This window comes from Phocoena sinus, chromosome 15 (assembly GCF_008692025.1).
Source record: "Phocoena sinus isolate mPhoSin1 chromosome 15, mPhoSin1.pri, whole genome shotgun sequence".
Lineage (NCBI taxonomy): Eukaryota > Metazoa > Chordata > Mammalia > Artiodactyla > Phocoenidae > Phocoena > Phocoena sinus.
Genome location: NC_045777.1, coordinates 656,741 through 772,368, shown reverse-complemented (window position 1 = coordinate 772,368; position 115,628 = coordinate 656,741). Strand labels below are relative to the sequence as shown.

Sequence of the window (115,628 nt, the reverse complement as noted above, 5' to 3'; positions counted from 1 at the left end):
GCGATGATGCTGCTGCCGCGTGGCGCGTGCAGGCGCAGACTGGTGCAGGTTGTGAGCCTGGTGGCACCACCGCGCTGGTTCTTCAGATGTGAAGAAACTCGAGCCAGCGAGTGCGGCCACCCACCGAAAGCCACTTTTAGCCAGGCTGCAGTCCACTCTACCCCACAGCTCTCCCCCAAACGCCCCTCCAAAAACCCCTGGAGGGGCGCCCAGGCTCTGAGCTTTGCGGTCCTCGGGGCAGCTCCTCCTGGGCTTCTGCAGCCTCTGTCCCCGCGGAGCCTTCGACTCGAGGTTCCCTGAGGGTGCTGCTGTGTGAGCGCTCTCTTGGGTCTCCAAGGGGCTCCCCAGTTTATAATCATAGTTGCATGTGAGATTCTTGACCACAGGGAGGAAAAGAGTTCATCCCTGCACTTTGTCCCAGTCCAGGACCTGCTAGGGGCCTTTTGGTCTCTCCTCAGAGATGGACAGCCCCTTCCTGGCTCCACCTTCCTGCAGGGAGACCACTTCTCTCTCCCCACTCACTCCCAACCCACCCCACACCAGGCCCCCGGCCTGGCTGCTCCTCGGGGCTCCCGCGCCCCTTCGGCCACTCCCCAACATGGCTTCCAGGTGGGTCTCTTTTCTTCTTTTCTGGCTCTGGCAGGTGTAACATCTTCGCAAGGCCCAGACCTGCTGAAGGTTGAAGGCCTGGAATGCCGGCTCTCTGCCTCTGTCAACACATGGCCTTCTCCCTGTGTTCTGCCTCTGAGTCTTCCTCCGCTTGTAAGGACACCATCATCGGATTTAGGGCCGCCCTAGTCAAGTATGACCTCATCTTAACTTCATTCTATCTACAGAGACCCTATTTTCAAATAAGGTCACATTCACAGGTATCCTTTGGACAGGAATCTGGGGGGACACTATTCAACCAGTACAGGGATCACAAATAATGTCAACTGAAAAATTTGGAGGCGAGTTACAGGGGCTGAGCGGTGGAAGGAGTAGCCCTGGAAACCAGAGGCCTGCAGAGGTATGGCCACACAGGCCTGCTGGCCAGGGAAGGGGCAGGCAGGATCTGATAGCCACCACCTGGGCCCACCCCGGGCTGCCACCCTGCCAGCTGGGAAATCTGGCAGTGGTCCTCACTGATCTCAGGGAGAGGGGGGTGTGAGGGCCGCTCAGAGCAGGGAGCATAGGCCCCCAGAGGCCCAAGGTGGGGACTCTGTGGGCCCAGCGCAAGGGGCTGAGGCTCCCAGACCAGCCCCGGGGAAGCCTTTCCTCTGCCAGGCCTGAGGACACAGGAAGGGTGGAGTCACGGAGTGTGGAGCTGAGCTTCCTTTTACTGCAGAGGGTCACTGCCACGGTCTGCCCCGGCTCCCGGCACAGGGAGGGGGTGTGGGGGACTCATGTGACACCGACCAGCTCAGGCTTTGCAGCAGCACGGGGACCTCTGAGGTAAGGGCTGCCCGGCCCCGGGTCTGTGCTGGGACCAACAGGCTCTCCCCACTGCCCAGAACACTCTGCTCCTGCCCTCCCCCACCTGACCCCTGGTCACCCTTCAGCTTTGGGGAGGAGCCGAGTCCATGCAGGCACGTAGCTCAGGGATCTCCTGCCAGGTGTGTCCAGTGACAGAGGGAGCCCACCCCATCCGGGGCCTTCCACCCTCAGGCACCCCCTCCCTGCTGTACGCAGCTGGGGTGGGATTGTCTAAACATTTCCAACATTGATTTAAAGAGGTTTGATTTTCTATTTGTTTCACAGGCACATAAGCACGTGGTGAAAAACCTCATCTAGGACTTCCCCAGTAGTCCAGTGGTTGGGACTCAGCACTTTCACTGCCATGGCCCCGGGTTTTATCCCTGGTCGGGGAACTAAGATCCCAGGAGCCACGTGGCACGGCCAAAAGACAAAGAAACAAACCAAGAACACCTCATCTATGTACTGAAACGTACAAGGTGGGAGGCAGAAGGTCCTTCCCAGGCTGTTCCAGCCTCGCAGCCCCTGATGCACGTGCACACCTGGGCAGGGACACCTAGAGGGAGGCTCCTGCAGGCAGGTCACTGGGTCAGAGAGCACACACATTGGCCACCTGCGTGATGTTAGATCTGGCAGGTGACCCCCAAGAGAGGCCTCTGGATTCAGCGGCAGGGAGACCTTCTGCCGAGCTGGGAGTGGGGCCTAAAGGGTGCGGGCCCTGAGTTCAGGTGACCACCTGGCTGGAGCAAACTGCCCCCTGGGGGTTGGACAGGGCTCACCCAACGGCTGGCCTCCGGGGGCCTGCAAACAAAGACACCTGGCCACCCGAGGGGTGATAGAGGTGCTCGTGCTGGCGTCAGCCCCTCCCCGGTCCCTTTCTCACCTAAACTCTCGGGGCTTATCCTTAATCAATGGCCTCCTTCCAGAAAGCACCCCCTCTGCACTTTCTCTGGAGCTGCTTCATACGCCACAAACCTGCTCACTTTCTCGGGCTACCCTGCTCCCCAGCTCAGGAGTAACCTTGACGTGCCTCCTGTAATTTACAGCACTTTACGGTTTTGAAACTGCCCCTCCGTAAGTGTCTCATTGGGTCACTAATTCCGTAAGTGTTAATTGAGCACTTCTGTGTGCTCTGCATGTGTGGGGTTCTGGGGGTACAGGCGGTCCCTACCCCACAGAGCCCCTGAGGTGGGGGGATGCTTCACAGCCTGCCTGATCGTCCGTCGAGGGGAAGAGGCTCAAGGGCAGAGGAAGCGCCTCACGCTGCCCCACGACCCAGAGCGGAGAGAGATGGGGGGAAACAGGGCACCTTGGATCAGAGCTCAGATGGAGCCAGGAGGGGTGCCAGCCTGACCTGGGGAAGGCCTCTGGGGCCCATCCCAGAACGGAGGCTCAGGACAGGCAGAGCCTCGCCAGCTAGGCCCGGGAGCCAGGGCTCAGAGCTGACTGCCTACCCACTGGGAGAGGAGCTCCCGCAGCCCGGGCCATGCCCGTGTCCACTGCTGAGTGCTGGGAAGACAGCTCGGTGTAGGGGAGGTGAACCATCTAACAGGTAGAGAGCAAACTGGTGAGATAGAAACAGCTCTGGGTTCCTGGAGCTGGTAAGCCTCCCAGAAGAGAAAGCTTGCCCAGACCGCACAGCTAGTCTGGGGCCGGCTGGAGGCACCCCTGGGCCCTGCTGCTTCCCCGGGGGCCCTGCAGCACCCCTGGCCCGTGCCGGTCATGCCTGTCAGCTCCCACCCTGCTTTTCCAGGAGCTGCACTTGTGGTGTCTGAGCTCCACTTGGTCAAGGGCACCTTCGGCCTCAGCAGCAAACCACCATCTGTCCCCAGAGACAGTGCCAGGTGGTTTGGGGCCCGGATGTCTCACAGCTGTGGGAGCGGGACGCACCCTGCCGGGTGGTTGATACAACAGCAGGGATTGAGTTGCTCTGCAGCTTCGTTCAACTCAAGGGACATCGACCTTGGCAGTGAGAGGATGCAGGTGAGCTCCAGGCACAGCGGGGCCACCACAGTGCAGGCTGAAAACCTGGGGCCTTGTTCCAGAAGCAGGAAGAGGCCTTGCCTCCCTTCCCTCCGCATCTCTCTCGGACCTGTGGTGGAAGTTATTATTTATTATTTGCTGTTTAATGTCAGGGGCTCTCACAGAGGAACACAGACTGTCGTAGACACCTGGGGCCCATCCCTGTCAATCAGTGTTCCTCTGTGTTCACCCCTAGACCCCCGCTGGGCCAAGGGTCAGTGATGGTCACTGGCTGGGGGACAGGGAAGTGGGCGGCCAAGAATCGGTCCTAGGGGAAGGGATGTTGGGAGGCCCCAAGTCCCTGCCACGTGCCCCTTTGTCCCACTGGATGGTACTTTACAAAACGTACATTCAAAGACGAAGTATTAAGAATGTCGAGATGGTGACCACAGAGCTTTAACCCCCAAGCACCAGCTCACCTCAGTGCGGGTCGGATGCCGTGAGGCCCCAGGACGCCACAGGGGCTCTCCGCTAGAGGTCCACGAAGATCGGGGGCCCCAGCAGCCAGCGTGGCAGCACTAGGAGAAGGGGCAGAGGGGCCAGGGTGACAAGACCGTGCAAGATGTATCAAGGGCTGCATGTGGCCTGGAAAGGGAGGGGCCTCGATGGCTGGGCCAGGTGCCTGGGGAGGGTAGGTGGGTGGGGCGGGAATGAGGGCGAGCAGGGCCAGCCCTGGAGAGGGGACCGGCACCGGGAGGGGTCCTGGGGGCAGGTAAGGAGAATGGCGCCGGACAGCACAGCCCTCCTATGGGAGGAGGGGAGCCCAGGGCCTTCAGCGACTGTCCTGGGATGGGCAAGGCTCTCCGCACGGCTCGCCCGCTGTCTCTGCATGCCAGCATCATCCCCCTCTGTCTGGCGACACGTCCCGCTAAACTCTGGCTGGGGTGGGCGCCTCACCTGGCCCGCTCAGAGCCTGTGAGCCCCAGCCCAGGACCGCAGCTGGGTCCCCAGGGATGCGATGCTTCCCGGCTGCTGAGCTGTGAGTACAGGAGCTGTCGGTGGCCACTCAGTGGGCATTCTGGACTTTGCGGGACTGAGACCAGAAGGCCACTGCTCAGCCTTCCCTCCTTTCCCTTCCCCGGGCCATAATTCCAGTCTGAGGTCCCCCGAGCCTCCCAGCTCAGCTTCAAGAGGTACCTGGGCTTGGGGAAGGGGCAAGAAGGAGTCAGGCTAGCTGTGCCGAATCCTCTTCAGGGACCAGCCAATCATCCTGCCGGGCCTGGGGCCATGCATGCCCAGGAAATCATCTGATCTAACAAGCCCAGGTGACGCAGACTGGGGTGCCTAGCCCCGAAGCTGTGGTCCAGGCGACAACTGCACGCAGGCGGGTCCAGCCTCAGCCAGCCGGGAGATGCCCAGGAGGGGGCCGGCCGCTCTGGTGCTCGCTCTCCCCACGCGCCCCCTTCTGGCCTCTTGCGGCTCTGCCCTCGGCTCTGGTCACAAGTCTGGAGCCAGAGCCTGGCCCAGCTGCTGGGGGTCCGCAGGCTCCAAGGCCCCCAGCAGGGGTGCCTGCAGCAAGGACCCTCAGGAGCACCCCCAACATCGGCGCCTTGCCCACCCCCTCTGGCTGTTTCCTGCAGTGACCCCCAAATAAAGCTCTTCCACTCCTGTCTTGGTTTCAGGGTCGGCTCTGGGGGCCCCACTCCAGCCTCAGGGGTGGAGGTGGCGTAGTATAGAACATCCTTCTCTAAGGGTGAATTTTAAAAGCCATCCTTTCCCTCTCCCTCCGCCCCTCTCGCTCTCCTTTCCACAGATCTTTATGATACTCTGGCCCAGGCACCGTTCTAGGCTCTAAGGACCCCACTCCCAGAACCGCAGCAGACATGGCTCCCCCCAGCCCACGCGACCGCCTTGGTCTGTCTGTGCCGACCCAGCCCAAAAGCAGTGCCGGTCGCACCCAGCCTGTACTTCGTCTGACTCCCGCTCGTAGCTGGAAGGACGGGTCCTCGTCATCGTCAGCAAGTGGGGTCCCAGGTGGAGCTCGGGCCACCAGGCAGGGTCTGTCTGCAGAGGCTCTGAGGGGGATGTCTCTGTGGACACGGCAGGGAGCCGGTGCTGAGGGTAGGGTTGGGGTGTGGATCCCAGCCCCAGGTGCTCTGCCCCGCCCTCCCCAGGCCCTCAGCCCGCGCCTGCTCTGCTGTGCTCACCTGGTGCCCTGTGGTCACCTGGAATCCTTGCTCTGCGGACACAGGTCGGGGTGTCCCTGTGCCAGCCAGGTTCCCAGACCCCTGGGTGGGTGCTTGTGGAGTTCTTTTCTCAGCCAGAAGAGAGGTGGGGGTGTGGGAGGGAGGGGGACCCTACTCCCCCATCTCAGAGGAGTCTGTGGTGCCCCCAGGCCTGGGCAGCAGGCCCAGCGGCTGAGCACTGAGCCTCCTGGAAACTCAAGAGCCCGCAGGGAGCCCTGAGGCCCAGACCGGACCAGAGCTCGGTGAGCACCCCTCCCCCGCTGTATGTGGACTCAGTCTGGGCCTCAGAAGCCTCATTCCAGGGGAATAAGTCCAGCAGGTCTAGCCACCTGCCCAGGTGGCCCTGGCCCCGCCATCCTGAAGGAAAGCCAGAGCTCGATGGAATGGCTGCCTCCGGGGGTTGTAGCTCTGGGGGAGGCGGGACCTGTGATCATGCTGGTCCGGCTCCCCACTGCTCTTGTCATGCCTTCTTGGGCTAGGCCCCATCCTGGGGTGGTAGGGGAGGGAGCCCTCAATTTGAGGATATTCCTGTCCAACCCCAGCTGGTTCTGAACCTTTTCGGGAGAGTGGGGATCTGGTCCGAATCCAGGAGCAAATTGTATGGGGTCCTGGGTCGTCTTTGGGCTCCTGTCTTTAAACGGATTGGGGTGACCTGGAGGCCTCTACCTGCCATCTCCCATCTGGCATCGTCTTACCTGGAGAGATTTCATTGTAAAGACTCACAGCAAAGGTGGTCAGGGTGAGCCATTGGAGGCATCGACAGATATTCGTTCATGTTTAAAAACTGACATACAAACAACAGCAACAAAAACCTGGTATGTGCCCATTTAAAAAAAAAACAACTGGCACATAACATTAAGTGAGGCGGGCAAACACACAGGGCGCGTTTGGAAGGAAACAGTGAAATGTAAGAGCCATGCTCCCAGTGGAGGGGAGGCTGATGGCTGTTTTCAGTTGCTTCTTTTGAAGTAATTATAGATTTACAGAGAGTTGCAAAGAAATCTGTGAGGCTCCAGTGAGCTCCATGCCCAAGCAGCTGTCGGGCAAGGTCGGTTCTGGAAAACTGGCCCTGGTGGTGCCAGAGCTGTTCAGATGGTGACTTTTACTTTCTTTATGTTTTCAGTATTCTTGAAGTTTCTGGAATAAGCATATGATAGTTATTTTTAGCTCCTGATTTCTTTTTATGTAACTGTATAAGTAAGGCACGAATAATTCCTTGTGTCAAGAATTTCAGCCATGGCCACAGACAAGCACAGAGGCCGAGGCTGTTCCTCCTCCGAGATGCCCACGGCTCTGTGGGCGATCCTCCCAACCCCTCCTCTGTGCAGCCACACGCTTGGATGTGCTCGCAGAAATACCTGCTTCCAGGCGGGGCGGGTGGGGGGCAGGAGGCGGGGCTCCCTCAGCTCAGGCCCTCCTTCACGGGGAGACTCCACCACAGGGACGGGTGGTGCCTGGAGGATGCGTGTTTGGAATTTCCAGAAGTGAGGGAGGCTGTTTCTCCCCTCCCCACCCCCAAATTTCAGGATCCGAGGGAATAGACCTCAGGTGTGTACCCAGGGGACACCGCCCCTGCTGCCAGGGCCACCTCAGAGGGTCCTCCGAGCCAGCCAGTCCCCAGGTCCAGAGAATTCAGAGCAAACCTGGGGGCTGCGGTTTCCCTCCTGAGATAGGAGCAGCTGGAGACCCAGTACCCGGGGACCCTTGTCCTCGTTCCGGCCACCAAAGGGTGTGGGTAGGGCGGGGCAGAGGGCCATCCCTGGAGAGACCCACTGAAAGGGCCCCAGGACAGGCACACCTGCGGTTTGTTGGAGTGGCAGAGGTCACGGTGTTTCTGCACAGGTTGGGAGAAGAGAGGGCAAGGGCCGGGGGTCCCAAGGCGGCTCACTGGGAGGTCCCAGCTGGGGCCCATCCGTCTCCACCTGCCCCCAGGACCCTCTCCTGGGAGACCCGGCCTTCCAGTTGCCCGAGCGCCCCTCGCCCAGTGGCCCCCCCCACCAGCCCGGGATAGGCAGCTCGGGCTCAGGAGCCTGGGAGGGGCACAGACATCCGGCCACACCCTTTACCAGGCTTTCCTGCAGGGAACTAGATGGCTCCAGGCCTCTGCCGGGGAGAGGACTCCAGGGACTCCATGGGACCCTGGCCACATGGGGCTGAGGGCCAGTGCAGCCAGGATGTCAAAGGTGTCTCCCTGGGGGCAAGAGTGCACCCCACTCCCAGGACTGGGGTACGGGCCTGGGCTCCAGGCTCCTCGCTCTGTGCCGGGCTCGTGCAGCTCCACGGGGAGTGGGGGGAGGGCCGCCGAGGGGACATGGGCGCTCCAGGCCCGGGTGGGGCCCCCCTCTGCCCACCCCCCTTTGTGGCCCTCACTGGGCCTGCCTGGCCCTGGGGTCCAGGCAGGGTCCCCACTGAGCCTGTTCTTTGCTCTGCTCTTGGGAGCAGCAAGGACCTTTGCACTCCGGGGAGGGGCTGTGGGGGCAGGCCACCCGTCCGGTCTTCCTCTTCGTCCCTTCCACCCCAGAGCCCTCTGTCTTAGGGACCCTGCTCTGCCCACTGGGGTTACAGCCCTCCACCTCCTTCCCTAACTGTTGGGTTTGGGGGCGCTGGGGCCCCTGGGCTTGGGCTGATTGGCAGACCTGTGGCTGTGACCAGGCTTGAGGGCAGCCTGTCCAGGGAAGGGGGTACCCATATGGCCAGGGACTCGGGCTGGGGCCTGGAGCAGCCCCGGGACCCCCAGACCAGGAGCCAGGGCACCCTGGGCTGGTTGGGCTGCACACCTAGCAAGGAGGGGGTGGCAGGGGGTCCAGACCTGGGGAGGGGGGCCAGCTCTAGGCACCTGATGGAGCGTCAGGTACAGGGAGCTGGAATTGTGGACATGCCCCAAAAGTCCCTGGCGTCTGGGTTACAGCACCTCAGGGAGTCTAGTTCAAGTGGGAAGATCGACCTCACCACATGTGGCTCCACCTTCTGGGCCCCTGGGACGCTGAGGCCGAGGGAGGGGACAGAATCTTCAAGGCCGGAGGGCAGGAGCTGCTCCAGGGCCCGCTGAGGGCCTGCTACTCCCGCCCAGCTGGACGCAGGGATGACTCAAGCCCCTTTCAGCTCCAGGGTTCGGAGCATGAGAACATCCAGGGGAACCAGTCCAGGGCATAGGCCCAGCCCTTCACTACGCACCCCTGCATCCTCGGCGGACCCACGTCATCCCTGTAGAGGGAGCTGCCCTCCCACCGCCGGGCAGCACTGCCTGTGTAGTTCAGATCACCTGGAACCTTCTGCTTTCAGAGGCCCCCCTGGCACGCCGCCCAGGAGCTTGGAGCTGACGGAGAGCATCACCCACCCCTCCTCCCCTCCCCCTCCCCTCCCCCCATCAAGGTCCCAGAGCCAGTACCAGCCCTCTGCTGCCTTGGGTGGGTCTCCATGCTCCGGCCCCTCCCCTCGTGCCAAGGGACCCCGCCTTCCCCGGTAGAGCAGAGTGAGAGCCGCAGCCCTCAGTGGCCCCAGAGCCCTGTGACACTCCATCTGCAGTGAGCATGTGACACAGGCTGCCACGCTGGCCCTTCCAGAAAGTGGTGGGCCCCAGCGGCCCCCACCCCCAGTCCCCTGGCTGCTCCCCCACCCAGGGCATCTAGGGGGCAGGACCATGCCTGCCCAGCCACTGTTGTCCCCAGGCAGGGCCCAGGGGTCAGGAGCCCTGGGGAGGCTGGCTGAGCACATTCCAGAACCAGCTGCCCAGGGGCCCATCCCTGCCACAGAACTTGTCACGGCTGCTGTCTTCTCTATGGGGTCCGAGGACGGGACCAAGTGCTGGTGCTGTGGCCTGGAGCCCAGCCGCCGTGCAGCTGGCAGCCGCCCTGCTTGGGGGCACCTCCGACCCCACTCTCCGTGCGGCCACCTTCAGGGCCAGCACTGTGACAGTGCCCTGTCCTGGGGAGGCCAGGACCACACGGACGGGCAGATCCTGGGCCAGCTGCGCCCCCTGGCAGAGGAGGAGGAGGAATACGGGGCCGGGGATGCCCCATCCGCCAGGCCCGCCTTCCCGGGGATGGGCTCCGAGGAGCTGCGGCTGGCCTCCTTCTGTGACTGGCCACTGAGCGCCGTGGTGTCGCCGGAGCTGCTGGCCGCCGCCGGCTTCTTCCACACCGGTGAGTCCCAGGGGCCTGGGCGCCACTGCAGATCCTTCTGGACTGGGCTCTACCTTCTCCACGGCCTCTGCCCCCGGGACAGGGAGGGTCCCCACAGCCCTTCCATGCCTGCCCCCCGCCCTGCAGTCTCTCCTGTGCTTCCGACCTACACGCGCACCTGGGGAGAGGCCAGACCAGCACGGGACAGTTGGACCCTGGGCTGGGGGGACAGTGATGGGACGGGGGAGGCAGGAGGAGGAGAAGGGGGTATGCGGGCACCGACAGGGCCCCCGGGAGTCCAGGGATAGGCTCTTGGAGGGCTGGTAGTGGGATGTGCCTGTAGCAGCCCCTGATCTGTGGTCTGTGCACCAAATCTGTTGATCGTAGGGGGTGAGGCAGGGGTGAGGGTCTCGGAGGTACAGAGATGAGGGTCCACATCCCCCGGTGGAGTCGTGAGCCCCGAAGACCAAGCCTGGCAGCAGACAGCTCCCCTTCTTTCCATCGCTGGGAATCCATCCTGAGGAGGGGGCATCTGGGGCAGAGGTGCGGGGTGCGAGGCAACAGGGCTCTGCCCCCACCTTTCCATACATACTGTGGACACCCCCTGCATCCCTTTCCCCAACGTGCACCTCGATCCTGGCAAGTACCCAGACATCATTACCCCTATTCCACTGTCGAGAAAATGGGGTACACGTGAATTCTGAGGAGAACGCTGGGCAAAGGGGTGGCAGAGGCCAGTGGGAGCCTGCAAGGCTCACGAGCAACCCCAGAGAGCTCCTGCCTCAGAAGGAAAGGCCACCTGGGAGCGCCCAGCCCTGGCCTTGGGGAACACACAGGCTGTGCAAGGGGCCAGGTGAGGTCAGGACCAGTGTCTTGACTCCATCCAGGCCAGCAGGACAAGGTGAGGTGTTTCTTCTGCTACGGGGGTCTGCAGAGCTGGGAGCAAGGCGACGACCCCTGGACCGAGCATGCCAGGTGGTTCCCCAGGTACGGGCTCTGCGGGCCAGCCTCCCTTCCCCAGTGCCGGGGGTGTCGAGTCTCAGGGACCGGGGTCGGGGGGACTCTGTGGGGACGGCGCTTCTGCTATTTCTCCCTTGATGTTCAAGGGTCTGTCTCCAAAACAGCTTCCCAGCAAGCGCCCACCACCCCGGAGCCCCAGCTGCCCCCACAGGGGTGGGGTAAGTGGGGGCAAAAGGTGGGACCCCGGCCCAAGGGGTCCACGGGGCCAGACCTGGCCGGTGCGGGGTGTCCTCTGACAGCCCCAGTCCACTGCCCACTGCCCACGGGGCTTCCGAACTCGCTTTCCTCAGGTGTGAGTTCCTGCTCCGGACAAAAGGAAGGGACTTTGTCTGCAGGGTCCAGGAGTCTTGTTGCCGCATGCCGGGCTCCTGGGTGAGTTCTGCCTGCCCTAGGGCTCTGGGGGGGTGGTGGCGAGGGTCCCCCCGACCCCTGCTCCTCCGCCTACTTGGGGCACAGGTATTCTCTGGCTCCTTCCAGGACCGTTCAGAGGAACCAGAAGACGCAGGTCCCACCACTCCCTCAGGTGAGCCGGGACACGCAGCCTGAGCTTGGCTCCCTGGGGCACCTCCCTCCTGCACTGTGGCCGAGCCGTTGGGTATCCCCCCTACAGAACATTAGGGAGAGTGAAGGGTGCTGCCTGGGCTTGCTTCACGGGGGGCTTCACACAGGCACTGCGTGTGTGTCCGGGGCTCCAGGGAGGCCAAAGGCATCCCCTGCTACCCCTGAGCTGGCCGCTGTGTGCACAGCCAACCCCGAGGCTGGCACGGGGGCGTGGGCGGGAGAGGCTGCCGTGCACTGGGCGGCCTCTGCCGGGGCGGCAGCCAACCACACGCGAGAGCCGACCGGCCTCCATCCCCAGCACAGAGGGGCCGGCGGCACGGAGCTCTGCTCTCCATCGTGCCGGGCGGGGGGGTGGGCGGGGACAGGGTCTGAGGGGCTCCAGGGTTCAGGTCCCGACTGTGCTCTCTGAGCCTCAGTGCCCTGAGCTGTGAAATGGGGCTGGTGCCAGCCTCGACTGGGATGAAACAGGGGTCTGTGTGTCGCCCCGGGAGCAGCGCCTGGCACGTAGTCGGGTTCTGTCCATGGCTGCTTTGGTGATCAGGTTTCCATCTTCCCGGTGTGGCGGCACCTCTGACACAGGCCCTGGGAACAGAGCCCTGACTCGGACATGGATGGAGTGGCTGTGATGGCCACAGGGCCCCTTGTGTTGAGGTGGCCCTGGTGACATGCCACAGTGGCGGGCCGCTGCCTCTCTGCTGGGACCCCGAGGCCCTGGCCCCTGACTGCCCTCGGTCCAGCACCCCTCGCCCTGCCTTGCAGATGCCGGGGGCGACCAGCAGCGGCCCGCCTGGAGCCAGTGCCCAGCAGTGCAGGCCGTGCTCCGGATGGGCTTCGGGCGGGGCCAGGTGCAAGGGCTGCTGCAGCGTAAGTACCGCCAAGGGGTGCCGACCGGCGTGTCCACGTCGCAGCTGGTGGCCGACCTGCTCCAGGAAGAGGACGGGGGCCGGGCAGCAGGGGCCAGAGGTACCTCCACCTCTCTGGACCCCGCCCACCTCTCCTCTGGACCCCGCCCACTTCTCCCTGCTCACTGCCTCTGGGCACAGCCTTCCCTTGCCGTCCCCCCCAACCCTGGGGCCCAGCCCGCAGCGTCCAGGGCCACGGCGCGAGGGGCTGCATGGGCCGAGCGTCCTGGTGGAGAGTGGGCTCTGGGATCCTGGCGCACCGTGGGTGGGGGAGCGGGCTGGTACTAGGGCTCACCTGTGGCCTGCTGTCTCTGGCCAGGCCTCGTGTCCCCTGGGGACCTGGGCCTCAACCCTGTTCTACCTGCCCACAGCTCCTGTCCACCCAGGGCCGGAGCTGCCCACGTCCAGCAGAGAGGCCCAGTCGTCAGGCACCAGGGAGGCAGGTGAGGGTGAGGGCCCACCTGGGGTGGGGGCCAGGCCGGCCCTCCTGCATCCCGCGGTGGGGGGCGGGCACTCCCATTCTGGCCCGCCTCCCCATCGGCCAGTACAGAGGGTGGAGGTCAGGGTGTGGGGCGATGTCACATGTCCCCGCTGTGGAGACCCAGGTGGAGCCCAGGCCGAGGGGGTGCCGGTGGCTCTCGAGGCCCCAGGAGCCCGGGACGCCGGCGTGGAGAAGCAGCTGCAGCGCCTGCGGGAGGAGCGGACGTGCAGGGTGTGCTTGGACCGCGCTGTGGCCATCGTCTTCGTGCCCTGCGGCCACCTGGCCTGTGCCGAGTGCGCCCCCAGCCTGCAGCTGTGCCCCATCTGCAGGGCCCCCATCCGCAGCTGCGTGCGCACCTTCCTGTCCTAGGCCAGGTGAGCGCTCAGCCTGGACAGTGACCTCAAGCGCCGGCTCCTGAGATCCTGCTGCAGGGCCGATCCTGACAGACATTGCTAATCAACCCCATACCTTCCCCTGACGCTCAGATATTTGCTCTGAATCCTTCTCAGCACAGCACCCTGGGGGGCCACTACCACTCCGCTTAAGCGCGTTTCTGCCTTGGTTTTCCTAGCGGTCAAGGGGGATAATTCCTCCTGTCCAGCTGGGCATACATGGCAGCAGCCAGGCCAAGGGGAGGACGTCTTCGGAGGCATGTGAAGAAATGCACGATGCCCTTGTTAGGAGAAAGCGCTGGGGTCTGCCTGAGCATAAGACCGCGATGGGGATCTCAGCCTGGGATCTAAGGCCCGATGGAAATGCGTGGTGGGTGGGGGAGGGGTGCGTGACGCTCCAATGCTCATGTGGGGGCAGGAGCCGTGGCCTTCTCAGGGTTCCCAAAGGCTCTGAGCCCCAAGGTCCCTCCAAGAATCCTCCGGGGGGAGAAGTGGCAGGGAAGGGAACTCCCTGGAGGCTGAGGGTCCCCAGCCGGGGGGAGAAGCCAACTGGAGCTGCCGCTTCGGCCCTCCTCCCCACCAGGAGCTGTGAGCCCCGGCCCCATGTGGGCACCCACTCGGTGGCTTGCTGAGCACAGCTGAGCTCGCGTCCAGCACTGACCAGTCCAGCACGGAAGATGGAGCTGCAGGCGGCTTGGCGTGTGGGGTGGGGGCCACTTTCCTGTGTGTGGGTGCTTTGGAAGAGTCAAAATAAAGTGTGGGTTTTCCCTGGATGGTGCGCAGCAGCCTCTGTTTCAGAACCACCAGCCCCCTCTCCACCACCTTGCCCCAGGCATCTGTCCCACCCCCTCCCCCCCTGGCCTCACCAGTAGGGCAGGTGAGGCCAGGCCCATTCCAGGCCATTCCCACCACCCCTTACCCTTCCCCCTTTCCCTTGTTCTTATCTTTTCAGCATTTTAAGGACTTTTAGAATGGACTAGCCTTGGGCTGCTTCTGAAACTGAACTTGTAATTGTTCCCCAAGGTCCTGCATGGTAGGGAAGGTAGTCTGGAGGGCAGGTTCCTTTCTATCCTCTACTTGTGGGCACCTTGGGATACACTAGGACTGTTGCATCCCAGGGGCTCGAACAGTGCCCTCTGCTTGTCACCAGGAAGCCCTTGCCTTGTGGGCTCCTGGGCAAGCCCAGCCCTCACCCCGGGGGTCCCACCGGCCGCAGCACCTGGGGCCCTAACCCTAACTCCCACCGCGCTCAGGTGGAGGTCACCATGGGCTCACTGGACCCTCGTGGTGGGGTCACTCTTTCCCCGTCTCGCAGGGCCCTTGGCCAGCCCCCCGCCTCCCGCCCCAGCATGGGTGTGTGCAGCCCCCGGGGGTCTGGCTGCCCTGGGGAGGGCATCTGAGGGACGGGGCTCCTTGGCCAGCAGCCCCAGGCCTGCTGTAGATGGAGTGCATTCCCAGTGCTACCGGAGGCCAGGGATGAGGGTTTTTCTCATGTCTTTTTTTTTTTTTTTTTTTTAGAAAAAGGAAACAACAAACTCTTTAGAAGTTGCAGCCATCCCGGCCTGGTGCTGGCCCTGCCACTCTGGCTCACGTCCAGTCACCAGACCCTGGGGGTGCCTGCAAGGCCACGGGGGCAGGAAGGTCCACTGCCTGGAGGCTCCTCACCGTCAGCATGGGTCACCGAAGCTGGAGGTCGCGGGGGCAGGTGGGGGGCGGGATGGGTGCTCTTCACCTACGCCACCGGCCGGCCTGTGGGGCAAGGTGGGGGTGGTGAGCAGGGGCAGAGAAGCGGAGGGAAGGCGCGGTCAGCGGTCAGCGGGGCTGCTGTGCCCTCGTCCGTTGGAGAGCAAATGGGACAAAATCCAAGAAGGGGAGGGCTTCCTGGCCTTTGGGAAAGGGCGCGGGGAGGGGCCGGGCTTCTGCGAGGCCCAGCCAGGACTGGGGCTCCCCACGCAGGCAGCTGGGGGCCTTGTCCCTGCAGAGCTGACTCTGGCCGCAGACATCTCGTTGGGGGCTGGGAGCGGAGTGAGGGGCTCACCCTAGGTCCTTCTGGCTGCCCAGCTCCACGGCCAGGAGGAAAGCCCAGAGGCATGTCCAGCCTGGCCAGTTCTCCCAGCTTGTGTGCCCGGGTCATCAACTCCCATATATCCTGCCCTGGCTCAGGGATCTGAGCGAGGCCTCTCCTCCATCACGGGAGTTGGATGCCTGCTACCTCTGATGGCCCTTAGCTGACGTGGGGCCTCACTTATAGGGTAGAAGGGCTGGGGGGCTACCAAGAGGGCCAGGGTCCCCAGGGATGGCCGCAGGTGTGGCCCTGAAGGGCAGGCTTGACTCTGAGGGCCTGGGTGAGACGGAGGAAGCACAGCTCTACCAGGAGAAGGACCACAGCCACCTCTGCTGACCCCGACTTTCAGGAATCCATGTGGGCCAGGACCCATGGCAAAGGCCGCTTCGGAGGAGGGGGGCCAGTGGCCCAGGCACCCCCACTGAGGCCTGGGGTGGTCAGGGCCATGGACACTGCTTTTCAAGAGGGAAGAAATCTGATCCTCCAAAAGTAGGAAACCAACTCCTCAAATATCCTGCCACCGTGAGACCCAGGAAAATCGCTCTATCGCTCTCCTGGGTGGTGGCCTCTCAGCGTCCCCTCAGCCCCGACTCCCACAGACTCTGCTGGGCACGGGGGCCGAGCCCCAGAGCCTCTGCACCCCACACCCAGCCCAGAGCCGGCACGGAGCAAGTGGGAAAGTGGGGGATGGACAGACAGATGGATGATGGATGGACAGGCAGACAGACGCCTGGTGAGGTTTCCCCAAGGAGAGGAGCCTGGTGGCTATGCTACCTGGATTGGCCAGACCAGCGGGGCAGGCTCTGCGGCCGTGCTTACAGGCACGCCTGCTCCAACGAGAGGCTGGAGGGCTTTTCACTGACATGGCAGAGAGGAAATGGGTCAAATCCACCAATGAAATCAACTGAAAGAAACCAAGACCCAAATAAAACAAACCCAAACAATGGACGGGACGGCAGAGTGGAGAATATTCCCAAGTGCAAACACTCAGGAGGTGACGCAGAGGTGGGAGGGGCCGTGGGCTGCCCAGACTGGAGAGCAGAGGGTGAATTCCCGCTGGGTGCAAAGCTTCAAAGGACGCTGGCGCTCTCAGCGGGGGGCTGCCCTGTGCCCTGCTGGGCTGTCCCAATCACAGCGCCTCAAAGCTGTGTCTGCACAGCACATAGGCGGCCGGGGCTTGCTGGGCAAAGCTAACACTTTTCTGAACCCCAGTGCTGGCTCCCGTCCTAAAACGTTTTAATGTAACCAATACAGGAAGCCCCTTCTGTTTCCTCCCAGCCGGCTGTGGGCTGAGTGATGGTTTGGGGCCACCCAGCACCAGGACCGAGGGTAGCTGGGGGCTGGTCCAGGACTGAGTCTGGTCTCTGAAGGACACGTGGACCGCCTACCCCACGGCCACCTGACCTCTGGGAATAGAGGCTCCGAATTCTATTCAGATCCCAGGGAAGGCTCTGCCCACAGGAGCTGTGGGCCCCCTGGATGCGCCCAGCCCCGGCTCACCCCGGCGAGACCCCGTCTGAGCCTGGGGTGGTCAGGGCTGGCGAGGGCACCCGAGTGTTGATGCTGCAAATCAGAGGAAACGTCAACAGGGTTCACGGGAGGGGGATGTGCGAACTCCCCTCAGATGCATCCCCGCTAGCACTGGGCCTGAAGGTGCAAGGGGGCACGGGGCAGGGGGACTTTCCTCTGTAGGTCAGAGCTCAGCCTTCCGCCTGTGACATCTGTGGGGATCGTGGGGGGCAGCTCCGCAGCACAGGAGCCCTCAGACTGGAGGAGCTGGGGCACTGACCCCTGGTGCCCGCAGCCCAGGGCCTCCCCTGCCTCTGCTCAGGCCAGGACCTCCATGGCACGGGGACCCATTTAAGAGGCCAGGTCGCAGGCCTCTGTGGCCAGCCCTCAGCTTCTCTTTCCCTCCCCCACTGCCTGATGGGGCCAGCAGGTCACTAACAGCATTCTGCAGGAGGCTGGTGGCCGCACACTTACAGCCGTCCTCCTCCTCGGTGACAACGCTGGCCACGTGGCAGGCACAGATGAAGCCCACAAGCTGAAAGACATGGAGACGTCACTCAGGGTGAGGCCCCGGGAGCCACAGAAGCATCATCGTGGGACGTGGGCCCCAGCGCATCCTGACCACGCAGCCACTGCCCCTCCTGGCCTCGGTGTCCTTGTCCATAACACTGATCGAGGGGAGTGATCTGCCAGCCTCCTTAGCTCTGGAGTTCCAGGCGGCGTCCACTCCCCAGTGGGGCTGACCAAGCCCTTGCTTGAACGGGGGGATGAGATGCGGAGAGAAGCCCTGGGAGACACATGACTGCAGCCTGAAGGTCCCCCAGGCTGACCGTGCCCCCACAGGCTGACACCCCTGTGACAGCCAAGCCATCCTCCCCAGCGCCTCTCGCCGTAAGCAGACCACTGTCAGGTTTCTCCTCCTTGGAAGCCATGGTAGAGAAGCTTCGAGCCAGCCAAGCTCACGGTGTGCACAGCAGTGCAGGGGAGACAGACCGAGGGCTTGGTGCAGCGGGCAGCTCGGGGCAGAGTGGACGGGGCTGGCTGGAGCTGAGGGCTTGGCCTGGCAGATGTTCACTAGCCAGGCTCCTCAGAGCAGACTAGCCAGAGTCCTCCTCGGGCTTCAGGGCAAAGAGGACAGGCCTGCATTAAACCCCACAGATGCCCGGGCACCAGGGCCACTGCAGCAGAAAGGGCTCCAGCTGAGAGGGGGCAAGGCCGGCACTGCCCACAGCCCGGGTGATGGTAAGCATGGGGGAAGGGGGAGTTATTCCATGCATGGTGTTTACTGCATCCTCTCTGATGAGAACGAGGGGCCCAGCCCTGACCCTCTGCTGGGGCTGACAGACAATGCACAGGGCGGCCCGGAGTGGGCAGCAAAATGCATCTTGAAGCCACAGGGTCTCGTGGAAGGCCCACAGCCCCGTGTGCTCGCAGAACCCCTGGAGGGGCAGCCCCGCCCCAGCTCATCCTGGAGGGGAGCCTCTTCCACAGAAGCTGGAAACCTGATAGGTGGCCCAGGATGGCAAAGTCATGCCCTCTGGCCTCTCTCTGCCCTGTAGGTCAGCCCAGCATCCTCTGGGGCATCACCTATTGTCTTTGGTCACCCCCATAGCAAGCAGTGGTCTCGACCCTGAGGACATAGCACATAGTGAGGTTCCAGTAGTGGTGGGTCAGAGGTGCCCCACCTGCCCCTGCAGGCGCTCCCTCCACATTCCCCACCCTGCATGGTGTGGCCAGTGTCCACCAGCGCCCTCCAGCTTGGGTTGGCCCATGCGGAGCCCAGCAGGAAACTGGGGGGGGGAGGGGGAGAAGAAGGGCTCGTATCCCCCAGCCCCTTCTCTGCCAGCACAACTCCTGCCCACCTCCCTTCAGGCTGGGGTGGCAACAGCTCAGCCACGAGCCCCAGGGGAGGGGCATATCCCGTGGGGTCCCCGACACGGCACCTATGCTTAGAACAGCCCCTTCACCTGCCCCCGGGAATTAACCTAAGCCGAGTGCCTCATCACTGTCTTGCTGGGACCCTGACTGATCAGGGGAATAAGCAGAAAAGACGTTTCGTGGGGGGTACCTGCCATGGAGGAGCTGCAGCAGGTCTTCTGAGAGAGGGTGGTGGGGTCTGTCTGTGGGGCAACCACAGCCGGGGCGGGGGGCAGGGGACAGGAAGCCAGCCAGTGGTGCAGCTTTAGGGGCAAAGGGCCACGGGAAGGAGAGACTGGCCTCCCATCAGCAGTGGCAAGACCTCAGGGGGGTTACTCTCACCGAAGAACAAGCCCAACAGCCTCCCTTGACGCCCCACATGCCTTGAAGGAGGAGACGGAGCTGGAAGGGCTCGGAAGCCCGTCCTTCCAGGCGGCAGGTCGGGGGCCTCCTCTGTGCCTGTCTCCCTGCCCTTGCAAGGCAGACCTGAGCCGCCTCCCGACGCCCGAGAGCTGGCCGAGGTGCTGAAAACGCCTCCGCAGCCCCGCGCGGTGGGCGGGGCGCTGGGGGAGGCCGCCCCACCTGCCACACCTCTGCCCGACTACCGCCCCTCCCAGGCGCCCTCAGGATCCGGCCCAGCTCCTCCTTGAGGCTCTCAGACCTGCCCGTCCCGTCCCAGCTGTGCAGCCAAGGGTCTGCTGCTCCTGGACCCTCAAAAGCAAGCAGCAGAGGGCTGCCTGGTATTTAGAAGCCGGCATTTCACTGAAGACCTACTGTATAGCACAGGGAACTCTACTCGCTATTGTGTAATAACCCCTACTGGAAAAGAATCTGAAAAAGAATGGATATATGTATACGTATAACTGAACCACTTTGCTGTACATCTGAAACTGACACAGTGTTGTAAGTCAAATATACCCCAATATAAAATAAAAATATTAAAAAAAAGAGGGCTTCCCTGGTGGCGCAGTGGTTGAGAGTCCGCCTGCCGATGCAGGGGATACGGGTTCGTGCCCCGGTCCGGGAAGATCCCACATGCCGTGAAGCGGCTGGGCCCGTGAGCCATGGCCGCTGGGCCTGCGCGTCTGGAGCCTGTGCTCTGCAACAGGAGAGGCCACAGCAGTGAGAGGACCGCGTACCCCCCCCCAAAAAAAAAGAAACCCCCATCCCTGGGGATGAAGGATCAAAGTGAGGAGTCTCTGTCTCTGCCATCACGTGCAGTCAGAAACACCCAGGAGAATCCTCCTTTGTTCTTTTCCGCTTGCTTCCTGTTACCTTTTCACAGATTCTGTACGTGATTTCAGAAGCTCTGACCTGTATCCTTGGCAAGCGGTTCTTTCTCCTTTCGAGGAATGCACCCAGGTTCCCAAGTATTTTGGGAAAACCAGAGCCCTCTTTTTGCCTCAGTGAATGAGTCATGGTGGGAGAGAGAATGTCCCAGCATCCGAGGGACCGGCAGCACCCAGAATGCCCCAAAGTCTGGATTTCTGCAGGTCCTGTAAGAGCAGGAGGGGAGGGAGCCCTGGGAGCTCGAGAGGCACCCAAACTGTCACGTGTTTTCTGCCAGGGAAGGCCCTAGACCTGGCATTCAGCTTCCAACGTCAGCTGTTGGCACAGAGCATCCGTGCTATAAACCCAGCATCCAGCCGGACACGGTGCTGTTGGCCTGCGAGCACCCAAGCAGTCAGGAGCCTCCAGGTCTGACCAGCGCCCTCCAGTGGCCGCACCCGTCCTGCCCGAGCCCTGGAGTCAGCCGGGGCTGCCAGCCACTGGTCCAGCCCGCTCCGGCCCTTCCCGTCTGACCACTTCTCTGGAGCTGCAGACAAAACACCCCATGCTCGACTAAGTTTGAATTTCAGATACGGAATGAAACCATTTTTAGTATAAGTAGCTCCCAAACGTGGCATGGAACACGCTTACACTAAAACTTGCTGTTTATCTGAAATTCAAATTTCACTGGGCATCCTGTATTTTTACTTGCGGAATCTACACCCCTACTCTCTATGCCGCAGGAGCAGAAGAGGCCAGCGTGCAGGCCAGGCTGTGTCTCCCCCGCCCCTGGCCCCCACGGTCGGATTGTCGGGTATGGAAACAGACGCTCTGACTTGGAGGAGGCTGTGGAGAAGCTCCCAGGGCTCCTCCCCTGCCACGCTGCCTCCAGGGTGGGGGGTGGGGCTGCAGGAGCCTTCACCTTGATCCCCCTCACGGAGGGTCCTACCTGCCTGCCCGACCCCACTGCATCATCAGAAGTTTCAGGTTCTGTCCCCTCGGTTCATCCTCACGCCAGCCCTGGGGTTGGAATTGGTTCTCAGCCCACTTTGCGGAGTGGGTGGCCCAGGCCACACAGGTGGGGGTGGTGGTGTGGTTCCTTAACCTCTGGGCAGGGACGGTGTGAAGAGGGGCTCCCCGCCGCCTGCAGAGGACCTCCTCTGCCTCCACAGGAAAGGCTGAGACGGGGCCCACAGCAGGATGAGCCCCTCCGCCCGCCCCACCTCCCCTCCCCCCCGCACTCACCGCCACCAGGATCTGCAGAGCGCTGTGCAGGGCCTCCACGTAGCCATGCTCCAGGGTGCAGCCAATGCCTGGCACCAGGGCCTGGCTGTCCGGGGGACCCAGGCTGGCCGCCGGCTCCTTGTGCACACAGCCCGGGCCATGCTCTTGCCACCAGGAGTGGTGCCGGGAGAGGCTGAAGGTCAGGAGCCCGCTGTCCTGGGGGAGGGGGGAGGGGTGGGGGTGGGGGGGTGGGACCAGGTCAGCACCAGGGACAGAGCCAAACCCCACCCACTGCGGCCCAGATGGGCTCCCTGAGAAGCGCAAGGGGTACTCTGCCCTCCCGCCTCCCCTGCCCCAGCCCCTTGGGCTCCAGCCGTCGGGAGCAGGGGGCACTAAGGCCCTCCCAGTCGTTCCCATGTAGGGAAGGCCTCCCTGTGCTTGCCATGGGCCCTGGCTCACACCCCGTCCTCCAGGAAGGCCTCCCTGCCCAGGACAGACACCCAGGACACACTCTAACGGTGCCCTGGGCCCCTCCTTTGCATCTCAGGCCAACGCTGCCATTTCAGGTACATCTGAACTAACCTCTGTTTCCCCCACTGCTGCCCAGGTGTAGTCCCAGGAAGCAGGGGCCATCTGCTCCACTGCCCACCTGCGCCACCCCACTCCTGGCTCTTAGACTCCCCTCTGAGCTTGGGGCAAAGATGAAATACAGTGCTTTGTGTGAAGTGCCTGAACCAGCTGCACAGGCAGGCTTTGCTCACACTGATGCTCCCAGAACACGGCTTGGATGAGGTGTCCCCTCCCCTGCAGGGGGGACCCGGGGACTTTATCAGCATTTGAAGGAGTAGCCCAGAGGGTGGGCAGTGGGACGACATCCCCTCTGCCTGGCTGCCCCGGCGGTGTTCCCGCCTGCGCCCTTCTGCAAAGGCTGGTCTCTCTGCTCCTGCTCCGCAGCCCTGACTCTCCTTCCAGGTGCTGCCCAGGTTTCAGGCCCCCTCCTCCAGGAAGCCTTCCCTGTGCATCTACTACCAGCTGGAGACCACCTGCCAACCAATGCCCACAGCCCCTCATCCACCCATCAGATCACTGATCTTTCCCCAAAACTTTACTGAGTCGCTGCTATGGGCCGGGACTGTTCAGGGTGCGAGGGAGAGAACCATGAAGAGACCCGGCCTCTGCCACCATCGGGGAGCCGCGCGATAAACAAGCGAACACATCCAGTGCCCCCGGGCCCTCGCCAAGATCCCTTCCGTTTGCATGAGTTTCCCATGACTTAACTCACCTTTGAGAGGCCCCCCACTTCCAAGTAGAAGCAGATAATGGAGACGTTCCAGGTGACCCAGGCGGCCGCCCACACTGCGTACTGTGGAGACAAGAGAGGGCGGGGGAGGGGGTGGGGGGGAGGGAATGTGACTTTGCACCTCCCCCTTGGAGGACAAGGCCTCTGCAGGGTGGGGGGGCTCTGCTCCCCAAGTCTGGAGCCCAGGATGCTCCGTTTGGCGGAGGGTGTCCCTGAGCCCACCGGGAAGAGGTCCCACACTGTGCCAAAAGGGCAACAAGGATCCGGCCCCAGCAGGGCCGGGGAACACCTAGGAGATGGGGAACGGCGGGCTGGAGGGGGCCAGCACAGAGCATACTTCCCGAGCTTGGTGTCCTGTCCCAGAGGTGTCCGTGGCCCATGCCACATGAATCAATGACAAGCAAGGGCAGAGTACCCCCAAAACCCACCCCAAAGATTGCCCCCAAGAGCTGCCTGCAGCGGGGAGGGCTGCCAGCTGGTACCTGCTTTCGTCACGTTTTACTGAGACGCAGCCCCGCCCATTGTGCGGCACTGCTCAGGCTGTGTCTGGGCCATGACAGGGCTGAGTACCTTCCACGAGACTGTGCAGCCTTTACAGGAGGGTTTGCTGCAAACCCTGATCCAGACCAATTATTCTGACCTGTACTGAACGAAAATGCTACTCTGCTCGGAGCAAAACTTTCTCTACATCGTCTGAGCTTCTCCAGAGGCAGGACGGTTGGGGGCATGGGACCACGGGCAGGGAGGGGGTGCTGAGACATGCTGGGTTCCAGTTCCGCCTTGGGCCCCTGGCAGGTGCTCTGCAGCTGTTTCCCAGAAGCAACCCGGAAGCCACAATGTCCAGGTCAGAACTCAGACGTCCAGGCTGTGGGAAGGTCCGAGCCTGGGGGTCTGTGCGGCTGAAATCCGGGCCTTTCCAGGTTTTCTCATGGCTTCCAGGAAAATACTGCCACTGAAGCCCTCCATGTCGGTCATCCCGGCCCCCCTGCCCACAGGAGAAGGGCCGGAGCAGAGCGGACTCACCACCACGATGTAGCGAGGCCGGTACTGGATGGTGCCAAAGAGCCCCAGGATGACCACGACAATGTGGGTGAAGGTGGCCAGGATGGGTGCCCACTGGTAGCCCAGGAAGTCGAACACCTGCCGCTCCAGGGCGGTGACCTAGGAGCAGGGCAGGCGTGTGAGGGGCGGCGGACCCCTGGGAGCCCCAGGTCCCGCTCCTGCCTGATCGCCACCATCCAGCGCCCACTGTGGTCTCGGCCATGCAACAAAAATCTCCAAACAAGTCGATGGGCCTAGAAGCATCACCACTGGGGTGTCCCTCTTGGAACAAGCCCCCGCCCTCAGCTTCCTCACCTGCAGAATGGGAACACGGCGGCTGCTCTAAATTCGGGGGCTGCAGGGCCAAACAGCAAACGTGGGGCAGGATGGTCGAGTGGGACACTGGGCTCCTTGGGCCCCCAGATCAGCACCCTCCCCGTCTGCGGGGCTCTCTCACCGCTTTGGGGCCTCTCTTTCCAGGACGTTCCCACCGCTCCCCTGCTCTGTGGATGCCAACCCTGCAGGCTCGGCCGACAGAGGACCGACGCCAGGGGATCAGATATGCCTAAGAAACCTGCCGTTTTATACGCAGGGGAGATGGACCAGATCTGAACTTGGTCGTGACTTCAGAAAGCATTCCCTCATTCATTCATTCATTCACTCATCATGTTTGTGGGGCCGAGCTTATCACCAGGAGAAAGTACGACCGAAGCCACTGCACCCCAGATGCCATCCCATCTGTATTCACGGCAAGGAAGGTGCGGCGAACAAGGGCAGAGAGGACCAGCACATCCCAGAGGACGGTGGCAGAGAAAGGACAGCAGAGCAGCACGGCCCGTGGCTGCCCCGCACAATGTCCCCGTGGGCCACCGTGTGTCCAGCACTCATTGTCACTGCAGAGGCGAGAGAGCCATCTGGACCCAGAGCAGGTGGGCTCGGGGGCCATCCACTGAGCCCGGGGGTGGGGGGGACCCTGCAGGGCGGAGGAGGGAGGGGCGCCCCTCCCAGCAGGCAGCCTCAGGCAGGCATTGGAGAAGCCAGACTTCTCACAGCCGGGCGGGGGAGGCCACCGCATGCCCCTCCTCAGGACAGGATGGGCTGAGGCCAGCACAGCAGGGCTGGGACAGAGGGCAGTGGGCGGGACGGGGCTGCGAGGGGTAGCCTCCCTCCCACGTGGCCCCCGGCACTGAAGGACAGAGCCCAGCCAGGTGAGCCTTTGTGGACCGGCCCTGTGGTCACCAGGCCTGCTGGCCACAGAAGCCCCTACTGCAGCCCGGGTGCTCGGCCCTCCCCTGACCACCCTCCTCTCCTCTGCTCCAGGCCTGTGTCCTGGAGCCCTCACGGGACCCCCGCCAGCCCCCAGGAAACAGCTGCTGTGGTGCGTCCTGGGCATTGCCCAGCCACTGCAGTTGGCCTGGACCAGGTAATAGCTATTTCTAAGAGGTCTCGGGGAGGCGGCATTCCAAGCGTGTCCTGTGGCGGGGCTGGGGTCTGCCCTAGAAGACAGCTGGAGTGGGGAGTGGGGAGGCGGGAGCAGACCCACAACGGGGCATCCCATCAGGCAATTTCCAGCGGGATGGCGTCCCGCAGCAGGGTGGCCAGACAGGACCCCCAGGGAGAGGCGCCAGAATGCTCTTCCCCGATGGGAGGAAGCACACAGTAGGTACAGAGCCACGGCGCAGAGTGGAGACCTTGGCAGTGAGCTGGGCCAGCTTCAGGGCACGAGGATGAGCAGTCATTGAGCCCCCTCCCCAGTCCGCTGGACTGTGTCCAGGGAAGCCTGTTCCCTGGCGGGTGGGCGCCAGCAGCACCTCCAGGCCTTCAGGGACACCCCACTTCAGGGATGCCCACGCCCTTTAGACAAAGTTTGAGCTCCCCGCGTGGGCTCGGGCCCTACCACCTGCCCCTCCGCCCGCAACAGACCCTCACTGCCACGTCCCCGAGACCCTGCATCTCTCAACTCCCGGAGCCACACTCCTGCCTCACCTGGGTCCTCCGCATGCAGTTGTCTCTGCGGGAGCCCCGCCACACGCACTTCTCCCCAGGTGCCTTGCATTCTCACACGCCTGCGACTCAGTCCACTCCGTGTCAATGTCAGCAGCGCTGACCCAGGACAGCAGGAGGGTCTGTCTGTCTGTCTGTCTACAGATGTCGCCTGGGCTAGGCCACTGCCTAGCCCCGAACGAGCCTCCTCGCCCATGAGGGCTCAGCTGCCCCATCTTGGCGTGGCCCCCGGTGCCCAGAGGGGGCCTGCGCATTGAAACTCCTCAATTACAGACTTTGGGCAAGGAGACAAGCATCTGAGAGCAGAGGGCCTGCCTCTGCTGCCTCACGAGAGCCCGGCCCCGCCTGACGGGGCAGTCGTGGGCTGGTGGACTCGACCCCACGCGGGCAGTCTCCACGGAGGACAGCCACGTGGGCCCTTGGCCGCAGATGAGGGCAGGGAGGGTGGATGGGCCAAGGTCCGAGGTGGTGCAAAAGGAGGTGGTGAAAAAGGAGGGGGAGGGGCCCCACGTGAAAGGCCTACACTGTGGTGGGAAGCTCCGTGGGGCAGGGAAGAAGAGATGCACATCCACACGCACACACATGCGCACACACGTGCACACACACGCACACACGAGCACACACGTGCACGCACACAGCCCTCGGGGCAGAGCTGGCCGACAGCACCTGTTCTAGACACAGAATGAAATTTCAGTCTTAGCCCCAGGCCTCCCCTTGGTGCCCAGAAGCCCCTGACCAATGGGCAGGGACGCCTGCCCTGCTTGAAGTCGCCCGGGGTGCCATGCACGGGGCGGGGAGGCGGAGTGAGGGTGCTCCAGGTCCCCTTCCTACCCCACCCCGACCCATCACCGGCCGCCGGCACTGCCCTGGGAGGCCCAGACTCAGGGCCAGCCTGGCTGTGCCTCCCTGCTGACGTCTAAGTCTGAGGGGCGGCCCCCAGGGTCTGCTTGCCAGAGAGACCCCACAGCTGGCAGGGTGGGGCTGGTGGGGGTGTCTTTTTCGTTTCTAAGCCAAGGTACTGGAAGGCTCAGCTCTCTGCAGTGCCCCAGTGGCCTGCTCACTGGTCCCAAACCCCTCGCTGGGTCCTGGCTCCCATCAGAGCCAGGGCCCAGCCTGGGAAAGGGCCTCAGGGTGCTGCAGCTGGCTCAGAGTGGACAAACGTCACGCTGTTCTTCAGGGAGAGGGCTCTGAGATGTTCAGGCCTTTGTCCCATAGCTGGGTAACAGGAAAACTCTCACGCTTGTCAAAAAGAGAAAAGAAAGCAGAGGACTCCCCACAGGGCTTCCCCCTCGGCTCCCCCCCGCCCCGCCCCCCACAGTGACCAGAGCAGTGGGCGGCGTCAAACCTCTTCCTGCTCCGCTGCCCCCTGCGCCCGGCGGAGGAGGGACAGGTGCACGGCCGGGACAGAGGGCCGTTTGCAGCTGTCCGCTGCTCTTAGCTGTGGCCACTGGCCGCATGGGGACATAGCTCCGTCCCGGCCCTGAGGCTCGCCTGGCTGAGACTAAAGAGTCTGCAGGAAGCCCCCATCCAGGGAAACCCTGCTGCCCTCAAGCCTAGATAGCCCTTCCCCCCCAGCTGCGGCCAGATCTCCAGAGGCCTGTGGTAGGCTCATCTGTGTACCGTCCGCCACAAGACAGTGAGTGACGCCGCTGCTCCAAGGCCCGGGGTGGCTCCCTATTGCCAGTGGAGCAGCCCCTGGGCCTTCATGCCTTCTGCAGGCCCGGGCTCTCTCTCAGCCTTATCTGTCCAGCAAAACCCCCCACACCGCCCACCTCCCTCCTCACTCCCCACCACCCCTGCCCGTCGCCTGCTCCACAGGGAAGCTCCAGCAGCTCCTTCCTTCCTCCAGGCAGGCCTGTGTACCTCTGCCCCCTGCCAGCCTGGACAGAAGCCCTGCCCCCAGGCAAAGGACAGAACCCGCATCTGTGCATGGCCGTGGGTGCAGGAGGACTTCCTACTCACAGCCTCTTTGAAGCAAGCCCCTTCCTCCTCCGTGGCCCTCTAGCTCCAGAGAAAGTACCCTGTCCGCTGAGTTAGGAGCACACCCAGGGATCTTGGACAAAGCAGCATTTCCCTTTTAAGACCAGGGACCCAGGGGCTCACCAGCATCTCCTCCCCAGCCCAGGAGCCTCCACCTTTGTTTAGCCCCCACCCCCTAGGCAGCAGGAGCTCCTGAAGCTCCAAAGGCAGAACTGACACTTGGCAGAGGGATGCCCAGTCCTCCAACAAAGCTCTGCATCCAGAGGGCCCAGCTCTGCATGCAGGCCTGGACACAAAAGACAGGGAAGTACAGCCCTGAGCACGGGCTCAACCTCTTCTCCGCTCACGGACTCTCCAGGCCGGGGCAAAGGGGCGGGGCCTCCTCCTCCAGCCTGGGGCGTCAGGGGTGGGCACGGCGGGGCTCACACACCCCTACACAGACACACCGGCAGACATGCAGACAGACACACACTCCCAAATTCACAAGCACCCTGGCCACCAGGGGCTGTCAGGTCTCAGAAACTGGACTCCGCCGCTCACTCATTGCCTAGTGCTGGCTTCGGAAAGGGAACGCACACACACACACACACACACACACACACACGCACACACCCTCGCAACGCTCCTTGCGCGCAAACCCGGGGCCACACATACCTTCCGACACGTGTGGACACCGCGCGCAGCGGCGCCCCTTCCCAGCCGCGCGCACGGGACTTGGAGATCGCGGAGCCCGGCGCTCCCGCGGGAAGGGTTTTGTACCACGACAGGCACTTCCAACGGCTCCCCAGCACCTGCCACGTCTCTCCGGACCCCGCGGCCGCCCCGCCCCGCGCCCCCAGCCCGGACTCCGCGCGCGCGCGCGCACACACGGCGGGGCGCGCCGGGGCGCACGGAGGGGCCGTCGGGGTCGCACATAGGGCGCTGGCTTCCCACCCCACCCGGACGGCGGGGAACTTGGGCCGCAGAAGCGTGCGGGTCCGAGCCATGCCCAGTCGGGAGCCCCCAGGGGCTGTCGCGGACCCAGCGGGCAGGGCTGAGTGTGGGGATGGCGTCCGGATCCCCCAATGCGCTGGGACTGCCGGGCCCGAGGAGGGGTCGCCGCTCACCAGCTGGAAAGTGCAGAGGAAGATGAGCGTGCAGCGGCCGGAGCAGCAGCCCATGGTTCCGGCCCGGCCCGCGGGCGCCGCCTCTGTGAGTCTGGACCAGGTGCCACCAGCGCGCGGGACGCCCGGCGCCTGGGCCCGCAGCCCCCGCCCTTCACTTTCCCCCATTCCCGCCCCGCCAGTCCCCGGCCCCCGGCCCGCCCCACTCTGCAGCGTCCCTCCCCCCCATTGCAGGGCTCCGCCCCGCCTGGCCCGCGATCCCAGGTCCCCGAAGTCCCTGCCCCCCCGCCCCCCGCTGCAGCCCCGCCCCCGCCCCACAGACTCGAGATCACGGCCGGCCAGTTCCCACCGCGCAGCCCCAGCCAGTCCTCTGTCCCGCCCTGCTCGGCAGCCCCAGGTCCCCCAGCCCAGCCCCGCCCCTCCGAATAACAGCTGCGCAGCGTCTCTCTCCCTCTCTAGCCCGACTCGCAGCCTCTTGGGGGCTTGTGCCAGCTGGGGAGGGGGCGCGGGAGCCCTTCTTAAAGGGGCGATGGCGCAGCTTGTCAGGCGGTGCGGAGCTGGAGGGGCTGCGTGGTGGCCCCAGGGCAAACCCAGAGCTGCTGCAGACCTGCCCCATAGAGTCCAGGATAACCCCCAGGATATCCTACCCGGAGCCCCGCACCCGCACCTCCCGCGCTTGCCCCGGGCTCTCGTGTGACCCACCCACCCAACCTCCTTCCTAATGGGTCCCGGGCTCACTCCATCCCTGAGGCATCCTGGACTAGGTCAGGAGCTCTCAGGTCCCCCTGCGGGGGTGAGGACTCAAGAGGAGGAGGGGCGGGCTAGCCTACCAGGAGCTCACCTGCCCAGGCACTGCGGAGGGGCGGGGAGGTGGGGGCTGCAGGCCAGGCCAGGGTCAGGCCTGAGGGGGAGGTTCCCTGGGAGACCCTGGGCTGTAGGCAGCTTTGGGGCACGGGACCTGTGCTTGGTGGAGGGAGGGCTAGATGAAGACCTCCATGCGCAGAGGTGTGGAGGTGGGACTGAGCAAGATGTAGGGCTGATGGTGGGAGTGAGGCAGGTAAGGAGGGGGCCGGAGATGTGGGCACAGGCTGGCTTGGGCTTTACCCCACTGGTCATAGGCAGTCGCTGGGTTCTACATCAGGGTGACCCATGGTCAAGTGAGTCTCGTGCTGGGATGCGGGCTGTGGCCCTGGTCAGACCCCGGGGGGAGCAGGACCCAGAAAGAGTGGCCAGCGAGGGGCAGCCCAGCACGTGGCACTTCAGCCTTGGGCTGCGGGTCTTGGCTCCAGCAGTCCAGAACCAGAGGGTCCCAGCCCCGTGGTGACGGTGGTGACAGGGTGCCTCGAGACTAAGCAGCACCTCCAGGCAAGGGCATTTGCAGAGAGGTTGCTGGACATTGGGTCCTTGGAGCTCTGGCCACCCCGTTAACACCAGCCCCCTTCCCAGAGGAGGGACCTGAGACCAATCTCCCATGGCAACCTCAATTCCTGACCCCACTCATGTGAGTTCACAAACTACCCGGAGTTTTCCCCTCCGTGATTTTGGTTCCCCCGCGTGCATTTGCCCACCTGTGCCAGGATGCATGGCCCATGGCTGTCACCGCGCTGTCTGCAGACAGAAGCCAGACAAGCACCTGAAAAGAGAAAAGCCATTCAGAACCACGAGAGACCACTTCACACCCACCAGGATGGCTGGAATCCACAGACAGACACAGCAAGTGCTGGCCAGGACTCAGAGCAACCAGGACGTGCACACACTGCTGGTAGGGCTGTAAAACGGTGCAGCCGCCGTGGAAAACAGTCTGGCAGGTCCTCAGAGGTTAAATATGAAGTTACCATGGGACCCAGCAATTCTATTCCTAGATATTTACCGCAAAGAAACCAAAATGTCCACACAAGTGTTTCAGCGGCATTGTTTATAAGGGCCCAGAGTGGAGACAACGCAGGCATCCCTGAATGGATGGATACATTTTAAAATGTGGTCCAGCCATACAATGGAGTGTATCCAGCTATATAACAAGGTATCTAGTTACTGATACCTACTGTGCCGAGAACCAACGTTGAAAACCTTATGCGGGGGGCTTCCCTGGTGGTGCAGTGGTTGAGAGTCCGCCTGCCGATGCAGGGGACACGGGTTTGTGCCCTGGTCCGGGAAGATCCCACATGCCGCGGAGCGGCTGAGGCCATAACAGTGAGAGGCCCGTGTACCGCAAAAAAACAAACAAAAAAATTATGCGGGTGAAATAAGTCGTTGCAGGCCAGCCACTCCTCTTCAAAGCTGTCGCCAGGTGGGGGTGGAATGGGGCTAGCCTCCCCTGCTGGCACCTCCTGGAGGCCTCCTGGGCATCACCCGCTCCAGAAGGACGGGTCCTGGCGGAGGGGTTGGGGGTCAACCAGAGCCACTCGGACACTGACCTGACGTGTGGAGCTCTGCACAGGGTCAATGGCGTCCATACACCTGAGGCATGCACGCTGGGTGGCCAGGAGGGACCCCCGGGCGCAGAGCCACCCGTTGTACAGATGACAAGCCTATGACTCTCCCTAGGCCCCCTCTGCACTGAGACTTTACATAGCACTGCACTTCGTATTCCTCCTGGCAGAGGGCTACGGTTCCTGGAGGCTGAATGTTGCCAATTCTGCATTTTACATAGACCCCCAGATGGAACTCAGTGATCAGAGGCCCCCCTTGCCTGAGCCAGATCGGGGCAGCAGGAGACTGCAGTGCCATGTGAGTCATGAGCAGAGAACAGAGGTGGGCTATCTCCAGGCCCCCAGCAGGCCGTCCGAGGAGCTGGGGGACAGACGGCAGCCTGACACCTGGGCAACGCTGCCGGGTCACCAAGGTGAGGCCGGGAACGTCCACACTGCCCACAGCTGAGCATAGACAGCAAATCTGGAGGAAAGCCTGCCCCTGGGGTCTGCGGGCCGAGGTGGCACGGTCGGGGGAGGTGCCCCTGGTTTCCAGGACGCTCTGAGGGTGGGACTGAGTCCCTGGGGGAGGAGCAGTCTCACCCAGAGAAGGCCTCCAGGCAATTTGCTGTGGCAGCTGTAAGTTTACTACAAACTGGGCGGGGGTGGGGTGGGGGGTGGGGGTGGAGCTTAAAACAGCAGAAGTTTATTCTCTCCCAGTTCTGGAGGCCAGAAGTCCAAACTCAAGGTGTCGGCAGGGTCACGTTCCCTCTGGAGGCTCCGGGGCGGGACCCATCCTTGAGCCCAGCTCTCGTGGCCCAGGCGTCCCTGGGCTTGTGGCCACGTCACTCACATCTCAGTCTCCATCTTCACACGGCCTTTTCCTCTGTCTGTCCCTCCTCTTCTGTCTCCTGTAAGGACACATTGCGGCCTCACCCAGGTAATCCAGGAGAATCTCATGCGAGATCCTTAATTCAATCCCTACCGAGACCCTTTTCCCAAATAAGGTCCTGTTCACAGGTTCCAGGCAGTAGGGATGTATCCTCCGGAGGCCACCATTCAGCACTACACTTGGAGAGGCCAGATTGAGGTTTGGGGGGGGCCCCTGCACCCCTCTGCCACCCCCATCGACCCTGCAGAGCTCAGCCATCCCCGTGGCAGAAACAACAGCCGCCTCGGGGCCTGTATGGGGTCAGCTCACAGCGGGGCTAGAGGAATTTCAGCTCTGTCAAAACCTCTTGCCTACTAGAGAATGGACTTGAGGATATGGGCAGGGGGAAGGGTGAGCTGTGACAAAGTGAGAGTGGCATGGACATATATACACTACCAAACGTAAAATAGATAGCTAGTGGGAAGCAGCCGCATAGCACAGGGAGATCAGCTCGGTGCTTTGTGTCCACCTGGAGGGGTGGGATAGGGAGGGTGGGAGGGAGGGAGACGCAAGAGGGAAGAGATATGGGAACATATGTATATGTATGACTGATTCACTTTGTTATAAAGCAGAAACTAACACACCACTGTAAAGCAATTATACTCCAATAAAGATGTTAAAAGAAAAACAAAAAACCTCTTGCCGTCTCTGTTCACCCAGAGCGACGGAAACCGCCATGTGCACAGATGTTTTCAGACGAATTTGGGAGACATTTATAAGTATCAACAAACACTCCCGGAAAGATATTGGCTGAGCCCCAGAACTGCATGTGGGGGGGGCCTGACCCCTTAATCCGAACCAGATAAAAGGCACTGTGGGTCCTGTTCTTCCTTTGAAAGAGCAACAGAGCTGGACAGGCTTCAAAGGACAGAGAGCGGCCTCAGGCTCCCTGGGGTGCCTGACACAGGGGCAAACTCCCTTGGCCCAGGTGGAGGCCCCACGTGCAGACACCCCACTGGTTCTCCCAGACGGACCACAGGCCCTGTGAGGGTGCCCGTCGTCGGGCTGGGGTACAGACGAGGCATTAAATCCAGGAGCCCTCCTGCGGGCCTTTGAGAGCTAGAAGCGCTGGGCGGGAGGAGACAGCTCGCTGCCGTGACCCAGACGCGGCCCAGGTATGTCTCTGGCCCGTCCACCGGCACGTCGGCCCGGGCCTCCTGAGACCCAGTCCAGGAGAGCCCAGAGGACACGTCCGCAGCTCTCACTGGGACCTCGTCATCACTGTCAGCGGTTCAGGGATTAAAGAGTAAAGCGGGGTAGCGGGGGAGTTGCTTAAATATTTGGCTCGTTAAGCAAACTGGAAACAAAGGAGAAGGGAAGCTGGTCTGCAGGCCTGTGTGTGTCCTCTGCTGAGGTCAGCGGCTGCCTCCCCGCCTGGCTCTGCGTTCTCGCTCTCCCTCTGTCTCTGTCTCTCTCTCGATGGAGGGCTGGCATGGGGTACGATTCCCGAGTGGCAAAGGACCGCCCACATCAAGCCACGTTTACCGAGTCCCCAGGAAGGACTCCTGGGCTTTGGGAGCAAAGGGAACGGCAGGTGACAGACTCTTCCAGCCCTGCTGACACCCCCTGTGTCACTCCTGAAGGCTCTGCTTCTGTCTTCGCGCGGGTGGGGGTGGGGTGTGAAGTGACCAAGAGCCCAAGGTCCCTCCCGGGCCCAGAAGCCGCACCTCCTTTCATCTCCCTCGATGTCACGGGACCGTGGGGGAGGAGCGATGGTGATCCCGCTTCACAGCTTCACAGAGGCTGAGGCTCCGCCAGGTCCAGAGACCTGGCCGCCCGCAGCTCAAGGCGAGATTGGGTCCAGGTCTGGGTAAGTCCAGAGACGGAGCACAGGGGCAGGGGCTTTGGGAGGGGCAGCAGAGGGAGCCGGGGGCAGGATGGCAGGTCGGTGGCTCCCCTTGCCCTGTGATTTCTCAGCTGGCAGGTGCCTAGGAGGTAAGGATGAGGGATGCTGTGGGCCCCCCGGGGCCACCGGCTCTCAGGCCTCCTGGCTGACCGACCAGGAGCGCTCTCAGCCCAAAATGTGACTGGCTGCGCTTGTGGTCCTTCAAGACCTGATTTCCAACCGCCCGGCCCCCCCCCACCCTTCCTCCCCGTCGTGTTGGCCTTGGGGTCAGTGTGTCAGTGGCTGTTCCCAGTTGCCGCCCACCACCTGGCCGGCCCTTCTCAGCCTCCCCGTGGCGCCAGGTCCTGTGTCCACCTGAAACCCCTCTTCCCTCCTGCCTCCAGGCCAAGTTCCTGCCTCTCTGGAGAGACGATCTGCCTGTCCACCTCCACCCATTCCCTCCCTCCTTCTAGCAGCAGCTCCCTCGAAGAGAAGAGGAGACAGGCAGAGCCCCACCCAGGCCTCCCCAGTGTTCGTACCACGCTGGCTGGGCTCATGCTGGGCCCCGGGGACACAGAGGGGAGCCACAAAATGCCCACCTCAACCTCGGCCACAAGGAGAGCTCACCTGACCTTCGGACTTCTGTTTGGGGTCCTTGCAGTCCTGGGAACCTGCCTCCCCTCTGGGGCTCCAGGGCTGGAGCTCGGGGCTTAGATGCCACAGATCAGCACAGTCCATCCCCTTGGCCTGTTATTAGTTTAGAAGTGGACACATGACCCAAGCTAGTGAATCTTGGGGTTTTAGCTGGGATGTGAACAGGGAGCTTACAGCCTTAGGAGCTGCATTTTGGGACCTTCGGATGAAAATGGAACAGCAGAGCAAAGATACAGAGAGAAACCTGGTCCTCAGTGATACAGCTGAGCTGCTGGATCAAGCCTCACCTGACAGCCAACTTACCACTGGACTTTTCACCACATGAGCCAATAACATCCCTTTGTTGTTTAAGCCATGTGGGGTTGGGTTTTCTGTCTCTAACAACTAGAATCTGGATAGGCATGGGAGGGGCTAAGGCGGGGGTGTGTGGGTCTTCCTGTCATAGCCCCTGGGATCTGAGCCCTCAGGCCTGCAGTCTGAGAAGCTGGCCCTGTCTCAATACACTCCTGGCCGTGACTCGTTAGCCTGTGTGACCAAGTGTCATTCGGCACAGCTGCAAGTTCCTGGGTGTTTTAGGAGGAACGACAGCTCTGGGTCAGGAGCAGTTGTGCTCCGTAGTGATGCACGGCCTCGTGAATTAGCAGGACCACATTCTGACATTCCTTCCATTTCCTTCATCCTGTGGCCCAGTTCTTCCTGTGCATCATTTAGAGGCAGCAACAGGGGTCGGATGGGTGGGCATCGCGGCACCCTCTGTGCGCCAGGGCCGGCATCGGGACCAACGCTGCCCGGCAGGGGTCCCTCCCTCTCTTCCTACCAGCGCCCAGCAAACAGTGGGCTCCATCCGCATCGCTGGGACAGAGCGAATGATCCTGACCTCGAGCCCTCCCGCTGGGAAACTGGGGCTGTTTCCATGTACCTGAGGCCCTGTCGGCCTCAAGGTGGGTCTAACTGCTCCCTGGAGCCCAGCGGGGGCCGGGTGGCATAGGCATATCCCCTTAAACACTGGGAGAAACAGCCCTGCCCCCGAGCTGAGCCCAATATGAGAGAGATTTTAAGAGGAGTTAAGAGTCCAGAGAGAGACCGAGGGCTCTGGTGATATCCATGGCCGGCGACCACCTCTCCAGGCGGCCCTGGAGCGCTGGCCAGTCAATGGGATTAGATAGTCATTTCAAGATGCCCCCAAGGTCCTGCTATGCCCCAGCCTCCTGGAGGCCCACAGAATGGCTGATCTTTAAATATAGGCAGCGAGACTTCCTGAGAGCCACCCTCCCAGGCAGGGAAGGAGCCTTGTCCTCACGGGGCCCCACATGGCCCCTCCTCAGCCCAGTTCCTGGTTTCAGGAACACAGACCTGTGCGGGGCGGAGCAGTGCTCCTGGGGGCGAGGCGGACACAGCCCTGGCTTCACTTCTCCCTGCACGCAGGAGCTCTGGACGAGCACTGCTGGCGTGCCTCCGGGGTCTGAGTAGCCTGGGCCCGCATCTGTGTGCTGCTGCCACTGGCCGGGGCCAGGGCGGCCTCTCCGACTCCAAGCTGCCGCCGCTGCCGCTGTGCAAAGCAGGTATGGTAGACCCTGCTTCTCTGGGAAGCCCTGTGGGCGGCGCCTCTTCTGGGCAGACCCCAAAGCCACACCTGTTGTCCCTGTGCGCGTGGGGGACTCAGTACAATGACCTTGAGCCTAACGAGCCTTAAGGCACAGACCACACATGCAATACCGTGCACACATGTATACACACACGCACCAATCACACGCACACACGTGCAAACCCAAACATGCTCACAGATGTGTACACTTACACACACGGCCCTCACCAGTCCTGGGTAGCCTCCGCTGTTTCTTTAGGCTCCGCCACCCCTGATGGCAGCTGGCTGGACCCCCGGGACCCGGCGGTGAGACCCTGACAGGGTCACGGTTGACCAGTGCTCACGGCCCAACCCAGTTTCTCCATCACTTGCACGTGTCTGGAATGAAACTGACCTCTGAGACTGGTGCTGGGTCAGGTCAGAGGACACAACTGCACCCCCAGTGGACGCTCGGCCCACACGCCCTTCTACTCTGAGGAAGATGTTACACAGGCTGGGTACCAACCTCGCCTCCACCACGTGCTGCCCTTTCGACCTGGGGCAAATTGCTTACTTGTTCTGTGCCTCCGCTTCTTCACCTGAACAACAGGTGCACATCAGGAAGAGCTGCACTGCTGTGCCGTTTACACAAGATCTTCCTCATCGAGCCCAGGGCCTGACTTCAGACGAGCAGGCAGGAAGCGTGGGCCCCGGCCTAGAAGGGGAATTGGGGTCCTCCTTTCACAGATGGGGAAATTGAGTCCAGGAGGCAGCAGCGATGTGTCCCGGGTCCCATGGTGACTTCACGGGTAAACTCGTGTGGCCCAGGCCAGCCCCAGCCTCGCGCAGCCATTTACCCCGAGGTTTGCATATCGCTGCCCTCGTATTCCCTTCAGTTTTACTCATATCATATCGAGAGCTTCAGCAGCCCTGGGGAGGAAACCACAAAGATGATCACATTACTCTAACTGGAAATTAATGTACTGCCGGCAGGTCTAGAAGAAAAACAAATTATCTAAATATTTCAGATGGGGTAATAAAACATTTCCAGTTTGCAGCTGCGTGTTCTGCTCCATTCACCACTTCAGTGCCCAGACTGATCCTCTGTTACTTGGTCACTGAGCCAGCCTTGAGATGGCAGAGAGAGGCAGGGGCACCACGGATGCTGTGAGGAGGCAGGCTTGCCCTGTCCTTGCAATGGCCACCTCCCTGCTCTTGGCCCCGGGGACGAGCGTAGCTGCAGGGCTCCAGAGCCTGGGGTGGAGTAGGGGTTGACCTTTTAGCTTTATGATCAGAAAACTGAAAGTTCAGCCTCTGCTCATTGTCTGCACTAGCAGTGCCAAATGATGGCTTCCGCTGTGCCCTTTCAGGGACCACCTTCCCTCTTCCTCTCCTCCCTTTCAACATCCTTCATAGCCCGCTTCCTCCAGGGAGCCCACGTGAGGAATCCAGCACGTGGCTCTCGCTCTCTGAACTTGTGGAACCCACACAGTCCCAGCCCCAGGGTCTCGTGCCGAAATCTACACTGTCTCACGTTGTCCTTGTGTAGACCCTATGGGTGCCCCGTGCACATCACCTCAGTCCTCTTGTTTCTGTGATGCCAGTGGCTTCTCACTGCAAGCCCTGCTGGCTCCTTCCCGAGGGCTTCCCCTGGCTGCATGAGGTGCTTATGCTAAGCTGGGCACAGGGTGGGCTGGAAGGGCCAGGAAGCTAAGATAACCCTCCAGGGCAGCTTTCAACCAGCAATGGAGGGAAATGCAAATGAGATAACCCAGCATACGTGCCAGACACTGGAGCTCTCACACTGCTGGTGGGGTGTGAGATGGTACAGCCATTCTGGAAGACTGCTTCACAATTTCTTATGAGGTTCAACATACACCTCCCCGATCACCCAGCAGCCTAACTTCTAGGTAATTATGCACAAGAAATGTTAAAATACACCCACGTGAATTTCGGGGCAGCTTTATTCACAATACCCAAGACTCAGAAATGACTCCACTGTCCAATACGTGAACGGATAAACAAAGAGTTATATTCATTTAACGGAATAGTATTCAGCAATAAAAAGGAATGAAGTGCTGACATGCTATGACATGGATGAACCTTGAAAACATTATGCTAAGTGAAAGAAGCCATTCAGAAGAGTACTTATTGCATGATTCCATTTATATGAAGTTCTAGAATAGGTAAACTAAGAAATGGGGATAAAAGTAAGAACAGTGGTTGCCTGTGATGGAAATGTTCTATAATTGATCATGGTGGAGGTTACACTGCAGTATGCATTTCTCAAAACTCATTGAACGTAAATTGTTGAATGTAAATTATACCTCAGTAAAAACGTTCGTACTTGATCACTCCAAAAGTTCCATAGATCAATGAAGAATATGTGGAATACACGTAAGAGCACAGAATAAAAACAAAACCAAAAATCGCTTGCAGTTATACTCCCCAGAGATCATCACTCTGGACAGTTTTCTTTCTACAGTCATATTTCCCATATTCGGGATCCACACTGCTTTGCAGCCTGCTTGCAACGTCTCCAGCTGTCCTCCGTGCCCACCCCCTACCCTTCTCCACCTCAGACTGCACCGGTGGGCCTGGCCAGTGGGAGGCAAAATCGGGAGACCAGAGGGTGAGAGGCCAGAGAGGCCGGTATTTATTCCCGTGCCGCCTTCTACTAGGTCGCCTTGGGCTGGTCATGCCCTAAACAAAAGATGACAGCTCCTCTTGGGCAGTGGCCCTGAGGACACTGCCCTTCCCGAGTCCGGGAACCCCTCCTTCCCTCTTTTCCTTGGAGTCTGCTGACGTCACAGCTCTGCTGCTCCAGCCCTGGGTTCCCGCAGAATTCCTGCGGTGCCCTAAACCCGCGCATACCCTGCTAACCAGCCCCCTTGTGAGTAAACGCCCATGAATCGTTCTAATTTGAGCAGGCCATCAGTTTCCCGTCTGATCCTGACGGCGCACCGCTGGTGAGCACGGCTGTCGGTCCCCAGGCTACCGCGGTCCCCGCTGGACTAGCAGCTCCGACACAGCAGCCCGGAGGAGGACGCGTCCCCATAGCTACGGGGTGAGGCAGCGCTTCCGGCCAAGCAGGCGGGGAGGAAGGCCCGCCCCCGCCGGCCCGTCCCCGGCTTCCCGTGAGGCGTTGCGAGGCGCGACGTAGCCGGAAGCTGGTGGCGGTGGGGTGGGTGGTCGGCGGTCGTCCTCGGTGCGGTTCGCGGCGCGGCCGACCCCGGCCAGGACCCCGGCCCTGACCCTGGCCTGAGCCGGCCCGACCCGGCGCGCAGGATCGAGCCCTCCGCCCGGTAAGCGCGCGGCCGAGGCCCCGAGGCCCCGGCTCCCCTCGGGCTGGTCCACTGCCCCTGCCGGCGGCCGCCTCCGCCCAGACCCCCACCCGCTCCGAGGCCGCTGTCCGCAGGACCTGGAAGCGCCCACCCCGCCCTCCCCCGGCCACCCCGGGGCTAGTCCACGGGCCCCCGGCCGTCCCCCGTCCTCTGGCCGCCCCCGCCTGGACCCACACGCCCCCGCAGCTCGCCCCCGGCCCCCAGCCTTCTTTCCTCTGAGGCTGTCACGGGCCGCTGCCCACCAACACCCCCTCCGTGGGGCGAGCCGGCCCTGCCCCGTCCCTTCCTTCGGCACCAGGAGCTGGTTTGGACACAGGGTCCCGTCGGGCCGGGTCTGAGCTTTGAAGGGGCTTCCACTCCTAAGAGGGAAGCGTCCTCCCCCTCGGTGTTGGAGAGGTCGGTCTAATCGGAAATGGCAGCCTCACCCTTGGTGGCCGTGGGTGATCGTCTTGGGGGAGGGAGAGGAAACCAAGAAGGGACTTTGGAATTCTCTGTCAGTGCCCGTGCGTTTAGGTGGAACTGTGCTTCTCGTCTGCCCTGTTCAACAGCTTCATCGCTGACCACCCATATGAGAGTTAATTGTGTCCTTTAGTGCAGGCCAGAGGGTTCTGCCATCCTCTGTTTCTGTGCCAGGTGGGGCTGTGATAATGGCCCGGGGGATAATTAGAGTTTAAGTTGGCTTTGGCATCCCTTCCTGGGACCGTACCCTGCAGAAGTGCAGAAGTGATGGTGTTTCAAGTGAGAAACAGTTGTTCTTCGGTGTAGGTGCTTCGGGGGCCTCAGGTGGTTTCTGGGAAAGATGAGCAGGATTTCTGCCTGTCGCCTGTGTAACAGCCCCAAGCGGTGTCCCTAAGTCATCCCTTTTCATCTCAGGCATTGAGGAAGTCCCAACTTAAGGAACAGCATTCTGCCGGCTGACAAGTGGCTTTTTCCTGTAAACTGAGAAGTGTTATTTGGTTCACCGTTTACTGAGGCCACGTTCACTTGCACAGAGCTGGGTTTGGTTTCAAGCATTAATGCAGGAGTTCTTGGATTATATTTCAAGACAAACTGTAGTTTTGAAAGTTAGGAAGTGTTTGTTTTTTATGTATTAGAGTTAGCATTTCACAGAAGTAAAGGATTCTCATGTCCAAAAAAAGTTCCTTTTAAATCCGAGCCAAGTCATTTAGTTTTCACGTATTTCCTTTGCTGTACTTTTGCAGACACTCTTTCTGCCTTCTTTTACGCAGTTAGAAATTCAGGGCAGGCTTACCCCAGTTCTGACTTTTGTTTGCCTGGGTCCTGTTGGCCAGAACGGGAGCCTCTGGGCAGGCACAGTTCTCTGGAAAGAGCTCCCAGGGGCCACCCATTTCTGCCTTCGCCCTGTGGGTGACTGGAGCTCAGCCTGAGGACAGGATCCCGCCTGGATGGATCGGGCCGGGTGCTGGGTGCTGGGCAGGATTGTGGGTTCGGGTGTTTGCCTTCGAGACCGTGATGCACAGCACAGAGGAATACGGAGCAGAAAGGCGCCTCCGGCGAGCCCTTGGCTTTGTTTCCCTCAGTTACAGAAAGCAGACATTTGTCTCCTAACCTCAGCTGGCTCAGAAGTGGGCGTTGTGGGCGTTAGGCGTCCTGGGGCTCAGCATTCGGGAGGCCTGGGTGTGGGGAGAGGCAGGGTCCCCTTGGGGAGTAACCGAAGGTGACTGCTGCTCCTGGGACTTGCACGCTAAAGCATTGGCAGGGAAGCTGGTTGGAGCAGTCCCTCACAGACGGTGGGGTGCAGGGTCGGAGGCTGGAGACACCGCCGGCAGCCCAGGTGTGTGGCTCTGTCCCTTAAGCCGCCTGTGTGTCCTGAGAGGACGCATGCTGCCGGGGGAGCTGGAGGGACAGCCTGCAGGTCCTGGTCACGAGGGAAGGGCCAGCCTGAGACTCAGGCTGGGCATCCATGGGGTTACTTTACTGCCGACACCACGCTGGGCTCCCTCCCCATCCCCCACCTGAAACTTACCGGGCCACCACTTGAACTTGAACTTTGCCAAAGCTAGGAGATCTATAAAGAAGTAAATGGGTTTTCTCTTCAGCTCGGGCTGTGCGGCTGCTGTTCCCCGGCAGTGTCCCCCTGAGATGCAGTGGCAGGTCTGCTGGTCCCTAGACCCCTGTCCTTGCCCTGCTGTGGCCATGCTGTCTGTCACCTCCATCCTTCAGATGGTCCCTGGGAGGCCAGCTTCTTCCTGTGTCAGTCGGGGCCACTGCTTCCGCCCCAGGCCAGGAGCCTCCCTGCACTGGTAGAAGGTAGAGGGGCTGCGGGGGCCGAGAATGTGGGGCTCCCTGGCTTCGGATACTGTCAGCCCAAGTCTGATGTGTCGCCCTGAAAAGGGGAAATGAGATTTAACAGCCAGTCTGAGCACGTTTTGTGAAGACCACCCCTTGCTGTGAACTTCACCAGAAGACGGGTGTTTTTATAAATCGTGTGGTCTTGATGGTACATGATGAGCAGCCTCCGGTAATTGCGCATCGCCCCTAATAACCACGCTGTGGTTGGCCCGGGAGCGTCCAGACTGATCTCGGCTTTTCTTAGCACGTGGAGAGCAGGTTCCTGCAGTAAGTAGCCCTGTTCCCCTGTAGCTTCCAAGCAGCTTCACGGAATTTCTTGAAGTCATACTTTGTAGTGTGTTTGCGCCAAAGGTTGATCTTCTTGTGAAGTGACCTATTTGGAAGTTGAAAAGTTTGTTTTTCTCTTTCACAGCGCCATGGCCAGCCCGAGAACTAGGAAAGTTCTTAAGGAAATTAGGGTGCAAGCTGAAAACAACGTAAGTGTCCGCTTTTCCTTGACACTTGGCTTAGGTTTTGGGGTCCTCTCAGAGTTGCTCGTGGCCTCAGAGTCCTCCCTCCCTGTCACCATTGGCCTCCCAGCCAGCCTCCCTCTGCCCCCTCTGGGGGCCCCCCATTGGGTCTTCGGGGTCCCCGCTCCGGGTGAGTCGCCTGGGCGCTCTTCGCAGGTGTGTTTTGAGTGCGGTGCCTTCAACCCTCAGTGGGTGAGCGTGACCTACGGCATCTGGATCTGCCTGGAGTGCTCGGGGAAGCACCGCGGGCTCGGGGTGCACCTCAGGTCAGTGCCCTCTGCTCCTGGGCTGCCGCCTGGCGGCTGACGGGAAGGTGAGGGCCACCCCCAGGCCGGCTCCTACCCGCTCCGGCACTCTGGCACAGGACGTGCACGTGTCGAATTCCAGACTGTTTGGGGTGGGCTCTTGGATGCTGGTACTGGTGGCGAGGTCGGCCCTCTGGTGTGTAGCTTTGTCCGGTCCGTCACTATGGACAAGTGGAAGGACGTGGAGCTGGAGAAGATGAAGGCCGGCGGGAACGCTAAATTCCGGGAGTTCCTGGAGTGTCAAGAGGTCTATGACCCCTGCTGGTCCCTGCAGGAGAAGTACAACAGCAAGGCCGCCGCCCTCTTCAGGGACAAGGTGAGCACAGGCCGCCCGGCCGCGTGCAGGCTGCTCCGGCCATCGGCTGCTGGAGTGGTTCCAGGGGCTGAGGTCTCCTGTGGGTTCTGACACGACACGGAGGCCATGTGCAGTCCACACACAGGACGTGTGGCCCCAGCTCGCCCCACCCAAGGGGACGCAGGTGGCCTGTGATTAGGAGGGCTGAGCCCTCCTCGCAGCCTCTGGGGAGCGCTGCATCCGTTCGGGGGGTGCAGAGGGGGCCCGGGCGCCACACCGACCAAGAGCTTGCTCACCGCCCATCGTGAGAGCCAGTCTCAGTGTCGGCACCCGCAGAGCCCTGGCCCGTGGCAGCTGAGCCCGAGGGGCTGTGTGCGGGGCAGGCGGCATCCACGCTGCCTGACGCCCTGGCTCCCTCTGCAGGTGGCCACTCTGGCCGAAGGCAGAGAATGGTCTCTGGAGTCATCGCCCGCCCAGAACTGGACCCCACCTCAGCCCAAGACGCTGCCGTCCTCTGCCCACCGGTAGCTACTCGTCTGGCCTGTGGGCCGGGCTCTGGGCTGGGTTTGCCCGGCTCCGACCTTAACTGTGGCTCAGGGTCCCTGTGCTGTTGTGGTAACAGCTCCAGTTGTGAGCTGTTTCTGAAAGTCAGTGGGAAAAACAACTTTTTAAGTTACAATTCAAACTTTTAGTAGAAATTCAACCAGTAAAGGTACGTCTGAAGTAGAAGCACCATTCCCTGTTCCTCAGATCTGTGCCCACAGCACACGGCATCTCTGTAGGACCCAGTCTGGCTGCTGTTTACGTCTCCTGTCCTGCCTGAGGGCTGCCCACGTCCCCAGGGTGACCCATCCCCCTGGCGGGCATCCTGTGTCCTCTCGTGGGTTGGAGGCTGGTGTTCCGGGGTGACTGGTCTCAGAGAGAGCTCCCTGTTGACGCCAGGGGTGCCCAGCGGCCCTCCCCTCCGCCTCCCCCTTGTGTGGCGAGATTCCGGTCGGAAGGGCTCCAGATTCCTGCCGAGCGCTTGCTTTGGCCTCGACCCCTGCGGCCTCCCTGCAGGCATGGGCAGGCGTGGAGCTGCTGTGCCCCCCACCCTGGGCTGCAGCACCTCCCCCTGCTTCTTGCCGGCTTCAGCCGCTGAGCCTAAGCCTGAGCCGCCCTCTGCTCCAAGCTTTGGAGGAGCCAGGTGTGAGCAGGTGGGCGTGACGGCACCTCCCAGAGACCCTCGTGATCCTGTGGGCGTGTGCCCACTGCCTGTCGGCCTCTCTGACCTCTGACCCTCCATTGCAGAGCCTCTGGCCAGCTGCAGAGCTCCGCCACCTCCGCGGACAAGGCTTTTGAAGACTGGCTGAACGATGACCTTGGCTCCTATCAAGGGTAAGGCCTCCGGAGGGCTTGGGGGAGCTGGGGGAGGCCCAGGCAGACCTGGGGCCCCCGGGAGTTTGGCCCCTGCGAGGGTCGGGGGAGCCTGCTGCCCATATGTGCAGGGGGTGCAGAATCGGCAGGCCTCCCGGGGTGCTGCCTGGCAGCTCAGTTTCGGGTGGGGAGCTTGAGTGGAGAGAAAACCACGGCCTAGAATGCTTGGGAGCAGAAAGGACGTGCTTCCTTCCTGGAACCTGCCTGACCTGTGGTCGAGCCTGTCCCACTCCCTGCAGTGACCGGCTGTCGCTTTGGGTCTCGCCAGGTCCTCTGGCAGGTGCAGCAGGAGGGCCTCGTCCCACCAACAGAGGAGAGCCTGACCCCACACTGGGGTGTGGGAGCCGCACGTCCTCCGGGGTGCCCGTCCCGGGTCTGGGCACGTCCGCACCCCCAGCTGTCGGGAGCAGCAGGGCTGTTGCTTGTGTCCCCGCCAGGGCCCAGGAGAACCGCTACGTGGGGTTTGGGAACACGGTACCGCCTCCGAAGAGGGAAGACGACTTCCTCAACAGCGCCATGTCGTCCCTGTACTCGGTGAGGACGCCCATCCTGGCTGTCCCCCGCTCCCCAGGGGCCTCCCGGAGCCTGGCCGTCCTGGGATCCCGCGCTGGCCCGTCTCACAGAGGCCCCCCTCCCTTTCCTTCACTGACGTCTCTTCTTAAAGCGCTGCTTATGGTGTTTAATCCCACGCATGTTTTGTCGTTCGTTTACTTTGGCTACAAAACACGTCCCTCAGATTTAGCAAGGCTCGTTTCCTCTGAGTGGAGCCCGCCTGGCCGCCCGCTCCTGGCAGAGCCTCCCAAGCATGTGGGTTCTGGGCCAGGGCTGCCCCAGGGAAGAAAGGGGCCGTCGGCCTGGCACGCCGTGCAGGAGCCTGTTCTCCAGGAGCGCCTCCCAGGCTGTAGTGTGTGTCTCCGTGTCACCCCGCCCCGCCACGGGGAAGAGGCCGCACGCACTTCTCAGTTCCTCGCGAGGGTCCCTCCGCGTCTCCTTCAGATGGAACAGGCCGAGTTGGGATTTAAATGAAGAGTTTCTATTTCCAAATTGCTTTCATCTATCTTGGAGGCTTAGGGGAGACAACCTTGCACTTAGAGGAAGGAGGACAGCTTTCAGGAGCTGCTTCTGGGGCCCTGGCTGTGTCCTTCCCACAGAACGTGGGTGCGAGGCGGGCGGCGCGTGTTTGAGGAGCACCCCCCTTGGTGGCCACGTGTGGAGCCACCATGTGGCTTCTGTGTCACTTCCTTTCAGGGCTGGAGCAGTTTCGCCACTGGAGCAAGCAGGTTTGCCTCAGCAGCGAAGGAGGGTGTAAGTAGCCTGTCCCGTCATGCGGCCGCGCGGGCCAGGTGGCTCTGGGAGACCAGGGGGTCCTGACGGGGCTCAGGCCGCACGTCCATCTGCCCTGAGGGGGTTTCGGTGAGCAGCCTCTCGCCCTGGCGAATCCTCCAGGCCCCACGGACGTTCTTTGTTGTGACGGTTGGTAGTGTACTGGGCAGAGCGGGGCTGCCTGCAGGGGCTGGGCTGGCTCCAGAAGGCGGGTGCCGGCGGGGCGTCAGGGTGACCCAGGCTTCCCTGCCTCCCCCTCCCCCGGCCCAAGCAAAGCCTGGAGTTTCTGCTGCTGGGTCTCCAGGGTATAGACAGCCTGAGTTTCCTCTTGCCCTCGCCTGCTCCTGGGCTTGAGGCGACACAGGATTTGGGGGTATTGTCAGGACAGGCAAATGGGCCGTGGGCGTGTGCTCGGCTCCTGGCAGTGACTGGGTGGAGGCCAGGCAGGAGGGGCCAGGCCAGAGGCGTGTGCGCGGGTACGGGCCTGGCGAGGAGACCGTGCCGTGGCAGGGACAGGAACGCCCGGAGCCGGGACGGGAGGCCGCCTGGAAGGCTGACCCAGAGCACACGGGCCCTGGAGAGGCCAGGACGGGAGTTTCTGAGGGCCAGAGCCCGGGGAGGAGCCTGGCGCTGGGGCACCAGCGCTCTGCCACCTGGCCTCTGCTGATTCCCTCTGGGGCTTTGCGGGGCTGCGGTGGGGATCCAGGCCTTTCCCTCTTTGCTTATTATGAGAGCGGCCGGGGTGCTGGGCAGAGGTGAGAGGTGTGACCAGACCGCGCTCGGCAGCGAGGGGGAGAGCTCGCTGGAGAGGGACCTGCCCCACCTGTGGGCCCGTGGGCGGCCTGTGCGCCCTGCCTTCCAGAGCAGGGAGGTCGGCGTCAGCCCTGCTCCCTCATCCTGGCTGCCCCTCCCCTGACGGCCTTCCTCCAGGGGAAGTGGGTGTGGTGGGCAGCTTTGCAGGGCCCCTTAGAGCTGCTGTGGGGTGAGCACCAGTGCCTCGCGGCCGTCAGGAGACCAGCACGGTGTCTGGGCCCCAAGGACGTGCAGCCCTGGTGGCCAGCGTCAGGCAGCTGACCAGAAAGCCCTCTCTCTGTGTTTCCTTTCAGGCGACAAAGTTTGGATCCCAGGCAAGTCAAAAGGTAACAAAGGAAGCCTCTGCATTCGTGCTCTCAAGGGTTCTAGGCTGGTCGCACGCTTTGTGCCTCGCGCTCAGGGGAAGGGCGCTTCCGCGGGCAACTTGGGCACTGACAGGCCCGTGCGTGCGTTCGCCTCCCAGGCTCACATGTCCACGTGTCACTTTGGGCGCCTGCGGGTTAGCAGGTGGAGGAGGCTTAGATCCTGCCCCTTCCCTGGTAGGCGGGCAGCCATAGGCCCCTGTGCCCTTGGCCTCGTGGGGAAGGAGGCTCTGTGCCATGTCTGGGCAACCGCACACGGGAGGCCCAGCGCCCCCCAGGGGACCGGGGTCTGCATCCTGTGACAGCAGCATGCCTCTGTCCCCGGTTAGCGCCCTCCCTTCTCGTGGGCGGCATCTCGGGCCCTGGTGTTCGTCTTTTTCTCACACCTTGGCTGGCAGCCCCGGCGGTCCTGGCGTGGTGCCAGGCCGTCCAAGGAGCCTCTGGGGCCACGCCGGCCCCCTCACGGCCCGAGGGCTGATCTCTTTGAGCCCCCATCTCAACTCCCTAACCGCTCGCTCCTACCATGCTGGAAAGCTCCCAGGTGGAAGGTGCCAGGTCTAGAGAGCGTGTGGCGCCCACGGGACCATGTCCTGGTTGTTGCCAAACACTGCTCCCACCGCCTCGCTCTCTCTCCCACCCCTGTCTCCCCATGCTGTCTGGGTGAAGTTCTGGGGTTCCAAGCAGCAGCCAGAGCTGGTAAGGCCGCGTCCATGCTCATGCATGCCCCCCCCCCCACGTGTCTGGCACGTGCCCCGCTCTGAGGTGTCTGCGCCGCGGCTGCATGTCGGTGCTCCCTGTCTTCACGCTCAGAGCTGCTCCCCAGCCCGACGGGCTCCCGCGTGGCCCATGCGCGGTGCTCAGGCGTCCGCGTCTCAGGCAGGAGGCGTGGGATCCGGAACCTGAGGCTGCTGCAGCGGTGCTGGGGAGTCCTACACCAGTGGCGAGGGCCGCACTCCGTGGTTGCCTCCCCTCTGTCCTACCTGCCCCCCACCTGAGCTGCTGGCCTGGGCTCGCTCCCCAGCTCCATCCCCTTCTGTCCGAACTCCCGCAGGGCCCCTGGAGGGCAGGTGGGGCTTGGGATCCACCCGTTTGTGTCGGGGGGATGCCAGGGGCTGTTCTCCTGGGATGGGTCCTGTGGGCTCCGACGGGAAGAGCCTGGTGGTGGCCACCGGATGGGGTGGGCTTCCAAGAGCTGGCTGCTGTCCGAGCCCCTTCCCAGGGTGCGTAGGCCAGGGGCAGCGGTCTCCAGCCTCTGCGACAGCGTGGAGCATCGGGTGCTGGCGGGCTGCTCGCCGTCTGCAGCCTCCTCTCTGCGGGCAGGGCTCGCAGTCCTGGGGTGAACGTGCTGCCACGTATGCGGCTTTTTCTCATCGCATCTGTCCTTCCAACAGGCATCAGAGTTGGGCCACAGTCTGAACGAGAGTGTCCTCAAACCTGCCCAGGAGAAGGTAACGCGGGGACTCCGGTACTCGGCTGCGTGCGTCTCCCGTGGGCCTCATTCGGGGGGCAGTGGTGCTGGGAGGCGCTGTTCGGGCTTCAGACTCCCGTGCTCACTCCCCGTGTCCTCACGTGTGTGTTGTGCCTATGGCTCTCGTCCCCCAGCCCAGCAAGGCCTGGCTTTGTACTCTGCTCCCACGTGGCTGTGTGTGTGCCCGGCCCCTCACCCCGGAGGAGGCCAAGGCGGCGAGAGAAGCTCCCGGGGGAGGGGGGCGTGCGGTTTGCGGCCAGCGCCAGCCTGTGCTCGGGAGACCACCGGGGGAGGGTCCGAGCGAGACCGGCCCGGGCTGCGGGGTGGTCGGCTTGCTCCTCGCCCTCACTTCTGGGGAGGGGGTGACGCGGCGTGGAGACAGGTCCCCTGACAGGTGTCGTTGGGCGTTGTCCTTTGTCAGTAATGGGCAGCAGGGCATCTGCCTCGGCTGTGACGATGCTGTTTCGATCCTCCAGGTGAAGGAGGGAAAGATTTTTGATGATGTGTCCAGTGGGTTCTCTGAGTTGGCGGCCAAGGTAGGGAAGCCCCGCCTGACAGGCGGGCTCGGCTGAAAGCGTCTCCATATTCCAAGGAGCCCGGAACCGCGAGCAGGAAGGGCCGGGCGCTTCATGCCCCGTGTGGCTTCTCGGCCCGAGGGGCCTGTAGGACGTGAGGAGGGTCAGGTAGACGCTCCGGTGCCGACAGCCTGAGGAATATGGAAACGGCTTGACGGGCACCCGCCACAGCCACTAACCTGTTGCTTCTCTTCTTTCTGCCCTTGTCTTGCTGCTGCCGACCTCCCCTGGTGAGTGCGCTGGGGGCGGCCACCTTCTCTGCCTTAGCGCCGCTGGGGGCGGGGAGGGGCGGGTTGGCGTTTGTCCTGCTTCCCACCCAGGAGCTTCTCCGCTGAGCTCCTGGGGCCACAGCCTCTGCGTCCACACAGCGGGCATCCCACCGTCCCCAGCGCCGGGCCGAACCGCCCGAGCCCCGTGGTGTCGCCGTGTTCCTAAACTTCACCCAGGTCTCAACTCTGCACTTGGCGTCAGAGCCCAGGCTGAGCGCCTACGTCTCCTTCCAGGTCCAGGGAGTCGGTAGCAGGGGCTGGAGGGACGTCACCACCTTTTTTTCTGGGAGAGCGGAGGACCTGTTGGACAGGTATACTGGCCCCCCTTCCCGAAGTGGGTCCCCTTCCGTGTGGCATTCTCCCCTGGGGTCTCTGGGAGGCAGGTGTGTCTCCCCCAGGGGCTCAGAGCTCACAGTGCAGAAACCCCTGGAGTCCTGGGGGTGCAGAGAGGCCTGTCGGCCCCCTGACCTCTCGCTCTGAAGCCCTGCCTTCGACCTCGTGGGAGCTGCCACCGTCCAGGGCTGGGGAGGGAGAGTCTCAGCTTCGCCTCTGTGGGACAGGCTGAGGGAGAGGGGGTGCGGCAGGGCTCTGACCCCCCTCCCAGGACTCTGGAGCATTCAGGCCTCCTGCCCGGGCCTTTCTGCTACGAGCCCAGACTGGGCAACCTTCTCCTTCTCTGACCCCAGGTGGGACCCTGGGGATCTGGTGGGGGGATGGATGGTCTCAGGCCAGGCCCGGAGCAGCGGCCGCTCCGGCCGTGGCGCGTGCTGTCCTGTCCATCTGCCCGAGGCCTGGGCGTGTTTCCCATGCTCGCGGACGGGATGCCTCAGCGCTTCCCCCTCTGCGTGCTGTCCGCTGTGCTCAGTGGTGTGACTGGTTTGAGGGACTGAGGGACTCCACGGTGCAGAGAAGGGTCTGGGTTTTTTTCCCCCTTAATCGTCGTTGCAGGAAACCAGCGCTTTACATTTTCCTTCAAAACATCCTGCGTTTGGGTGGGACTGGTGGAGAGTGGGCTCTGGTGGCAGGAGGCCTGAGTCCCACCCACAGGTTCCACGGCCTCAGCTCTGTGGCGGAGCCGCCCTGAGGCTGGGTTTCCTCTGCCCTAGAGCGAGAACAGCGGCTCTGGGACCCTGAGTGGCACTGGCTGAGTGCCCTGGTTGGGGGTGGGGCTCTGGCTGGGGGCTTGGACTCGGCCTTGACCCCCGTTCTCTGGGGAGGAGCCTGGGGAATACCAGGCGGCTCAGGACCACGACGGCAACCTTCTGGACCTCCTGGTTCTGGGAGCCGCTCAGAGACCACTCTCTGTCCCAGAGCCCCGGAGGGCCGGAGCTGTCAGAACAGCGGCGGGGACAGCTCCCACGGCACCACCGACCGGAACTTCTGGGAGGCCTTCGGGAGCACTGACCCTGCTGGGGCCCACAGGTCCCCAAGCGGCAACAGCTGGACGTGTGCAGACCCCTCAACCGACAAGAGGAGCTCGGATGGCTGGGACGCGTGGGGCTCGGGCCCCGCGTCTGCGTCCAGCAACGGGGGTGGCGACGTTGGTGGTGGGGAGGCCTGGGGGGCCGGGGCGGAGGGCAGGGCCAGGGCCAGGGCTGTCAAGGAGGCGGCACCGCCCGCCGCCGTGGACGACGGCTGGGACAACCAGGACTGGTAGGGCGCAGCGGCCGCGCCGCCGCCTTGCTCCTTTCCACCCAGGAAGCGCCGGCTGCGCGGGAGGACAGCCTCAGCCGGGACCCCAGGGGGCGTGTGCCTCCCTGTCCCGGCTCTCCTGGGGCCCCGGGCCGGGCGCTGTCGCAGGAAGTGCTCCCTGCTGCTGCGGGGGCCACCCACACCCAGCCACCACCCCCAGTGCGCTCGGTAATAAACGCCCTCCCCAGCGGCGCACGCGGCTGCCCAGTGACTGTGACTGAGGCCTGTCTCCTTGAGCCCACTTTCACTTCTCGGTCGCTCTTGTTCTCGCTTCCTCTGGAAGAAACTGCCTAGCGTTTGAGAGTCGCCACCTGCCCCCTGCCCTTCGCTCCCCAGTCCGTCTCTGCACCAGTGCTGGCCTGCGTCCGCCCGGCCCGAGCACCGCCTGCCTGGCCTTGCCGTCACCCTAGAGCCCGTCATCAGCCCGGGGGGGTCGTGCAGCGGTGCCCTGGCACCCCGGCCTTCCTCGCGGCCCCTCTTCCAGCCTCTTTGCACTGTGATTTGGATCTCACTGTCGCCCAAGCCCACTCGACTTTGATGGCTGTGTGCCGGCCACCCCGTTCTTATGGTCCGGCACTGACGACCACGTGACACGACGCCGTGCTCGGTCCTCTGTCCCCGCACTTGTTTCTGCCGGCCCTCAGGCCATTCAGCCAGGCTTCCCCCAGGCCTCCTGTGTGATTTGTGTGCAACGTCCCTGCTCCCTGCCCCGCGGGAAGGGCCGTCCCCGTGTGGACAGCCAGATTGCAGTGGCTCGTGGCAGGTCTGCAGCACGGCCACCCACACTTCTCCCCAAGGAAGACGCCCAGTGGCCAGCACCTGTGCCTTTAGCTGACCCTGAGGGTCTCAGTCACTGAACCAGTAGTCTGCCACGCTCAGATCTGAGGTCAGAGATCAGGCTTAGGGTGATGAGAAGACCCAGGTCAGCCCGAGAGCCAGGGTCAAACATGGTCTGCCAGCCCGGGACCAAGAGGCACTCAGGAGGGCCAGGTGTGAGGTGTGGGTCCTCACCAGGGCTGGTGGGCTGCACTGCAGGCGGCCCTCAGATCAGCACCGGGCCAGACAAGGGGGTGCAGTCTGTCCTGACACTCTTGTTTCCACGCTGGAACCCCAGCCTGTTGGGATCGGGACTCCAGCCCTGAAGGCTTCGGGGGCACTTCGTTCCTGTCGATTCTGGTCCAGGAGGCCCTGCCCTGGAGGCCGTGTTCAGCTGGAGTAAGTTGCCCTCTGCCCGGGAGCCCCCCGCGCTGATGCACATGGCCCTGAGGCTGACTGGTCTGAGATGTGCTGTGCTCTCCGGCATCACGTCAGGACACTAGGTGGGTGGCCTGAGACCCCTCACGGGCAAAGGACAGGCGCCCCTGCCGTTCTGCAGTTCTGTTCGCTGGGCCAGGACAGTGCCAGGCCCTCTCCTCCTGGCTGGGTTGGCAGTGAGGGCCTGAGCACCCAATCCAGCTCCCTTGCCACACGCGGGGGCATCTGCGCGGCACCCTCGTTTGGGGGAGAGGGCAGTTCTGTAAGGACAGTCTGGCGCTCCCCTGGCCCTGGGTAGACTTGGGGCTGCCAGCCGGCGGTCAGCCAGCCTGCGTCATCCTGAAACTGCCTGACCGAGGGCACCTGTGGCCGCCACGTGGGGCCGACTGGAGGCTCCGGGCTGGAGCTGTGTCTTCTGGGTGGTTCTGTGCTGTCCTGTCCCAGAGCAGCGCTATGGGCAGGGGGGCCCCGGGGTGAAGGCAGTCGGGTCTGAGTGGGGAGGCGGGTCGGGCAGCCAGGGCGCCGTGTAGGGCGGTCCTGGGTCCTGTTCTCAGCTGAGCCCCGGTCGTGCTGAACACACGGGGCCTCTGCCTCTCCGGACAACATACCCGTCAGCCGCGAACCTGCCCTCGGCCCCCTGGCCGCTGCGTGCTGTCCTCCCCAGATTCCGGCTCCAGGAGGCCAGGCCAATCCACCAGCTGAGACCTGGCCAGCCTCTGTCACCTGTTTGCCCCAGACCTCCTGGCCAAGACACCACGACTGACCAGCAGACACCTAAAGGCAGCCCTTGCCCAGCTTAGTTAGCTTCCTTTTCCAGAGTTTTCGCAGGTGACCTGCGCTACCCAGTCCAACCATTGCTCCCAGCCAGATGGCCCTGCCCAGCGGGCCCAGGCCTGCGGCACGCCAGATGCTGGTGGCTCTCCTGGGACTCCACGCCCTGAGCCGGTCCTGGCAGGAAGATGGGGAGTAGGGCTTCTTGGGCACCGTCTGGGGGGCTTTCTGGGCAGTGGGGGTCCTGCCCTCTGCACCTCCTCCCCAAGGGGCTGGGGAGGCTCTGCTCAGGACTGAGGGCCGGCTTCTCGAGCGGTCAGGGCTGGGACTCCTGGGACCACCTCCCCACTGCTGGGGCTGGGGGAAGTGGGGCCGTTGCTCGGGGCCCCCACCTGCACGCTAGAGTGAGGGCCGTGACGGCCGTGCCGCTTCCAGAAGGCCGACGGGACTTGCCCAGCAGGGGCAGCCTGGCTCTGTCCTGCCTTTCTGAGCTGTGACCGTGGGCAGCTTGTGCCCTGGCTGAGCCCTGACGCTGCTAGGTGGGCTGCGCGGCCTCGGGCCTCGGGCGTGGAGCACGTGCCAGGTGCGGGGGCTCCTGGGTGGGCACACGGGTGGGGGGCTGCCCGGAGTCTGGCCAAGAGTGCTCGGGACCCGCTGGCTTGCGAGCGTGGAGAGCGGCACCTTGGTGGGCTGCGTGCGTGTGCACACGCGTGTTCCGAGCGCCTGTGAGCCGTGGACGTGGACAGACACGTGTATGCCAGTGTTAGTGTCTGTGGCCACCGGGCCAGGCGCCCTCTGCCGGCCTCCACTTGGGACTGCAGGGCCTGCCTCTCCCCCCACCCCCACGCCCCCGCACCGAGCGCCAGCTCCCAGGGCAGGGCATCCACCGGCACTGCGGCGTCCGGCGTCCAGGCATGGGCGGCTGGCTCCCAGGCCACGGCAGGTCTCAGAACTACCTTCGCCTCGGGTTCTCAGGCCCCTCCTAGCTGCAGGAGCACCAACCGCAGGGCAGGACTGGAGGCCGGGAGGGGCTCTGAGGGTCCTGGGTCAAGGCCGGGAGCTGGCTGGATCCTGCAGCGCCTGCCCAGTGGCTGGGGGTTGGAGAGGGGGACAGGAACCTCCAGGGGCGTTGGGAAGGGCCCCGCCTCTCCAGCAGCATCCAGCCCCCGACCTTTGGCCTCTCCCAGTCTCCAGCAAATGTCAACTGGCCGGTGCTGCACCCACCTCTCCCAGAGCACTTCTGCCTCCAGAAGCTGAGCCCAGAGCAGGGGGGTGGGGGTGGGGGCCAGAGCCACCCTGGCAGCCTCAGAGCAGCTGGGGGGAGGGGGCCGGTCCGGTCCAGGTTGGGGTAGGGTGGTTCTGGGGGGTGAGTCCTGGGGTCCAGTAGGGGTTGGGTGCTTGGGGCCCAGGCTGGGTGCCCCCCCGCCCCGCAAGCCCTGGTTACCGGGCCCAGCCTGCGGGGAACCTAGTCGGTCGGGGTGGGGCCTTTGGGGTGCGTGGGGAGGGCTGGGGGAGGGGCTGTGCTAGGCTGGCCCTCACGGACCGCGGAGGGTTGTAGAGAAGGGGCAGGTGCGGAGGAGGAGGCTTGGGGGGCGGGGCACTGGAGAGAGACCCATGAGTGGCTTGGGTTTGGGGTCACGTGTCTTGGGGCGCGATGCCAGACAAGTGGGGAGGTTGTGAGGCTGGCGTGACCCTGGGGTCCGGGGGCTGCTCCAGGCTGCCAGGGATCCCCATGCCCATCACCCACAGCTTGGCGCCCAGGACCACACATGGTGACCTTGGTCCCTGAGGTGCCTGTCTCGTGGGCCTCTTTGGAACAGACCATATGGAGTGAGGGATAAAGGTGTTTGGCCCCTTGGTGCCTTGGATCCCACCCTGCGGTGCGATGGGGTCCTTTACACTGGGACCTGTGTCCCCCACGCTTGGAGAGCCGTCCTGGGCAGCAGATGGGAAGAGTGGAGAGCTGAGGAGGGGGGCCAGGGGAGGGGGGCAAGCGCGGGGTGGGCGGGGGGTGGGCCGGGGCAGTGACGTCGGAGGAAAGGGGCCTCATAAGCCACAGCCTCCCTGTGGATGCAGTAGGACCAGGGTAGACGGGAGTGCGCGGGACGGAGGGACGCTGCTCTGGGACTGGAGCAGGTTGGTGACTCGCCACAGGGCCAGGTGGACAGGGAGGGGCCACCAGGGGATGCACCCAGGTCTGTGATCTGAGGATGACCTTGCCCTTCCAGACAGAGTGGGGGCGGGCTCAGCAGGACCGGATGCAGTGTTGGGCTGGGGAGGGGGTCTGGCCCCCCAGGGTCACGGGGTGGAGGAAGGAAGGCGCTGCGGAGGAGTCCTGTTCACAGCCTCGCATTCTGCGGGGAGGGGAGGGGAGGGGCGTGGCTTGGGGCCTGGGGTGCCCGGATAACCTGTGCGCCATCCTCTAGCCCATCTGCAGCCCCGAGGACCCCCTTGAGCTCCACTGCCCTGGGTGTGTCTGGGCCGGGGCTGGCCGGAGACCTGAGATCCTGCACTACGTTCCCCTCTGCTCTGTCAGCAGGGGCCCAGAGGCAGCCCCCCAGGACCCAACCCCACCTTTGGGGCTCCCCCCACCTCACTGAGAGGCCAGCTCTGGAGCCAGGGGGCTGGTTGTCCTGGGTGGCCGGTCCTCAGCCAGGACACGTCCCTCCTGGGGCCAGCAGGGGTCCCGGTCCCAGCTCTGATGCCGCTCAGGGCTGTGGGCAGGGCCGCCCCCCACCTGGCCTTGGTTTCCTCCCCAGACCCCCTTGGCCCTGACAGTGGCCACCCCAGGCTGGTATAATGACAAGTGAGTGACCAGGGCAGTGGCCAGGCCCCGAGCTGGCCTAGCTGGCCTGTGGAGAAGGTCCCGAGGGCGGGATGCAGAGGGTGCGGTGGGCAGACGGAGGGCAGCTGACCTCCTGATCCAGGAAGCTCCCCCAGGCCTGTGGGACGCTGGCCCCTGGGGACAGGAGGGCCAGTGGCTGGAGGCCTCCGGGTATGGGCTCGGCCCCAGGCCTACACAGGCGCAGACAAAGAAGCTCTGGCTTCGAGGTCAGGAGGGGACAGAGGGACAGACGGACAGATGGCTGAGTGGCCTCTCCTCCTCTCGCAGGCCACACACCATGAGCATCCGTGTGTGCCCCCGCCTCGGGGTCGGCCTCTGGCTGTGGCTGGGTGTCACCCTGGGACTCGGCCAGGGACAAGGTGAGGACTCGGGTGTGGGCTTCCTGTGGCCCCTACCTGCCCCCCACCCCAGGCCGTACCTGCCCAGGGCACAGGTCCCCCGAGGGACCAGCCTCCCTCTGGCCCTGAGCCCCCAGCAGCTGCTATTCTGGGGGGACAGATGCTCAGGGGGCAGAGACGGGAAGAGGGGACGGCTCTGCCCACAGTGTCGCCCTCAGCTGTGGCTTGACCATTTGGCCTTGCGGTCTTTCTATTTCTTTGGGCTCTTTTTGTTTTCTGGTTGTTGTTGTTTGGGGTTTTTTTTTTTTAACAGTTATTAACACACTGGGTGTGCATTTAATTCCTTCTTATGTTAATATTTTTTCCATCATTCCCCAGATGCCTTTTCAATGTGAAATTTTCAAACAGCAGAATCTAGAGTAAAAAGTGATACCCCCACCCCCCAGGAGAGCCCAAGATGCTGCCTCCAGCAGGTCCCTGCTCATTTAAGCTCCTTTAAGGGGCACATCACATCAGCCCCCTGCCCCCTGCGTGTAGCACCTTGGGCGGCTACACCCCATCCAGCGAGGGGACGCTTCTGCTCCCTACTGGACGTTCACAGTGTGTCCCTTTCGGGGTAACGCTGGTCGCAGTATCCTTTGTAACACCCCAAACCCGTGGGGGAGGGCTGCGTAGACTGACACTGGGAGGTGGTGTCCACGTCCCAGGGGCCGTCCGAGGCTCCGGTTACCCAGTGAGCCCCCTCGACCCCCGCCGGCCACATCCTTGGCGTGCACCCGGCTCCCACGGGTGATGAAGGGGCAGGAGACCGCCGAGGCCTGGCCTCATGGGGGGCGGCAGGGGTGCATCGTGCAGCCACCCAGCCCGGAGCCCCGGCTCTGGTAACCGCCTTCTTACTGGTGGTGCATCTTCGTGGTTATACTTTTGCACGCAGGTGGTCGGGGCCCTCTGTCCCTGGGGCTCTGACAGGATCACCCCAAAGGGGCCAAGTCACTAAGGGACCCCTACAGACACTTGAGTCCAGACAGCACGAGGTCCCTGCAGGCTCTGGGTAGACAGGGGAGGGCTAGGGTGGGGCGGGGCCCCACATCCACGCTGCCCTTCCCCGAGGGTGGCCCCGTGGGGGGTGCCCCTGGGTGGGTGCTGTCTCCCAGGCGCCCCACCAAGGCCCTGACGTGCAGACTCAGAAGGCAGCTGGGGATGGCCCCCAACATGCCAGGGGCGCAGGGAGACAGAGGCTCTTCATGAGCTGGGCTTCCTGTTCACAAGTGGCTTTTCACGGCCCCCGCTCCTGAGGCGTTCCTGCCTTTCAGCCCAGGCTCCAGGGATCAGCGGGGCCCACCCGGCAGCCCGGCTCAGCTGTTCCCTGCTCTTAAGCGATCATTGTATCTGCCGTGGGCTCCCCCCGGCCCTGCCCTTCCCCTGTGCCCCAGCTCTGAGGGGGGCCACCAGAAGAAGCCCATCTCTGTCCCCACTTTCTAAAACTAGTCGCCTCCACCAAGGAGCTCCCGGAAGCTCGGGGGTCAGGCTGTGCCTGAGGGCTGAGGCCTCCGCTACCCCGTCCTCCTCCCAGGATGGCCAGGCCCACCCCAGGGCACCCCACCCTCATGGGCTGTGTGAACCTAGTAGTGACCTTGGGGTCTGCAGCTGCGGGGACTCGGCGGGGACATCCGGGCGGGCTGGCAGCTGCCGTGCTGGCTCAGTGCCCGCGTCTCCGGTGGGGCAGTTACGGTCGCTCCGGGAGGCTGGCCTCAGTGCACGGGGGCGGGGGCCTCCCTGGACAGAAGTCTGCCCTCCCGGGTGCTGCCAGGCAGTCTCGGTCCTCTTTCAGCCCCGGGTGGGGCCTCTTCTAGAGTTCCCCCAGGTGGGACTGGCCCCCTCTGACCCCTGATGGGGCCCCAGCTGCCTCGGGGCCCCCTCAGCTGGTTGGGGCGGTTGCCAGGGGGCAGCCCTGACCCCCATCCTGCCTTCGCAGCAAGCGGCCGCCTGAGGCTGGTGGTGCTGCCTGAGGACCGGCTGCAGATGAAGTGGAGGGAGTCGGAGGGGAGCAGCCTCGGCTACCTGGTGCAGGTGAAGCCCAGGGCAGGTAGGGGCCCGCGCCTCCCCTCTGCGCGCACTGACGGTGACCACGGTCAGCATGGCGGTCGCTGGGCCCGGCTCCTCGCGACTCTGCCTCCCTCCTCCCCCACTGCCCCGCTAACACGGGGAGGCTGTGGCAGGAGAGCGGGGCCCCTGGAGTCCCCACCGCCGTATCCCCGCGCCTGGCGCACGCAGAAGGTGCTTGCTCACTTGGAAGAAACAAGGATCCTCCTCAAGCTTAGAGCTCTTAGGGCTCTGCCAGTGCCCAGCGCCAGGGCAGACTCACGGTATCAGAGCGCGTCCCACAGGAGGGCAAGCGGCAGAGGCGCCTGGCAACCCGGCACAAACCTCCAGACGGGATGAGGGCTGCAAGTGTTAACAGCCTTTCAAAAGTTGAGGTTTGACACGCAGACGAGCCCACAATCGTGGGTGTGTGATTGCAGAATGGGTACATGCACGATGCAGAGGCAAACTGGAGCTCACTCCCTGGGTGAGGAGAGGCCCCTCCCGGTCTCCACCCCCTCTGCTCCCAAGCAGAACCCCCTTCTTGACTCGCCTGTGGTTTTCTACTATCTCAACTAAGCCAAATTTATTCACCTTATTTTTCACATCTTTTTTATCTTTGCTGATTTCGTGTGGGTCTACTTATCCCATTAGTTACTGAGAGAAGTATTTTAAATCCCCCATCGTGACTATAGATACATCTTTCTGTGGTTTCTCACTAATCTTTGTTTTATACATTGAGGCTCTGATATTAGGTGCATACAAATTCAGAATTATCATATCTTCCTAGTAGATTGAACCTTTTCCATTATGAACTCTTCTCATTACCTCTGCGGTTGCAGTCTTTTCTTATAATCTCTTTTTTGTGAGATCACTGTTGGTCCGCCAGGAAGCGTTTGCACTGAAAACCTTTTCCCATTCATTTACTCAATTTTTCTTTAGCCTTTCATTTTAGATGCATCTTTTAAGAAGCATAGAATTTGTATTGTTTTTATGTTACAATCTTTGTCTTCTAATTGAAACATTTTCCCACCTACATTTAACGAAGTTACTGATATATTTGGGTTTAAATCTACTATCTTCCTACTTGTTTTCATTTTGTTACACTATAATTTTTTCCTCTCCTTTCTTGTCTTTTTGTGGCACTGAATTTTTATGGAAAATTTTAAACACATGCAAAAGAAGAGAGCGTGATGTAATGAAGCCTCATGTTCCCAGAATTTAGCTTCAACAGTTATCAACGTACGGCCACTATTGTTCCATGTCTGTCTCTCCAACCCCTTCCTTATAGTGTATTATCTTAAAGCAAGTCTCAGACACTATATAATTTTGTCTATAAATATTTCAGTATGTTTCTCTAAAAGGAAGGACCAAAAAAATAACTCTGGTACCACTGGCATGCCTAAAAAGTAAAAATATTTCAGAACCATCAAGAAATACTTTGTTGTGTTAAAAATCTTCCAGCTTGCCTGATAAACATCTTTTGCAATTGACTTCTTTGCACTGAGATCCCAACAGAGTCCTCACACTGTGCTGTTCCCGCGTCTCCGGTAATGTTCCAGCTACAACAGCTCTCCTCCTTTTCCTTGACACTTATTTGTTGAAGAAAGAAGCTCGTTTGTCCGCCAGAACTTCCAACATTCTTTGTTCTGCTGATGGCATCCCCGTGGTGCCACTTTTATTGCTCCCCTACCCCCGTCTGTCCTGAAGATTGACAGGTCCCAGAGGTTTGGTCAGATTCAGGTTTGATTATCTTTTGTTGACAACAATCCTTTATAAGTGGTTCTGTGTCACTCCAGCTGCACCACAGCTGGAGGCCCTCAGCGTCTAGTGTCTCTTTTTTGTGTGTGAAGTTAAGATTGATGGGTAGGTGGGGGACGACTGAGTGCTGTTTATCATCCCATGTCCTCTTGTGCTCAGTAGTTACGTATCCCTTTACTGCTGCAGTGATCGCCCAGAGACCACCGTGCCATCCTGAACTTATCAACGTGTAGTATCCATGAAGGCTACGTTCCCTTTTCCCACACGGGAGCAGCACAACCACATTTATCCCCTTTTCATGCATGTTAATCTATATCCATATTAAATCTCATAAAACATTTTCATTTGCGTAGTGTATAAATTCGACGTGAATTTGGACCAGCTCACGTGTTTACCCTTTTGTTGTTCTCTTTTCCTTCCAGCATGTCTGGGGTTATTTTTCTCCTGCCTGAAAATGTTTCCTTTAGTAAGGGTCTGCTGGTTACACATTCTTGTGTTTTGGGGGGTTTTGTTTGTTTGTCTGAAAATGTCTTTATTCCGCCTTCATTCTTGAGGGATATTATTGCTGGGTATAGAATTTCAAGTTGGAACTTTCCTTCAGCACTTTGAAGACTCCTTTGAACGTCTCTTGGTTCCTGTTGTTTTTCTTGAGAATTCAGTTATCAACCTGGTTGCTGTCGTAACGTCTTTTTCTTTTTCCCTGGCTGCTTTTGAGACTTTTTCCTCTGTTTGGATTCTCAGCACATTTAATCTGATGTTCGTGGGTGTGGGTCTCTTTTCTCCTGCTTCAGATTCACAGGACTTCTCAAATCGGTGTCTACTGTTTTACAGTTCTTTAGCTGTATCTCCTCAAACATTGCTTGTGCCCCATTCTCTCTCTGTATCTATGCCTTTTACTCTTTCTTCTATATTTTCAATCCCTTTATCTCTCCATGCTTAACTTGGTGTTTTTTATTCTGACTGATCTTCCACCATTTATCTCTTCATTTGTGTGTAACAAGCTGTTAGGTCATTCTTTGAATTTCTAACATCATGTTTTGTGTTTTTCTCTTTCTTTTTTAAATTAAATTTATTTATTTACTTATTCTTGGCTGCTTAGGACTTCGTTGCTGCGCACGGGCTTTCTCTAGTTGCGGCCAGCGGGGGCTACGCTTCGTTGTGGTGCGTGGGCTTCTCACTGCGGTGTCTTCTCTTGTTGCAGAGCACGGGCTCTAGGTGCACGGGCTTCAGTAGTTGTGGCACGCGGGTTCAGTAGTTGTGGCTCATGGGCTCTAGAGTACAGACTCAGTAGTTGTGGCACACAGGCTTAGTTGCTCTGTGGCATGTGGCATCTTCCCAGACCAGGACTCGAACCCGTGTCCTCTGTGTTGGCAGATGGATTCTTAACCACTGCGCCACCAGGGAAGTCCCTGTGTTTTTCCATTCTAGAATTTCCATTTGGAAATTTCCGTTTGGTTTTTGCATTCAAGAATTCATTTTTTTATGGTTCGATATCTGAATTCATAGGCTCGTCTTTTAAAATTTCAAACTACTTAGCATAGTTATTTTAAAGTCTCATGATTCCATTATCTGGGAAATCTGTGGCTCTCTTTCTGTTGTCTAATGTTTCTCTTAACATTCAATCACATTGCCTTGCTCCTTCACATATCCGGTTATTTTTTACTGCATACCAGACATTGTGACAACTTATAGAAATAATTTATGGCCTTAGATAACATTGACTTCCTTCAGAAACAATTTATGTTTGTTTCTGACAGACAGTGATGTGAACTAGCAGTTTTGGGTCATCTTCACTCCGTTTTAGAAGTTAAGATTATTTGAAGTTGGGCTTCAGTCCTTTCAAGAGCCAGTCTGACCTCATTAACCCTTGCTCCTGGGTGGAGCTCTTCAGTGTCTCAACCCAAAGAATTGGCGGCGGGGGGGGCACGTGCCAAGGACTCACTTCCTCAAAGGGCCTGCGTGTACATCCCTCCCCTGTGCAGGCAGGCCCAGGAACCCAACAGACCTGGGTTTAATTCCTTGTTCTACCATTGAGTAACTGTGTGACTCGGTTTTCCCACCTACAAAATGGGGGAACGGTTTTGTGAAAATTACACAGCTCGAGTCATATGAAGCACCAACACCCTCGCCCTCCCGGCCTGTCCCACCTCCCCACGTGGGGCTGGACCCAGGCTGGGGGCCGTCCGCCCCGCAAGACAATGGACTATGGGGCGGGCGTGCAGGTCCTTCCTGTTATCCCCTTCCTAGCACCTGAGACCCGAGAACCGCTAGGTGCTTCCTGACCTCTGACTGCAGTCTCTCCAGTCGGTTCCACGACTGCCTCCCCAGAGAGCGTGGCAGTGTCCCCTGACTCACAGAGTCACGTTGGGACATGTTTGCAGATTTGCTGTTGTGTGCCGTCCAGCCCCCTGCACACGGGCAGGTGGGGCCTTTCTCTGTGTGCAGCCCCCGTCTTCACATGTTCACGCTGTCCCCAGGGCTGTTGTGCTGGGCATCTGGAGGGTTTATGGGTCCTCCCTCTGGGGAGGATAAGTCCTCCTGGGGAAGCTTTGTAAAGGCATATTATTTTGCTGTCGCAGAGATACATTCTTTCTCCATTTGTTACCCAGGAGGTCCTGGAGAGGGCAACAAAGACCTCTCCCCTTTTCCCCTCCCCCGCCCCAAGGGGAGGAGCTGGGGGAGGGGGAAGAGGAGGCGCCTGGAGAATTTTGCCACTCCCTGACATACCTACAGGCACACGCAGGACAGAGTGGGCGGAGCACACCTGCACGCACAGGTGCACAGATGCGCGCGCACAGCATCCACCTGGGCGGGCTCGACAGGTCTCCCCACCCCCACCCAGGGGACCTGGAGCAGGAGGTGATGCTGACTACCAAGACCCCCAAGGCCACGGTGGGGGGCCTGAGCCCCTCCAAAGGGTACACCTTGCAGATCTTCGAGCTCACGGGCTCAGGGAATGTCCTGCTGGCTCAGAGGGAGTTTGTGAGTAAGTCCCTCCGGGGGTGCATGTGTGCAGAGGAGGCTGGAGCTGAGCCCTGGCAGCCCCTCGACTGGGAGCCCCAGGGAGCCTGGACGAACCGTCGCGGGGAGGGTTGTGTGCAGCCCCAGGCCTCTCTTCCCTCCCTGGTGGTCCTGACAGCCCCTTGCATCTCTCTGCAGTCAAAGATTTGAAGAGTAGCTCTGCTAGCAGGAGCAGCCGGAGGCCACTGGGGGCAGCCCTGCAGCCCAGCCCCTCCCACGAGGGGAGCCCAGACCTCGATCCCCCAGTGGCCTTGGCCCCAAGCCAAGACCTGCCCACGCCTGGTGGGTCCAAGCCGGGGGACGGTAAGTGCCTGGGACGAGGAGCTGTCCTGAGCTTCCCGCGGATCCTCTCCATGCGGCCAGGACGTGCTTCCTCCATCTGACCTCACACTCCCCAGCTTCACTCAGGCTTGGCTGCCGCGCTCCTCGGTTCACTAAACCCACCGGGGCAGGTCATCTGCTTGGGGCGTCTTTGGGGCCCCAGTGCCTGGTCCCACCACCCTGACCCCTCTCAGGAGTCCTCCAGCCTGAGTGTGGCTGGGGAGAGGTGACACAGCTGTGCCCCCCCCAGGAGTACCTGGTGAGGAACAGCCCCCACCCAGGGGCCCTGAGGGGGAGGCCCCTGCCCAGCGCACCCCAGACCTGGAAGGGCACAGCCACGCCAGGGCCTCGGCTGGAGGGAGAGAGAAGCCAGGTAAGACGGCCAGGGTGCCAGCCTCCGCAGGCTAGCGGGATGGGACCACAGCGCCGCACTTCCCTCGAGGCCCTGCAGGCAGGGCTGTGCCTCCCCCATCAGACCTGAGATGTCTCTGATTTTGTTTCTCCCATCAGACTTGGAATGGAAGAAAGTACCTCCTTCCTTAGCCTCACGTGGGGTCCTGGGGTCCGGGCCGCCTGCTGTCTCCCAGTGGACTTGAGGCCAGGGCCTGCCTCCCCCACTGGGGGGGGCGTCTCACCACACCTACCCTGCCCGGGAGCCTCAGGTGGGGTCTGGCCCTGGCTCTGGGGCTTGGCCTGGGGGCACTGTCTGTGCAAAACTCAGGGAGCCCCAGATCAAGGGGTGTGGCTTTGTCTCCAAAGAGCTCTTGGGTCCTTTGGACAAGCCCCCTCACCAAACGGTGAGGCCTCAGCCCAGAGCTGGCAGGATGGGCAGCTGCCTGGAGCTGTCCGTGGTGCTGACGCAGCGACCCCGGTTGGCACCCCGTCGGGCAGTCTCTGCCCGCTGGGCCCGGGTGTCGTGTCGGCCAGATGAGGAAGGTGGAACCCCCCTACCCCTGCCATAGACAATCGCACAGTGACCAGCACCGCCAAGGCTGATGGAGGGCAGAGGCGCCAGAGCGGCTGGATGTCCTGTGAACCCTCTCTGGGGGGGCTCGGAGGCCCTGGGATGATGGGCTGAGTTCAAGTGCAGTTTTCTAAGTCTGGGGAGACCCTAGTGCCTGTCCCCCAACACCCAGCTGCCCACCTCACTTGAGGCCGGAGTCCTGTGGCTCCTTACCCTCTACCTGCCCCAGGGAAGGAGATGCTGGGGCCGCAGCCCGCCTCCGGGGCGGATCAGGGTCCTGCGGCAGCAGCGGGTCTCGCCCAGCACCTCGCCTCCCTCCCCGCCTTCCCCAGCCGGACCCCAGTTCCGCTGCACGTCCCCCACACCCGTGGATATGATCTTCCTGGTGGATGGATCCTGGAGTATTGGTCACAGTCACTTCCAGCAGGTCAAAGACTTCCTGGCCAGCATCATTGAGCCCTTTGAAATCGGGCCAGACAAAGTCCAAGTAGGTAGGTCCCAGCCCTGCCCTGCGCCCCACCCGGGGTGGTCCTCACAATTCCTGCCAGCCCCGAGCACAGGCGATGCTTGGAAAAGGGAGTGAGAATTGGGGAAGGAGACACGCAGCCTCTGGGAACTAAGGCTAAGTTCCCACCTGGACAGGCAGGGGTGGGGTCCCGACCTGCACTGGAGGGACAGCTGGCTCCTGGGGGGACATTGTGTGGAAAGCGAGGCTTTGCAGATGTGCCTCCCTGGTGACCCAGGCGAGGCTGTGTGTGTCCTGCCCGCCTGCTGTGTGCCCACCCCTCCCAGCCTGACTCAGTACAGCGGGGACCCCTCCCCTTCCAGGCCTGACTCAGTACAGCGGGGATCCCCAGACCGAGTGGGACCTGAATGCCTTTGGCACCAAGGAGGAGGTGCTGGCCGCCGTGCGTGGCCTCCAGTACAGAGGGGGAAACACGTTCACAGGTCTGCCTGGCCCCAGCCCCACCCTCGGGGTCTATTCAGGTCTTGTCCTGAGGTCGGCTGCCCTCGCACCTTCCCAGATTTGGAAACGTGTGTTCTGAACCACGCCTGAGAGCTGTGTATTCACGCCTTTGCAAAGGACAAGTCCACCTCGTTCATCCATGGTGAACGTGGTGTGCTGGGCAGTCCTGCTGAAACCAGGAGACTCCTCTGGTCGGTAGAGGCCCCTGGGAGGGCCCACCAGTCGCTTGGGGGGGCCCTGCCAGCAGCAGCCCCCCTCAGGGGGTCTCGCCCTGGCAGACCCCTCCCCCCACCGCAGGTCCCCTCCCTGTTTCCCGTCCTGGGGCCTCACTGCTCTTGAGAAGGCAGCAGGGTGTGGGGCGCCGGCCCCTGAGTCTCTGGGTGCCTTTGAGGGAAGGAGAGGGGGCATCGCTGCTCTCCGGGCCCCCGCAGCCTGAAGGGGCCAGGACCGGCCTGGTGGGCAAAGCGGGGGGCCAGCGGCTGGTGGAGCCATCGCGAGTGGGCAGGGAGGGTGCTTGGAGCTGCCAGCACTTTCTTCTCACTGCACCCAAGGCCTGGCCCTGACCCACGTGCTGGAACAGAACCTGAAGCCCGTGGCGGGTCTCCGTCCGGAGGCGGCCAAGCTGGTGATTCTGGTGACGGACGGCAAGTCCCAGGACGACGCCCGCACTGCTGGCCATGTGCTCAAGGATCTGGGCGTCGACGTCTTTGCCGTGGGTGAGCAGACCCCGGGCTCTCACGGGGAGTTTTCACAGCAGGTGGCTCCCACACCCCCCCACCGCCCCCCGGGCTGCAGGTCTTGTGGCCTCTGAGCCCCAGCCCGCTGTCTGCGAATGGGGAGGACAAGTCCCTGCCCCAAGGCAGCCGCGTGAGTCGGCGTGGACGGCAAGGCCGCTCTCTAATGAAGTGTCTGTAGACGTCTCCGTGCCCCCTCCTGTCTGCACGGGCCCTGTGCGTGGCCCGGAGGCCTTGCTCTGCGCCCTTGACTGGCCAGTCATTGACTCTGTTCCTTGGGAAGGAGACTCCAGACTTGGGGGCAGGGATTCCCGGAAGCAGAGACCGGCCTCGGTGCCTGACCCCAGCCCCCGGGTGTGCAGGACGCCGAGGAAAGCACACTGGCCTCCCTCCTGGCCCCAAACCCCACAGAGAGCCAGGCAGGCATGGCACAGCCTGAGAGGGACCTCCGGGTGTCTAGCCCCACCTTCACACCAGCCCGTCTCTCGCGGGGGCCCGGCCAGGTGACCCCGTTCTGGGGCCTGTGGAGTCTTGGGTCTGTGGCGTGGGAAGGAGCCTCTGCCGGCTGGGTGCCTCGCAGGGGCGCAGTGGTCCTGGCTCACAACGGACAGCTCGCCCCCACCCCGCGGCAGGCGTGAAGAACGCCGATGATGCCGAGCTGAGGCTCCTGGCGTCCCAGCCTCTGGACATCACCGTGCACAGCGTGCAGGACTTCCGCCAGCTCGGCTCGCTGGCCGGCCTGCTCAGCCGCCTCGTCTGCCAGAAGGTGCAGGGCAGGCGCCTGCGCAGCGGCCCAGGTGAGCCAGCAGGGGTGGCACGAGGGCAGGGTCGCCCATGCTTGGCCGCAGCCCCACCAGGCCCCGCCCACGCGGTTCTCAGGGCTCTGAGGATACCTGGGGGAGCATTGTCCTTCCGGGAAGCGGCCCCCAGGGGCGCAGGCAGAGCCACTGTCGCCAGCTGCCCCCTCCCATCCCACAGTTACACCGGCCGCAGCCGCTCCGGCCCTGGACCCCCTTTCCGCTCCCACCGGCCTGGTCCTGACCCGGGTGACCTCCTCCAGCATCCACCTGTCCTGGACCCCAGCCCCGCGGCCACCCCTCAAGTACCTGATCGTGTTGCGGCCTTCTAAGGGCGGCGCCCCCAGGGAGGTGAGAGGGCCCCCCCTCACGCAGGCAGGGCTGGAGTCGGGCCCACAGGTGGAGGAAGAAGGGTGGCAGGGGCGGGGGGCTACCAAACCGCAGCCCCTTGCCCCCGCAGATGGCCCAGACCTGGCCAGGGACGCAGCCACGCAGGGAGCGAGGGCTAACCCAGCCCTCCCCAGCCCACGCCCCCGCCCCCACCCCGCCCACTCTGTCACTGGCGGCTTCTGTTCCAGGTGGTGGTGGAGGCGCCCGCCTCGTCGGCAGAGCTGCACAACCTGACCTCCAGCACGGAGTACCTGGTCTCCGTGCTCCCCGTCTACGAGGCCGGCGTCGGTGAGGGCCTGCAGGGCCCGGTGACCACAGGTGGGCGAGGGGGGACTTGCCTGCAGCCTCCCCTCGGAGCCTGGCACTGGAGCAGTCTTAACCCGGGTGGGGCACACCCCCAGCCTGTGACCGAGGCCAAGTCACTGGGCCTCTGACCCTGTGTCCTCTTCTGAGCACAGAGATGTCGTTTGTGTCATCAGCCCGGGCGTGGCTGGGACCCAGTACTGCTGCTGCCTGCACTCTTGGTGGGGCTCCTGCCCCGTCCAGCCCGCAGGCCGCCAGGGCCTGCGTGAGCCACCCGCCGGCAGCTTTATTGGGATACACCTACGACCCTCCCATCTACAGTGTACAAGTCGGGGGTTTCCGTTTGTCCCAGCATCGCGCACCCACACCTTAGCAGTCACCCCCAGTCCTCCCCTTCCCCACGGCCCCTGCCCACCCCGATCTGCTTTCTGTCTCTGGGGTTTGCCATTCCTGGACCCTCCTTATAAATGGGACCACACAGCATGTGGCCTTAAGTGAAACCAGGGTTGCCCAGGGGGAGCCGGGACAGGGACTTCAGTTGTCTGTGCCCCCCCACCCGCATTGGTCTCCCCCTCTCTGTGTGTCCATCAAGACACACCTGGCCTGCACTGCCTGAGACCCTTTGTCCCGCTGGTTTATGGGGCTGAATTCTGCCTGTGCTGTGTTTCTAAAGCCCCTCCACGCCCGCCCCCGTCTCCCCCAGCGCCCCTGCCCCCACCCCAGGTGCTGACCCTGGCCGCAGTGATGCCCAGAGCCATCCACCTCACCTGGCAGCCCTCGGCAGGGGCCACCCAGTACCTGGTGCAGTGCTCGCCCACCTCCCCCAAGGGCAAGGAGGAGGGGAGAGAGGTGCGGGGCAGAGGGGGAGGGGAGGCGGGGGAGCCAGTCTGGGCCGGCGGGCGGGGGCGCGCAGGCAGGGGCCAGCGTGAGCCTCCCGCAGGTGCGGGTGGGGCAGCCGGAGGCGCTGCTGGATGGGCTGGCCCCAGGCAGGGACTACGAGGTGTGGGTGCGGAGCCTGCGAGGGGCAGAGACCAGCGAGGCCCAGAGCATCCGCGCCAGGACCCGTGAGTGCCCCGCCCGCAGACTGCTGCCCACTCTGGCTCCCCGCAACCTTCCACGGGTGGGGGACCCCGACCCCATCCGGTAGCCCCATCAGACCTGGCCATCGCCCGCCATTCCCCCGTACGTGTGGGGCGGTCCCTGAGGCCTTGGTGTGCCCTGCAGCCGCCCTGGCCCCCCCCAGACACCTGAGCTTCTCGGACGTGAGCCATGACTCAGCCCGAGTGTCCTGGGAGGGCACCGCGAGGCCCGTGCGCCTGTTCAGGGTCAGCTACGTCTCGAGCAAGGGCGGCCACTCGGGACAGGTGAGGCCAGCCCCTGCCCGGGGCCGATGTCCTGGGCTGTCCAGCGGCATGAGTTGTCCATGGGGACCCAGTGCCCTCCGCCTCCCCCACTGGGCACCCTGCATTCAGGGTCGGTGGGTGTGGCCAGGTCTCCCCAGGCACAGCCTCAGCCGGTACAGGGGAAGTGGAGGGCACCTGACACCACCTGGGCCCTTGTGGGCCCCTGGGGGCGGCAGACGTGGAACAAAGAACCGCACACGAGAGCCCTCGTGCGTGTGGGCGGGGGGTGCGTGGCGTCATGAGAGGTGAAAACACTGGCTTGCTGGGCGGGCTGGTGGGCAAGACCCCACCCCGGTGCCGTGGATCCTACGCCCCCTCCCCGTCTCCCCAGTCTGGGGGTGGTCACGGGGCAGGCCTGGGTCTCCCTCTGGCGGGCGCTGCCCCCTCCGCAGCTGCCCATGTCCCCACCCCCACCTGCCTGCAGACGGAGGCTCCTGGGAGCGCCACCTCGGTCACTCTGGGCCCCCTCTCGTCCTTCACCGTCTACACGGTCCGCGTCACCTGCCTCTACCCTGGGGGCAGCTCCTCCACACTCACTGGCCGCCTGACCACACGTGAGTGCCCCCGGCTGCTTCCCTCTGCGCCCCTGGACACTTAAGATCAGCATAGCTGCTCGGTGTCTGCTCTGTGCAGCGCCAAGCCAGGTGAGGGCGGGTACCTGGGCAGGTGCGACAGTGGGCCCTGCGGGCACTGTGCGTGAAGACTGGGGGCCCCTCTGCCACCCCAGCCTCAGTCTCCCTCTTCCAGGGAAAGTCCCCAGCCCGAGCCAGCTGTCGGTGATAGAGCTGCCTGGGGACGAAGTCCAGCTGGAGTGGGCGGCCGCAGCGGCGTCCGGCGTGCTTGTCTACCAGATCACGTGGACGCCCCTGGGAGAGGGGAAGGCCCATAAGGTGTGGGGGGAGAAGACCTTCCCCACCCCAGCTCCCAGGGTTCAGACCCCCATGCTGCACCCTGGGGACATCGGCCTGCATGTGGCCCCGGCCGGGCCCCAACGTGTGGACACAACTCCATGGCTGGACACGCGGTCCCTCCTCTCCGCAGATCTCCGTCCCGGGGAACCTGGGCACGGCCGTCCTGCCCGGCCTGGGGAGGCACTCGGAGTATGAGATCACCATCCTGGCCTACTACAGGGATGGGGCCCACAGTGACCCCGTGTCCCTCCGCTACACCCCCCGTAGGTGAACCCCTGCTCTGCCCCAGACCCCTCGATCTGTGGGCCCCCGACAGGCAGTCCCCCGAGTCCCTGACCCTGCAGCTGGACCACTTGGGTCCTGAGCCGTCCAGGCAGGCATCCCTGGGATGGCCGAGGGTCCAAGTCACCTGGAGTGACACAGTGCCCAAGACGGTCCTGGAGCTGGCCTGGTGACCCTGTCTTGGCCGAGGCCACTGGGCAGCGTGGCGGGGCCGTGGAGTGGGAGGGTGGCGGACGTGGTGCAGAGCGGGGGACGTGCTGCCATCTGAGCCCCCCCCGCCCCTTGCTCCCCCGCAGTCAGCTGGAGCCCACCCTCCAACCTGGCCCTGGCCTCAGAGTCTCCCGACAGCCTGCGGGTCAGCTGGACGCCCCCGAGTGGCCGTGTCCTCCACTACCAGCTCTCCTATGCACTGGCCTCAGGCTCGGGACCCGAGAAGTCGGTGGGTCTCCCTGGAGCCGGGAAGCCATCGTCCCTCGTGGGCCCCTGGGTCCTGGGCCTTGGGGGAGACAACGTCCCACCCTGCCTGTTAAGGGGGCCACTCTTCCATGGCAGGACCCACAGGGAGCTGAGACGCCCAAATGAGCAAAGACGCTCAGGTGACCATCTCCCCCACCCCCCCCCCCCCCCCCCCCCAGATCTCCATTCCAGGACCCAGAAGCCATGTGACTCTCCCTGAACTGCTGGCGGCCACCAAGTACCGGGTCCTAGTCTCAGCCGTCTACGGAGCAGGGAAGAGTGTGGCAGTGTCTGCCACGGGCCGGACGGGTGAGTGGGCACTAAGACCCCAGGCCCCAGCAGACCCCAGCCGGACCTAGGACCCTGGCAGGTCCCCGGGAGCCAGGATGTGTGGGCCCTGTCACTCCCGGAGGCACCCTGCACTGCAGACCTTAGCGGAAGGAGATCCGGTCTTCACGCAAGACCTTCCTCGGTGTAGAATGCCAACCGGGACCCCAAGGGTTAAGGCCACTGCAGTCCAGCTGAACGCGTGCAGGCTGACGCGGAGGGGATCACGGCTGTGGCCCGGCCTGCAGGTGCCCAAGGCTGGGGAGCGGCCGGTGTTCTCCTGCATCTGCGTCTGGGAGGCGCAGGGCAGACGTCCAGCCTGCAGGAGCAGGAAGCCGGACACAGACCACAGACGGGGCGGCTGCAGCGGAGCCCAGGGCCCATGCCGGGCTGGCCCCACCCTCGGGGTATCGGTTGTCCCTGGGGCCCCACCACCTGCAGGCCAGGACCCGGCTGAGAGGAGTCTTTTGTTTTGTTTTGCTGCTTTTCTTGGGCAATCAGACGCTCGGAGTAGAAGGCCCTCAGAGGCCAGTTAGCCGACCGCCCCAGCTTCCCTCTGTGTCCCCTCCGTGGGGTTGCCTGGTTTTGGCTTGAATACCTCTGGGACGAGGGCCTCACTACCTGAGGCTCAGCACCCTTCCTATTTTTTGAGGGGGGAGCCGCTTCCCGCCCTGAGGGTCCTAGTTTCTGCACGCACTCGCCTGTGAGCAATCCTGAGCGCCCACGTAGAGCTTGGCAGTGGGGCAGGCCTGCAGAGCTGGGTCCCGGGATGGCGGTGCCCCGGGCACGTCCTCACACCCAGGCATCTCCCTGGCCCTGCCGCCTGGGGCGCATCTCCTCTTGGGTGCAGCCCCCAGTGGCAGCACCCAGCCGGATGCTGTCTTCCTGGGGGTGGAACCTGAGGCGGCAGGACACTGTCCCTGTCCCATCCCCGTCCCTGAGGTATGGGGACCACAGGGCATGGTGTCCGGCCACAAGGGGCCCCTCCCCACTGACCCTGACCTCTGTCACCTCTCAGCAGCCTGCCCGGCCCTCCACCCGGATGGCTCCCTCCCAGGTAGGTCCCCCCACCCTGTGTGGCGGCTGCTTCCCACCAGCCCCTTGCCGCCCCTGCTCTGGGTCCTTGTTGGGGGTGTGGCCTGGGACTGGGGTCAGGCAATGCTGGAGGCCCGGGTCCTGCGTGGCCTCCGTGAGCCTCTGCTGACCAGGAACGGGGCGGGCGAGGGGCTGAGACAGGGTCCCTGGCATCACATCTTTACTGCTGTGGGTCTGAGACAGCCAGAGGGAAGGCTGACACGTGGGCCCCCGTGGTCAGGGAGATCTGCCAGGTCGGGGCGGTGGGGTCAGGCTGCAGGCGGGGGCCCAGCTTGGGGCAGGGTCTCCCGCGGGATGTCCAGCAAGCTGCTCAGCCCCAGCTGCAGGGCCGGCGAGTGGGGATGGGGGTGGGATGGGCGGGGGTCCGGGCACTGAGGGCCGCCGGGAGGCGGGGGCTGCGGGCAACAGAAGGGGCAGGACGGTGCTGCTCGTGTGTCCTCCCCAGGTCAGGATGGAGGGAGAGGGGGAGGAGCAGGCCCCCGAAGGCCTGCGTCTCCCTCGCTGCCTCTGCTGCCTCCTCTCACCTGACACCTGCCCCCCACCTCCCCTCCCGTCTCTGCTTGTCCCTCGCGCCCCACCCCTCCCCAGGCTTTGACCTGATGGCAGCCTTCGGGCTGGTGGAGAAGGAATACGCCTCCATCCGTGGCGTGGCCATGGAGCCCTCGGCCTTTGGCCCCATCAGGACCTTCACGCTCTTCAAGGATGCTCAGCTGACCCGCCGGGCCAGGTCGGGGCGGTGTGGGCCTGGGAGCAGGAGGCCACCCTGCGGGGGTTGTGGGGGGTGGGCGTCCCCCAGGCCCAGCGGCTGCACCCCAGAGCCAGCCAGGGAGACTCCCGGAGGGGACGTGGGCTCCGGGAATCCGAGTTCCACAGATTAATAAATCTCTTGTGGGCCGAATGAGGCCACGGTTGGGGGGGGGCTCCTTCTCCCCATGTGGCCCAGGGATTGACCAAACTTGCAGACTTCTGGGCGGGGGCCACCAAATTTGTCTCCCTGAGAACTGCCTCCTTTGTGCTTTAATTTGATTCTGCAAATATCCGGGGTCTGTAAGAAACCACTGCTTTGTGACTCACCACGATCAAGGCTTGTGATGACCTCCGAGGTCTAATAGTCGCCCCACTTCGTATATGGAGGTGTCTTTAATCACTCATTGGAAATTCCACACGCACAGCATAATTTTTCTTAAGTTAAAATGTTTTACATTGCAAAGGTAAATCACGTACTTTATAATAGAGATTTGAGAAATACAAAATGCAACCCTGGGGCTGCTAAGAGTGGAAGGGGCTCCTCCCTGGGTCAGGAAGTCTCCCCAGGAGGTGGCAGAGGGTAGGAGAGAATGGGAGAGGGGAGGGCGCTCAGGAAAAGGAGGAGACCGTGCCAAGGCCCTGGGGTCGCCTTGCTTAAAGAATTGCAGCCGTGAGGCTGGGCTGTGTCTTCCAGGCCCTTGGTTATCCCAAGAGCAAAGGAAGGGCAAATAGGGAGGCTGCAGGCCATTAGGAGCGATTTTATTGGGTGACTCAAGACCCTGTTCCCTGCCCCTCCCCACCGCTGAGCACCAGGGTGGGCACGGCACCAGCACAGACCCCAGCTGCCCACCAGTCTGAGCAGCTCCCAAGGGCAGAGCTGTCTCTGGACTCGTGGGCTCCTGGCCCAGGAGACAGGCTCAGAGACTTTTCTGGGACCCCTCGACCTGCACCCTCCCCACCCACGCAGAGACCCTGAAGAACGATCACCGTGGACACTGGCCGTGGTCCCTGCTGGGCCTTGGGGGAGCTGTTCCCGTTGAAACCTGACAGGCCCAGGCCGGGAGTCCTGCCCCTCACACTCCCCGCGTTACTCACGGGGAAGCCTAGGCAGGAGAGGCCCAGCCTGGCCCCGAGGACCCCACTCTGCGGTCCCGGGGGTCCGGCCTCCTCTCAGGCCTGCGGTCACCCCTGCTGTGTGCCCACAGCGACATCCACCTGGCCACCCTCCCCACGGAACACACAGTCGTCTTCCTCCTGCGCCTGCTCCCCGAGACGCCCCGCGAGGTCTTCGCGCTGTGGCAGGTGGCGGCCGAAGACTTCCAGCCCGTCCTGGGGGTCCTGCTGGACGGTCAGTTGGAGGGGAGCGGTGGGCCCCGGTCACTCCTCGAAGGCAGGGGCCACTGGTGCAGCACGGCCTCTGAGGCTTTGCACGCCCATCGCGGCCCCACTCCAGTGCGTCCTCCCGCCTTTCGCCTGGGGGTCTCACGTGCTCCCTGCCCCGCCCCCCAGCCAGCAGAAAATCGCTGACCTACTTCCGCCGTGACCCCAGCGCCACCCTGCAGGAGGCCACCTTCGACCTGCCCGAAGTGAGGAGGATATTCTTTGGGAGCTTCCACAAGGTCCTGGAAGGTCCTGGAAGGACCAGCGCGTGTGCCTCCCTGCCTAAGACACTCCTGGCTCCCAAGTTCTGGGGCAGACCCCCCATGGGGCTCCGCAGGACACAGGCTGCCCACCCCCGTCACCGTGGCTCCCCCTCTGCTCCTGTGGTCCCCTCCACCCTGGACGTCCTTACCTTAATTTGGGTCAGAGAGCATCCAGCCCTTTCTCCTGCGTCCCACAAGTCCCTGGGAGGGGCTGTGCGGGATGTCATTTGGTCCATTTCACAGGAGGGAAACTGAGGCCCCGCGAGGGGGGTCTCACAAGACTTGGGGTGGAGTCAGGATCCTGACCCCAGGCCCCAGGGGATGGTCACCTGCCCCTCCCTGCTCTGGCCCTGGCCTGTGGGCGTGGAAGGGAGCCCTTCTTGGCCCGGGGCCGCAGGAGACCTCCTGGTGTCTCCCAGGTGCACATAGCCGTGGGCCGCTCCAAGGTCAGGCTCTACGTGGACTGCCGGAAGGTGGCTGAGAAGCCCACTGGGGAGGCCGGCAGCCTGCCCACCACCGGCTTCGTCACACTGGGGAGACTGGCCAAGGCCCGGGGCCCCCGGAGCAGCTCAGCCTCGGTGAGCCAGACAACCCGGGGCTGGCGGACCCCCTCCCGCCCCCTGACCCAGCTGCACCTGGCCGACCCTGCCCTTCCCCCGCACCTGCAGTTCCAGCTCCAGATGCTACAGATTGTGTGCAGTGACTCCTGGGCAGAGGAGGACAGGTGCTGCGAGCTCCCGGCTTCGGTAGGCGGGCAAGTGCCCACTGAGGGCAAAAGATTCTGGGGGTAGACTGGCCATCCAGGTCATTGCCGCTCCAGGAGAAATCCAGACAGCCTTCCTGGAGGAGGTGGCCCCCCGGGGCTAGAGCCGGAGCTCCGGGCGACTGGATGTGTGTCCTGGAGGCCCTGAGGCAAGGCAGGCTGGAGCAGGCCTGGAAGCTCCCAGCCCCAGGGGTGGCTGCTTCCACATACTCAGGGCCACTGCCCTTTTCTGTGGGCACAGTTGTGGGCAGGGGTCCTTACCGACTCCCCTGGGTGCCCACACCGGGCTTGGCCATGCTGGTGGCCTGCAAGGGACTCCCTTGTGTCAGGGGGCTTGTGTCAGGCAGCTTGGGGGGTGGGCACCCAGGACCAGGTCCTCCCCCTCCCCCCCAGCCTCCCAGGGGTGGGTTTGGAGGCTCCCTGGACCCTGGTGTCCGTGGATACCCTGAGCTCTAGGGTCGAACAAGAACTGAGGAAAGGGTCCATTTAATGATGGGGGTCTCCTTTCTCCCAGAAGGATGGAGAGACCTGCCCTGCCTTCCCTTCTGCCTGTGCATGTTCCTCGCAGACCCCTGGGCCCCCGGGCCCCCAAGGACCTCCTGTGAGTCCAGCAGCTCCTCCTGGCATATCTTGACGCCAGCGGTGATGAGGGTGGCCCCCGCATGCCCCAGCAGCCGTCCCTAGGCCCACCACCCAGATGGGATAGACTTCATGAGTGTCCTGCCCGCCTCTTCCACCCCCCGGCCCACGAGTCCCCTCCTGCAAGCCCCTTCCTCCCGATGGCCACCCTCTCCCGAGCAGGCCCCTCTCTGGTGTCGAAATCAAACGTCCCCACTGGGGTGGGGGTCTGGGCCCAGCAGTCTGCAGCACTGCGCTGGTCCCTGGCCACAAGTCGCAGCCACGCAGGCAGCCTCTGTCCTGGGCGCTCTGGGCTGTAGGGTAGCCCTGAGGGGCCTTTCCCCAGGCCTCCAAGGAGGCGGCTCCAGTCCTGGGCCCCGCTGTGGGGCAGGTCCAGACCCTCTGGCCACCCTGAGGCTCCAGGACCCGTTCTAGCTGGTGGTCCACAGACCTCACCAGGGAGGGGCCAGGGCTGGAACCCAGGCCCGCCTGAGCCCATGAACGTGGTAACCAGTTGGCTGTGGGAGGGCGGGGTGGGCCAGGACGCCCTCGCCCCCGGAGCCCCTTCTTCTTCTCCCCCTAGAGGTGGGGACTGGAGTCCAGGGCTGCTGGGGAGGCCAGCGTGCAGCCCGGCCTCAGCCTCGCTTGTGTTTCTGCAGGGCCACCCTGGGAGGGACGGAGCCCCAGGAGAGCAGGGCTTCCCAGGGCCCAGGGTGAGTTGTGAGGCGTCCTGGCGGGGGGTTGCAGGACTGAGCCCCCCGCAGCCCAACCCCAGGCGGGAGCGGGGCCCCCCAACCGGGCTACGGTGCCCTCCCCACGGGGCCCCAGCCTAGGGACTGCGTGACGGGCAGTCTTGGGCATCTGGCCAGGACGTGTGTCCTCTGCCCTCAAGTGTGTTTCTCTCCCCAGTGGCTCCACCGGCTTTGAAAGTTGCTGGTGTTTTCTTGTTGGACGCGTGGCCTCCAGCCCCCGCTCCGCTGGGTTACCTCTTCTTCTTCACTCGTGGGGCTCTAGGTTTAATGGAAACACCTGTGCCCTGAGTTGTGACTAGTTTACCCTGTCGTTGTCTTTTGACCTGGCCTACCGTACGTGTCTCCAGGCAGATTTTAGGATTGCCTTTGTCTAGTGGACCGCATGGGTCTGTCTCTACGGCTCCTGCCTTCCCCACCGTGTTTCAAGGCTTTCCTCAGTCTGAGAGGGCCCACCTGCTCCTGGTCCCTTCTGGTGCTTCTAGCACCTTCTGACACACAACGTGCTTCCTCCTGCCTCCCCAGACCAATGCCCCGTCCGTCCTCCCAGTGTTGGGTAGCCACAGCCCCCGCCAACTTCAAATGCAGCCTAATCACATCACGAGTTTCCACGGACTCCAGAGTCCAAACGGCCGCCTCAGACGCGGATCCTGGTGTCCAGCTCCGCCTTCAGCTTCCCCAAATCCTCTGTCCTCTCTGTGTACGATTTTTGTGCCCCATTTATTACTCAGTTAGCTTATTTGCGATCGTTTTTTATTTTCAGATGGTTTTCTTGGAATTTCCTGGTTTAAATTTACATCACCTGTGAAACATCACTTCACTGACTCTGATTTTTATTACACTCGTTTCTTTTTCTTTTTCTCGTTTATTTGTCTGGTGTGGTGACACTCCAGAGTTTGTCAGAGAGCCGCGGTGATAGAAGACGTCCTCATCTTGACTTCTCAGAAATGCTTCTGGTGTTAGCCGGTCGAGTGTGGGGCTGGCCGGGGAGCTGAGACACATACGTTTTGCCACGTTGATAGTCAAATCCTACCCTTATTTTATTAGGAGATTCTAAAAATCAAGAGTGGGCGTTAAATAAGATTTAGTGCCTCGTCAGCTGCTGTGGACGCAAACAAATCATTTTTTTTCCTGAAGCTATTAGTTTGGCGAATGATTTAATCTCTCCCACGTTCTGAACCGCGCCTGCTCCCGTTAAAGGCCGGCTTGGTCACCGAGCGCTCGCGCCCATTTAATGGGCTGCAGGCTTCTGTGCGCTCAGGTTTTATTTAGGAGTTTCGCGTTGATATTCACAAATGGGAATGCCTGTGGTTTGCTTTAGAGTTTGGTGCATTGATATGCGTGACTCACATGATTATTTGAAAGCAGTCTTTTTGTTTTTCAACTGCAAATCAAGCAGTTTAAATGGCGTTAGTGTCATCTGTCCCTTAGAGGTTTGGTAGAATGTTCTGGTGTCTGGGGATCAGGGCTCTGTGCTGGCCCGTCCAGAGTCGGCCCAGCTCCTGGCTATACAGTGGGGTCATAGCAGGACCCCTCCCTCCCAGAGTGCTCTGCGAGGGTGAAGATGCCTGTGACGGGCCTGGGTCTGGAGACCATGGGCCGGCAGGAGGGCAGGATCGAAGGAGGGGCAGCAGGACGGGCCACGCGTCTTCTCAGCCCCACCACACACCCCCGTGTCTCTAGGGAGAGCCCGGGCCACCTGGACAGATGGGACCCGAGGGTCCTGGAGGTCAGCAGGGGTCACCAGGCACCCAGGGCCAAACCATCCAGGGACCTGTGGTAGGTGTTGCCTACCCCCCAGCACCCACCCCCAGCCCCTCTACCCTCGCCCTCCCTCCCATCCCCCCGCCCCTCTCCCCTCACCCTCCCACCCATCCATCTTCCCCATCCAGGGTCCACCAGGGGTCAAAGGAGAGAAGGGGGACCATGGACGCCCCGGCTTGCAGGTAGTGGGTCAGACCACACTCGGAGCACCAGTGCTGTGTGCTCGGGACGGAGGTCTGGGGACAGGGCCTCCCCCTCCGGGTCGGACCTCGGCCCAGCCTGGCTGGCTGCCTCTGCTCTATTCCAGGGCCACCCCGGCCTCCAGGGCACCCCTGGGAAGGTTGGCGTCCAGGGACCAAAGGTGGGAGAGGAGCCTGGCCGGGAGGGTCTGGAGATGGAGACTGTGGTGGGGCTTCCTTCTCTGCCCCACACCCACCTCCCCCCCTATCCTGCCCCCACCGGGGCCTGGCTGGTGGGAGGGGAGTGTCAGCCCACACAGACTGGGGCATGAGTGGTCACCGCCCGGGGCGGGGGCAGGCCCTGGGATGGACCAGCCTCAGCCCGGCACAAGCACGTACCCCCGACAGTGGTGGGTTTTGGGGGTCACTGTGGGAGGGGCACCTGCCTCTGCCCCGCCCACCCCTTCCTTTGCCCTCAGGGAATGAGAGGCCTGGAGGGGACTGCTGGCCTGCCCGGACCCCCTGGCCCTAGGGTGCGTATCGCCTCCTCCGTGAGCCCCCAGCACCACTCACCCCACCGGCCCTCCCCAGGTTTCTTGGGGCTGAGCTGAACAGTGACCGGGGAGGCCTCTCGGCCCCAGGCTGGGGCCTTGTCAGCGGCGGCGCTGGGCTCGTGACAGTCCTTATCCCAGGAGCGCAGCAGCCGCGCCCCCCCCCCCGCCCCCCCGCACCGGGCAGGTTGGTAGGAAACGCCGCCACTCCACACGGCAGGAAGGTGCCTGGGCTCCCGGGTGGGCCTGGCTGCGGCACGTGGTCGGGCCCCCCTTCTCCCTCTCTGCCTCCAGAAAACCTCACCTCGGCGGCCCAGGCCGCCCTGCTGGAGGGCTGGGGGCACGGGCCGTTCACTCGGAAGCGCCTTCCCTCCCAGCCTGGTGTTCCTGGAGGTCAGAGCGGAGCTCAGGGGCTGGGATCTACTCTGAGTTGGGGGTCCGGGGCCGGCAGCCCAGGCCCGGCCAGGATCTCCCGGGGGTCGGCCTCGCTGGGTTCCTGGAAGGCCGAACTGCCCCTCCTGCAAGAAGCCCCCGCGGGGGGGCCCGTCCTGCGGTCACACCCGGACTACTGGGACGCGGGCGGACACGTATTAGTGCAGAACTAGTGACAACGGACAGGGCGTGCGGGGGGGCTGCCTGGGCGCGGGGTGGGTAGGAGGCACAGCCTGCAGGAGGCTGGGGACAAGCTAAGGGTTCCCCTTATAGCTTGTCTTAGCTTTGCTCTTGGTCCAGAGCAGGTGGGACCGAAGGGAGGGGCCCCCGCACCGGAGCTGCAGCCAAACCGGAACCCTCGCCTTTGCAGGGCTTCCAGGGCACGGCGGGGGCCAGAGGCAGCAGCGGGGAGCGAGGACCCCCGGGGGCTGTGGGGCCCACGGTAAGCCCCTCCCTACCCAGCCCACCCACCCGACAGCAAGAGGGGGGTCACATGTGTGCAGACTTGTCCCCGCTGACCGCTCGGGGTGTCCTGCGAGCGGCACGTTTGTAGAGCGAGGCCGGCACAAAGCTCGCAGGGGAGAGAGCCCAGGCTGCCCCCTGCCCGGCCCAACACAGACAAGGTGGGGGGCAGGTGAGAGGACGTGGGCTCTGGGGGCCGGGGAGGGGCAGACCTGGGCCTGCAGGCTGGGTGGGGCCCGGGGGGCAGGGAAGCTCCCTCTCGCAGCGGGAGAGGTGGGTCCTCTGTCCTCTGGGGACTCCTGGGATGAGTCCCGCACGAAGCCTTCGGTTGGGGGGCGCGGCGGGCGGGCGGCCACGGGGTCCAGATGCTTCTCCTTTTCTTCCCACTCAGGGGCTGCCGGGGCCCAAGGGGGAGCGAGGAGAGAAGGTGAGTGTGGGGAGTCTGGGGTCTGGGCCGTCCCTGGGGAAGCACAGGGAGGCACTGACTCGGGCAGCTCGATCCGCTGGCCACGTGGTCCGTCCTCCCTTCCAGGGCGAGCCACAGTCCTTGGCCACCATCTACCAGCTCGTGGGCCAGGCCTGCGAGTCCGCCATCCAGAGTGAGTGGCCCAGCCTCCCGTGGGGACCCCAGAGCCTCTGCCTTCACCCAGGAGGGAAGGGACGCCCAGCGCCCGGTCGTTAGCGAACCCAGCCTTCCGGCGTTCTCCTGGGCCACGTGCCTCGGACCAAGGCAGGGAGCGAGGGAAGGTCTCCCTGCCCCGCCCCCTCTGACCGTCCTCCCCCGCAGCGCACCTGCTGAAGCTCCACGCCTGCACCCACGAGAGCACCCGGCCCCCCATGCCCATCTTGGAGGCCCCCAGGGCCTTCGGCACGCGCAGAGAGGCCCGGCTTCCTGGAGAAGGGGGGCACGGTGGCCCCCGCCCAGAGGACAGAGGTATTGGCCCCCGTGGGGAAGGGTCTCCCCCAGTCCTGGGGCTGGTGGCTGTGTGTGGCCCTCCTCCCCCAGGTGACGACGGGTGGGGAGACAGGCCCCCTGAACCCACACAGAACTGGGGCTGCCTGGCTGCCTGGGGCCCTCGAAACAGCCCCTTCCCCAACCTCCCAGCAAGCCTGAGCTTAGGGCCTCCTCCCCAGCCTCTGGTCCCCTCCCTCCCGTCCCTGATCCGTCCCCCTCTCCTTGGCTGCCGCAGCGGGAGGCTTGGTCCAGTGACCTTGTTGTAAAGAGCCCGCCCATCTGACTGGGGCTGCGGTGCCGTTCACGGCCCAGATGCTGATGCTGAGATGGACGGAGAAGTTGATGAGGGGAGACGGAGCTTGTGGCCTCGATGCGGGGGAAGGAGACGGGGGGGCGTGGGAGGTGGCGGCTGGGACGACAGTTCTGCGCCGAGGGCGGGGGTGGACGGGGATGGGCGGCGAAGGGACCCCTCCCCGACCGCACCCACCACAGTCCCCCAGACATTGTCGCTGCCGTGTGTGCCCCCCGTTCGTACCTGCCGTCCAAAGCTGGCAGGCGCTGTCATGACGCCCACCCCAGCCCCCTCCCCCGTCCCCACCACGCACTAAACCCCGGCCTCTGAGACAGTGATCAGTGCCTGTTTGAGGTCAGGGACCCTCGACCCTAAGCTTTCAGCCTCAGCCTGAAGGCTGGACCCGCTGCCCCCAGGACCCACCTTCCCCAGGTCAGCATAGGTCCCTCAAGAAGGGAAAGCACTGCCGCCTGCACCCCTTGGTCTGGCACATCCCTCCTTCCCCTCCGCTGGGCCTGGAGCCCTCAGTCGGACAGGCAGCCCTGGGCCGCAGTGGGGAGCGGTGGGGGGGTGGGGGCAGCGGGAAAGTCATGCAGGTGCCAGAGAAGCAACTGGGGTGGGCGCAGTGGGGCGTGCGGGGGCCTCAGGGAAGCCGGCAGGACTGAGGGGGATGCGGGAGACCGAAGCTGGCCCAGTGGGAACCCAGGGAGGCCCTGAGGGGGGTCAGCACCACAGTGGGCACCCAGCCAGGCTGGCTGGCCGGGGCAGGGGCCCAGGGGGCAGCGTCCTGAGGGGCGGGTCTGTGCAGAGGACTCACGGTCCAGCCGGGACCCGGGGGCCTGGTCCACGCAGCCGCGCAGGCCGGGCATTGCTTTCTGACGGCTGTCAGCTGTCCGCCGCCTCCCCCAGACCTGACCACCCTTTCCTCCTGCCAGGACGGTCCCCCTGCTGCCCCGAGTGAGCCCGAACGTCCCCCCACCGGATCCCAGACACCGAGCGCAGCTGGAGAAGAGGGTCTGGAGGCAGAAGGAGGGGAGGCAGAGGCCGGGCCCGGGAACCGTTCCTCCGTGCACTTCCTGTTCAGATAAACCACGTGTACTTGTCAAGGAGGTTGCTGCTCATTGGCGGGGCCCCACGTCCGCCCCGTCAGGTGGAGTCCCAGATTCCCCACCCCCGTCTCTCGGAGAGGAGCCGCCATCCATCCTCGGCCTCAAGGACCCCCCCACCGTAGTCTCCCTGTTAACCCTGGGGCTTGCCCCCGCTTCCTGTGAGGCCACTGCAGCCCCCAGGCTCCAGTGCCCCGGTGGCCCCGGCCGGCCCCTCCAGAGCTCAGGCCCCGCTTGGGGGTCTCGGCCTCGGCCACACTCTGAGTCCGCAGGGTGGGGGTGGGCTTGGAGAACACTGGCGTGACTGCCCTGGGCCTAGCCAGGGGCTCCCTGCCTCCCTAGTAGCACCCCCTCCTCTAGAGTCGTAAAGTCTGGCTCAGCCCCCATGTGCTCAGGCCTCGTGGGACCCCAACCCGCCGGCCCCTCACCTCGTCACTGCCCGGCACGCCTCCCCCTCCCTGTGACCAGCCTGGACGCCACCGTCTGTGCAGTGCCTGTTCCCCCCCGCTCCCCATCCACCTGGGAGGCTCGCCAGCCAGCCGTGGGCCCTGGGGCCAAGCAGTTCCCTGAACACCGGGCCGAACCGGGGGTGGGGCCAGTGAAGGCTCCGAGGTGACACTGGGGCAGAGATAAGACAGAGTGGGAGGAGGAGACCGTGGAACGTTCCGGGCAGCCTGGGGCTGGGCCTGGCTGCGCCTGACCCAGAAATGGCAGGAGGACAGAGCAAGCTGAGCACAGGCCAGGGAGGGGTCAACCCGGGGAGCGGGAAGCGGGGCAGGGGCTGCGGGCAGGGGTTTGGGTTTTGTCCTCAGAGCGACTGGAAGCCCCGCGTTCTGAGCGGGGGCTGCTGTGACCTGGCGTCTGTGCGAACGACCTGTAGGTGAGAACGCAGGTGGCCAGGTGGGGGGGATGCCCACTGGCACGGAGGTGACCGGACTGGGGAGGTGATGGCTTGGAAGGGGTGGGCGGGGGCTGAGCCCTGGGCGAGGTGGGGTCCAGGGGCCCAAGAGCAGCCAGGTGGTGGGGGGAGGGGCTGGGTGGGTTGGCGAGAGTGGGGTTCACGGGGGCAGAGTGTGGGTGCTGCCATCTCAGAGCGGCAGTGAAACAGACTGGGCTCGTCACAGGACTGAGTCCCTCGTGTCTCCAAGGCCGGGCGGGGAGGGCCGGGGGCAGCAGCAGGAGGGGGTGGAAGCTGCCAGAGACCACCTGTCAGGATGCGGCTGGCAAGCGGCAGAGAAGGCTCTAGAGCCGGGGAACACCTGCTCAGGAGGCAGGCGACGCCCCCGCAGGAAGGGTGAGATGGGCAGGAGTGGGCACTGGCCTCTGCCAACCACCCTGTCCAGTAGCATCGCCTCTGGCCCTTTATGGTTTGAGCTGCCTCGAGGGCTGACGTGAAGCCCTCACAGGACAGTAAACGTCCCTCCCCAGTTTCCTCCCCCAGCCCCGTGTGCGCACACGCACACACACACGCGTGCGTGCATCCCCCCATGGGCACACGTGCTCCCCACACATTCACACGCGCAGCGCTGCTCCCGGGTTTGGGAGGTGAGTTAACGGGAAACGCGACATGTGAGCCGCACGACCGCCGAGCAGGTCTCGGGAGTTGAAGGAGAATGCGGGTCCCCTTTCGTCCGTTAATTTAAAATTACAGCATCTTCAAAGAGGGAAGGACGGGTGGTAATAACATGGAGCTGAAGTGAACAGGTGCGAGGAAACGCGGCGTGGGAAACAAAAGGAGAAATAAAGTCGGTGAGGCAGGCTCAGTAACTACGGGCCCAACTTCAGACAGGCCGTGGGATTCGGGGGAGGATAAAAATGGATAAAACGTTGCATCCTCATGAGGGGCTCCAAGAAGAAACAGGAAGTCAATGGAGGGAGCAGAATGTTGAAATAAGTACTTTTTTAAAGATTTGAGAATTAGAGGATTTAAAATCCCAAATGGAAAGTCTCGGAGGGCGAAGTGGGACCGACTTTTAAAACATACCCTTAGATTCACTGATGCAAAAAAACAAAGACGGCGGGGAAATTCTTTAAACGCTTTTCTACAAAAAGACAAGAGTCGCCCTAGAGTCGCCCTACGTCAAAAGGTGGGGGAAATGACCTCAGAGTGTTGAAGGGGAAAGGCTCGAATTTTATGCACAGCGGAATTACTACTGAAACGAACAGGGTGAAAATACATTCTGAGGCCCACAAAGTCTGAGAAGGCAGGTCACATGTCACAGGGCATCCTCTTCGAAATCTGGTTGGTGACGTTTTCTACAGAAAGGGAAAGTAACCAGCACTTAGGCCCGATACACGGCAAATCCCAGGTAAGTAAAACCCTAGTGACATTCGCCGTTCACAGAATCGTCAAGCCCTCCCCAGACCATCACATCGGTGGCAACCTAGACTAGATTCCAGGCTGTTCCAGAATCCCTGAGGGCAGCCGAGGTGCTTGCTTTCTTTGGAGGTGGGAGGCATGATGGAGACAGTTTTCATGTCATCTTGTTAGGCTCTTGAAAAATACCAACACTCTAAGTTAGGAGCAGCCACCAGGAGGGAAACCACTGAACATATAACCTTCAAGATTAGCCAACTAGATCAAGTTTTCTTGTATGTAGGGGGACAGAACACATGCAAACAGAAAAATCAGAGAGACGGCCTAACCATATCCCAGTGTGGCAGAAATTACAACAAATAGCGGGGAGTTTAACCCTTCAAAAGATTACAGCTTTCTACTTCTAGCCGTGATGGAGTAACCCATACTGGACCAAAAACCATTAAAAAGCACGGAAAATATACGAGGAAACTGTTTTTAGGCATTTTAATGTAGAAGGGTCAGTGTTTCAACAAATGGTGCTGAAACAACCCTCTCCCGGGTGTGTGAGGCCCCCAAGGTGTCAAAACATCACAAGACACAGAAAATGAAACACAGTCAACACTAAAAGAAGGAGGACACCCAGCGGGACCTGCACACAGCGGCTTGAGTCAGAATGACCGGGCAGAGGCCAGCACAGGTGACGGAGACACAGACTTGCTTTAGTTTATTTGGACAGAAGAACACGACTCAGCAACTAACGACAAAACTGTTTACGGAGACACGGCCATGGCGGATGGAGACACGGCCATGGCGGGCGTTTGACCGCACCACACCTGGCGGAAGACCAGGACAGAAAGGCTGAGAACGGGGGGTTCCACGCACACCAAGGTCAGGGACAGGCAGAGAACACCTCTGGTGAGGAATTCAGAGCCATCACTGCCACCGGGGCACAGGCTGGAAGGGGCTGGAGGGGGCTCTGGGGGATGGGGGCCTTGGGGTCGAATCTAGTAAAACTCACTGATCTGAGGGCTTAAGACCAGGCATTTTGTCATAGGTAAATTTCATATCAATCAAAACAAACAAAACAGAAACCCTGGAGGCAAACACCTCAAAGTAGCGGTCATGGTTATTTGGTGGGAATGTGGGCGACGTATTCTGTGTGCAGATTTTCTGACTTGTGTTTGGGTTTCAAAAAACAGAAAAAGCGGAAACCAGAAAGGGGAAGCACCCCCATCCCTGGGGCTCCTGCTGTCTCCCGACCCAGAAAAGAGCATCTGCAGCTGGGCACCCCCAGGGCTCCCCACAGCTGCCCCGTATCTGGCGCTGGATCCGCTTATGTAAGGAGGATTGAGGCGTTGACATCTGAGATCTGCGTCCTGGCTGCGTCCTCGGGGGCCTGGCCCTCCCCCGCTCCGCCACCGGGTCCTGGGTCCTGGCGAACGCCCACCCGGGCTCTCCCCCAGCATCCTGGGATTGGTGCCCCAATGGCCCCAGGAGGCAGGTGCCTATCTGAGATGGGCAGATGGGGGCCTGGATGTCCAGGGGGCCGTCCTGAGCCTCACAGGCGGCGGGGTGGGGGGGCTGCAGGCTCCAGCCTCCTCCGACCTGGCGTTGCCCTCCAGCTGCACCTCTACAGCAGCATCTCTGAACTTCACTAAATTATCCACTCCATCCTCCCCAGCACCTTGTGCGGGACCCAGGCACAGCCTGGGGAGTGGGGAGACCCAGGGCTCCAAGGGGGCCGGCTCCAACCTGCCAGCCACCCCCCCCATGCATGGGGTCTGGGGAGGTGGGAGCTTGACCATAAAGGGCGAGCGATTCTTTCAGCCTGGGGGGCCCCCCACCCAGGTGCCACTCCTGCAGGAGGGGCCACATTGCCCAGGACCCACCCGCCTTGGCACCTGGAGCCTGAAGGTTTGGAAGAATCAGAAGATGGGGGGCAGCATTCGCCCACCCCGACACCACCCCCAGGGCTGGTGTTTTCCCAGAGTCTCCAGGGACACTGTTGGTGCCCCCCAGTGCTTAGCCTTGGGGTGGAGGGACACTGGGCCCCCAGGGCCATTACCCGCGCACCTCCCCCCACCACCTCAGGCAGGGCAGCCCCCGCATGGTGTGATGTAGGGCTCCTGGGCTGGGGGGAGGCCTGTGGAGGGTCCCCTCCACCCCCTCGATGTTTCTCAGGGGGGACCACACTCCAGAGGGTCTCCAAGTCGGCCAGACGAGCTGTGCTCGGGTCCCCCCAGATCACCATGGCTACTGTTGTCAGGGAAGTCCTACCTGTGTCTATGCCCCAGAGGGGTCCCCGGGCTGTGAGCAGAGGGGCACCCACGGGAGGTGTCGGGGAGCCCAGTCCTGAACGTGGCTCTGGGTCCCTCACAAAGTACCAGGGCCCACGGGGGTCTGGGGGCATCACAGGCCCCTGCGAAGTGCTGGCCCGAGACCCCCGGCACCCCTGGAAGGCAGACATCTGGACTCCCTGGGGCTGAGGATCCCTCACCCGAGGGGGACCTGCCACTGGATTCTCCTCCGAGCAGGACCACGTCTCATCACTCCATCCCCAAGGCCCCTCAGGCACAAAATCTGGGTTTTCGTTAATTTACCCAGAACAGACCAAAATAAAATCCCTGCTTGGACCCTCCCCTGGCAAATGAGGTTCGCATGTTTGCTGACTCGCCTCTGGGGTCAGAGAGAGCAGGTCTGAGGACCCACGGGTGCCCCAGGCCCGGGTGGGAGAGGCAGCCAGGCCTAGCTCAGGGCCTGGGCCTCGGGGATCCCACAGGGACGAGGGGCTTTGGGGGCTGAGAGGGGCTGAGCGTGGCCACGGGGCGTGGCCCTGGGACAGTCAGGGCTGCTGGGACATTTGCCGAGAGCGGCCAGACGTGCGTCCTGGCGGGAGGCCATCATGTCACCATGCTCCGGATACACCGCCCTGCAGATAGGCGTTTACCAGCCTCCCGGGCAGGTCCCCAGGAGGCAGCTTCCAAGGCCGTCTCACAGCAGACAGATGATGGGGGGCAATCTGGTGAGTGGCATGACCGCATCGAGGGCAGGGAGTCCCCTAGATCATGCCGGCCAGCCAAGGCGGCAGGAAGAGGCCCACCGTCCCCAGCAGGCAGACGAGAACGAACACCCAGAGGAAGATGCGGTCGATGACCATGGCCACGTACTTCCAGTCCTCCTTCACCTGTGGACAGACACACATGGTCACTCCCGGCCGCACCCTCAGGCCTCACCGCAGCGCGAACCATCTAGAAGCTCTGTTCCTATCCTGGCCTCCAAGGTCACAGGCATACCTGTACTGGGGTGAGGGGTGGAAAGGGGCCACAGAGAAACGGCTTGTCCAGCTCAAGTCCGGGCTCAGAAGCAGTGGGCTGTGGGGTCAGTGCCCTCTACGGGGGCTGGACCGCAGAGCCGCTGCAGGGGACAGGGCCCAGCGTGGTGGCCCCACCTGACTTCACCTGCCTGAGCTCCAAGAAGGTAGTGATGCCTCTGGAGGAATGCCAGGGTCCGCATCACAGTGCAACGTGCTCTGGGTTTGCTAAAGCTGGCGGCACCGTGGGGACCAGGCAGTACACCCCCATTTGCAGGTGGGCAAGTGAGGCGCAGGGAGGGGGCACCCACAGCCCCTTGGCTGTGCAGGGCAAGAGCCAGGAGCAGCCTGAGCAACGGGGCCTGGCCTCCAACAAAAAGCCCAGGGCAGGCTCCACGGTGGACGGCGTCCCAGGAGTGACAGCTGAGTCCCAACTGCCCTTCACTCCCGCCCCCTGCCCCGGGGGTGGCACTCACGGCCGGCTGCCCATGTGGCTCGAGCCCCTCATGGGTCAGGGGCTCTCTCGGCTCTGTCCCTAAAGCCGCTTGAGGGTGAGGGTCACACGTGAAGGAGGGCACAGCCCTGTGTTGCCTCTGAGCCGCGCAGCTGCCGGGGCAGAAGGCTCCACGCGAGGGCGAGCGGGGGACCCCGGGCTTGAAGTGGGTGCACACGCTGAGTGCATCACCTGCGGTCGCTCCCTTGGACTCGACGAGGAAGGTGACTGCACCGTCCCGTCTGCAGGTGGGACCCTGAGGCCCAGGGCGGTGCAGGATGGGCCGTGGTTACACGTCCACGCTGGGCGAGCAGGCCCCGGCCTCCACCTGGTGTGACCCCAGGGCAAAGGCTCAGGGAGGCCACAGGCGGGTCCTGGGTGGGCAGCTGTCAGCCCTTGAGTGACCAGAAAGGATGCGGCCCCCAGGCTCAGACGAGCCAGGCGCCAGTGGGTCTGATGGGCCTGGGCAAGGGCAGGCTCGTCACACCCCATTTGGGGGCCGTCGAGGGAAAGAAGACTTCTCACTGCTGCTTCGTGCTCTGATTTTTAAAGTAATCAGAGGCGTCCTGATAGTTTTAAGCCAAAGTTTATTCTCAGGAAACCAGAGCAAATGGGGTCACTATAAGCGAGGGAGCACCAGAACCCTCTATTCCAGGAAGCAGCCCCGCGGCGCGCGGCGTCTGCGCTGCCTTTCAAACCGCCCCTCCTCCCAGGATGAAAGGCTCGCAGACAAAGCTGCCCCAGCCAGGATCCCAGGCTGGTTCCTGTGAAGTCGCTTTGCTCCCCAGAGCCCGGGGATGACGCCCAGAACCAGAACCAGGTCGCCACAGCCAGGCCCGCGATGCTGGTGGAGGGGTCTGGGGACGAGGGGCCGGCCCTGCGCTGAGGACCGCTGGGCCTCCGAGATCCTGGTGACACGTCAAAGGCGTCAGTCTCTGCTCAGCAGGCCCTCAAGCCCTCGCCAGAGCCACAGGTCCTCTCGTCTCAAGAGCTGGCTGCAAGATGGAACCTTCCAGAAACCCCCAGGTGGCCTCACAGCCCCTTGGGATTCAGGGGGATGACCAGCCGGTACAGGGAGACCGGCTCACTGCTGGAGGCGGGGCTCAGCCACAGGACAGACGGTCCCCAGGGATCATGCATGTCTGGGAAACGATCACGGGCCATTCCCAAGGAAGCAAAGGGACCAGAAGGTTCCTGGAGGGAATGGCAGTGTCACACCCGCCCCCAGGTCCAGGGAGGGGACAGCAGTGTCACGCCCGCACCCAGGGTCCATGTCACGGGCAAGAAGAAGCTAATGCGGGGCGAGGTCAACCTAGCATAACCGATGCCCAGGTTGAGCAGCCGGTAATGACCAGGCTGACTGACCAGTGCCCTCCCCCTACCCGCCTGTCTCTGCCCATGCCCTGAACTGGGGCTCAGCCACCAGCCTGGACCCACCCTTACAGGCACCCACGACGTGGCCAGTGGAGCCTGAGCCTCGGGGAGCAGCCCCACTGCCACCCCCCACCAACTCCACGGGGCCCTGAGTCTCAGCCATGTCTGAGCACCCGCCCTGCCCACCCAGACCCCGGGCGCCCTCTCCCCAGCTGGGCACAGGGACGCCGACCAGAGAGGCAGGGCTGTGTCCCAGGCCTGAATTCTCCTTTCCCCCCGCCAGGCCGCTGAGGCCACTCAGCCCCCTCCTGTCTCCTCTCAGCCCCTCTCACCCCAACCCCAGGGCCCAGACCCCCCCCACCGGTCCTTCTCCGGGAGCTCTTGGCGGGGTGGGGGGCGCTCGAGATCGGGGGAGGCGCTCACCAGGTACAGATGGTGCTGGCAGCCCCACCCCCGCCTGCAGGCGCCCTGTGCCCTGAAGCCCCAAGGGGGTGCCCGAGATCCACTCTGCTCTCTGCCAGCCACTCAGTCACCGCAGGGACCCCCACTGGTCTCGGAGGCTTGGGGCAGAGAGAGCAGACGGCTCTGGGACCTAGTTTCTGGGTCTTTCACCGCCACCCCCTCCTTCAGAGTGGACAGGGCAGCGGGGCCCGTCCGGCACGGCCGTGGCGGGGACTTACCGAGAAGTCCATGTCTTCCGCCTTCAGGTGGTCTGCAATGTACTGGACTCCCTCAACCGCCCGCGCCAGAGCTGGCGACAGGGGCTGGGGTGGCGTGCTGGTGCCGGGGGCCTTGAGCGCGGCACTTGGTGCCTCCGCCTCCATCCTGCACTTACATTTGCAGGGGGAGGCCTGGTCTGGGGGCGGAAGCTCGGCTGAGGGGGCCGTGGCCAGTGAGGCAGGAGAGCCGGCCGCCGGGCGGCCGGCTGGGGAGGCGGCCTCCTCTCGGGGCACGCAGCACTGGATGCTCTGGGACCGGCACCTCACGCCGCCCTCTGCCACATCGCTGGGGCCGGACACGTGCTGGACGCTCAGGGACCGGGCCTTGGCGAGCCCTGGGGCCCGGGTGCCAGTGGGTGGGCGGCAGGGCCCGGGCGAGGGGCATGGGCCGGCCTTCTCGGCCTCTGAGGGCCGCAGAGCGGAGGCCTGGTCCGAGGGCGACGTGCAGGCCGGCCGGTCCGGGCCGCAGGATGGGGTCGGGGACGGGGCGGGGCCCCTACTCCTGAGCTCGGGCTCCCCCCGGGGCTCCGGCCAGAAGCGCGGGGCTCCGGCCGCCTCGTGCACGGACCCGACGAGCCGCCGGCAGTCGTCCTTGACCGCGGACGGCCGCTTCATGAAGAGCAGACGCGGCACGACGTCCAGGAAGACGCGGCGGACCCAGGCGGGCATGGTGTGCGTGCGCGGGGAGCGGTGGTGCACGTTGAGCACGAAGACGGTGATGGTGATGGAGAGCGTGACGAAGGTCATGGTGAAGAGCAGGTACTCGCCGATCAGCGGGATGACCAGCGAGGTGGACGGGGTGATCTCGGTGATGAGCAGCAGGAAGACGGTGAGGGAGAGCAGCACGGAGACGCACAGCGTGACCTTCTCGCCGCACTCGGACGGCAGGTAGAAGACGAGCACGGCGAGGCAGGAGACCAGCAGGCAGGGCGCGATGAGGTTGACGGTGTAGAAGAGCGGCAGGCGCCGGATGACGAAGGCGTACGTGATGTCCGGGTACACCTCCGCGCAGCACTCGTACTTGCGCGTGTTGTAGGTGCCCACGGCGTCCACGATGACCCACTCGCCGCTCTCCCAGAAGCCCAGCTGGTCCACGTGGCTGTGCGTGCTGACCAGGTCGATCTTGGCCTTGTCGTAGGTCCAGGACCCGAACTTCATGGTGCAGTTCTGCTGGTCGAAGGGGAAGAAGGTGACGTCGATGCTGCAGGAGCTCTTGTAGATGGCCGGGGGTGTCCACTGCACCCGCCCGTCGTGAAAGAGGTGGGCCTTGGTCAGGTGGGTGACGGCAAAGTCCCCGTCCGCGCTGGGTGGGAGACAGAGGGGGTGGGTGAGGTGCCCGGCACCCGCGGCCCGGAAGCTGTCTTCCCCCCGCCCGCGATACGCGCCCCCGCTCCGCAGTGGCCTCGCCCAGGACGGGGCGGCCCTGGGCTCGTTGCTCCCCTGCCCGCCTCGCTGTCACCGCCCCTACCCTGGGGGCGATGCTCCGTGGAGACCGTCTCAGCGGCCCACACCGCGCCCGACGCCCAAGCTTGATGACCGTGATCATCTGGGGGCCGGAAAGGCTGTCCACGCCACATGAGGGCCCCAGGCACACAAGTGGCCCCTGGGTAGCACGCAGAGCAGCTCGTCCCCTGCGGTCACCCCAGAGCTGTGCAGAAGTCTGGGCCCACCCCGGGCAGGATGTGGACCCCAGCATCACATCCCAGGCCCTCAGCCCTCCTGCCTCTCCCTCGGCCTTGGGGTGCCCTGTCCACAGACCGGTACAGGCAACGAGCGAGGGGCTGCCGTCCCAGCCCTTCTCCTCGTGGGCAGAGTGCCCAGCCTGCAGCCCTGGCCCTGTACCTCCCAGACAGTGACGTCCACCTCAGTTTTCTCCACCAAAGACACCCATGGTGGGATGGGGGGCACACTGACACCGCGAGAGGTGAGGCAGCCGGCTGTGGGGACACAGGGACACCTGCTCACGGCCTCCCCGAAGAGCCCTTCTTGCCTCCAGAGTCAGCCACTCTCTTCTCTGCAGCTGGAAGCATCCGGTCCCCAGTCTGGGTCCTGAGTGGGTGCCACCTGGGCCTCGGAGTGCCCTCTGTCGGCCTGTTTCCCCACAAGGCCTGCGCTGCCCACGCCGACCGTGCGTGGTGCCCACAGGCCTGAGCTGCCCACGCCGACCGTGCGTGGTACCCACAGGCCTGAGCTGCCCACGCCGACCGTGCGTGGTGCCCACAGGCCAGTTGAGGCGGCAGCCGTTCCCCCAGCCCCTCCAGCAGCCCTGCCGCTTCGGCTCTGAAACGCTGATGGGAGACCTCGCCTCCTCCCCCCAGGGCACCCCCCAGACAGCTGGCCCCAGCACTGAGGGCCACCGGACGCTAGTCACCAAGCCCGTGTCTTCACACTCGTGTGCTGAGGGCACATCGGCCCCGGCCAGGTCCTCAGAGAGCCTAGGGCTCTGCACGTGGGACCCGGCGCCTAGCGCAGCCCCAGGAAGGAGCAGCTTTCCCCAGGGCACGCTGTCACTACCTGTCACCGCTGCGCGAAGTCCCGCCCCTACCCCCACAGCTGGTTCCTGTGCCCCCAGCAAGCCCAGGGGTGTGGACAGCGGGACCGCATGACAGCGCACATGGGAGGAGGGGAGCCCGAGCCGGCTGGTCCCGTCCCTGCTCCCGGCCGCAGACGCCTATCCACGTGAGACGCTCTGCCTGACAGGCCGATTCAGGGAAGCCCCCAGTGGGCGGCGCGCCCTCCAGCCTTCAAGGCGTGCCCCAGAGCTATCAGAAAAGCACCCCCCGACCCTTCCCCTCGCCCAGCAGCCTGTGCTGACCACTCGGCCTCACTCAAGCGCACACGGCCCTGGCCGTCAGCTACCCGCTGCCCCTGGAAACAGGACTCCTCAATGGCCATCCGGCCAGCATCAGCCACCAGCTCTGGGGTCTGTCCTCACCCACGCCCAGCCCCACCCAGAGAGGGCCTCGGTGCCGATCTCCATTCCCAAGAGAAGCTGGAAGGAGGTCCATCCCGCTACCTCCCAGGGGTCTTGGTAAGGAGGCCAGAAAAGGAGGGGGCTTGGGTGGCGGGCCCACTCTCTATGGCTCTCAGAGCAGTCCTGACCATGCTCCCCTGGGTGCCGGAGTTCTGACCCTGGTACCTATGTTCTGGATCAAAGAGCCACGCAGGCGTATTCCGTGCCAGGTCCCAGCGGGGCAGGGGCCTGGGGGAGCTGAGCGTGGACCCGGGGGGCCCAGGCGGCTGGAGAACTCCAGGGCGCAGGATCAGACCGGGCAGCTTGCAGAGGGAGAGCGGAGAGCCCGCCCCGCCTTCCATTCCCCGAGCGGCCCCCCTTAATGCAGCCCCGAAACCCATCTCCCCCACGTGCGGCCACTCTCCCACGGCCATTACTGGAATCACTTAAGCTGGAAGAGAAGCCCAGACGTTCTTAATCAAACAGCAGCATTTTGTAGGTCAGGCCCAAGCCTGGGGGCCCAGGAGGGCTTTTGTGCGGAAGCACTGAGGTCTTGTGCGGAGGGCAGGGGCTCTGGGCAGACGGCTGGGACCGGAGGGGACCAAATGCTTCCATTGGCTGTAGCTGTAAGGGCTGTGGAACTGCCGCCACCCAGGCCCGAGTCTGCATCTGCCCGTGTGGATTCAGCTCAGGGTGAGCTGGCCTGGCAATGACACAGCAGGGACACGGGGACGCGGGAGGGCACCAGGCTGCCCCGAGGTCGGGGACACCTCGAGGATCCCAGGAAAGGACAAGTTCAAGGACGCCAGCCCTCTGGAGCCCACTGTCTGCCACAGTCGTGCCCCTAACACCCCGGCCCCCAGCACAGAAACATCCTCCAAGAGGTCAGATTTCAGAGCCAGGGACACGCGGCCCACACAGAGGCTTTGTTTGCTTGAGTGTGGTTAGCGGGGTCTGGGGAGACTGCGAGAACAGACAGAGGGGCAGGAGGAGGGCGGGGGCGCGGGCAGTGAGCCGGCATGGGCAGGCCGGTCTGGGGCTTCCTCCCCTACACCTCCCAGCCTTTGTTCCCAGATGCGGTCCGCTGCGTGTGCAGGGCCCGCCTTCCCCGGACAGGGACCGACTCTGGAAAGGACTCCAGCCTGAGGGGGAGCAGCTGCAGGGCCTGCAGTCATCCTGGGAGGAGCTCAGACCCCTTCCCGGCCCGTGAGTGACCGAGGCCCCTGCCCCAGCCTGGGCAGGGACGGAGCCCCCAGGCGCCACCGCTGCCCCCAGGACCCCGTCTCCTTGCCACTTTGCCCGCTCATGGGCCCGCCCCCCACACCCCAGGCCTCAGCATCCTCCTTTACTCACTGCTCCTGCTTCCGAGCCCGCCCTCAGCCCACACAAGCCGCCTGCCTCTTGCTCACACCGGCCTTGGAAGAGCTGCTGGCCGGAGCACGGCTGGACCCGGGCACCTGCCACCCTGCCGGCTAAGAACCCCGGGCTCACTTGTTGTACAGGACGATGTCCGGCCGCCAGATGAGCTCAGAGGGGATGCGGATGGAGGTCACGTTCTCGTAGTCAGCGGGGTCCCAGCGCAGCTTATAGTCATGCCACTCCTGGGGGAAGCGGGGTGTGGGGGGGCGGTGAGGGGGAGGGGTGGGGGAGGGAGGGGCGGGGGGGCGGTGGGGGCTCCCTCCCACTCACCTGCTTCACCCACACATTCGTCGTCATCATCTGGTTCTTCTCATCCTAGGACACAAACGAGAAGAAGGCAGGTTGTGATACCCTCGGGTTCAGGACACGTCTCTCTGGCCGAGTCTCCTTACCCAAAAGGACGGGCCAGGGCTGAACGTGGCAAGTGGGGGACCTCAGGAGGGAGTGAGCGCCTTGTCCCTGGAGGCAACCAAGCCCAGGATGGCGGGCCTGGAGGGGACTCAGGGCCAGAAGGAAAGTGAGGATAACATTCAACTGACTTCACTGGTGGCCGGGCCCGTCCCCCCATCCAGCGACCAAAGGGTCTGAGGGGAAGGGAGACGGCGCCCCTTCCCAGGCAGCCGTGCTGGGCCTGCCCACCTGCATTGCTCCGTCCCGGCTGGCGGGGCAGCTGCCCTGCAGATGGGCTCCAGGTGAGCTGGCGTCTGCCCCTCCTGCTGCACCAGGGCAACACACTCACTGGCCAAACTGCCCCCCCAGGGCCTGAGCCTCAGGACCTGAAGGTGAGGGGCTAAAGCAGGTGAGGTGGGAGCCGGAGACCCAGCAGGCCCCTCTCCAGGTCACTGAGTGGGCACCTATCCAGGTGAGAAGGGCTGGACCACACACACTGTGAGCTTCCTTCTGGCCTCTGCACCTCCCCCAACTTCACAGCCCTCCCGGGTTCACAGACGGGCAGTCAGGCCCAGCAGAGGCTGGAGGCCTCTGGAGAAGACCGCCAGGCCCCGTGCAGGGACGTGGGGGTCCTCACACCCCACTCTGAACCAGCCTCCAGGGACTATGGCCACACCCAGCCCACTCAGAGGGCAGCTGGGCTTGGGGGCTGGCTCCTTGCCCAAAGTTTGGGGCAGGGCACTCAGCAGCTGGTGGGGGGTCCCCTCAGAGAGCAGGGAGCCCATGGGGACCAGAGAGGCAGGGGCTCTTTCTCTGGGGGAAGAGGGACTGGACACAGGACACAGGGTGTGGGGAGCAGCGCCTGAACCAGCCTCCCCCCACTTGCTGATGGCCCAAGCTTTTCCCCCATCTGCCCCAGACCAGGGACACACAGGCCGTTGGGACAACTGCTGAGGCCAAAGAAACCAAGGGTGGTCAAGCAAGCAAAGCGTCCAGGGCCGGGGGTGTGGGCTGGTGTCCCTGGGAGCCTCCCCTCCTGCTTCCCCCAGGGGACAAGCCCCCATCAGCCAGCTCACAGGAGGGGACATCTCCTGCGGCCCAGGCACTGCTCTTGGTCCTGCTCTCTCTCGGGGCCACCTGGGACAGGCTGCCAGAGGACACTGACGATAAGTGTGACTTGAGTGGGGCCCGGACACCACGTCCAACGAACTTGACCTTGGCAGTGCAGCCCTGCGGTGCGCCCCCATCACCACGTCCCTGCCCTTCCCCCCTGGGGACAGCCTGCCAGGCTCTGCCCCAGCCCCCACCCCCAGGCTCAGAACAAGCTTCTAGGTGGCTGGGCCTGGCCTCCTCCCCTTCGTGCCAGCCGCCCCCACAGCGCAGCTGTCCCCCCAGGCACCCGTTTGAGGTGCCCTCTGTACATTCCGGCGCCTGCAACGTCAGCCCGGGCCCAGAAGCGCCCAGGAATTCCCCAGCCTCCTCTGCAGGCATGAGCTCACACACACAAGCACTCCGCACCGGGGCACAGACCTGCAGCAAACACCCAAGCGCCACAGACAGTGGGGCAGGGAGGCGGCCCCTTCCACAGACGACCAGCGCCCAGGATGGGCAAGGACGTCTTGTCAGCACACACGCGTGTGCCGGAGTGCCCTTGGCCAGCGTGGCTGCGGACAGCAGAGTCCTGGGCAAGGACGTCTTGTCAGCACACACGCGTGTGCCGGAGTGCCCTTGGCCAGCGTGGCTGCGGACAGCAGAGCTGGGAGCAGCTCCTGTCCTGCCTGGCGCTGCCACGGGGCCTCGGGTGGGTCCCTCGCTGGTGTCTCGGAGCTGGTGTGCTACAGGCTGTCTCTCCTGGGCAAACCGGGGAGAAGCGGTGATGCGGGGCGGATGCTGCGACGTGGTAGGGGGGTGGATGAGACAGCCCCAGGAGCTCAGGTAGGGGGCCAGGCCACGGTGCAGCCGACCCAGATCATGAAGCCACAGCCACCACTGGGAACAGCATTTGCAAATGCAGTGGGTCGGGACCCCTGCCCTCCTGAGTTGTCTTCTGACTGTGCCCCAGCCAGGAGTACGTTACGGGAAGCATTTAAGGCCTGGTTCCAGGAAGCCTGAGGGCACAGCCCAGGGCAGGGGGACTGACCGGGTCTCTCTACTGATGGGGTCCAAGCGCGGCCCTTTCTGTCCACGTGAATGTGGCTACCGCCCCTCCCACCTCCCAGAGCCCCTTGGATGTTGCCAGCTCAGCCCCAGATGGAGCTGTCACACTCATCCCATTTCACAGGTGAGAAAACCAGGGCCCTGAGGGTCACCCAACACACCTGGCATGAGCCAGGAACCAGGGCCTCCAGACTCCAAAACTGGTGGCTCCCCGCTCACGGAGCCCACTTGGGGTTGGGGTCCCGGCAGGGGCGTAGGGTGGGCATTTGGAGAGATCTACAGCCTCCTGCAGCTGCGCAGCTCCCTCTGTGGAACCAGAGCTGGCTGGAGACCCCAGCCCAAACCCAGCCGGCCTTGGACCTTCTCGTGGCCAGCAAACCAGGCTCCCAGAGGCCCCCTCCCTGCCAGGCCAGAGCCCACCCTCCAAGGCCCTTGGGACCCTGCCCCAGCCTGTGCAGCTACCACCCAGCCACAGGACGGGCTCCCACCCCAAATGGACGCCCCGGCCCCTCCAGAGCCGTGGCTACTCGGAGGCTGGACCCCCTCCTCCCAGCAGCTGCCTTGGTCCCCAACCAGGAAGGGAAACACATCCGAACCAGGTGGAGGTCCAGGGGCTGCCAGGGTGCCGCACGGCCTCACCTCACCCCACGCAGTAGCACGACTTACACAAAAGCCCTAAATTCTGCCACTGGCCCCACAGAGGTACTTCCTGCTCTCTGCCTCTGAAGATGACAGCCTGGACCCCCTGCTGCAAATCTGGCCCTTTGAGCTTTTCTACACGGAAAGCGCAGGGCTTGGGGGTGTCGCACAGAACCTGCCTTGCCTCCCGGCTTGCTTAGGCGTGTGTCCTGGGCTAAGGCGGGGCTGGGGCACACACAGTCCATGTGCAGCTCCGATGCGGCCCTCCCAGCTCATCCAGCCCCCCTGCCCCCGCCAGCCCCGGGGCCACCTCCAGGCCAGCCCCTCCCAGACAAGGGTGCTCCCTTCAGGTCACTGCCCCCCACCCCACCCCCTCATCACCTACCACGTCAATGAGCTGCGCGATAGACAGGCCAAAGTGGACAAGAACTACATCCGAGATGTTGGCCACGGGCCGGGACCACTTGTTGTAGCCAGAGAAGAGTTTCTTCAGCAGCCGCTCCTCCGCGTGGGCCCGGGTCTCCACGTGGCTGCTCACTGCGGGGACCAGCAGGTGTGCGGCTCAGGGGCAGGGGATGGTGGCCGCCCAGGATGCCCCCTTGGGCCTCCTGCCAGGCCGTGCTCAGCACCTGGGCTCTCTTCCAGCTTCTCACAGCACGTCCCTCCTACCTCAGGACCTTTACACGTGCTGCCCTACTTCCAGCCGCAGTTTCTCCCCTACCCCCTGGGTCTGTAAGGGGGTCTGTAACTTCCTCGGGAAAGCCTTCCTAGCATGGTGCCCCTCACCATGAAAGTAGGTAAGTGGTATGATAAGTGCTGATTTGGAAGCGTCCCCGTCAGGCTGTGACTGTGGGAGCGAGGGACTGTATCTCTAGCCACTAGCAGAGTCCTGAGAACCTTGCCTCCAAGTACAAGGTGGGGGTAACCACAGGACAGGAGGGTGCAGAGGGCAGCGGGGGCAGACCCAGGAAGGGAGATGGAGAAAGGACAGTGAGGGTCCAGCTACCGAGAGCCTGTTTCCTTTGGCTGTGGCATCCGCAAGTAATCACCCAAGAAAAAAACGTGCTTTGACGTGTAAGGGGTACTTTAAGTGCAAACCACGACAATGAACCTGGCACCCTGTGTTCTTGGATGGACACACAGCCTGCCCTCCATGATCAGGTCTGGAGTGAGCCTGGGGAGGGAACCCCTCATTCAGCCCTGCCCATCAGCCAATCTGTGGTCTGAGGGCTTCCCTGCCACTCCTGGGCGACCTCGCTGGGACCACTGCATGGGGGGGCGGGGGTCTGAGGAGGGGGACAGGAGACCCCTGCCGCTCTGCTCCTCTCAGCTCGGTCCTGCTCACCTGTGAGTCACGGATGGACATTAGGAGGGCATTCACAAGCACCCCTGGGATCAGTCCTAGACCCCCAGGACCCTTCACTCCCAACCCAGAGCCCCAGCCTGGTCCCTCTGACAGTACGGGGTAGCCTACTCCTCACTGGGGACGCCAGAGAATTACACTCCACTCACCCCTGAAATAGCAAGGTGGCTTCCCAGGGAACGGGGAGCAGGGGGGCTAGAACTTCCCCTGTCCCAGTGGGCCTGGGGAAGCAGAAGAGGTTTGGGTGGGGCCCTGCCAAGGGCAGAGGTCACCCCTCTGATTCCCTAAACCCCGGTGCAGGGGGGAGGTGGGCAGGCACCATGCAGTCTGCAAGGAAATTTGGCACAATGGATAACTGGGGGTGGGGGAGGGGGAGATGGACCGCGCCTCTCTCCATCCAAGTTGGAGCTTCTGGGTCCAGCTCTTGAAACAGCATTCCCCCTCACCCACCCAAACCCTGCCTGGCTCAGCCCTCGCCGCAGGGCAGCCTTTTGCGTCTGGAGGGGGGTGGGGTGGGGGTAGCCTCCGCGGCTGCCCCGTTGCGCACACCCGCGCCTTGGGACCACAGCCAGGAGCCTCCCTTGTTCCGGAGGTCCGAGGCCGCCCTGAACCGGCCTTCTAGCGCCCCGAAACTTACCAGGCAAGAGGGCGGCCCCCAGCAGCAGCAGCAGCAGCGGCGGCAGCAGCTGCGGCGGCGGCGCCCCCGCGCCCCCGAGCTCCATGGCGCACCGAGCGGGCTCTAGATGCGGGCGGCTCCCGGCCCCGCCGCGCCCCTGCTCCGAGCTCCGCGCGAGCCCAACTTCATGCCCCCCGCGCCGCGCGGGCAGCTCCGTCCGCCGGGCCTGCTTCGGCCGCTTCTCCCGCGGGGCGCGGCGGCGGCTACCGCGCCGGGAGCGCGGGGCTGTGGTCTCAGCGGCGCGGCCCCGCCCGGACCTGCCCGCCTCCAGCCGGCGAGGAGGAGGGGGGGAGAGAGAGGAGGAGGGAGCGGGAAGGAGGGCGAGGATCGGAGGGGGAAGGAGGGGGAACGGACCGCGAGCCGAGAGGGGGCGCGGAGGCTGCGCTCTGCCCGCGCAGGGCCAAAGTTTCCCTCGACCTCCTGCGGCTGGGGACGTGCCCGAGCCACGAGTGGGGGCCCGGTAGTCACTGCGTGCGTCTGGGGAATCCCTGCGCGGTCTGGTTCGCGGACCACGAGACACTGACTCCCTCCCCGTCCCCAGCCCAGCGCCTCCAACGCCTGCCTGGAGGGAGGACGCGCACCCAGGGTCTCCGGGCGCCAGGAGGGGAGCCCCGCACGGTCTGGTTAACTTCATCACCCCCGCCCCACTCTGCAGTTTGGAAATCACGTCTTCCCCAACCAGGCGTTCAGGACAGAGTCCACCCCCATCGGCCTGTCCCTGGCGGACCGGGAAGCGTCCAGGGGAGCCTCGGCCCCGCGGCCCGCCCTTCGGGGTCGGAGAGGACCCTAACGCCCCCGCCCCGGGCGAATCCTCCTCTTGCTGCCTCCAGGTCCGGCCTGGGCCGGGGTCCGCCGCCCCCCCCGCTCTGCGCGGCCTGCGAATGGGTGGCCTGCGCCGGCGTGAGGGCAGCCCCCATCCCACGCGCGGTGGGCAGCGGCTGAGGGGCGGCCGCGGAGCGCCTCGGACCCAGGTGCCTGGAGAACACACCCTTGGCGCCCCCGGACTAGTCTTGAACAATGTCGGCCGCAACCGAGATGCCCGGGCGGCGCGCTGGACGACCCGGCAGGGGCTCCACCCTCAGGTGGGTCGAGGTGGCCGCTGGCAGAGCAGCAGGTGCTCGGAGGAGGGGCCGGGAGGGGCCGCTTTGTGCGGCGGAACCACAGTCTGCGGCGCACACACTCGTCGCCGCTCCGCAGAAACGCGAGCCCCGTAGCCATCCCTGTTCGCCGTGCGCCAGGGGCTCTGCGGGGGCGGTGGGGGGAGAACCCAGCCTCCAAACCGAGACTTCGGGTCCCGGGATGGAGGCAAAGAAGGAGGGGCTGGAGCTGCCCCCGCGCTCCTCCTGAGTCGGCGCCCCGCCCCTGAGGGGGCTGAATGCGGGTCACGAGCCCCTCGTCCCCGCCCCTCACAGGCGATGCTCGGCAAGTAGCAGGCTTGGTCCCGAGGCAGCAGCTTCCGTCAGCGAAGGCCCCGCCCCTCCGCATCCCCCGACCCCCGCCCCTCCCAGCTGGTCTCCGCTGGCTCCGCTCTCCTCATCTCCCTTCCCCTCCCCCATCTCCCTTCCCCTCCCCCATCGCCTCTGCCCCTCCCCCAGCTCTCACGCATTCTGGTCCCAGGTTTAGCTCATCACACCTCACAGAATTGCTCTGAGCTCTCCAGGGCTCCCCTCTCGGGAGCTGTCTATAGGCTGGTGCCTATAAATAGAGCTTTCCAAAAGCTTGGCCCTGAGCAGTGGTCAGTGTCAACAGTGACGGTCGCCCTCACCCTGTCCATGGGCTTCCTAGATGCTGGCCCAAGCCACTGAGGCACGGCTCCCACAGCATCCCTATGAGGCAGGCTCTTCGGTTACCTGTGTGTCCCAGTGAGGAAATGCGCAGACAGAGGCGTTACCCCGCGTGCCAAGGTGATGCAGTCACTACCGGGGTTCCAAGCGGGCCCTCCAGCTTCAGGGTCTGCACCCTGGCCTCCCCGGCCTCAGGCAGAGCATGTCCCAGGGCTGGCCTGTGCCCCTACAGACTGGAGCTCCCCAGGGCCTGCCCTGCCCTCTGGGCGACCTCCTGGGCTGCCAGCCCCAGCGCACAGCCCGCCCCGGACCAGCCCACAGACTCGCTGGGAGCCTGCTCTGGTTTGTGGCCTATTCCTGCTGGCAAGCCCCCTCTTACCCTTTCCTCCCTCTCAGCCCCCACCCCCAGTGCAAACCCTGGGTTCCTCTCACACCCTTAGGCCCCTTCCCCGAGCCAGCTCTGCACCAGGAACCAGAAGGTTCTCTAAGGTGAAGAGTTGCACTGAACCAGGAGCTGGGGAGCAGGCCTGGCCGACGGCTGACTGCGCGCAGGGGGGTGAGGAGGGCCAACCCCGACCCCCGCCTCTCCTGGACGGTTCCCCACACACAGCAGAGCACTCGGCCACACGAGGCTCAGAACCTGCGAAGCCCCCCCTCACAGAGAAGGGACGGTGGGCGTGGGGGATGAGCCCTGGTGACTCCCGGCGGGGTCCCTTGTCCGCCCCTGCTCTGTGCTGTCCCAGGACAGAAGGTACCTTGCTCAGCGACCTTCTCCCGGTGGTAGAGGCCAGCCACGCTCCAGGCCCCTCTGAAGTCTCTTCTAACCATCTCAGCACCTCTGGGAAGCAGGGCTTCCCTCACTTGGCAGCACAGGAAGGTGAGGTATGGACGGGGTTTTTCTGGCTCAAAAGGCGAGATTGTCTTGTCCCGTTCCCCTGTGGCAGTCGCCACGCCTTTCGGGACGGGCATGCTTCCTCAAGCCTCTGCCTTAGGCTCATCTCTCGGGACTTGTGAAATCTGGGTGGTCCTGAGAATGTTAGGCTGAAGTCAGAGGAGAGAGGGTGATCTGGCCCAATCTGTGAAGGCTTCCTGGAGGAAGGGGCACCCAGGAATGCAGCCCTGGGGACTGTGGACATCCACTCATAGCCATGCACAGGGAATCACCTGGGAGTCTGCTTAAGTTCCAGACTCTGGCACCCCACCCTCAGAGGCTACTCAGCCTGGGCCGAGGCCCCCATCTCCATCTGCTGACAGCCATCCCCAGGCAACCCTGATTCGGGAGGCCTCGGACTTTAAGAGCTGATTTGGCCCAAGCACTTGGGCAGAAGATCTGGCCAGGCCCCCACCCAACCTGGCATCCTGGCCTGGGCCGGGTGCTGGCGTCGCCCGGTGGCTGAGGCTGAACAGGGAGAGAGGCCTGGGCTCTCGGCAGGAGCCTAGAGCTGCTCACAGCCAGGTCAGCTCTGCGTCCCTTCCCTGCACCAGGGCCAGCTCACGCAGTTGAGAAGGTGGGCCTTAATGGCCATTCCCACGGGTGAGCGCAGCCAGAGAGCCCAGCAGGCCCAACCCTCCTGGCGCTCGAGGCCAGACTGGGGTTAGCACGGTGCTTGGGGCCCCGGTGGACCCAGGGGGCCGTCGCACGCACACGTTCGCACACATCTGTCCGACCGTGTTTGCCTTTCCCCACAGACTTGCTAACGCAGCAAGATGAATTGGGCCTAACTCATTACTTTGCACAGCCCCCCCTCCCCACCTGTGCCCGGCTGGGAAGCACTCATCGCGGGAAGCTAGTCATCATCTCGTCCTGTCGTAGGAGCTGAATTAGCGCCTACTCCAGGCCGCCAGGCCCCTCCCTCCCGCTGCTCCTGAAACTGCTGTTTCAGAGGAAAGGAAAACCCCCAGTTCATACACGACTGAAACCGACTTTGGGGAACAGGTGCCTCCGTGTCCCTGCGTCCTGGAGCCTTCGTGGCAGGAATGGTGCCCTCTGAGCTGATCCCGGGTGGGGGCCGAGAGGAGGAAGGGTGTGGAGCAGGCCCCCGAAGACCCCTCCCCGCATGCTCCCCCCGGCCGGTGCCAGGCTGCTGGCCAGTGTGAAAAGTCTTCTCTGCGGAAACGGCCTTCCCTTCTCCCTCTGCTGCCCTCTCCAGCCTCCACCCTGTCCCAAGGACATTGCCATGGTAACCAGTTGTTGGCATAAACGGGGACTGGAATTAAAGGTGGGTCTTAGGTTGGGTCCGGGGCTGAGGGAGGCAGGATGGCAGGCCTGGGAGGCGACAGGGGGTGGGGGGGTGGGGGGAAGGGGGGCGTCCGCAGCAGACCCCACGTGAGCCCAAGGACAGCGCTGTGAGCTCAGCGGGCCAGGAGGAGGTGTCCTGCCTGTACACCCGCACCCCTGGGGGACTTCCTCCTCCAGCCCTTCAGCCAGGTCCAGCCACAGGGGAGGGGTGGCTGATGGACCCCCTCCCAGGCCCGCCCTCCTGCTTCCCTCAGCCCTGGACCCAGCCACTCAGGCCCTTTAAGACCCAAACACCCTTGAGAGGGGCCACGTGAAAAGCCCGGTGCTCCCACATGGACTGTGGGGATAAGCTTCTAGCTCCCCCACTTCTCACCCCCCACTCCTGCCCCGTGGCCATGCTTTGCCTCTCTTCCTAGTACCCTTCACCCCCTTGATGTCACATCTGTCGGCCCCTCCCCTGCCCCCACCCCCCACCAATAATGGAGGATTCAGGCTTTGCACACATGCCCGGCACGTAGTAGGGCTGGTAAACGTGTTGAACGCGTGGGTGGATGGATGAGTGGGTGAGTGGGTGCCTGGCAAGAGGGCATAAGGGAGGCTGGGTCCAGAGGGGGCCCCTGTTGCGTCACACATCAACCCCACCCTGGCTGAACCCCACACACTCAGGCTGAGAGGATCCAGGTGTTCGGGGCTGGTGCTGGGCATCTGGGCAGGTGCTACCTAGGAGGGAGGGATGGTGACCACATTGGGCCAGGCAGGAGTAAGGATGCTGGGATCTGGGGAGGGTTCAGAGACTGTCTGTTCCTTCCTCATCCTTTCCCCATCATCTGTCAGGACTGGATCTGAAGTGAACCTACTGGCCTCACCTCCCTGGGGCCTCGCAAGCCACCCTGCCCTCCCTCAGGTCGGAGATCGCGCCCACCCCCCGAAGCAGCCCCCGCAGCCAGTCCTGCAGTGGGACCTCCCCACACACACACAGGGGACCACGCCCCACCAGAGCCCCACGTGGGCCCTGGCACCATCTCTTGGGGGCTGTTAGGAAGATCCTGGCCTGACCTGGGATCGAATCTCTCAGTGGGAGCCCTGGTCCAGCACACACTACGGTGAGGCCCCGAGGAAGGGGCACTGTGTCCAGCCCCCAGGTCACTCTGACTGCTACATGGAAACACATATCCATCCTCCTGGGCCAGAGGCCTCGCCGTCAAGTCCCTCAGGCCCCTGCAGCCTCCCAGCTCTCAGCACCACGGACAGCGACACCCCCCAACCCCTCCGCCCCACACACACACCCCTCCAGCCTCAGTTGTGACCAAATGCATTCCCTGGGGCTCCTGGGAGAAAGCCCATATTTGAGTCTCTCTCTTTGCCCATTTCTTTCAGCAAAAGTTTTGAAAGCCATCAAGTGCAGGAGGAATGTGAGAATCGGGGCCATTTCTCCAAAGGGGACGCACCGTCATCTTCCCCCACTCGCAGGTGGGTCCAACCAAGCTGACCAGCCAGAGGCCACATCGACGCTGGGACCAGGGGTGGGAGAGAGGGGAGAGGGCAGCTGAGAGGCCTCGGAATCACTGAACGTTCTCCTTGCAAGGAGGAGTGGACAGTAGCACAGAGGACCGAGACACCGGCCACTCCTCCTCCAGGTTCTGGATTTCAGCCACGAGCCCAAGCTGTGCTGTGCCAGGATCAGGACCTGCTGCCCCAGCAAGTTTCCTCGTTGCCTGTGTCCCTGACATCCCACAGCCCTGGTGGAGGATTGTGCTGTGCAGAGCCAGACATGCTGACAGGTGCCCTTCCTGCCAGTGCTCTGCAGGGCCCCTTCTCCCTCGGAGCCAATCTGGCAGGGGCTCCGCCCCACTCCCCCACCTTCAGGGGCCCCGCTGCCGTAGCCGGGATTCCTGTGAGCTGGACTTTGTCCTACGACACTTTGCAGCATCTTTTCAGATGGTATCGATCCACCTTTGGCCAGCCTCCAGTTTCACAGCTCCACGTGCCTCTGCCTCCCACCCCACCCCCACCTGCCTCTCTGCTAAGTAGTTAATTATCTATAACACACTCCAGAGGAGGGCGAAGCACTCTTCAGGGTGAGGAAGCAGCTGGGGATGAATGGGATCCCTGGCCCTCGCGTCTGCCCCCAAGAGTTCTGTTGGGCCAGCAGGCGTGGGGGGCGGGGTTTGACGGCCCCTGCCGGCTGGCACCTCTCTGAACCTCCGTTTCCCCAGCTGTTAAGTGGGGATGGTAACGGTCCCCGCTCATGGGGCCATCGTGAGGGTGGAGGGGTCGGGTCGGCCGGGCACTTGGTACCTGGCTCCGCGTCTGGCTAGTGCTGAATGGCGGCTGCTGCCGCTGAAGTGACCCTTAAACAGGAGCTGCCTGGCAGTCGCCCTTTTGCTCTCAAGGGAGGCCCCTGCGCCGACGGCTAAGAGCTGGAAGCCGGTTGCAACTCAAGTGCCTTCAGAGGCCAGACGGGGCCCACGGGCCAGGCCAGGTGTGGCGCAGACCCAGGGTCTTCTTGCCGCCTGTGGGCCCTGCTGTGGGCTGCAGAGCATCCCAGGGGCCCTATGCCCAAGGACCCCCATGCAGGGCTTCGTGCCCCACGGCCTAACCCAGGACCAGAACAGCAGGTGTCTGGACGCCTGCCGGCCCTGTCACCCCTGAGGCAGCAAGTCCAACTCTTCCTGAAGAATTACGTTCTGACAGCCCGCGGCACAGAAAAGCCCTTTGTCCCCACCAGCCGGCCACCTGCTAATGAGTCCCAGCCTGGAGGATCATGGGCTCCCGCCTGTGGGGCAGAGGGTCACAGCAACCCTCAGAGGAGGGGGCGGGGGCGGGCCATACTGAATGGCTGAGGGCAGGCCCGGTGGGGCTTCGTGACCCTCCGAGGGGAGCCCTGAGTCCTCCTGGAAGGTTCTCCTCTTTCTCCTTCGCCTCTGGGTCACCTTGTCCTCTCTCGGGTCCTGAACCTGGCCCTGCAGTTCCAGACGGCGCTCTGCCTGGGGTGGGAGACCCCACAGCCTGCCAGGCTCCCCTGGGCCAGTGCGAGTGCCATGTCGGGGCTCCTCCTGCACGTGAGGCCTGCACCCCAAGCTGCCGCTCCTGTGTGGGTTCCCACCATGTCTAGTGCGACCCCACACGTGTGTCCCCAGGGTCCCCCGGGACCTGCCCTCTGTGAGCACAGCGGGGTGTGTGCTCTGGGCCTAGCCCCAAATCGCTGGTTAAGGGTGTCCATCACCCCGTCCAGATCCTGAGCCCTTGAGGCAGGCAGCTGCCAGGTCGTCCTGGAAGAGGCACTGGGCAGGCCACGGGCACGTCCTGCCCAGACCAGTCTTGTCCACTGCCCAGAGACCTCCAAGGCGTGGAGGAGCCCCTCCTGGGGGTGGAAATCGGAACTTGGTCCTCAGAAACTGGCCCCGCCAGCCCCGAGGGTGGGGAGAACGGCCGCGTTCATGCCTCCTGCTGGCCCCCGGGCTTGACCAGCCAGGCCAGGTGAGGGGTCTGTTCCTTGTGGGCCTGGGGCAGAGCGAAGGCCCCTCCCCCGATTGTCACCTCCACCCCTGGGCATGTGCCCTGGTGGCCCCATGTGTGTGATCCAGGAGACCCAGACCCAGGCCTGATCCCGCCCCTCTGGCCACAGGCCTCGGGCAACCCCCCCATCAACTCAGTCTCCCCACCTGTAAAGCAGGGCTCTGCCCCTCGTTTCCCAGGCTGTTCTTAACCGAGGGAAGCTCCCCGCTACAGTGGGCACCAGGCTGGGGTGTCAGCGTGTCTGTCCCGGATGCCAGCCCTGAGGTTGGCCCCCTGCCCGCCAGCTGAGACCACCCGCACTTCGTCATCATCCCAGGTTCCTTGGGAAGCAACACAGTTGGGGCCCCTTGGGCCAGGGTGGACCCCCCCTGCTGGACCTTCTGGGCCAGTTTCCTGGGGGCCTGAGTTCCCACAAGCACAGGCTGGCAAAGGCGGCTGGCCTCCCCCACCAGCGATGAAAATAGAGTCGGCAGCAGAGACCTGGCGGAGGGTCCCGGGAAGGCTGCACAGCTCCTGCAGGGTGGGGCCTCTCTGTGGCCTGCTGGCTGAGGCCCAGCACAGAAGTCAGGAGAGGAAGCCCATGCATCTCCAATCAAAGCGCAGGACCAGCTGCAGACCCGGAGGCCAACGACCCTGGAGGCCACAGGCCGCTTCCTGGGCGAGTTTGCACAGGGAGCTTGTGTGAAAGCTGCATGCCATCTTCCCAGGCAGCCTTCTGTGGCCTGGGCCTGGCCGGCTCTGCCCACTTCCACCCCCATCTCTGTGCCCAGCCGTCCTGCCCAGGAGGGGACTCAGCAGGAAAGGCAGACCACCCACATGCACAGCCTGCCCGAATCGGGGGGCGGGGTGGCGGGTGGGCGCCCACAGTGGGAACTCGGGTCCCCAGGCCCAGCAGCTGATTGCAGAGCACGGAAGCTTCCTCGGCCAGTGACTGGATTTTTCAATCAACACATTCCCCGGGCAGCGGACAGCGGGCAGCGGACGGGCGGGCGGGGCCCTTGTCTTCAGCATCCTCTGTGTCCTCTGTGTCCTCCAACCAGCACTGGGCCCCTGAGATTCCGAGGCCGCTCACGCGCCACGGCCCGCAGCTCAGGAACCGTCAGCAAGCCGAGGCGCTGCTCCCTGCCCGCACCCACCGTGGACCCCATCCTCAGTGGGACCCCTGAGTGGGTGAGATACCCCCAAACTAGGTTCTGGGGGCCCCGCTGGACCCCCGGCCACAGTCCACCCCGCAGAGCCCAGCACCACCTGCTCTGGCCAGGTTCACGCCCACAGGGAGGTCCAGCTGGGCCCTCAGGCTCTCAGCCTCCGTCCCTTCCTGGAAGGGAACGCTGGACGTTCAGCCTCAGGGAGCTGGGATCCAGGCCAGGGGAGGGGCCGTGGAGGGAGGAGAGGGGGCTTATTGATTTGTCCTTATTGATCCCGTGTCGGTCCTGCCTGGGGGCGGGGGTGGGGGGGAGTGCTACTCCTTTGGGTTTCTGAGCCCATCATTTTAGGGACGGGGATTGAGGGGGGAGAAAGGGGGCCCCTTCGCAGGGTGGGGTGCTTTTCTATTTCCGGCATGTTCTAACGTTTGTTGTACCAGATGGATGGTCACTGCATCTGGGGTGGTATTATTATTCTGCCACTCACACGATGACAACGCTGAGGTCATCTGGCCAAGGAAAGGGCCCAGCCGCAGGACGCCCGCATCACAGCTCCACGCCCCCGCTTCCCAGCCCGACCCCCGGTCTCCAGAGCCTTGTGCTGCCCCCACCCACCTTCCTCCTTGAGATGAGATGCGCCCGGAGCCTGAGGCTCTGCTCCTGTTGACAAAGACACGTCTGCAAATAGCTCCTGGCGGCAGAGAACCAGGAGACAGGAGCTAGCCCAGCCGAGCCGCGGGGCCGCAGCTACTCGGGCAAGGCTAGAGCTCCCCTCTCAGACTCCCATCCCTCCGACTTCCTGCTCCCCTCCCCGGTTTTTTCCTCTTCCTTCCAGCCCAGCGAGATGGGGTGGGGATGGGGGGCTGCCTCGACCACTCCCAGCCTGGGGCGGCCAGTATCTGTGCAGGCTGTCCCAGAGCCACCACCCCACCCTGCTCCAGCTCGCTCGCTCTCCAAAGCGATTGACACGTCCCTGGCCTGTTGTCAGGGAGGCCCTGGACCTCGTCCCAGTCCCGGGTGGAGATGATTACCCTGACGTCCATTGCAGAGTTTAAGTGCGTTCTCTTGGCACTGAAAACACAGATTTGGTGGTGGCGAGCTGGGGGTGGTGGGGGCACCGTCCCTTCCTTGGCTCGGCCCTCCGGCAGGGCCGTTTCCTCCACCGAGGGGCCGGGGGCTCCTCACCAGGTGGAACCTGCTGTTGCGAGCCCTTCCTGCTGCCACGGCTCCAGGCTCCCTGCGGGGCAGTGGGCTGGGACACGGGTTGGCGGCAGACAGGATGGGAAGGGGGTGCTGGGGAGCCCGCCCTGACGCTCCCCAGCTTTGCGGAGGTGCCGCAGAGCGTTTGCAAGTTTGGAAGCTGCCATGGTGAGCGCCGGGTCTCACTCGGAGCACGGCTCGCATCTCTGTAAAATCAGCGTCACAGGCACCGCAGGCCTGGCTGCACAGCCGGACGGATGGCAGGACCCTCTGAACAGGCTGCCCACTGGCCTCCAGGAACCAAGGTGGGGCCATGGCCCTGCAAACACCCCGTTCGACCCAGCAAACACCTCCCCAGACGTGGGCGGCCCCGCAGGAAACCGGAACAGGCAGGCCCGTCACCCCTGCGCTCAGACGGAGCTTCAATCCAGGAGGATCTCGAGGACAGAGGGACAGGGGAACCTGGGACCACGTGGCCCCCGTTCCCGGGCCCAAGGGGACCTCAGGGATCTGACAGGGTCCTCTCTCGCCTCCATGTGTACAGTGCGAGGTTCTAGAAGGTTCTAGCTGGGCCCTTCCCTGCTCGCCTGCCTGTGCCCCCACCAACACCTAGCTCCTTCTTGTCATTCGGGTCCTGGATGAAAGGCCACCTACCAGAAGGCCTCCTGATGTCTCTCTCAGAGGATGGGGTCCCTGCCGACCCTCCCCCGGGACGGGGCCTGATGTGTGGTTCAGGGCGGAGGACTGGGGACGAGGGGTCTGTGGCAGCAGGACCCCAGCGGGCAGCTGTGGCCATGGCTCAGGCTAGGTTGGGGGGCAGCCTGGGCCGCCCAGGTCACGACGCACACCTTGGGGCCCTTCCAGCCCAGGAGGGCGGTCAGACAGCCGTCGTCCAACCTCCTCCCGCCGTGGGCCCACCCGGCAGCCCCCACTGCCATGGCGGTCACCTTCACGAAGTGACCAGGAGAGCAGGCCTCGGGGTGAAGGGAGCCCGGGAGCCTCCCCTCCAGGCTGCCCCCAGCCAGGCCTCATCCGGCTCCACTTCTCCCACCTGCCTCTCCCCTGGGGTCCCTGCGTCCCAGGCCCGGCTCAGACAGACGCGTGGGCGGGCGCTGCAGACCGCTGTGTTTCCAGCACAGGACGGAAGGCCGGTTCCTGGGCCTCAGCCCGCAGACCACTCAGGGGCCGGAGATGGAGCCCTGGAGACGCAGATTTAAAGAAAACTCTCAGGGTGGCACTAAGGGAGAGTCGCTGGCACAGCCGAGAGCACCGTCTCCAGGGCCCAGGTTCGAGTCCAGCCCTCAGCAAACGGTAACCGGCCTGAGCCGCCCTTTCCTCTTCGGCAGCTGGGGCTGAAAGGTGTACTTATCCCTGGAATCACCGTGCACACTGCGGCCGGGGCCCCACACGGGGTCCTGCTGTCTAGCCAGCACCACCCACGATGGGAACTGACCTCGGGGAGGCTGGACACAGGAGAAGGGCTTTCCCAGGAAAGGCACAGCAGAGGGACCTGGCGTCCTGGCTGGCCTGGGGGTGTTTCTGCAGGGCCCCAGCCCCCAGAGCTTACAAACCATCGCCTGAGCACAAAGGGGGCCCTCCCCGTTCTCCGCAGACCATCATGGCCCTGACCAGGTGCCTTCGCGGGCCTGCCCCTTTAAGCAGAGGAGAGCTGCCAAGGACACTTGCCTTCTGAAAGGAGGAGGCGGGTGGGCTGAGGGCAGGTGGCGGCGGTGTAGAGGGTCTCCACCGGCCCCATTCATCCACCCTCAGCCACACTCACCCACCGGCAATCCTGCAGGATGACACCAGGCTGTTCCTGAAGAGCTGGGTTCTCCGCTTGCGACCTGTGGGCTGAGCTGCCGCGGTGAGACCCTCCGCCCGAGGGCGTCCCTGTCCTGACCGCAGCAGGATGGCCACCTGCTTGCCGGGCGCTTGCCGGGGACTCGCCTGGACCAGGGTGAGCTGTGCCCGGGCAGGACCCCTCCCCACTGATCTCTTCACCTCTGGGACAAGCTGGTGGGGCTTTGATGGGGGCAGAGAAGCACCTTGAGGCCCAGCCAGTGGACCCTGGCCCGTGACTTCGGCCCACGTAGCCCCCTGCGGGGGAGGGGGTGGAGCCTGGCTCCTGGACGGCCCAGTTCTTCTGCGCTGGGCCTGGCTGGCAAACAATGATACCCATGTGTCATCTCCCACGGCTTCCACGGCCGGGGGCCGGGAGCGTCACCTGCAAGGAGTGTTGGCACTAGCTGTCGGCCAGAACACCCCCACGTGGCTCCCTGGTGGCCTTGGCTGGATTCCAGAAGTGAGGGTCCCCTGAGAGAGGAGCCCGTGGGGTGTGTGCTGTGGCCACCACTAGAAGACATCCTACCTGGTTCATTTGTCCTGTGAACACCTATGACTCCTGCACCTTCCCCACTCTTGGCGTTTTCAGTACCGCGGGAGCCACGGGGATGCCGCCGGGGGTCCCTGGGCTCCGAGAGTCCTGGTGGGGAGCACCCAGGGTGGGGATCCCGGCCAGTCCCTGGATGGGTGGGAGGTCCTCTTCCTCTCCGACAGGGACCCCATCCCCGCGGAGGCCACAGCCTGGGGTGCCCATCGGCAGCGCCCGGGGATGCCACTCGGGTTCCCTCCAGCCTGGGGGTGAGTCTCCCCCTCACAGAAGGAGGGCACAGGTGTCTGGCGTTTCTGCCTCCCGTCCTGTTTCTGGAGGGCCCGGCAGGGGCCCCGGGGGTCTGAGGCCCCTCGCCGCCCCCCAGCTGGCTCACTCTGCTGTCCTCAATTCTGAGGCTTGCCGGGAACCAACCTCTCAGACCCCGTGGACCCACTTCTTCCGGAAGCCAGCCGGTCCCACCCTCAGGGTGGCTCTCTGAGAGCTCAGGGGAGCTGTGCCCACGGGCAGAGGCACTCAGCCCACTCCGCCGTGTCCCCGTGGGGACCTCCTGTCCCCCCGTCTCCCCCGGCACCTCCGGCCAGGCTGCCCAGCTTCTCTGAGCCTCAGGTTCTCCTAAATAGGGAGGGGGCTCTGAACACAGGCCAAGCGGCAAATGGAGGACAAACTCCCAGCAGGGGTACTTGTCCTGGGAGAGGAGGGCCGGGCGCGGGGCCGGGCTCCCAGGCCAGCCTTGGGGTGGGAGGCACTGGGCTCTCAACAGGGGGCTCCGTCAGGCCCACTCCCCCCTGCAAAGCCATCATCGGCCCTACTCTGCACACCCACCTTCACCTCTCTCCTTAGGTAGCCCTCTCCCTCCCTGCCCCAACCCCCATCAGAAGCCTGGGGAGAGGCAAGGCTGGGGGTCACAGGCCCCATCCCCCTGGGCCCTTGTCTACAAGACAGGCGAGCCTTCCCGCCCGGGGTTGGTGGGCACCCATTCTCCGGGTGCAGGCACAGCAGGATCTGGGAGAGCGGGCAGGGATGGGGCACGTGAGGTACGGATGCTGCAGGGAAGGTACACCTCGGCTGGTCGGGTGCCGAGGGGATGCCCACGAGTGCGGGCGCTGCGGTGGGAAGAACAGAGCCTCGCCCGACCTAAGGCAGGTGATGGGGACTTGGAAGGAGCAGGTGTGATGGGGCTCTGCCAGGGAAGACAGCGCCAGGACCTGGGCCCACCGGGGACCCTTACGGGGGAGTCTGCCCTGGAGCGCGGCCTGGGGCAGGGTGGGCAGCCGTGTCCTGAGGTCAAGGTGGGGGCAGAGGCAGGGTGGAGGATGGGGGCCCCAGGTGTCCCACAGCACCAGGTCTGTGCCTGGGTGGCCGGGGCCCCCAGGGTGGGGCGGACAGCAGGCAGTGGTGCGGGCAGCCAGGAGGATTCAGTCTCTGCGCCAGCCACAGGGAGGAAGTTAACAGAAACTGATTCCAATGCAAATGTCAAACCCACCCTGTGATGAAAAATTAGCAGCTCTGAATGTCAAGGAGGGAGTCCCAGCTCTAGCCGTCTGGCTCCGGTGGGCGGGGCGGATGGGGCTGAGCTGTTTTCTCCAGCTCCTGGGCTGGGGGCCAAGGGAAGAGCGCCCATTGTCCCCTCAGCACCCCCCAGTCCAGTAGGTCTCTGAGGGGCTCAGGGGCGTGGCCGTGCCTTCTCCCCTGCCTCTCCACAGTGCAGAGAACAAAGGATGCATTCAGTAGGTACTCCATGGTTGCTCTTGGCCACGTGGGCTCTGGCTCTAGTGAGCATGAGTCCTGCACCCAGCTCCCTCTCCGTCCACGGGCCTGTGGCAGCCCCGGGCAGGTCCCACCCAGGGTCTCTCCAGGCTCACTGCTCACTGCCTCTGGGCTCACTGCTCCCAGCTCGGCCCGGTCTCAAGGCTGTGCATGAAGACTGACAGGCATGTCTGAGAAGAACAAGCCACGTGCCGGCACCACCAGCTGGACCTCCCTCTGCACGTGCAGAAATAAAATGCCAATTGCTTGAGCTAAATCGTTTCATCTTAAATTGAAAAAGAAATTATAGTTTTGCATCTTATAAAAGCAGATGATGGCTGCTACGGGGCAGGGTTTCCTGAGGACCCAGCCGTGCCGGGATTTTGGGACTTTGCTGGAGTCTAAGCCCAGCGGGTCTGCAGGGACTCGGGTCTGCAGGCTCAAGGAGCTGGCACTGGAGAGACGGGAGGGCCTCAGGAGAAGGGGCCCATGGAGGAAGATGGAGGGACGGAGGGGCTGAACGCCACCCCCGGGATGCAAGTCCACGCGAGGGAGGGGTGCTGGTGCAGGGCAGCGCACAGGCCACAAGGAGGAAGCAGGAGCGGAGGTGGCCCCCGGAAGGACCAGAGGGTCGGAGAATGGGAGGAGGGAGGGGTGGGGGTGTGCCCGGAGAGCAGCACGACCGTTGCGTGCTGCGGGGACGGGCAGAGCCCCCCGGGGAAGGCCCCAGTGTGGGGAGGAAGGGTTTGGACTTTTCCCTGCAGGCACTGGGGAGCCACGGAAGGCTTCAGAGCAGGACGGTGCCCAGGGCAAAGGGAGCAGAGTACAGAAGCATGGAGGGAGGGGCCCGGGGCTGGGCTGCAGGAGGGGGCGAGGCCAGCCAGGCAGAGGGGTTGCAGGGGAGAAAAGCAGGACTCGGTGAGGTAGGAACGCCTCTGCTCACACACACAGAAGCTTCCAGGCCTGCCCTCTGCCGGGAGAAGCGTGAATGTGCGGTTTCTGGGCCGGCAGCGGGGTGGGTGGGTGTGGACAGCTGGTTTCCCATAAACGCCCATGCTTGCGTTTGAGGTGCGGTCTGGGGACTCCTGAAACACCAGGCAGTGACTCGGGCTGGGTTCCTGCTCAGTGAACCCTCTGTCCTGCCTGCAAAAGCTCCGAATTCCACAGCGGGGCTGCCGGTGGAGAGCTGGACGGGGCAGTGCCACCTCCTCCCTCCCCGGTCTCGCCAGAGCCCAGAGCCCTGACCTGCAGGGCCAGCCTCGCGGATGTAGTAAAGTTTGCAGACAAGCCCAGCGCCCCTGCCTGCCTCTTGCACTCCTGGCACGGGTCTGAGCTGAGCTGTGTTAGGAGAAGGTCAGGGAGATTTGCTCCATCAGCTTCCGGAAAGGGAGACGGTAACAACAGAGACCTTGCTCCGGGCAGCAGTTCCAGTAACAGGAGATGGCTTCCACTGGACACTGGCCAGCCCTGTGCCCGAGCTCCCGCCCTGCGTTTCAGCTCCTTGCAGCGATGGTCCCCAGCACCGGACATCATTGGCTGGGACCCCGGAAGGGTCGAGGGTCAAGGCTTGCCCCAGGGCCCGCTGCACCCAGAGCCCATCAGGATTGCTAACCCGGGGTTGGACTGGGCTCCGCCTTGAGACAAATGTGCCCTACGAGCCAGTGGGGGCAGCCTGTGACCACCCCACTGAGCTGTCTGACCTCTGACCTCACGCGCACAGTGGCACTTCTGTCCGTAACACCTGTGCTCCAGCAACTGTCATGAAAGGTCAGGCTTCACAGGTGGTATCCACAGTCTGGCTTTCAGACTCATGAGCCCAAGGCCTGTGTCTGCCTCTTTCTCCTGGGGACCGACACGAACCTGTCTAGCGAATGAATGAATGAGTGAGTGAATGAAGGGCACCACTCCCA

General features: G+C 63.5%; 5 protein-coding genes across 7 annotated transcripts; 3 read left to right on the top strand and 2 right to left on the bottom strand.

Annotated features, from left to right (window-relative positions):
* The first annotated feature begins 9,303 nt into the window (after positions 1-9,303).
* Positions 9,304-13,117, top strand: BIRC7 (baculoviral IAP repeat containing 7). The gene is made up of 7 exons (XM_032604550.1): positions 9,304-9,805; positions 10,672-10,771; positions 11,095-11,176; positions 11,261-11,327; positions 12,125-12,328; positions 12,639-12,710; positions 12,813-13,117. The coding sequence occupies exons 1-7, from the start codon at positions 9,304-9,306 to the stop codon at positions 13,115-13,117; spliced, it is 1,332 nt and encodes a 443-aa protein (XP_032460441.1).
* Positions 13,118-14,807: 1,690 nt separating this feature from the next.
* Positions 14,808-28,609, bottom strand: NKAIN4 (sodium/potassium transporting ATPase interacting 4). The gene is made up of 7 exons (XM_032604548.1): positions 28,556-28,609; positions 23,448-23,585; positions 22,407-22,487; positions 21,146-21,340; positions 17,189-17,249; positions 16,025-16,109; positions 14,808-14,889 (listed from the first exon to the last, which is right to left on the bottom strand). Exons 1-7 carry the CDS (start codon positions 28,607-28,609, stop codon positions 14,808-14,810), a joined length of 696 nt encoding a protein of 231 aa, XP_032460439.1.
* Positions 28,610-39,063: 10,454 nt separating this feature from the next.
* ARFGAP1 (ADP ribosylation factor GTPase activating protein 1) lies at positions 39,064-50,829 on the top strand. 2 transcript variants are annotated; one of them, XM_032606441.1, is made up of 14 exons: positions 39,088-39,239; positions 42,004-42,067; positions 42,257-42,366; positions 42,550-42,721; positions 43,124-43,224; positions 43,991-44,077; positions 44,554-44,650; positions 45,365-45,421; positions 46,546-46,578; positions 47,281-47,310; positions 48,006-48,062; positions 48,559-48,618; positions 49,161-49,237; positions 50,238-50,829. In XM_032606441.1, exons 2-14 carry the CDS (start codon positions 42,008-42,010, stop codon positions 50,581-50,583), a joined length of 1,287 nt encoding a protein of 428 aa, XP_032462332.1. In that variant the 5' UTR covers positions 39,088-39,239; positions 42,004-42,007; the 3' UTR covers positions 50,584-50,829. The 2 variants fall into 2 exon arrangements, with proteins under 2 accessions (XP_032462333.1, XP_032462332.1); XM_032606442.1 differs by lacking the exon at positions 47,281-47,310 and having other exon boundaries at positions 39,064-39,239.
* A 736-nt stretch (positions 50,830-51,565) lies between these two features.
* COL20A1 (collagen type XX alpha 1 chain) lies at positions 51,566-81,111 on the top strand. Its single transcript, XM_032604542.1, has 37 exons — positions 51,566-51,608; positions 51,801-51,924; positions 55,507-55,638; positions 55,756-55,847; positions 57,802-57,912; positions 62,512-62,655; positions 62,829-62,972; positions 64,308-64,466; positions 64,804-64,923; positions 65,494-65,658; positions 66,309-66,473; positions 66,655-66,824; positions 67,052-67,181; positions 67,870-68,015; positions 68,107-68,230; positions 68,391-68,530; positions 68,994-69,123; positions 69,317-69,459; positions 69,611-69,747; positions 70,069-70,201; positions 70,398-70,527; positions 71,567-71,602; positions 72,229-72,367; positions 73,593-73,735; positions 73,897-74,006; positions 74,450-74,608; positions 74,699-74,776; positions 75,308-75,394; positions 76,071-76,124; positions 78,053-78,106; positions 78,232-78,285; positions 78,583-78,636; positions 79,457-79,528; positions 79,940-79,975; positions 80,081-80,129; positions 80,336-80,482; positions 80,816-81,111. The coding sequence occupies exons 1-37, from the start codon at positions 51,566-51,568 to the stop codon at positions 81,109-81,111; spliced, it is 4,350 nt and encodes a 1,449-aa protein (XP_032460433.1).
* Positions 81,112-87,121: 6,010 nt separating this feature from the next.
* Positions 87,122-99,739, bottom strand: CHRNA4 (cholinergic receptor nicotinic alpha 4 subunit). Of its 2 annotated transcripts, XM_032605704.1 has the most exons (6): positions 99,655-99,739; positions 98,040-98,191; positions 94,739-94,783; positions 94,541-94,650; positions 90,058-91,399; positions 87,122-87,384 (listed from the first exon to the last, which is right to left on the bottom strand). In XM_032605704.1, exons 1-6 carry the CDS (start codon positions 99,737-99,739, stop codon positions 87,259-87,261), a joined length of 1,860 nt encoding a protein of 619 aa, XP_032461595.1. In that variant the 3' UTR covers positions 87,122-87,258. The 2 variants fall into 2 exon arrangements, with proteins under 2 accessions (XP_032461595.1, XP_032461596.1); XM_032605705.1 differs by lacking the exon at positions 99,655-99,739 and having other exon boundaries at positions 87,259-87,384; positions 98,085-98,153.
* Positions 99,740-115,628: the final 15,889 nt, after the last annotated feature.

Coding starts and splice junctions, on each gene's coding strand:
- CHRNA4 (XM_032605704.1), bottom strand. CDS start 99,739: ATGGAGCTCGGGGGCGCGGGGGCGCCGCCGCCGCAGCTGCTGCCGCCG. Junction 91,400..94,540: donor GACATCGTCCTGTACAACAA/GTGAGCCCGGGG, acceptor TCTCCCACCCAG/CGCGGACGGGGACTTTGCCG. Junction 87,385..90,057: donor CGGAAGACATGGACTTCTCG/GTAAGTCCCCGC, acceptor GTCTGTCCACAG/GTGAAGGAGGACTGGAAGTA.
- NKAIN4 (XM_032604548.1), bottom strand. CDS start 28,609: ATGGGCTGCTGCTCCGGCCGCTGCACGCTCATCTTCCTCTGCACTTTC. Junction 22,488..23,447: donor GGCCTCGCTACATCGTGGTG/GTGAGTCCGCTC, acceptor TTGTCTCCACAG/TACGCAGTGTGGGCGGCCGC. Junction 14,890..16,024: donor TCGTTGGAGCAGGCGTGCCT/GTAAGCACGGCC, acceptor CTTGCCCCACAG/GCCGGCCGGTGGCGTAGGTG.
- ARFGAP1 (XM_032606441.1), top strand. CDS start 42,008: ATGGCCAGCCCGAGAACTAGGAAAGTTCTTAAGGAAATTAGGGTGCAA. Junction 47,311..48,005: donor CCAAGCAGCAGCCAGAGCTG/GTAAGGCCGCGT, acceptor TCCTTCCAACAG/GCATCAGAGTTGGGCCACAG. Junction 48,619..49,160: donor TCTCTGAGTTGGCGGCCAAG/GTAGGGAAGCCC, acceptor GTCTCCTTCCAG/GTCCAGGGAGTCGGTAGCAG.
- BIRC7 (XM_032604550.1), top strand. CDS start 9,304: ATGCCTGCCCAGCCACTGTTGTCCCCAGGCAGGGCCCAGGGGTCAGGA. Junction 12,329..12,638: donor CCGGGCAGCAGGGGCCAGAG/GTACCTCCACCT, acceptor ACCTGCCCACAG/CTCCTGTCCACCCAGGGCCG. Junction 12,711..12,812: donor GTCAGGCACCAGGGAGGCAG/GTGAGGGTGAGG, acceptor CCCATCGGCCAG/TACAGAGGGTGGAGGTCAGG.
- COL20A1 (XM_032604542.1), top strand. CDS start 51,566: ATGGTCTGCCAGCCCGGGACCAAGAGGCACTCAGGAGGGCCAG. Junction 55,848..57,801: donor GGGACTCGGCCAGGGACAAG/GTGAGGACTCGG, acceptor CTGCCTTCGCAG/CAAGCGGCCGCCTGAGGCTG. Junction 68,231..68,390: donor GAGCATCCGCGCCAGGACCC/GTGAGTGCCCCG, acceptor TGTGCCCTGCAG/CCGCCCTGGCCCCCCCCAGA.